A 144,179-nucleotide genomic window follows, 5' to 3' on the forward strand; every position below is an offset into this window, starting at 1 on the left:
ACTGTGCTGTATATCTATATAGTTATACTGTGCTGTATACACTGTGCTGTGTATGTATATAGTTATACTGTGCTGTGTACACTGTGCTGTATATCTATATAGTTACACTGTGCTGTATATCTATATACTTATACTGTGCTATATACACTGTGCTGTATATCTATATAGTTATACTGTGCTGTATACACTGTGCTGTGTATCTATATAGTTATACTGTGCTCTATACACTGTGCTGTATATCTATATAGTTATACTGTGCTGTATACACTGTGCTGTATATCTATATAGTTATACTGTGCTGTATACACTGTGCTGTATATCTATATAGTTATACTGTGCTCTATACACTGTGCTGTATATCTATATAGTTATACTGTGCTGTATACACTGTGCTGTATATCTATATAGTTATACTGTGCTGTATACACTGTGCTGTGTATGTATATAGTTATACTGTGCTGTATACACTGTGCTGTATATCTATATAGTTACACTGTGCTGTATATCTATATACTTATACTGTGCTATATACACTGTGCTGTATATCTATATAGTTATACTGTGCTGTATACACTGTGCTGTGTATCTATATAGTTATACTGTGCTCTATACACTGTGCTGTATATCTATATAGTTATACTGTGCTGTATACACTGTGCTGTATATCTATATAGTTATACTGTGCTGTATACACTGTGCTGTATATCTATATAGTTATACTGTGCTCTATACACTGTGCTGTATATCTACATAGTTATACTGTGCTGTATACACTGTGCTGTACATCTATATAGTTACAATGTGCTGTATGCATTGTGCTGTATATCTATATAGTTATACTGTGCTATATACACTGTGCTGTATATCTATATAGTTATATTGTGCTGTATACACTGTGCTGTATATCTATATAGTTACACTGTGCTGTATATCTATATAGTTATACTGTGCTATATACACTGTGCTGTATATCTATATAGTTATACTGTGCTGTATACACTGTGCTGTGTATCTATATAGTTATACTGTGCTCTATACACTGTGCTGTATATCTATATAGTTATACTGTGCTGTATACACTGTGCTGTATATCTATATAGTTATACTGTGCTGTATACACTGTGCTGTATATCTATATAGTTATACTGTGCTCTATACACTGTGCTGTATATCTATATAGTTATATTGTGCTGTATACACTGTGCTGTATATCTATATAGTTACAATGTGCTGTATGCACTGTGCTGTATATCTATATAGTTATACCGTGCTGTATACACTGTGCTGTATATCTATATAGTTATACTGTGCTGTATACACTGTGCTGTATATCTATATAGGTATACTGTGCTGTATACACTGTGCTGTTTATCTATATAGTTATACTGTGCTCTATACACTGTGCTGTATATGTATATAGTTATACTGTGCTCTATACACTGTGCTGTATATCTATATAGTTATACTGTGCTGTATACACTGTGCTGTATATCTATATAGCTACAATGTGCTGTATGCACTGTGCTGTATATCTATATAGTTATACTGTGCTATATACACTGTGTTGTATATCTATATAGTTATACTGTGCTGTATACACTGTGCTGTATATCTATATAGTTACACTGTGCTGTATATCTATATACTTATACTGTGCTATATACACTGTGCTGTATATCTATATAGTTATACTGTGCTGTATACACTGTGCTGTGTATCTATATAGTTATACTGTGCTCTATACACTGTGCTGTATATCTATATAGTTATACTGTGCTGTATACACTGTGCTGTATATCTATATAGTTATACTGTGCTGTATACACTGTGATGTATATCTATATAGTTATACTGTGCTCTATACACTGTGCTGTATATCTATATAGTTATACTGTGCTTTATACACTGTGCTGTATATCTATATAGTTACAATGTGCTGTATGCACTGTGCTGTATATCTATATAGTTATACTGTGCTATATACACTGTGCTGTATATCTATATAGTTATACTGTGCTGTATACACTGTGCTGTATATCTATATAGTTATACTGTGCTCTATACACTGTGCTGTATATCTATATAGTTACACTGTGCTCTATACACTGTGCTGTATATCTATATAGTTATACTGTGCTGTATACACTGTGCTGTGTATGTATATAGTTATACTGTGCTGTATACACTGTGCTGTATATCTATATAGTTATACTGTGCTGTATACACTGTGCTGTATATCTATATAGGTATACTGTGCTGTATACACTGTGCTGTTTATCTATATAGTTATACTGCGCTCTATACACTGTGCTGTATATCTATATAGTTATACTGTGCTCTATACACTGTGCTGTATATCTATATAGTTATACTGTGCTGTATACACTGTGCTGTGTATGTATATAGTTATACTGTGCTGTATACACTGTGCTGTATGTCTATATAGTTATACTGTGCTGTATACACTGTGCTGTATATATAGTTATACTGTGCTGTATACACTGTGCTGTATATCTATATAGTTATACTGTGCAGTATACACTGTGCTGTATATATAGTTATACTGTGCTGTATACACTGTGCTGTATATCTATATAGTTATACTGTGCTATATACACTGTGCTGTATATCTATATAGTTATACTGTGCTGTATACACTGTGCTGTATATCTATATAGTTATACTGTGCTGTATACACTGTGCTGTATATCTATATAGTTATACTGTGCTGTATACACTGTGCTGTATGTCTATATAGTTACACTGTGCTCTATACACTGTGCTGTATATCTATATAGTTATACTGTGCTCTATACACTGTGCTGTATATCTATATAGTTATACTGTGCTGTATACACTGTGCTGTATATCTATATAGTTACACTGTGCTCTATACACTGTGCTGTATATCTATATAGTTATGCTGTGCTGTATACACTGTGCTGTATATCTATATAGTTATACTGTGCTGTATACACTGTGCTGTATGTGTATATAGTTACACTGTGCTCTATACACTGTGCTGTATGTCTATATAGTTACACTGTGCTGTATACATTGTGCTGTATATCTATATAGTTATACTGTGCTGTATACACTGTGCTGTGTATCTATATAGTTATACTGTGCTGTATACACTGTGCTGTATATCTATATAGTTACACTGTGCTGTATACACTGTGCTGTATATTTATATAGTTATACTGTGCTGTATACACTGTGCTGTGTATCTATATAGTTAAACTGTGCTATATACATTGTGCTGTGTATCTATATAGTTACACTGTGCTATATACACTGTGCTGTGTATCTATATAGTTACACTGTGCTATATACACTGTGCTGTACATCTATATAGTTATACCGTGCTGTATATCTATATAGTTACATTGTGCTATATACACTGTGCTGTGTATCTATATAGTTAAACTGTGCTGTATACACTGTGCTGTGTATCTATATAGTTATACTGTGCCGTATACACTGTGCTGTATATCTATATAGTTATACTGTGCTGTATACACTGTGCTGTATATCTATATAGTTATACTGTGCTCTATACACTGTGCTGTATATCTATATAGTTATACTGTGCTGTATATCTATATAGTTACACATGGGTGTATACACTGTGCTGTGTATCTATATAGTTATACTGTGCTGTATATCTATATAGTTACACTGTGCTGTATACACTCTGCTGTGTATCTATATAGTTATACTGTGCTGTATACACTGTGCTGTATATCTATATAGTTATACTGTGCTATATACACTGTGCTGTATATCTATATAGTTACACTGTGCTCTATACACTGTGCTGTATATCTATATAGTTATACTGTGCTGTATACACTGTGCTGTGTATCTATATAGTTATACTGTGCTATATACACTGTGCTGTATATCTATATAGATACACTCTGCTGTGTACACTGTGCTGTATATCTATATAGTTACACTGTGCTGTATATCTATATAGTTATACTGTGCTCTATACACTGTGCTGTGTATCTATATAGTTATACTGTGCTATATACACTGTGCTGTATATCTATATAGATACACTCTGCTGTGTACACTGTGCTGTATATCTATATAGTTACACTGTGCTGTATATCTATATAGTTATACTGTGCTATATACACTGTGCTGTGTATCTATATAGTTATACTGTGCTGTATACACTGTGCTGTATATCTATATAGTTATACTGTGCTGTATACACTGTGCTGTGTATCTATATAGTTATACTGTGCTGAATACACTGTGCTGTATATCTATATAGTTATACTGTGCTCTATACACTGTGTTGTATATCTATATAGTTATACTGTGCTGTATACACTGTTCTGTATATCTATATAGTTACAATGTGCTGTATGCACTGTGCTGTATATCTATATAGTTATACTGTGCTATATACACTGTGCTGTTTATCTATATAGTTATACTGTGCTCTATACACTGTGCTGTATATCTATATAGTTATACTGTGCTGTATACACTGTGCTGTATATCTATATAGTTATACTGTGCTATATACACTGTGCTGTTTATCTATATAGTTATACTGTGCTCTATACACTGTGCTGTATATCTATATAGTTATACTGTGCTGTATACACTGTGCTGTATAACTATATAGTTATACTGTGCTATATACACTGTGCTGTATATCTATATAGTTATACTGTGCTATATACACTGTGCTGTATATCTATATAGTTACACTGTGCTGTATACACTGTGCTGTATATCTATATAGTTATACTGTGCTGTATACACTGTGCTGTGTATCTATATAGTTATACACTGCTGTATATCTATATAGTTATACTGTGCTGTATACACTATGCTGTGTATCTATATAGTTATACTGTGCTATATACACTGTGCTGTGTATCTATATAGTTATACTGTGCTGTATACACTGTGCTGTATATCTATAAAGTTATACTGTGCTCTATACACTGTGCTGTATATATAGTTATACTGTGCTGTATACACTGTGCTGTATATCTATATAGTTATACTGAGCTGTATACACTGTGCTGTGTATCTATATATTTATACTGTGCTGTATACACTGTGCTGTATATCTATATAGTTATACTGTGCTGTATATCTATATAGTTACACTGTGCTATATACACTGTGCTGGGTATCTATATATTTATACTGTGCTGTATACACTGTGCTGTATATCTATATAGTTACACTGTGCTGTATATCTATATAGTTATACTGTGCTCTATACACTGTGCTGTATATCTATATAGTTATACTGTGCTGTATACACTGTGCTGTGTATCTATATAGTTATACTGTGCTGTATACACTGTGCTGTGAATCTATATAGTTATACTGTGCTGTATACACTGTGCTGTATATCTATATAGTTATACTGTGCTGTATGCACTGTGCTGTATAACTATATAGTTATACTGTGCTATATACACTGTGCTGTATATCTATATAGTTATACTGTGCTGTATACACTGTGCTGTATATCTATATAGTTACACTGTGCTGTATATCTATATAGTTATACTGTGCTGTATACACTGTGCTGTGTATCTATATAGTTATAGTGTGCTGTATACACTGTGCTGTATATCTATATAGTTATACTGTGCTCTATACACTGTGCTGTGTATCTATATAGTTATACTGTCCCGTATACACTGTGCTGTGTATCTATATAGATATACTGTGCTGTATACACTGTGCTGTATATCTATATAGTTATACTGTGCTGTATACACTGTGCTGTATAACTATATAGTTATACTGTGCTATATACACTGTGCTGTATATCTATATAGTTATACTGTGCTGTATACACTGTGCTGTATATCTATATAGTTATACTGTGCTGTATACACTGTGCTGTATATCTATATAGTTATACTGTGCTGTATACACTGTGCTGTATATCTATATAGTTATACTGTGCAATATACACTGTGCTGTATATCTATGTAGTTACACTCTGCTGTATACACTGTGCTGTATATCTATATAGTTACACTGTGCTGTATACACTGTGCTGTATATCTATATAGTTATACTGTGCTGTATACACTGTGCTGTATATCTATGTAGTTACACTGTGCTGTATACACTGTGCTGTATATCTATATAGTTATACTGTGCTGTATACACTGTGCTGTATAACTATATAGTTATACTGTGCTATATACACTGTGCTGTATATCTATATAGTTATACTGTGCTGTATACACTGTGCTGTATAACTATATAGTTATACTGTGCTGTATACACTGTGCTGTATATCTATATAGTTATACTGTGCTGTATACACTGTGCTGTATAACTATATAGTTATACTGTGCTGTATATCTATATAGTTACACTGTGCTATATACACTGTGCTGTGTATCTATATATTTATACTGTGCTGTATACACTGTGCTGTATATCTATATAGTTACACTGTGCTGTATATCTATATAGTTATACTGTGCTCTATACACTGTGCTGTATATCTATATAGTTATACTGTGCTGTATACACTGTGCTGTATATCTATATAGTTATACTGTGCTCTATACACTGTGCTGTGTATCTATATAGTTATACTGTCCTGTGTACACTGTGCTGTGAATCTATATAGTTATACTGTGCTGTATACACTGTGCTGTATATCTATGTAGTTATACTGTGCTGTATACACTGTGCTGTATAACTATATAGTTATACTGTGCTATATACACTGTGCTGTATATCTATATAGTTATACTGTGCTGTATACACTGTGCTGTATATCTATATAGTTATACTGTGCTGTATATCTATATAGTTATACTGTGCTGTATACACTGTGCTGTATATCTATATAGTTATACTGTGCTGTATACACTGTGCTGTATATCTATATAGATACACTCTGCTGTGTACACTGTGCTGTATATCTATATAGTTACACTGTGCTGTATATCTATATAGTTATACTGTGCTGTATACACTGTGCTGTATATCTATATAGTTATACTGTGCTCTATACACTGTGCTGTGAATCTATATAGTTATACTGTGCTGTATACTCTGTGCTGTATATCTATATAGTTATACTGTGCTGTATACACTGTGCTGTATATCTATATAGTTACAATGTGCTGTATGCACTGTGCTGTATATCTATATAGTTATACTGTGCTATATACACTGTGCTGTTTATGTATATAGTTATACTGTGCTCTATACACTGTGCTGTATATCTATATAGTTATACTGTGCTATATACACTGTGCTGTATATCTATATAGTTACACTGTGCTGTATACACTGTGCTGTATAACTATATAGTTATACTGTGCTATATACACTGTGCTGTATATCTATATAGTTATACTGTGCTGTATACACTGTGCTGTATATCTATATAGTTACACTGTGCTGTATACACTGTGCTGTATATCTATATAGTTATACTGTGCTGTATACACTGTGCTGTGTATCTATATAGTTATACACTGCTGTATATCTATATAGTTATACTGTGCTGTATACACTGTGCTGTGTATCTATATAGTTATACTGTGCTATATACACTGTGCTGTGTATCTATATAGTTATACTGTGCTGTATACACTGTGCTGTATATATAGTTATATTGTGCTGTATACACTGTGCTGTATATCTATATAGTTATACTGAGCTGTATACACTGTGCTGTGTATCTATATAGTTATACTGTGCTGTATACACTGTGCTGTATATCTATATAGTTATACTGTGCTGTATATCTATATAGTTACACTGTGCTATATACACTGTGCTGGGTATCTATATATTTATACTGTGCTGTATACACTGTGCTGTATATCTATATAGTTATACTGTGCTCTATACACTGTGCTGTATATCTATATAGTTATACGATGCTGTATACACTGTGCTGTATATTTATATAGTTATACTGTGCTGTATACACTGTGCTGTATATCTATATAGTTATACTGTGCTGTATACACTGTGCTGTGTATCTATATAGTTATACTGTGCTGTATACACTGTGCTGTATATCTATATAGTTATACTGTGCTGTATACACTGTGCTGTATATCTATAAAGTTATACTGTGCTGTATACACTGTGCTGTATATCTATGTATTTACACTGTGCTGTATACACTGTGCTGTATATCTATATAGTTATACTGTGCTGTATACACTGTGCTGTATAACTATATAGTTATACTGTGCTATATACACTGTGCTGTATATCTATATAGTTATACTGTGCTGTATACACTGTGCTGTGTATCTATATATTTATACTGTGCTGTATACACTGTGCTGTATAACTATATAGTTATACTGTGCTTTATACACTGTGCTGTATATCTATATAGTTATACTGTGCTGTATACACTGTGCTGTATAACTATATAGTTATACTGTGCTGTATATCTATATAGTTACACTGTGCTATATACACTGTGCTGTGTATCTATATATTGATACTGTGCTGTATACACTGTGCTGTATATCTATATAGTTACACTGTGCTGTATATCTATATAGTTATACTGTGCTCTATACACTGTGCTGTATATCTATATAGTTATACTGTGCTGTATACACTGTGCTGTATATCTATATAGTTATACTGTGCTCTATACACTGTGCTGTGTATCTATATAGTTATACTGTGCTGTATACACTGTGCTGTGAATCTATATAGTTATACTGTGCTGTATACACTGTGCTGTATATCTATATAGTTATACTGTGCTGTATACACTGTGCTGTATAACTATATAGTTATACTGTGCTATATACACTGTGCTGTATATCTATATAGTTATACTGTGCTGTATACACTGTGCTCTATATCTATATAGTTATACTGTGCTGTATATCTATATAGTTATACTGTGCTGTATACACTGTGCTGTATATCTATATAGTTATACTGTGCTGTATACACTGTGCTGTATATCTATATAGATACACTCTGCTGTGTACACTGTGCTGTATATCTATATAGTTACACTGTGCTGTATATCTATATAGTTATACTGTGCTGTATACACTGTGCTGTATATCTATATAGTTATACTGTGCTCTATACACTGTGCTGTGTATCTATATAGTTATACTGTTCTGTATACACTGTGCTGTGTATCTATATAGTTATACTGTGCTGTATACACTGTGCTGTATATCTATATAGTTATACTGTGCTGTATACACTGTGCTGTATATCTATATAGTTACAATGTGCTGTATGCACTGTGCTGTATATCTATATAGTTATACTGTGCTATATACACTGTGCTGTTTATCTATATAGTTATACTGTGCTCTATACACTGTGCTGTATATCTATATAGTTATACTGTGCTGTATATCTATATAGTTACACTGTGCTGTATACACTGTGCTGTATAACTATATAGTTATACTGTGCTATATACACTGTGCTGTATATCTATATAGTTATACTGTGCTGTATACACTGTGCTGTATATCTATATAGTTACACAGTGCTGTATACACTGTGCTGTATATCTATATAGTTATACTGTGCTGTATACACTGTGCTGTGTATCTATATAGTTATACTGTGCTATATACACTGTGCTGTGTATCTATATAGTTATACTGTGCTATATACACTGTGCTGTGTATCTATATAGTTACACTGTGCTGTATACACTGTGCTGTGTATCTATATAGTTATACTGTGCTGTATACACTGTGCTGTATATCTATAAAGTTATACTGTGCTCTATACACTGTGCTGTATATATAGTTATACTGTGCTGTATACACTGTGCTGTATATCTATATAGTTATACTGAGCTGTATACACTGTGCTGTGTATCTATATAGTTATACTGTGCTGTATACACTGTGCTGTATATCTATATAGTTATACTGTGCTGTATATCTATATAGTTACACTGTGCTATATACACTGTGCTGGGTATCTATATATTTATACTGTGCTGTATACACTGTGCTGTATATCTATATAGTTACACTGTGCTGTATATCTATATAGTTATACTGTGCTCTATACACTGTGCTGTATATCTATATAGTTATACTGTGCTGTATACACTGTGCTGTATATTTATATAGTTTTACTGTGCTGTATACACTGTGCTGTATATCTATATAGTTATACTGTGCTGTATACACTGTACTGTGTATCTATATAGTTATACTGTGCTGTATACACTGTGCTGTATATCTATATAGTTATACTGTGCTGTATACACTGTGCTGTATATCTATAAAGTTATACTGTGCTCTATACACTGTGCTGTATATATAGTTATACTGTGCTGTATACACTGTGCTGTATATCTATATAGTTATACTGTGCTGTATACACTGTGCTGTATATCTATATAGTTATATTGTGCTGTATACACTGTGCTGTGTATCTATATAGTTATACTGTGCTGTATACACTGTGCTGTATATCTATATAGTTATACTGAGCTGTATACACTGTGCTGTGTATCTATATAGTTATACTGTGCTGTATACACTGTGCTGTGTATCTATATAGTTATACTGTGCTGTATACACTGTGCTGTATATCTATATAGTTATACTGTGCTGTATACACTGTGCTGTGTATCTATATAGTTATACTGTGCTGTATACACTGTGCTGTGTATCTATATAGTTATACTGTGCTGTATACACTGTGCTGTATATCTATATAGTTATACTGTGCTGTATACACTGTGCTGTGTATCTATATAGTTATACTGTGCTGTATACACTGTGCTGTATATCTATATAGTTATACTGTGCTCTATACACTGTGCTTTATATCTATATAGTTATACTGTGCTGTATACACTGTGCTGTATATCTATATAGTTACAATGTGCTGTATGCACTGTGCTGTATATCTTTATAGTTATACTGTGCTATATACACTGTGCTGTTTATCTATATAGTTATACTGTGCTCTATACGCTGTGCTGTATATCTATATAGTTATACTGTGCTCTATACACTGTGCTGTATATCTATATAGTTATACTGTGCTCTATACACTGTGCTGTGTATCTATATAGTTATACTGTGCTATATACACTGTGCTGTATATCTATATAGTTATACTGAGCTCTATACACTGTGCTGTATATCTATATAGTTATACTGTGCTCTATACACTGTGCTGTGTATCTATATAGTTATACTGTGCTGTATACACTGTGCTGTATAGTTATACTGTGCTGTAAACACTGTGCTGTGTATGTATATAGTTATACTGTGCTGTATACACTGTGCTGTATATCTATATAGTTACACTGTGCTGTATATCTATATACTTATACTGTGCTATATACACTGTGCTGTATATCTATATAGTTATACTGTGCTGTATACACTGTGCTGTGTATCTATATTGTTATACTGTGCTCTATACACTGTGCTGTATATCTATATAGTTATACTGTGCTGTATACACTGTGCTGTATATCTATATAGTTATACTGTGCTGTATACACTGTGCTGTATATCTATATAGTTATACTGTGCTGTATACACTGTGCTGTATATCTATATAGTTATACTGTGCTATATACACTGTGCTGTATATCTATAAAGTTATACTGTGCTATATACACTGTGCTGTATATCTATATAGTTATACTGTGCTGTATACACTGCTGCATATCTATATAGTTACACTGTGCTGTATACACTGTGCTGTACATCTATATAGTTACAATGTGCTGTATGCACTGTGCTGTATATCTATATACCTATACTGTGCTATATACACTGTGCTGTATATCTATATAGTTATACTGTGCTGTATACACTGTGCTGTATATCTATATAGTTACACTGTGCTGTATATCTATATACTTATACTGTGCTATATACACTGTGCTGTATATCTATATAGTTATACTGTGCTGTATACACTGTGCTGTGTATCTATATAGTTATACTGTGCTCTATACACTGTGCTGTATATCTATATAGTTATACTGTGCTGTATACACTGTGCTGTATATCTATATAGTTATACTGTGCTGTATACACTGTGCTGTATAACTATATAGTTATACTGTGCTATATACACTGTGCTGTATATCTATATAGTTATACTGTGCTGTATACACTGTGCTGTATAACTATATAGTTATACTGTGCTGTATACACTGTGCTGTATATCTATATAGTTATACTGTGCTGTATACACTGTGCTGTATAACTATATAGTTATACTGTGCTGTATATCTATATAGTTACACTGTGCTATATACACTGTGCTGTGTATCTATATATTTATACTGTGCTGTATACACTGTGCTGTATATCTATATAGTTACACTGTGCTGTATATCTATATAGTTATACTGTGCTCTATACACTGTGCTGTATATCTATATAGTTATACTGTGCTGTATACACTGTGCTGTATATCTATATAGTTATACTGTGCTCTATACACTGTGCTGTGTATCTATATAGTTATACTGTCCTGTGTACACTGTGCTGTGAATCTATATAGTTATACTGTGCTGTATACACTGTGCTGTATATCTATGTAGTTATACTGTGCTGTATACACTGTGCTGTATAACTATATAGTTATACTGTGCTATATACACTGTGCTGTATATCTATATAGTTATACTGTGCTGTATACACTGTGCTGTATATCTATATAGTTATACTGTGCTGTATATCTATATAGTTATACTGTGCTGTATACACTATGCTGTATATCTATATAGTTATACTGTGCTGTATACACTGTGCTGTATATCTATATAGATACACTCTGCTGTGTACACTGTGCTGTATATCTATATAGTTACACTGTGCTGTATATCTATATAGTTATACTGTGCTGTATACACTGTGCTGTATATCTATATAGTTATACTGTGCTCTATACACTGTGCTGTGAATCTATATAGTTATACTGTGCTGTATACTCTGTGCTGTATATCTATATAGTTATACTGTGCTGTATACACTGTGCTGTATATCTATATAGTTACAATGTGCTGTATGCACTGTGCTGTATATCTATATAGTTATACTGTGCTATATACACTGTGCTGTTTATGTATATAGTTATACTGTGCTCTATACACTGTGCTGTATATCTATATAGTTATACTGTGCTATATACACTGTGCTGTATATCTATATAGTTACACTGTGCTGTATACACTGTGCTGTATAACTATATAGTTATACTGTGCTATATACACTGTGCTGTATATCTATATAGTTACACTGTGCTGTATACACTGTGCTGTATATCTATATAGTTACACTGTGCTGTATACACTGTGCTGTATATCTATATAGTTATACTGTGCTGTATACACTGTGCTGTGTATCTATATAGTTATACACTGCTGTATATCTATATAGTTATACTGTGCTGTATACACTGTGCTGTGTATCTATATAGTTATACTGTGCTATATACACTGTGCTGTGTATCTATATAGTTATACTGTGCTGTATACACTGTGCTGTATATATAGTTATATTGTGCTGTATACACTGTGCTGTATATCTATATAGTTATACTGAGCTGTATACACTGTGCTGTGTATCTATATAGTTATACTGTGCTGTATACACTGTGCTGTATATCTATATAGTTATACTGTGCTGTATATCTATATAGTTACACTGTGCTATATACACTGTGCTGGGTATCTATATATTTATACTGTGCTGTATACACTGTGCTGTATATCTATATAGTTATACTGTGCTCTATACACTGTGCTGTATATCTATATAGTTATACGATGCTGTATACACTGTGCTGTATATTTATATAGTTATACTGTGCTGTATACACTGTGCTGTATATCTATATAGTTATACTGTGCTGTATACACTGTGCTGTGTATCTATATAGTTATACTGTGCTGTATACACTGTGCTGTATATCTATATAGTTATACTGTGCTGTATACACTGTGCTGTATATCTATAAAGTTATACTGTGCTGTATACACTGTGCTGTATATCTATGTATTTACACTGTGCTGTATACACTGTGCTGTATATCTATATAGTTATACTGTGCTGTATACACTGTGCTGTATAACTATATAGTTATACTGTGCTATATACACTGTGCTGTATATCTATATAGTTATACTGTGCTGTATACACTGTGCTGTGTATCTATATAGTTATACTGTGCTGTATACACTGTGCTGTATAACTATATAGTTATACTGTGCTTTATACACTGTGCTGTATATCTATATAGTTATACTGTGCTGTATACACTGTGCTGTATAACTATATAGTTATACTGTGCTGTATATCTATATAGTTACACTGTGCTATATACACTGTGCTGTGTATCTATATATTGATACTGTGCTGTATACACTGTGCTGTATATCTATATAGTTACACTGTGCTGTATATCTATATAGTTATACTGTGCTCTATACACTGTGCTGTATATCTATATAGTTATACTGTGCTGTATACACTGTGCTGTATATCTATATAGTTATACTGTGCTCTATACACTGTGCTGTGTATCTATATAGTTATACTGTGCTGTATACACTGTGCTGTGAATCTATATAGTTATACTGTGCTGTATACACTGTGCTGTATATCTATATAGTTATACTGTGCTGTATACACTGTGCTGTATAACTATATAGTTATACTGTGCTATATACACTGTGCTGTATATCTATATAGTTATACTGTGCTGTATACACTGTGCTCTATATCTATATAGTTATACTGTGCTGTATATCTATATAGTTATACTGTGCTGTATACACTGTGCTGTATATCTATATAGTTATACTGTGCTGTATACACTGTGCTGTATATCTATATAGATACACTCTGCTGTGTACACTGTGCTGTATATCTATATAGTTACACTGTGCTGTATATCTATATAGTTATACTGTGCTGTATACACTGTGCTGTATATCTATATAGTTATACTGTGCTCTATACACTGTGCTGTGTATCTATATAGTTATACTGTTCTGTATACACTGTGCTGTGTATCTATATAGTTATACTGTGCTGTATACACTGTGCTGTATATCTATATAGTTATACTGTGCTGTATACACTGTGCTGTATATCTATATAGTTACAATGTGCTGTATGCACTGTGCTGTATATCTATATAGTTATACTGTGCTATATACACTGTGCTGTTTATCTATATAGTTATACTGTGCTCTATACACTGTGCTGTATATCTATATAGTTATACTGTGCTGTATATCTATATAGTTACACTGTGCTGTATACACTGTGCTGTATAACTATATAGTTATACTGTGCTATATACACTGTGCTGTATATCTATATAGTTATACTGTGCTGTATACACTGTGCTGTATATCTATATAGTTACACAGTGCTGTATACACTGTGCTGTATATCTATATAGTTATACTGTGCTGTATACACTGTGCTGTGTATCTATATAGTTATACTGTGCTATATACACTGTGCTGTGTATCTATATAGTTATACTGTGCTATATACACTGTGCTGTGTATCTATATAGTTACACTGTGCTGTATACACTGTGCTGTGTATCTATATAGTTATACTGTGCTGTATACACTGTGCTGTATATCTATAAAGTTATACTGTGCTCTATACACTGTGCTGTATATATAGTTATACTGTGCTGTATACACTGTGCTGTATATCTATATAGTTATACTGAGCTGTATACACTGTGCTGTGTATCTATATAGTTATACTGTGCTGTATACACTGTGCTGTATATCTATATAGTTATACTGTGCTGTATATCTATATAGTTACACTGTGCTATATACACTGTGCTGTATATCTATATATTTATACTGTGCTGTATACACTGTGCTGTATATCTATATAGTTATACTGTGCTGTATATCTATATAGTTACACTGTGCTATATACACTGTGCTGTATATCTATATATTTATACTGTGCTGTATACACTGTGCTGTATATCTATATAGTTACACTGTGCTGTATATCTATATAGTTATACTGTGCTCTATACACTGTGCTGTATATCTATATAGTTATACTGTGCTGTATACACTGTGCTGTATATTTATATAGTTTTACTGTGCTGTATACACTGTGCTGTATATCTATATAGTTATACTGTGCTGTATACACTGTACTGTGTATCTATATAGTTATACTGTGCTGTATACACTGTGCTGTATATCTATATAGTTATACTGTGCTGTATACACTGTGCTGTATATCTATAAAGTTATACTGTGCTCTATACACTGTGCTGTATATATAGTTATACTGTGCTGTATACACTGTGCTGTATATCTATATAGTTATACTGTGCTGTATACACTGTGCTGTATATCTATATAGTTATATTGTGCTGTATACACTGTGCTGTGTATCTATATAGTTATACTGTGCTGTATACACTGTGCTGTATATCTATATAGTTATACTGAGCTGTATACACTGTGCTGTGTATCTATATAGTTATACTGTGCTGTATACACTGTGCTGTGTATCTATATAGTTATACTGTGCTGTATACACTGTGCTGTATATCTATATAGTTATACTGTGCTGTATACACTGTGCTGTGTATCTATATAGTTATACTGTGCTGTATACACTGTGCTGTGTATCTATATAGTTATACTGTGCTGTATACACTGTGCTGTATATCTATATAGTTATACTGTGCTGTATACACTGTGCTGTGTATCTATATAGTTATACTGTGCTGTATACACTGTGCTGTATATCTATATAGTTATACTGTGCTCTATACACTGTGCTTTATATCTATATAGTTATACTGTGCTGTATACACTGTGCTGTATATCTATATAGTTACAATGTGCTGTATGCACTGTGCTGTATATCTTTATAGTTATACTGTGCTATATACACTGTGCTGTTTATCTATATAGTTATACTGTGCTCTATACGCTGTGCTGTATATCTATATAGTTATACTGTGCTCTATACACTGTGCTGTATATCTATATAGTTATACTGTGCTCTATACACTGTGCTGTGTATCTATATAGTTATACTGTGCTATATACACTGTGCTGTATATCTATATAGTTATACTGAGCTCTATACACTGTGCTGTATATCTATATAGTTATACTGTGCTCTATACACTGTGCTGTGTATCTATATAGTTATACTGTGCTGTATACACTGTGCTGTATAGTTATACTGTGCTGTAAACACTGTGCTGTGTATGTATATAGTTATACTGTGCTGTATACACTGTGCTGTATATCTATATAGTTACACTGTGCTGTATATCTATATACTTATACTGTGCTATATACACTGTGCTGTATATCTATATAGTTATACTGTGCTGTATACACTGTGCTGTGTATCTATATTGTTATACTGTGCTCTATACACTGTGCTGTATATCTATATAGTTATACTGTGCTGTATACACTGTGCTGTATATCTATATAGTTATACTGTGCTGTATACACTGTGCTGTATATCTATATAGTTATACTGTGCTGTATACACTGTGCTGTATATCTATATAGTTATACTGTGCTATATACACTGTGCTGTATATCTATAAAGTTATACTGTGCTATATACACTGTGCTGTATATCTATATAGTTATACTGTGCTGTATACACTGCTGCATATCTATATAGTTACACTGTGCTGTATACACTGTGCTGTACATCTATATAGTTACAATGTGCTGTATGCACTGTGCTGTATATCTATATACCTATACTGTGCTATATACACTGTGCTGTATATCTATATAGTTATACTGTGCTGTATACACTGTGCTGTATATCTATATAGTTACACTGTGCTGTATATCTATATACTTATACTGTGCTATATACACTGTGCTGTATATCTATATAGTTATACTGTGCTGTATACACTGTGCTGTGTATCTATATAGTTATACTGTGCTCTATACACTGTGCTGTATATCTATATAGTTATACTGTGCTGTATACACTGTGCTGTATATCTATATAGTTATACTGTGCTGTATACACTGTGCTGTATATCTATATAGTTATACTGTGCTCTATACACTGTGCTGTATATCTATATAGTTATACTGTGCTGTATACACTGTGCTGTATATGTATATAGTTATACTGTGCTCTATACACTGTGCTGTATATCTATATAGTTATACTGTGCTCTATACACTGTGCTGTATATCTATATAGTTATAGTGTCCTGTATACACTGTGCTGTATATCTATATAGTTACACTGTGCTGTATACACTGTGCTGTATATCTATATAGTTACAATGTGCTGTATGCACTGTGCTGTATATCTATATAGTTATACTGTGCTATATACACTGTGCTGTATATCTATATAGTTATACTGTGCTGTATACACTGTGCTGTATATCTATATAGTTATACTGTGCTCTATACACTGTGCTGTATATCTATATAGTTATACTGTGCTCTATACACTGTGCTGTATATCTATATAGTTATACTGTGCTGTATACACTGTGCTGTGTATCTATATAGTTATACTGTGCTGTATACACTGTGCTGTATATCTATATAGTTATACTGTGCTATATACACTGTGCTGTATATCTATATAGTTATACTGTGCTCTATACACTGTGCTGTATATCTATATAGTTATACTGTGCTCTATACACTGTGCTGTATATCTATATAGTTATACTGTGCTCTATACACTGTGCTGTGTATCTATATAGTTATACTGTGCTGTATACACTGTGCTGTATATCTATATAGTTATACTGTGCTGTATAGTTATACTGTGCTGTATACACTGTGCTGTGTATGTATATAGTTATACTGTGCTGTATACACTGTGCTGTATATCTATATAGTTACACTGTGCTGTATATCTGTATACTTATACTGTGCTATATAAACTGTGCTGTATATCTATATAGTTATACTGTGCTGTATACACTGTGCTGTGGATCTATATTGTTATACTGTGCTCTATACACTCTGCTGTATATCTATATAGTTATACTGTGCTGTATACACTGTGCTGTATATCTATATAGTTATACTGTGCTGTATACACTGTGCTGTATATCTATATAGTTATACTGTGCTGTATACACTGTGCTGTATATCTATATAGTTATACTGTGCTATATACACTGTGCTGTATATCTATAAAGTTATACTGTGCTATATACACTGTGCTGTATATCTATATAGTTATACTGTGCTGTATACACTGCTGCATATCTATATAGTTACACTGTGCTGTATACATTGTGCTGTATATCTATATAGTTATACTGTGCTCTATACACTGTGCTGTATATCTATATAGTTATACTGTGCTGTATACACTGTGCTGTATATCTATATAGTTACAATGTGCTGTATGCACTGTGCTGTATATCTATATAGTTATACTGTGCTATATACACTGTGCTGTATATCTATATAGTTATACTGTGCTCTATACACTGTGCTGTGTATGTATATAGTTATACTGTGCTCTATACACTGTGCTGTATATCTATATAGTTACAATGTGCTGTATGCACTGTGTTGTATATCTATATAGTTATACTGTGCTATATACACTGTGCTGTTTATCTATATAGTTATACTGTGCTGTATACACTGTGCTGTGTATGTATATAGTTATACTGTGCTGTATACACTGTGCTGTATAACTATATAGTTACACTGTGCTGTATATCTATATACTTATACTGTGCTATATACACTGTGCTGTATATCTATATAGTTATACTGTGCTGTATACACTGTGCTGTGTATCTATATAGTTATACTGTGCTCTATACACTGTGCTGTATATCTATATAGTTATACTGTGCTCTATACAGTGTGCTGTATATCTATATAGTTATACTGTGCTCTATACACTGTGCTGTGTATCTATATAGTTATACTGTGCTGTATACACTGTGCTGTATATCTATATAGTTATACTGTGCTGTATACACTGTGCTGTGTATGTATATAGTTATACTGTGCTGTATACACTGTGCTGTATATCTATATAGTTACACTGTGCTGTATATCTATATACTTATACTGTGCTATATACACTGTGCTGTATATCTATATAGTTATACTGTGCTGTATACACTGTGCTGTGTATCTATATAGTTAAACTGTGCTCTATACACTGTGCTGTATATCTATATAGTTATACTGTGCTGTATACACTGTGCTGTATATCTATATAGTTATACTGTGCTCTATACACTGTGCTGTATATCTATATAGTTATACTGTGCTGTATACACTGTGCTGTACATCTATATAGTTACAATGTGCTGTATGCATTGTGCTGTATATCTATATAGTTATACTGTGCTATATACACTGTGCTGTATATCTATATAGTTATACTGTGCTGTATACACTGTGCTGTAGATCTATATAGTTACACTGTGCTGTATATCTATATACTTATACTGTGCTATATACACTGTGCTGTATATCTATATAGTTATACTGTGCTGTATACACTGTGCTGTGTATCTATATAGTTATACTGTGCTCTATACACTGTGCTGTATATCTATATAGTTATACTGTGCTGTATACACTGTGCTGTATATCTATATAGTTATACTGTGCTGTATACACTGTGCTGTATATCTATATAGTTATACTGTGCTCTATACACTGTGCTGTATATCTATATAGTTATATTGTGCTGTATACACTGTGCTGTATATCTATATAGTTACAATGTGCTGTATGCACTGTGCTGTATATCTATATAGTTATACTGTGCTATATACACTGTGCTGTATATCTATATAGTTATTCTGTGCTGTATACACTGTGCTGTATATCTATATAGTTATACTGTGCTCTATACACTGTGCTGTATATCTATATAGTTATACTGTGCTGTATACACTGTGCTGTATATCTATATAGTTATACTGTGCTGTATACACTGTGCTGTGTATGTATATAGTTATACTGTGCTGTATACACTGTGCTGTATATCTATATAGTTATACTGTGCTGTATACACTGTGCTGTATATCTATATAGGTATACTGTGCTGTATACACTGTGCTGTTTATCTATATAGTTATACTGTGCTCTATACACTGTGCTGTATATCTATATAGTTATACTGTGCTCTATACACTGTGCTGTATATCTATATAGTTATACTGTGCTGTATACACTGTGCTGTGTATGTATATAGTTATACTGTGCTGTATACACTGTGCTGTATGTCTATATAGTTATACTGTGCTGTATACACTGTGCTGTATATATAGTTATACTGTGCTGTATACACTGTGCTGTATATCTATATAGTTATACTGTGCAGTATACACTGTGCTGTATATATAGTTATACTGTGCTGTATACACTGTGCTGTATATCTATATAGTTATACTGTGCTATATACACTGTGCTGTATATCTATATAGTTATACTGTGCTGTATACACTGTGCTGTATATCTATATAGTTATACTGTGCTGTATACACTGTGCTGTATATCTATATAGTTATACTGTGCTGTATACACTGTGCTGTATGTCTATATAGTTACACTGTGCTCTATACACTGTGCTGTATATCTATATAGTTATACTGTGCTCTATACACTGTGCTGTATATCTATATAGTTATACTGTGCTGTATACACTGTGCTGTATATCTATATAGTTACACTGTGCTCTATACACTGTGCTGTATATCTATATAGTTATACTGTGCTGTATACACTGTGCTGTATATCTATATAGTTATACTGTGCTGTATACACTGTGCTGTATGTGTATATAGTTACACTGTGCTCTATACACTGTGCTGTATGTCTATATAGTTACACTGTGCTGTATACATTGTGCTGTATATCTATATAGTTATACTGTGCTGTATACACTGTGCTGTGTATCTATATAGTTATACTGTGCTGTATACACTGTGCTGTATATCTATATAGTTACACTGTGCTGTATACACTGTGCTGTATATTTATATAGTTATACTGTGCTGTATACACTGTGCTGTGTATCTATATAGTTAAACTGTGCTATATACATTGTGCTGTGTATCTATATAGTTACACTGTGCTATATACACTGTGCTGTGTATCTATATAGTTACACTGTGCTATATACACTGTGCTGTACATCTATATAGTTATACCGTGCTGTATATCTATATAGTTACATTGTGCTATATACACTGTGCTGTGTATCTATATAGTTAAACTGTGCTGTATACACTGTGCTGTGTATCTATATAGTTATACTGTGCCGTATACACTGTGCTGTATATCTATATAGTTATACTGTGCTGTATACAGTCATGGCCAAAAGTATTGAGAATGAGACAAATCGTAATTTTTCCAAAGTTTACTGCTTCATTTTTTGTAATGGCAATTTGCATATACTCCTGAATGTCAAAGAGTGATCAGCTTAACAGCAATTACTGTACTTGCAAAGTCAATATTTGCCCAGAAAATGAACTTTAACCCCCAAAACACATTTCAACATCATTGCAGTCCTGCCTTAAAAGGAGTAGCTAACATCGTTTTAGTGATTGATCCATTAACACAGGTGTGGGTGTTGATGAGGACAGGGCTGGCGATCAATCAGTCATAATTAAGTAAGAATGACATCACTGGACACTTTAAAAGGAGGCTGGTTCTTGGTATCATTGTTTCTCTTCAGTTAACCATGGTTATCTCTAAAGAAACACGTGCAGCCATCATTGCACTGCACAAAAATGGCCTAACAGGGAAGAGTATCGCAGCTACAAAGATTGCACCTCAGTCAACAATCTATCGCATCATCAAGAACTTCAAGGAGAGAGCTTCCATTGTTGTCAAAAAGGCTCCAGGGCGCCCAAGAAAGACCAGCAAGCGCCAGGACCGTATGTTAAAACTGTTTCAGCTGCGGGATCGGACTACCAGCAGTGCTGAGCTTGCTCAGGAATGGCAGCAGGCTGGTGTGAGTGCTTCTGCACGCACTGTGAGGCGGAGACTCTTTGAGCAAGGGCTGGTTTCAAGGAGGGCAGCAAAGAAGCCACTTCTCTCCAGAAAAAACATCAGGGACCGACTGATATTCTGCAAAAGGTACAGGGAGTGGACTGCTGAGGACTGGGGCAAAGTCATTTTCTCTGATGAATCCCCTTTTCGATTGTTTGGGACATCTGGAAAACAGCTTATTCGGAGAAGAAGAGGTGAGCGCTACCACCAGTCTTGTCTCATGCCAACTGTAAAGCATACTGAAACCATTCATGTGTGGGGTTGCTTCTCAGCCAAGGGAATCGGCTCACTCACAGTCTTGCCTAAAAACACAGCCATGAATAAAGAATGGTACCAGAATGTCCTCCAAGAGCAACTTCTCCCAACCGTCCAAGAGCAGTTTGGCGCCCAACAATGCCTTTTCCAGCATGATGGAGCACCTTGCCATAAAGCAAAGGTGATAACTAAATGGCTCATGGAACAAAACATAGAGATTTTGGGTCCATGGCCTGGAAACTCCCCAGATCTTAATCCCAATGAGAACTTGTGGTCAATCATCAAGAGACGGGTGGACAAACAAAAACCAAAAAATTCTGGCAAAATGCAAGCATTGATTATGCAAGAATGGACTGCTATCAGTCAGGATTTGGTCCAAAAGTTGATTGAGAGCATTCCAGGGAGAATTACAGAGGTCTTGAAGAATAAGGGGCAACACTGCAAATATTGACTTGCTGCATTAACTCATTCTAACTGTCAATATAACCTATTGGTACTCATAATATGATTGCAATTATATTTCTGTATGTGATATAAACATCAGACAAACACTAATAAAAACCAGAGGCCAGCAGATCATGTGAAAATATCATTTTGGTGTCATTCTCAAAACTTTTGGCCATGACTGTACACTGTGCTGTATATCTATATAGTTATACTGTGCTCTATACACTGTGCTGTATATCTATATAGTTATACTGTGCTGTATATCTATATAGTTACACATGGGTGTATACACTGTGCTGTGTATCTATATAGTTATACTGTGCTGTATATCTATATAGTTACACTGTGCTGTATACACTGTGCTGTGTATCTATATAGTTATACTGTGCTGTATACACTGTGCTGTATATCTATATAGTTATACTGTGCTATATACACTGTGCTGTATATCTATATAGTTACAATGTGCTGTATGCACTGTGCTGTATATCTATATAGTTATACTGTGCTATATACACTGTGCTGTATATCTATATAGTTATTCTGTGCTGTATACACTGTGCTGTATATCTATATAGTTATACTGTGCTCTATACACTGTGCTGTATATCTATATAGTTATACTGTGCTCTATACACTGTGCTGTATATCTATATAGTTATACTGTGCTGTATACACTGTGCTGTGTATGTATATAGTTATACTGTGCTGTATACACTGTGCTGTGTATGTATATAGTTATACTGTGCTGTATACACTGTGCTGTATAACTATATAGTTACACTGTGCTGTATATCTATATACTTATACTGTGCTATATACACTGTGCTGTATATCTATATAGTTATACTGTGCTGTATACACTGTGCTGTGTATCTATATAGTTATACTGTGCTCTATACACTGTGCTGTATATCTATATAGTTATACTGTGCTCTATACAGTGTGCTGTATATCTATATAGTTATACTGTGCTCTATACACTGTGCTGTGTATCTATATAGTTATACTGTGCTGTATACACTGTGCTGTATATCTATATAGTTATACTGTGCTGTATACACTGTGCTGTGTATGTATATAGTTATACTGTGCTGTATACACTGTGCTGTATATCTATATAGTTACACTGTGCTGTATATCTATATACTTATACTGTGCTATATACACTGTGCTGTATATCTATATAGTTATACTGTGCTGTATACACTGTGCTGTGTATCTATATAGTTAAACTGTGCTCTATACACTGTGCTGTATATCTATATAGTTATACTGTGCTGTATACACTGTGCTGTATATCTATATAGTTATACTGTGCTCTATACACTGTGCTGTATATCTATATAGTTATACTGTGCTGTATACACTGTGCTGTACATCTATATAGTTACAATGTGCTGTATGCATTGTGCTGTATATCTATATAGTTATACTGTGCTATATACACTGTGCTGTATATCTATATAGTTATACTGTGCTGTATACACTGTGCTGTAGATCTATATAGTTACACTGTGCTGTATATCTATATACTTATACTGTGCTATATACACTGTGCTGTATATCTATATAGTTATACTGTGCTGTATACACTGTGCTGTGTATCTATATAGTTATACTGTGCTCTATACACTGTGCTGTATATCTATATAGTTATACTGTGCTGTATACACTGTGCTGTATATCTATATAGTTATACTGTGCTGTATACACTGTGCTGTATATCTATATAGTTATACTGTGCTCTATACACTGTGCTGTATATCTATATAGTTATATTGTGCTGTATACACTGTGCTGTATATCTATATAGTTACAATGTGCTGTATGCACTGTGCTGTATATCTATATAGTTATACTGTGCTATATACACTGTGCTGTATATCTATATAGTTATTCTGTGCTGTATACACTGTGCTGTATATCTATATAGTTATACTGTGCTCTATACACTGTGCTGTATATCTATATAGTTATACTGTGCTGTATACACTGTGCTGTATATCTATATAGTTATACTGTGCTGTATACACTGTGCTGTGTATGTATATAGTTATACTGTGCTGTATACACTGTGCTGTATATCTATATAGTTATACTGTGCTGTATACACTGTGCTGTATATCTATATAGGTATACTGTGCTGTATACACTGTGCTGTTTATCTATATAGTTATACTGTGCTCTATACACTGTGCTGTATATCTATATAGTTATACTGTGCTCTATACACTGTGCTGTATATCTATATAGTTATACTGTGCTGTATACACTGTGCTGTGTATGTATATAGTTATACTGTGCTGTATACACTGTGCTGTATGTCTATATAGTTATACTGTGCTGTATACACTGTGCTGTATATATAGTTATACTGTGCTGTATACACTGTGCTGTATATCTATATAGTTATACTGTGCAGTATACACTGTGCTGTATATATAGTTATACTGTGCTGTATACACTGTGCTGTATATCTATATAGTTATACTGTGCTATATACACTGTGCTGTATATCTATATAGTTATACTGTGCTGTATACACTGTGCTGTATATCTATATAGTTATACTGTGCTGTATACACTGTGCTGTATATCTATATAGTTATACTGTGCTGTATACACTGTGCTGTATGTCTATATAGTTACACTGTGCTCTATACACTGTGCTGTATATCTATATAGTTATACTGTGCTCTATACACTGTGCTGTATATCTATATAGTTATACTGTGCTGTATACACTGTGCTGTATATCTATATAGTTACACTGTGCTCTATACACTGTGCTGTATATCTATATAGTTATACTGTGCTGTATACACTGTGCTGTATATCTATATAGTTATACTGTGCTGTATACACTGTGCTGTATGTGTATATAGTTACACTGTGCTCTATACACTGTGCTGTATGTCTATATAGTTACACTGTGCTGTATACATTGTGCTGTATATCTATATAGTTATACTGTGCTGTATACACTGTGCTGTGTATCTATATAGTTATACTGTGCTGTATACACTGTGCTGTATATCTATATAGTTACACTGTGCTGTATACACTGTGCTGTATATTTATATAGTTATACTGTGCTGTATACACTGTGCTGTGTATCTATATAGTTAAACTGTGCTATATACATTGTGCTGTGTATCTATATAGTTACACTGTGCTATATACACTGTGCTGTGTATCTATATAGTTACACTGTGCTATATACACTGTGCTGTACATCTATATAGTTATACCGTGCTGTATATCTATATAGTTACATTGTGCTATATACACTGTGCTGTGTATCTATATAGTTAAACTGTGCTGTATACACTGTGCTGTGTATCTATATAGTTATACTGTGCCGTATACACTGTGCTGTATATCTATATAGTTATACTGTGCTGTATACAGTCATGGCCAAAAGTATTGAGAATGAGACAAATCGTAATTTTTCCAAAGTTTACTGCTTCATTTTTTGTAATGGCAATTTGCATATACTCCTGAATGTCAAAGAGTGATCAGCTTAACAGCAATTACTGTACTTGCAAAGTCAATATTTGCCCAGAAAATGAACTTTAACCCCCAAAACACATTTCAACATCATTGCAGTCCTGCCTTAAAAGGAGTAGCTAACATCGTTTTAGTGATTGATCCATTAACACAGGTGTGGGTGTTGATGAGGACAGGGCTGGCGATCAATCAGTCATAATTAAGTAAGAATGACATCACTGGACACTTTAAAAGGAGGCTGGTTCTTGGTATCATTGTTTCTCTTCAGTTAACCATGGTTATCTCTAAAGAAACACGTGCAGCCATCATTGCACTGCACAAAAATGGCCTAACAGGGAAGAGTATCGCAGCTACAAAGATTGCACCTCAGTCAACAATCTATCGCATCATCAAGAACTTCAAGGAGAGAGCTTCCATTGTTGTCAAAAAGGCTCCAGGGCGCCCAAGAAAGACCAGCAAGCGCCAGGACCGTATGTTAAAACTGTTTCAGCTGCGGGATCGGACTACCAGCAGTGCTGAGCTTGCTCAGGAATGGCAGCAGGCTGGTGTGAGTGCTTCTGCACGCACTGTGAGGCGGAGACTCTTTGAGCAAGGGCTGGTTTGAAGGAGGGCAGCAAAGAAGCCACTTCTCTCCAGAAAAAACATCAGGGACCGACTGATATTCTGCAAAAGGTACAGGGAGTGGACTGCTGAGGACTGGGGCAAAGTCATTTTCTCTGATGAATCCCCTTTTCGATTGTTTGGGACATCTGGAAAACAGCTTATTCGGAGAAGAAGAGGTGAGCGCTACCACCAGTCTTGTCTCATGCCAACTGTAAAGCATACTGAAACCATTCATGTGTGGGGTTGCTTCTCAGCCAAGGGAATCGGCTCACTCACAGTCTTGCCTAAAAACACAGCCATGAATAAAGAATGGTACCAGAATGTCCTCCAAGAGCAACTTCTCCCAACCGTCCAAGAGCAGTTTGGCGCCCAACAATGCCTTTTCCAGCATGATGGAGCACCTTGCCATAAAGCAAAGGTGATAACTAAATGGCTCATGGAACAAAACATAGAGATTTTGGGTCCATGGCCTGGAAACTCCCCAGATCTTAATCCCAATGAGAACTTGTGGTCAATCATCAAGAGACGGGTGGACAAACAAAAACCAAAAAATTCTGGCAAAATGCAAGCATTGATTATGCAAGAATGGACTGCTATCAGTCAGGATTTGGTCCAAAAGTTGATTGAGAGCATTCCAGGGAGAATTACAGAGGTCTTGAAGAATAAGGGGCAACACTGCAAATATTGACTTGCTGCATTAACTCATTCTAACTGTCAATATAACCTATTGGTACTCATAATATGATTGCAATTATATTTCTGTATGTGATATAAACATCAGACAAACACTAATAAAAACCAGAGGCCAGCAGATCATGTGAAAATATCATTTTGGTGTCATTCTCAAAACTTTTGGCCATGACTGTACACTGTGCTGTATATCTATATAGTTATACTGTGCTCTATACACTGTGCTGTATATCTATATAGTTATACTGTGCTGTATATCTATATAGTTACACATGGGTGTATACACTGTGCTGTGTATCTATATAGTTATACTGTGCTGTATATCTATATAGTTACACTGTGCTGTATACACTGTGCTGTGTATCTATATAGTTATACTGTGCTGTATACACTGTGCTGTATATCTATATAGTTATACTGTGCTATATACACTGTGCTGTATATCTATATAGTTACAATGTGCTGTATGCACTGTGCTGTATATCTATATAGTTATACTGTGCTATATACACTGTGCTGTATATCTATATAGTTATTCTGTGCTGTATACACTGTGCTGTATATCTATATAGTTATACTGTGCTCTATACACTGTGCTGTATATCTATATAGTTATACTGTGCTCTATACACTGTGCTGTATATCTATATAGTTATACTGTGCTGTATACACTGTGCTGTGTATGTATATAGTTATACTGTGCTGTATACACTGTGCTGTATATCTATATAGTTATACTGTGCTGTATACACTGTGCTGTATATCTATATAGGTATACTGTGCTGTATACACTGTGCTGTTTATCTATATAGTTATACTGTGCTCTATACACTGTGCTGTATATCTATATAGTTATACTGTGCTCTATACACTGTGCTGTATATTTATATAGTTATACTGTGCTGTATACACTGTGCTGTATATCTATATAGCTACAATGTGCTGTATGCACTGTGCTGTATATCTATATAGTTATACTGTGCTATATACACTGTGTTGTATATCTATATAGTTATACTGTGCTGTATACACTGTGCTGTATATCTATATAGTTACACTGTGCTGTATATCTATATACTTATACTGTGCTATATACACTGTGCTGTATATCTATATAGTTATACTGTGCTGTATACACTGTGCTGTGTATCTATATAGTTATACTGTGCTCTATATACTGTGCTGTATATCTATATAGTTATACTGTGCTGTATACACTGTGCTGTATATCTATATAGTTATACTGTGCTGTATACACTGTGCTGTATATCTATATAGTTATACTGTGCTGTATACACTGTGCTGTATATCTATATAGTTATTCTGTGCTGTATACACTGTGATGTATATCTATATAGTTATACTATGCTCTTTACACTGTGCTGTATATCTATATAGTTATACTGTGCTTTATACACTGTCCTGTATATCTATATAGTTACAATGTGCTGTATGCACTGTGCTGTATATCTATATAGTTATACTGTGCTATATACACTGTGCTGTATATCTATATAGTTATACTGTGCTGTATACACTGTGATGTATATCTATATAGTTATACTATGCTCTTTACACTGTGCTGTATATCTATATAGTTATACTGTGCTTTATACACTGTCCTGTATATCTATATAGTTACAATGTGCTGTATGCACTGTGCTGTATATCTATATAGTTATACTGTGCTATATACACTGTGCTGTATATCTATATAGTTATACTGTGCTGTATACACTGTGCTGTATATCTATATAGTTATACTGTGCTCTATACACTGTGCTGTATATCTATATAGTTATACTGTGCTCTATACACTGTGCTGTATATCTATATAGTTATACTGTGCTGTATACACTGTGCTGTGTATGTATATAGTTATACTGTGCTGTATACACTGTGCTGTATATCTATATAGTTATACTGTGCTGTATACACTGTGCTGTATATCTATATAGGTATACTGTGCTGTATACACTGTGCTGTTTATCTATATAGTTATACTGTGCTCTATACACTGTGCTGTATATCTATATAGTTATACTGTGCTCTATACACTGTGCTGTATATCTATATAGTTATACTGTGCTGTATACACTGTGCTGTGTATGTATATAGTTATACTGTGCTGTATACACTGTGCTGTATGTCTATATAGTTATACTGTGCTGTATACACTGTGCTGTATATATAGTTATACTGTGCTGTATACACTGTGCTGTATATCTATATAGTTATACTGTGCAGTATACACTGTGCTGTATATATAGTTATACTGTGCTGTATACACTGTGCTGTATATCTATATAGTTATACTGTGCTATATACACTGTGCTGTATATCTATATAGTTATACTGTGCTGTATACACTGTGCTGTATATCTATATAGTTATACTGTGCTGTATACACTGTGCTGTATATCTATATAGTTATACTGTGCTGTATACACTGTGCTGTATGTCTATATAGTTACACTGTGCTCTATACACTGTGCTGTATATCTATATAGTTATACTGTGCTCTATACACTGTGCTGTATATCTATATAGTTATACTGTGCTGTATACACTGTGCTGTATATCTATATAGTTATACTGTGCTGTATACACTGTGCTGTATGTGTATATAGTTACACTGTGCTCTATACACTGTGTTGTATGTCTATATAGTTACACTGTGCTGTATACATTGTGCTGTATATCTATATAGTTATACTGTGCTGTATACACTGTGCTGTGTATCTATATAGTTATACTGTGCTGTATACACTGTGCTGTATATCTATATAGTTACACTGTGCTGTATACACTGTGCTGTATATTTATATAGTTATACTGTGCTGTATACACTGTGCTGTGTATCTATATAGTTAAACTGTGCTATATACATTGTGCTGTGTATCTATATAGTTACACTGTGCTATATACACTGTGCTGTGTATCTATATAGTTACACTGTGCTATATACACTGTGCTGTACATCTATATAGTTATACCGTGCTGTATATCTATATAGTTACATTGTGCTATATACACTGTGCTGTGTATCTATATAGTTAAACTGTGCTGTATACACTGTGCTGTGTATCTATATAGTTATACTGTGCCGTATACACTGTGCTGTATATCTATATAGTTATACTGTGCTGTATACACTGTTCTGTATATCTATATAGTTATACTGTGCTCTATACACTGTGCTGTATATCTATATAGTTACACATGGGTGTATACACTGTGCTGTGTATCTATATAGTTATACTGTGCTGTATATCTATATAGTTACACTGTGCTGTATACACTGTGCTGTGTATCTATATAGTTATACTGTGCTGTATACACTGTGCTGTATATCTATATAGTTATACTGTGCTATATACACTGTGCTGTATATCTATATAGTTACACTGTGCTCTATACACTGTGCTGTATATCTATATAGTTATACTGTGCTGTATACACTGTGCTGTATATCTATATAGTTATACTGTGCTGTATACACTGTGCTGTATATCTATATAGTTAGACTGTGCTGTATACACTGTGCTGTGTATCTATATAGTTATACTGTGCTGTATACACTGTGCTGTGTATCTATATAGTTATACTGTGCTGTATACACTGTGCTGTAAATCTACATAGTTATACTGTGCTGTATACACTGTGCTGTATATCTATATAGTTATACTGTGCTGTATACACTGTGCTGTGTATCTATATAGTTATACTGTGCTGTATACACTGTGCTGTATATCTATATAGTTACACTGTGCTGTATACACTGTGTTGTATATCTATATAGTTATACTGTGCTATATACACTGTGCTGTGTATCTATATAGTTATACTGTGCTGTATACACTGTGCTGTATATCTTTATAGATACACTGTGCTGTATACACTGTGCTGTATATCTATATAGTTATGCTGTGCTGTATACACTGTGCTGTATATCTATATAGTTACACTGTGCTGTATACACTGTGCTGTATATCTATATAGTTATGCTGTGCTGCATACACTATGCTGTGTATCTATATAGTTATACTGTGCTATATACACTGTGCTGTGTATATAGTTATACTGTGGTATATACACTATGCTGTGCATCTATATAGTTATACTGCGCTATATACACTATGCTGTGTATCTATATAGTTATACTGTGCTGTATACACTGTGCTGTGTATCTATATAGTTATACTGTGCTGTATACACTGTGCTGTGTATCTATATAGTTATACTGTGCTGTATACACTGTGCTGTATATCTATATAGTTATACTGTGCTATATACACTATGCTGTGTATCTATTTAGTTATACTGTGCTGTATACACTGTGCTGTGTATCTATATAGTTATACTGTGCTGTATACACTGTGCTGTATATCTATATAGTTACACTGTGCTGTATACACTGTGCTGTGTATCTATGTAGTTACACTGTGCTGTATACACTGTGCTGTGTATCTATATAGTTATACTGTGCTATATACACTGTGCTGTATTTCTATATAGTTATACTGTGCTATATACACTGTGCTGTATATCTATATAGTTATACTGTGCTGTATACACTGTGCTGTATATCTATATAGTTATACTGTGCTATATACACTGTGCTGTATATCTATATAGTTACACTGTGCTATATACACTGTGATGTATATCTATATAGTTATACTGTGCTGTATACACTGTGTTGTATATCTATATAGTTATACTGTGCTGTATACACTGTGCTGTATATCTATATAGTTACACTGTGCTATATACACTGTGCTGTATATCTATATAGTTATACTGTGCTGTATACACTGTGCTGTTTATCTATATAGTTATACTGTGCTGTATACACTGCTGTATATCTATATAGTTATACTGTGCTGTATACACTGTGCTGTATATCTATATAGTTATACTGTGCTGTATGCACTGCTGTATATCTATATAGTTATACTGTGCTGTATACACTGTGCTGTATATCTATATAGTTATACTGTGCTGTATACACTGTGCTGTATATATATATAGTTATGCTGTGCTGTATATCTATATAGTTATACTGTGTATACACTGTGCTGTATATCTATATAGTTATACTGTGCTGTATACACTGTGCTGTATATCTATATAGTTATACTGTGCTGTATACACTGCTGTATATCTATATAGTTATACTGTGCTGTATACACTGTGCTGTATATCTATATAGTTATACTGTGCTGTATACACTGTGCTGTATATCTATATAGTTATACTGTGCTATATACACTGTGCTGTATATCTATATAGTTACACTGTGCTATATACACTGTGATGTATATCTATATAGTTATACTGTGCTGTATACACTGTGCTGTATATCTATATAGTTATACTGTGCTGTATACACTGTGCTGTATATCTATATAGTTACACTGTGCTATATACACTGTGCTGTATATCTATATAGTTATACTGTGCTGTATACACTGTGCTGTATATCTATATAGTTATACTGTGCTGTATACACTGCTGTATATCTATATAGTTATACTGTGCTGTATACACTGTGCTGTATATCTATATAGTTATACTGTGCTGTATACACTGCTGTATATCTATATAGTTATACTGTGCTGTATACACTGTGCTGTATATCTATATAGTTATACTGTGCTGTATACACTGTGCTGTATATATATATAGTTATACTGTGCTGTATATCTATATAGTTATACTGTGTATACACTGTGCTGTATATCTATATAGTTATACTGTGCTGTATACACTGTGCTGTATATCTATATAGTTATACTGTGCTGTATACACTGCTGTATATCTATATAGTTATACTGTGCTGTATACACTGTGCTGTATATCTATATAGTTATACTGTGCTGTATACACTGTGCTGTATATATATATAGTTATACTGTGCTGTATACACTGTGCTGTATATCTATATAGTTATACTGTGCTGTATACACTGTGTTGTATATCTATATAGTTATACTGTGCTGTATACACTGTGTTGTATATCTATATAGTTATACTGTGCTGTATACACTGTGCTGTATATCTATATAGTTATACTGTGCTGTATACACTGCGCTGTATATCTATATAGTTATACTGTGCTGTATACACTGTGCTGTATATTTATATAGTTACACTGTGCTGTATACACTGTGCTGTATATCTATATAGTTATACTGTGCTGTATACACTGTGCTGTATATCTATATAGTTATACTGTGCTGTATACACTGTGCTGTTATCTTTATAGTTATACTGTGCTGTATACACTGTGCTGTATACACTGTGCTGTATATCTATATAGTTATACTGTGCTGTATACACTGTGCTGTATATCTATATAGTTATACTGTGCTGTATACACTGTGCTGTATATCTATATAGTTATACTGTGCTGTATACACTGTGCCGTGTATCTATATAGTTACACTGTGCTGTATACACTGCTGTATATCTATATAGTTATACTGTGCTATATACACTGTGCTGTATATCTATATAGTTATACTGTGCTGTATACACTGTGCTGTATATCTATATAGTTATACTGTGCTGTATACACTATGCTGTGTATCTATATAGTTATACTGTGCTGTATATCTATATAGTTATACTGTGCTGTGTACACTGTGCTGTATATCTATATAGTTATACTGTGCTTTATACACTGTGCTGTATATCTATATAGTTATACTGTGCTGTATACACTGTGCTGTATATCTATATAGTTATACTGTGCTGTATACACTGTGCTGTATATCTATATAGTTATACTGTGCTGTATACACTGCGCTGTATATCTATATAGTTATACTGTGCTGTATACACTGTGCTGTATATCTATATGGTTATACTGTGCTGTATACACTGTGCTGTATATCTATATATTTATACTGTGCTGTATACACTGTGCTGTATATCTATATTCTTATACTGTGCTGTATACACTGTGCTGTATACACTGTGCTGTATATCTATATAGTTATACTGTGCTGTATACACTGTGCTGTATATCTATATAGTTATACTGTGCTGTATACACTGTGCTGTATATCTATATAGTTATACTGTGCTGTATACACTGTGCTGTATATCTATATAGTTATACTGTGCTGTATACACTGTGCTGTGTATCTATATAGTTATACTGTGCAGTATACACTGTGCTGTATATCTATATAGTTACACTGTGCTGTATACACTGTGCTGTATATCTATATAGTTATACTGTGCTGTATACACTGTGCTGTATATCTATATAGTTATACTGTGCTGTATACACTGTGCTGTATATCTATATAGTTACACTGTGCTGTATACACTGTGCTGTATATCTATATAGTTATACTGTGCTGTATACACTGTGCTGTATATCTATATAGTTATACTGTGCTGTATACACTGTGCTACATATCTATATAGTTATGCTGTGCAGTATACACTGTGCTGAATATCTATATAGTTACACTGTGCTGTATACACTGTGCTGTATATCTCTATAGTTATACTGTGCAGTATACACTGTGCTGTATATCTATATAGTTATACTGTGCTATATACACTGTGCTGTATATCTATATAGTTATACTGTGCTGTATACACTGTGCTGTGTATCTATATAGTTATACTGTGCTGTATACACTGTGCTGTATATCTATATAGTTATACTGTGCTGTATACACTGTGCTGTATATCTGTATAGTTATACTGTGCTGTATACACTGTGCTGTATATCTATATAGTTATACTATGCTGTGTACACTGTGCTGTATATCTATATAGTTATGCTGTGCTGTATACACTGTGCTATATATCTATATAGTTATGCTGTGCTGTATACACTGTGCTGTATATCTATATAGTTACACTGTGCTGTATACACTGTGCTGTATACATTGTGCTGTATATCTATATAGTTACACTGTGCTGTATACATTGTGCTGCATATCTATATAGTTACACTGTGCTGTATACACTGTGCTGTATATCTATATAGTTACACTGTGCTGTATACACTGTGCTGTATATCTATATAGTTACACTGTGCTGTATACACTGTGCTGTATATCTATATAGTTACACTGTGCTGTATACATTGTGCTGTATATCTATATAGTTACACTGTGCTGTATACATTGTGCTGCATATCTATATAGTTACACTGTGCTGTATACATTGTGCTGTATATCTATATAGTTACACTGTGTTGTATACACTGTGCTGTATATCTATATAGTTACACTGTGCTGTATACACTGTGCTGTATATCTATATAGTTACACTGTGCTGTATACATTGTGCTGCATATCTATATAGTTACACTGTGCTGTATATCTATATAGTTACACTGTGCTGTATACATTGTGCTGCATATCTATATAGTTACACTGTGCTATACACACTGTGCTGTATATCTATATAGTTACACTGTGCTGTATACACTGTGCTGTATATCTATATAGTTATACTGTGCTGTATACACTGTGCTGTATATCTATATAGTTACACTATGCTGTATACACTGTGCTGTATATCTATATAGTTACACTGTGCTGTATACACTGTGCTGTATATCTATATAGTTACACTGTGCTGTATACACTGTGCTGTATATCTATATAGTTATACTGTGCTGTATACACTGTGCTGTATATCTATATAGTTACACTGTGCTGTATACATTGTGCTGTATATCTATATAGTTACACTGTGCTGTATACATTGTGCTGTATATCTATATAGTTACACTGTGCTGTATACACTGTGCTGTATATCTATATAGTTACACTGTGCTGTATACATTGTGCTGTATATCTATATAGTTACACTGTGCTGTATACATTGTGCTGTATATCTATATAGTTACACTGTGCTGTATACACTGTGCTGTATATCTATATAGTTACACTGTGCTGTATACATTGTGCTGTATATCTATATAGTTATACTGTGCTGTATACACTGTGCTGTATGTCTGTATAGTTATACTGTGCTGTATACACTGTGCTGTATATCTATATAGTTATACTGTGATCTATGCACTGTGCTGTATATCTATATAGTTACACTGTGCTGTATACACTGTGCTGTATATCTATATAGTTATACTGTGCTCTATACACTGTGCTGTATATCTATATAGTTATACTGTGCTGTATACACTGTGCTGTATATCTATATAGTTACACTGTGCTGTATACACTTGCTGTGTATCTATATAGTTATACTGTGCTGTATACACTGTGCTGTGTATCTATATAGTTATACTGTGCTGTATAGACTGTGCTGTATATCTATATAGTTATACTGTGCTGTATACACTGTGATATATATCTATATAGTTATACTGTGCTCTATACACTGTGCTGTATATCTATATAGTTATACTGTGCTATATACACTGTGCTGTATATCTATAGTTATACTGTGCTGTATACACTGTGCTGTATATCTATATAGTTATACTGTGCTGTATACACTGTGCTGTATATCTATATAGTTACACTGTACTGTATACACTGTGCTGTATATCTATATAGTTATACTGTGCTGTATACACTGTGCTGTATATCTATATAGTTATACTGTGCTGTATACACTGCTGTATATCTATATAGTTATACTGTGCTGTATACACTGTGCTGTATATTTATATAGTTATACTGTGCTGTATACACTGCTGTATATCTATATAGTTATACTGTGCTGTATACACTGTGCTGTATATCTATATAGTTATACTGTGCTGTATACACTGTGCTGTATATATATATAGTTATACTGTGCTGTATATCTATATAGTTATACTGTGTATACACTGTGCTGTATATCTATATAGTTATACTGTGCTGTATACACTGTGCTGTATATCTATATAGTTATACTGTGCTGTATACACTGCTGTATATCTATATAGTTATACTGTGCTGTATACACTGTGCTGTATATCTATATAGTTATACTGTGCTGTATACACTGTGCTGTATATATATATAGTTATACTGTGCTGTATATCTATATAGTTATACTGTGCTGTATACAGTCATGGCCAAAAGTATTGAGAATGAGACAAATAGTAATTTTTCCAAAGTTTACTGCTTCATTTTTTGTAATGGCAATTTGCATATACTCCTGAATGTCAAAGAGTGATCAGCTTAACAGCAATTACTGTACTTGCAAAGTCAATATTTGCCCAGAAAATGAACTTTAACCCCCAAAACACATTTCAACATCATTGCAGTCCTGACTTAAAAGGAGCTGCTAACATCGTTTTAGTGATTGATCCATTAACACAGGTGTTGGTGTTGATGAGGACAGGGCTGGCGATCAATCAGTCATGATTAAGTAAGAATGACTTCACTGGACACTTTAAAAGGAGGCTGGTTCTTGGTATCATTGTTTCTCTTCAGTTAACCATGGTTATCTCTAAAGAAACACGTGCAGCCATCATTGCACTGCACAAAAATGGCCTAACAGGGAAGAGTATCGCAGCTACAAAGATTGCACCTCAGTCAACAATCTATCGCATCATCAAGAACTTCAAGGAGAGAGCTTCCATTGTTGTCAAAAAGGCTCCAGGGCGCCCAAGAAAGACCAGCAAGCGCCAGGACCGTATCTTAAAACTGTTTCAGCTGCGGAATCGGACTACCAGCAGTGCCGAGCTTGCTCAGGAATGGCAGCAGGCTGGTGTGAGTGCTTCTGCACGCACTGTGAGGCGGAGACTCTTTGAGCAAGGGCTGGTTTGAAGGAGGGCAGCAAAGAAGCCACTTCTCTCCAGAAAAAACATCAGGGACCTACTGATATTCTGCAAAAGGTACAGGGAGTGGACTGCTGAGGACTGGGGCAAAGTCATTTTCTCTGATGAATCCCCTTTTCGATTGTTTGGGACATCTGGAAAACAGCTTATTCGGAGAAGAAGAGGTGAGCGCTACCACCAGTCTTGTCTCATGCCAACTGTAAAGCATCCTGAAACCATTCATGTGTGGGGTTGCTTCTCAGCCAAGGGAATCGGCTCACTCACAGTCTTGCCTAAAAACACAGCCATGAATAAAGAATGGTACCAGAATGTCTTCCAAGAGCAACTTCTCCCAACCGTCCAAGAGCAGTTTGGCGCCCAAAAATGCCTTTTCCAGCATGATGGAGCATCTTGCCATAAAGCAAAGGTGATAACAAAATGGCTCATGGAACAAAACATAGAGATTTTGGGTCCATGGCCTGGAAACTCCCCAGATCTTAATCCCATTGAGAACTTGTTGTCAATCATCAAGAACCGGGTGGACAAACAAAAACCAACAAATTCTGGCAAAATGCAAGCATTGATTATGCAAGAATGGACTGCTATCAGTCTGGATTTGGTCCAAAAGTTGATTGAGAGCATGCCAGGGAGAATTACAGAGGTCTTGAAGAAGAAGGGGCAACACTGCAAACATTGACTTGCTGCATTAACTCATTCTAACTGTCAATATAACCTATTGGTACTCATAATATGATTGCAATTATATTTCTGTATGTGATATAAACATCAGACAAACACTAATAAAAACCAGAGGCCAGCAGATCATGTGAAAATATAATTTTGGTGTCATTCTCAAAACTTTTGGCCATGACTGTACACTGTGCTGTATATCTATATAGTTATACTGTGCTGTATACACTGCGCTGTATATCTATATAGTTATACTGTGCTGTATACACTGTGCTGTATATTTATATAGTTACACTGTGCTGTATACACTATGCTGTATATCTATATAGTTATACTGTGCTGTATACACTGTGCTGTATATCTATATAGTTATACTGTGCTGTATACACTGTGCTGTTATCTTTATAGTTATACTGTGCTGTATACACTGTGCTGTATACACTGTGCTGTATATCTATATAGTTATACTGTGCTGTATACACTGTGCTGTATATCTCTATAGTTATACTGTGCTGTATACACTGTGCTGTATATCTATATAGTTATACTGTGCTGTATACACTGTGCTGTGTATCTATATAGTTACACTGTGCTGTATACACTGCTGTATATCTATATAGTTATACTGTGCTATATACACTGTGCTGTATATCTATATAGTTATACTGTGCTGTATACACTGTGCTGTATATCTATATAGTTATACTGTGCTGTATACACTATGCTGTGTATCTATATAGTTATACTGTGCTGTATACACTGTGCTGTATATCTATATAGTTATACTGTGCTGTATACACTGTGCTGTATATCTATATAGTTATACTGTGCTTTATACACTGTGCTGTATATCTATATAGTTATACTGTGCTGTATACACTGTGCTGTATATCTATATAGTTATACTGTGCTGTATACACTGTGCTGTATATCTATATAGTTATACTGTGCTGTATACACTGCGCTGTATATCTATATAGTTATACTGTGCTGTATACACTGTGCTGTATATCTATATGGTTATACTGTGCTGTATACACTGTGCTGTATATCTATATATTTATACTGTGCTGTATACACTGTGCTGTATATCTATATAGTTATACTGTGCTGTATACACTGTGCTGTATACACTGTGCTGTATATCTATATAGTTATACTGTGCTGTATACACTGTGCTGTATATCTATATAGTTATACTGTGCTGTATACACTGTGCTGTATATCTATATAGTTATACTGTGCTGTATACACTGTGCTGTATATCTGTATAGTTATACTGTGCTGTATACACTGTGCTGTATATCTATATAGTTATACTGTGCTGTATACACTGTGCTGTGTATCTATATAGTTATACTGTGCAGTATACACTGTGCTGTATATCTATATAGTTACACTGTGCTGTATACACTGTGCTGTATATCTATATAGTTATACTGTGCTGTATACACTGTGCTGTATATCTATATAGTTATACTGTGCTGTATACACTGTGCTACATATCTATATAGTTATGCTGTGCAGTATACACTGTGCTGAATATCTATATAGTTACACTGTGCTGTATACACTGTGCTGTATATCTCTATAGTTATACTGTGCTGTATACACTGTGCTGTATATCTATATAGTTATACTGTGCTATATACACTGTGCTGTATATCTATATAGTTATACTGTGCTGTATACACTGTGCTGTGTATCTATATAGTTATACTGTGCTGTATACACTGTGCTGTATATCTATATAGTTATACTGTGCTGTATACACTGTGCTGTATATCTGTATAGTTATACTGTGCTGTATACACTGTGCTGTATATCTATATAGTTATACTATGCTGTGTACACTGTGCTGTATATCTATATAGTTATGCTGTGCTGTATACACTGTGCTATATATCTATATAGTTATGCTGTGCTGTATACACTGTGCTGTATATCTATATAGTTACACTGTGCTGTATACATTGTGCTGCATATCTATATAGTTACACTGTGCTGTATACACTGTGCTGTATATCTATATAGTTACACTGTGCTGTATACATTGTGCTGCATATCTATATAGTTACACTGTGCTGTATACATTGTGCTGCATATCTATATAGTTACACTGTGCTGTATACACTGTGCTGTATATCTATATAGTTACACTGTGCTGTATACACTGTGCTGTATATCTATATAGTTACACTGTGCTGTATACACTGTGCTGTATATCTATATAGTTACACTGTGCTGTATACATTGTGCTGTATATCTATATAGTTACACTGTGCTGTATACATTGTGCTGCATATCTATATAGTTACACTGTGCTGTATACATTGTGCTGTATATCTATATAGTTACACTGTGCTGTATACACTGTGCTGTATATCTATATAGTTACACTGTGCTGTATACACTGTGCTGTATATCTATATAGTTACACTGTGCTGTATACATTGTGCTGCATATCTATATAGTTACACTGTGCTGTATATCTATATAGTTACACTGTGCTGTATACATTGTGCTGCATATCTATATAGTTACACTGTGCTATATACACTGTGCTGTATATCTATATAGTTACACTGTGCTGTATACACTGTGCTGTATATCTATATAGTTATACTGTGCTGTATACACTGTGCTGTATATCTATATAGTTACACTATGCTGTATACACTGTGCTGTATATCTATATAGTTACACTGTGCTGTATACACTGTGCTGTATATCTATATAGTTATACTGTGCTGTATACACTGTGCTGTATATCTATATAGTTACACTGTGCTGTATACATTGTGCTGTATATCTATATAGTTACACTGTGCTGTTTACACTGTGCTGTATATCTATATAGTTACACTGTGCTGTATACATTGTGCTGTATATCTATATAGTTACACTGTGCTGTATACACTGTGCTGTATATCTATATAGTTACACTGTGCTGTATACATTGTGCTGTATATCTATATAGTTACACTGTGCTGTATACATTGTGCTGTATATCTATATAGTTACACTGTGCTGTATACACTGTGCTGTATATCTATATAGTTACACTGTGCTGTATACATTGTGCTGTATATCTATATAGTTATACTGTGCTGTATACACTGTGCTGTGTATCTATATAGTTATACTGTGCTCTATACACTGTGCTGTATATCTATATAGTTATACTGTGCTGTATACACTGTGCTGTATATCTATATAGTTATACTGTGCTGTATACACTGTGCTGTATATCTATATAGTTATACTGTGCTCTATACACTGTGCTGTATATCTATATAGTTATATTGTGCTGTATACACTGTGCTGTATATCTATATAGTTACAATGTGCTGTATGCACTGTGCTGTATATCTATATAGTTATACTGTGCTATATACACTGTGCTGTATATCTATATAGTTATTCTGTGCTGTATACACTGTGCTGTATATCTATATAGTTATACTGTGCTCTATACACTGTGCTGTATATCTATATAGTTATACTGTGCTGTATACACTGTGCTGTATATCTATATAGTTATACTGTGCTGTATACACTGTGCTGTGTATGTATATAGTTATACTGTGCTGTATACACTGTGCTGTATATCTATATAGTTATACTGTGCTGTATACACTGTGCTGTATATCTGTATAGGTATACTGTGCTGTATACACTGTGCTGTTTATCTATATAGTTATACTGTGCTCTATACACTGTGCTGTATATCTATATAGTTATACTGTGCTCTATACACTGTGCTGTATATCTATATAGTAATACTGTGCTGTATACACTGTGCTGTGTATGTATATAGTTATACTGTGCTGTATACACTGTGCTGTATGTCTATATAGTTATACTGTGCTGTATACACTGTGCTGTATATATAGTTATACTGTGCTGTATACACTGTGCTGTATATCTATATAGTTATACTGTGCTGTATACACTGTGCTGTATATCTATATAGTTACACTGTGCTGTATGTCTATATAGTTATACTGTGCTGTATACACTGTGCTGTATATCTATATAGTTATACTGTGCAGTATACACTGTGCTGTATATATAGTTATACTGTGCTGTATACACTGTGCTGTATATCTATATAGTTATACTGTGCTATATACACTGTGCTGTATATCTATATAGTTATACTGTGCTGTATACACTGTGCTGTATATCTATATAGTTATACTGTGCTGTATACACTGTGCTGTATATCTATATAGTTATACTGTGCTGTATACACTGTGCTGTATGTCTATATAGTTACACTGTGCTCTATACACTGTGCTGTATATCTATATAGTTATACTGTGCTCTATACACTGTGCTGTATATCTATATAGTTATACTGTGCTGTATACACTGTGCTGTATATCTATATAGTTACACTGTGCTCTATACACTGTGCTGTATATCTATATAGTTATACTGTGCTGTATACACTGTGCTGTATATCTATATAGTTATACTGTGCTGTATACACTGTGCTGTATGTGTATATAGTTACATTGTGCTCTATACACTGTGCTGTATGTCTATATAGTTACACTGTGCTGTATACATTGTGCTGTATATCTATATAGTTATACTGTGCTGTATACACTGTGCTGTGTATCTATATAGTTATACTGTGCTGTATACACTGTGCTGTATATCTATATAGTTACACTGTGCTGTATACACTGTGCTGTATATTTATATAGTTATACTGTGCTGTATACACTGTGCTGTGTATCTATATAGTTAAACTGTGCTATATACATTGTGCTGTGTATCTATATAGTTACACTGTGCTATATACACTGTGCTGTGTATCTATATAGTTACACTGTGCTATATACACTGTGCTGTACATCTATATAGTTATACCGTGCTGTATATCTATATAGTTACATTGTGCTATATACACTGTGCTGTGTATCTATATAGTTAAACTGTGCTGTATACACTGTGCTGTGTATCTATATAGTTATACTGTGCCGTATACACTGTGCTGTATATCTATATAGTTATACTGTGCTGTATACACTGTGCTGTATATCTATATAGTTATACTGTGCTCTATACACTGTGCTGTATATCTATATAGTTATACTGTGCTGTATATCTATATAGTTACACATGGGTGTATACACTGTGCTGTGTATCTATATAGTTATACTGTGCTGTATATCTATATAGTTACACTGTGCTGTGTATCTATATAGTTATACTGTGCTGTATACACTGTGCTGTATATCTATATAGTTATACTGTGCTATATACACTGTGCTGTATATCTATATAGTTACAATGTGCTGTATGCACTGTGCTGTATATCTATATAGTTATACTGTGCTATATACACTGTGCTGTATATCTATATAGTTATTCTGTGCTGTATACACTGTGCTGTATATCTATATAGTTATACTGTGCTCTATACACTGTGCTGTATATCTATATAGTTATACTGTGCTCTATACACTGTGCTGTATATCTATATAGTTATACTGTGCTGTATACACTGTGCTGTGTATGTATATAGTTATACTGTGCTGTATACACTGTGCTGTATATCTATATAGTTATACTGTGCTGTATACACTGTGCTGTATATCTATATAGGTATACTGTGCTGTATACACTGTGCTGTTTATCTATATAGTTATACTGTGCTCTATACACTGTGCTGTATATCTATATAGTTATACTGTGCTCTATACACTGTGCTGTATATTTATATAGTTATACTGTGCTGTATACACTGTGCTGTATATCTATATAGCTACAATGTGCTGTATGCACTGTGCTGTATATCTATATAGTTATACTGTGCTATATACACTGTGTTGTATATCTATATAGTTATACTGTGCTGTATACACTGTGCTGTATATCTATATAGTTACACTGTGCTGTATATCTATATACTTATACTGTGCTATATACACTGTGCTGTATATCTATATAGTTATACTGTGCTGTATACACTGTGCTGTGTATCTATATAGTTATACTGTGCTCTATATACTGTGCTGTATATCTATATAGTTATACTGTGCTGTATACACTGTGCTGTATATCTATATAGTTATACTGTGCTGTATACACTGTGATGTATATCTATATAGTTATACTGTGCTCTATACACTGTGCTGTATATCTATATAGTTATACTGTGCTTTATACACTGTGCTGTATATCTATATAGTTACAATGTGCTGTATGCACTGTGCTGTATATCTATATAGTTATACTGTGCTATATACACTGTGCTGTATATCTATATAGTTATACTGTGCTGTATACACTGTGCTGTGTATCTATATAGTTATACTGTGCTGTATACACTGTGCTGTATATCTATATAGTTATACTGTGCTATATACACTGTGCTGTATATCTATATAGTTATACTGTGCTGTATACACTGTGCTGTATATCTATATAGTTATACTGTGCTGTATACACTGTGCTGTATATCTATATAGTTATACTGTGCTCTATACACTGTGCTGTATATCTATATAGTTATACTGTGCTCTATACACTGTGCTGTATATCTATATAGTTATACTGTGCTGTATACACTGTGCTGTGTATGTATATAGTTATACTGTGCTGTATACACTGTGCTGTATATCTATATAGTTATACTGTGCTGTATACACTGTGCTGTATATCTATATAGGTATACTGTGCTGTATACACTGTGCTGTTTATCTATATAGTTATACTGTGCTCTATACACTGTGCTGTATATCTATATAGTTATAATGTGCTCTATACACTGTGCTGTATATCTATATAGTTATACTGTGCTGTATACACTGTGCTGTGTATGTATATAGTTATACTGTGCTGTATACACTGTGCTGTATGTCTATATAGTTATACTGTGCTGTATACACTGTGCTGTATATATAGTTATACTGTGCTGTATACACTGTGCTGTATATCTATATAGTTATACTGTGCAGTATACACTGTGCTGTATATATAGTTATACTGTGCTGTATACACTGTGCTGTATATCTATATAGTTATACTGTGCTATATACACTGTGCTGTATATCTATATAGTTATACTGTGCTGTATACACTGTGCTGTATATCTATATAGTTATACTGTGCTGTATACACTGTGCTGTATATCTATATAGTTATACTGTGCTGTATACACTGTGCTGTATATCTATATAGTTATACTGTGTTGTATACACTGTGCTGTATGTCTATATAGTTACACTGTGCTCTATACACTGTGCTGTATATCTATATAGTTATACTGTGCTCTATACACTGTGCTGTATATCTATATAGTTATACTGTGCTGTATACACTGTGCTGTATATCTATATAGTTACACTGTGCTCTATACACTGTGCTGTATATCTATATAGTTATACTGTGCTGTATACACTGTGCTGTATATCTATATAGTTATACTGTGCTGTATACACTGTGCTGTATGTGTATATAGTTACACTGTGCTCTATACACTGTGTTGTATGTCTATATAGTTACACTGTGCTGTATACATTGTGCTGTATATCTATATAGTTATACTGTGCTGTATACACTGTGCTGTGTATCTATATAGTTATACTGTGCTGTATACACTGTGCTGTATATCTATATAGTTACACTGTGCTGTATACACTGTGCTGTATATTTATATAGTTATACTGTGCTGTATACACTGTGCTGTGTATCTATATAGTTAAACTGTGCTATATACATTGTGCTGTGTATCTATATAGTTACACTGTGCTATATACACTGTGCTGTGTATCTATATAGTTACACTGTGCTATATACACTGTGCTGTACATCTATATAGTTATACCGTGCTGTATATCTATATAGTTACATTGTGCTATATACACTGTGCTGTGTATCTATATAGTTAAACTGTGCTGTATACACTGTGCTGTGTATCTATATAGTTATACTGTGCCGTATACACTGTGCTGTATATCTATATAGTTATACTGTGCTGTATACACTGTGCTGTATATCTATATAGTTATACTGTGCTCTATACACTGTGCTGTATATCTATATAGTTATACTGTGCTGTATAACTATATAGTTACACATGGGTGTATACACTGTGCTGTGTATCTATATAGTTATACTGTGCTGTATATCTATATAGTTACACTGTGCTGTATACACTGTGCTGTGTATCTATATAGTTATACTGTGCTGTATACACTGTGCTGTATATCTATATAGTTATACTGTGCTATATACACTGTGCTGTATATCTATATAGTTACACTGTGCTCTATACACTGTGCTGTATATCTATATAGTTATACTGTGCTGTATACACTGTGCTGTATATCTATATAGTTATACTGTGCTGTATACACTGTGCTGTATATCTATATAGTTAGACTGTGCTGTATACACTGTGCTGTATATCTATATAGTTATACTGTGCTGTATACACTGTGCTGTATATCTATATAGTTATACTGTGCTATATACACTGTGCTGTATATCTATATAGTTATACTGTGCTATATACACTTTGCTGTATATCTATATAGTTACACTGTGCTATATACACTGTGATGTATATCTATATAGTTATACTGTGCTGTATACACTGTGTTGTATATCTATATAGTTATACTGTGCTGTATACACTGTGCTGTATATCTATATAGTTACACTGTGCTATATACACTGTGCTGTATATCTATATAGTTATACTGTGCTGTATACACTGTGCTGTATATCTATATAGTTATACTGTGCTGTATACACTGCTGTATATCTATATAGTTATACTGTGCTGTATACACTGTGCTGTATATCTATATAGTTATACTGTGCTGTATGCACTGCTGTATATCTATATAGTTATACTGTGCTGTATACACTGTGCTGTATATCTATATAGTTATACTGTGCTGTATACACTGTGCTGTATATATATATAGTTATGCTGTGCTGTATATCTATATAGTTATACTGTGTATACACTGTGCTGTATATCTATATAGTTATACTGTGCTGTATACACTGTGCTGTATATCTATATAGTTATACTGTGCTGTATACACTGCTGTATATCTATATAGTTATACTGTGCTGTATACACTGTGCTGTATATCTATATAGTTATACTGTGCTATATACACTGTGCTGTATATCTATATAGTTACACTGTGCTATATACACTGTGATGTATATCTATATAGTTATACTGTGCTGTATATCTATATAGTTATGCTGTGCTGTATACACTGTGCTGTATATCTATATAGTTACTCTGTGCTATATACACTGTGCTGTATATCTATATAGTTATACTGTGCTGTATACACTGTGCTGTATATCTATATAGTTATACTGTGCTGTATACACTGTGCTGTATATCTATATAGTTATACTGTGCTGTATACACTGCTGTATATCTATATAGTTATTCTGTGCTGTATACACTGTGCTGTATATCTATATAGTTATACTGTGCTGTATACACTGTGCTGTATATATATATAGTTATACTGTGCTGTATATCTATATAGTTATACTGTGTATACACTGTGCTGTATATCTATATAGTTATACTGTGCTGTATACACTGTGCTGTATATCTATATAGTTATACTGTGCTGTATACACTGCTGTATATCTATATAGTTATACTGTGCTGTATACACTGTGCTGTATATCTATATAGTTATACTGTGCTGTATACACTGTGCTGTATATATATATAGTTATACTGTGCTGTATACACTGTGCTGTATATCTATATAGTTATACTGTGCTGTATACACTGCTGTATATCTATATAGTTATACTGTGCTGTATACACTGTGCTGTATATCTATATAGTTATACTGTGCTGTATACACTGTGCTGTATATATATATAGTTATACTGTGCTGTATACACTGTGCTGTATATCTATATAGTTATACTGTGCTGTATACACTGTGTTGTATATCTATATAGTTATACTGTGCTGTATACACTGTGTTGTATATCTATATAGTTATACTGTGCTGTATACACTGTGCTGTATATCTATATAGTTATACTGTGCTGTATACACTGCGCTGTATATCTATATAGTTATACTGTGCTGTATACACTGTGCTGTATATTTATATAGTTACACTGTGCTGTATACACTGTGCTGTATATCTATATAGTTATACTGTGCTGTATACACTGTGCTGTATATCTATATAGTTATACTGTGCTGTATACACTGTGCGGTTATCTTTATAGTTATACTGTGCTGTATACACTGTGCTGTATATCTATATAGTTATACTGTGCTGTATACACTGTGCTGTATATCTATATAGTTATACTGTGCTGTATACACTGTGCTGTATATCTATATAGTTATACTGTGCTGTATACACTGTGCCGTGTATCTATATAGTTACACTGTGCTGTATACACTGCTGTATATCTATATAGTTATACTGTGCTATATACACTGTGCTGTATATCTATATAGTTATACTGTGCTGTATACACTGTGCTGTATATCTATATAGTTATACTGTGCTGTATATCTATATAGTTATACTGTGCTATATACACTGTGCTGTATATCTATATAGTTATACTGTGCTGTATACACTATGCTGTGTATCTATATAGTTATACTGTGCTGTATATCTATATAGTTATACTGTGCTGTGTACACTGTGCTGTATATCTATATAGTTATACTGTGCTTTATACACTGTGCTGTATATCTATATAGTTATACTGTGCTGTATACACTGTGCTGTATATCTATATAGTTATACTGTGCTATATACACTGTGCTGTATATCTATATAGTTACACTGTGCTATATACACTGTGATGTATATCTATATAGTTATACTGTGCTGTATATCTATATAGTTATGCTGTGCTGTATACACTGTGCTGTATATCTATATAGTTACTCTGTGCTATATACACTGTGCTGTATATCTATATAGTTATACTGTGCTGTATACACTGTGCTGTATATCTATATAGTTATACTGTGCTGTATACACTGCTGTATATCTATATAGTTATACTGTGCTGTATACACTGTGCTGTATATCTATATAGTTATACTGTGCTGTATACACTGCTGTATATCTATATAGTTATTCTGTGCTGTATACACTGTGCTGTATATCTATATAGTTATACTGTGCTGTATACACTGTGCTGTATATATATATAGTTATACTGTGCTGTATATCTATATAGTTATACTGTGTATACACTGTGCTGTATATCTATATAGTTATACTGTGCTGTATACACTGTGCTGTATATCTATATAGTTATACTGTGCTGTATACACTGCTGTATATCTATATAGTTATACTGTGCTGTATACACTGTGCTGTATATCTATATAGTTATACTGTGCTGTATACACTGTGCTGTATATATATATAGTTATACTGTGCTGTATACACTGTGCTGTATATCTATATAGTTATACTGTGCTGTATACACTGCTGTATATCTATATAGTTATACTGTGCTGTATACACTGTGCTGTATATCTATATAGTTATACTGTGCTGTATACACTGTGCTGTATATATATATAGTTATACTGTGCTGTATACACTGTGCTGTATATCTATATAGTTATACTGTGCTGTATACACTGTGTTGTATATCTATATAGTTATACTGTGCTGTATACACTGTGTTGTATATCTATATAGTTATACTGTGCTGTATACACTGTGCTGTATATCTATATAGTTATACTGTGCTGTATACACTGCGCTGTATATCTATATAGTTATACTGTGCTGTATACACTGTGCTGTATATTTATATAGTTACACTGTGCTGTATACACTGTGCTGTATATCTATATAGTTATACTGTGCTGTATACACTGTGCTGTATATCTATATAGTTATACTGTGCTGTATACACTGTGCGGTTATCTTTATAGTTATACTGTGCTGTATGCACTGTGCTGTATACACTGTGCTGTATATCTATATAGTTATACTGTGCTGTATACACTGTGCTGTATATCTATATAGTTATACTGTGCTGTATACACTGTGCTGTATATCTATATAGTTATACTGTGCTGTATACACTGTGCCGTGTATCTATATAGTTACACTGTGCTGTATACACTGCTGTATATCTATATAGTTATACTGTGCTATATACACTGTGCTGTATATCTATATAGTTATACTGTGCTGTATACACTGTGCTGTATATCTATATAGTTATACTGTGCTGTATATCTATATAGTTATACTGTGCTATATACACTGTGCTGTATATCTATATAGTTATACTGTGCTGTATACACTATGCTGTGTATCTATATAGTTATACTGTGCTGTATATCTATATAGTTATACTGTGCTGTGTACACTGTGCTGTATATCTATATAGTTATACTGTGCTTTATACACTGTGCTGTATATCTATATAGTTATACTGTGCTCTATACACTGTGCTGTATATCTATATAGTTATACTGTGCTGTATACACTGTGCTGTATATCTATATAGTTATACTGTGCTGTATACACTGTGCTGTATATCTATATAGTTATACTGTGCTGTATACACTGCGCTGTATATCTATATAGTTATACTGTGCTGTATACACTATGCTGTGTATCTATATAGTTATACTGTGCTGTATATCTATATAGTTATACTGTGCTGTGTACACTGTGCTGTATATCTATATAGTTATACTGTGCTTTATACACTGTGCTGTATATCTATATAGTTATACTGTGCTGTATACACTGTGCTGTATATCTATATAGTTATACTGTGCTGTATACACTGTGCTGTATATCTATATAGTTATACTGTGCTGTATACACTGCGCTGTATATCTATATAGTTATACTGTGCTGTATACACTGTGCTGTATATCTATATGGTTATACTGTGCTGTATACACTGTGCTGTATATCTATATATTTATACTGTGCTGTATACACTGTGCTGTATATCTATATTGTTACACTGTGCTGTATATCTATATAGTTATACTGTGCTGTATACACTGTGCTGTATATCTATATAGTTATACTGTGCTGTATACACTGTGCTGTATATCTATATAGTTATACTGTGCTGTATACACTGTGCTGTATATCTATATAGTTATACTGTGCTGTATACACTGTGCTGTATATCTATATAGTTATACTGTGCTGTATACACTGTGCTGTGTATCTATATAGTTATACTGTGCAGTATACACTGTGCTGTATATCTATATAGTTACACTGTGCTGTATACACTGTGCTGTATATCTATATAGTTATACTGTGCTGTATACACTGTGCTGTATATCTATATAGTTATACTGTGCTGTATACACTGTGCTGTATATCTATATAGTTACACTGTGCTGTATACACTGTGCTGTATATCTATATAGTTATACTGTGCTGTATACACTGTGCTGTATATCTATATAGTTATACTGTGCTGTATACACTGTGCTACATATCTATATAGTTATGCTGTGCAGTATACACTGTGCTGAATATCTATATAGTTACACTGTGCTGTATACACTGTGCTGTATATCTCTATAGTTACACTGTGCTGTATACACTGTGCTGTATATCTATATAGTTATACTGTGCTGTATACACTGTGCTGTATATCTATATAGTTATACTGTGCTGTATACACTGTGCTGTATATCTATATAGTTATACTGTGCTGTATACACTGTGCTACATATCTATATAGTTATGCTGTGCAGTATACACTGTGCTGAATATCTATATAGTTATACTGTGCTGTATACACTGCGCTGTATATCTATATAGTTATACTGTGCTGTATACACTGTGCTGTATATCTATATGGTTATACTGTGCTGTATACACTGTGCTGTATATCTATATATTTATACTGTGCTGTATACACTGTGCTGTATATCTATATTGTTACACTGTGCTGTATATCTATATAGTTATACTGTGCTGTATACACTGTGCTGTATATCTATATAGTTATACTGTGCTGTATACACTGTGCTGTATATCTATATAGTTATACTGTGCTGTATACACTGTGCTGTATATCTATATAGTTATACTGTGCTGTATACACTGTGCTGTGTATCTATATAGTTATACTGTGCAGTATACACTGTGCTGTATATCTATATAGTTACACTGTGCTGTATACACTGTGCTGTATATCTATATAGTTATACTGTGCTGTATACACTGTGCTGTATATCTATATAGTTATACTGTGCTGTATACACTGTGCTGTATATCTATATAGTTACACTGTGCTGTATACACTGTGCTGTATATCTATATAGTTATACTGTGCTGTATACACTGTGCTGTATATCTATATAGTTATACTGTGCTGTATACACTGTGCTACTTATCTATATAGTTATGCTGTGCAGTATACACTGTGCTGAATATCTATATAGTTACACTGTGCTGTATACACTGTGCTGTATATCTCTATAGTTATACTGTGCTGTATACACTGTGCTGTATATCTATATAGTTATACTGTGCTATATACACTGTGCTGTATATCTATATAGTTATACTGTGCTGTATACACTGTGCTGTGTATCTATATAGTTATACTGTGCTGTATACACTGTGCTGTATATCTATATAGTTATACTGTGCTGTATACACTGTGCTGTATATCTGTATAGTTATACTGTGCTGTATACACTGTGCTGTATATCTATATAGTTATACTATGCTGTGTACACTGTGCTGTATATCTATATAGTTATGCTGTGCTGTATACACTGTGCTATATATCTATATAGTTATGCTGTGCTGTATACACTGTGCTGTATATCTATATAGTTACACTGTGCTGTATACACTGTGCTGTATATCTATATAGTTACACTGTGCTGTATAGATTGTGCTGTATATCTATATAGTTACACTGTGCTGTATACATTGTGCTGCATATCTATATAGTTACACTGTGCTGTATACACTGTGCTGTATATCTATATAGTTACACTGTGCTGTATACACTGTGCTGTATATCTATATAGTTACACTGTGCTGTATACACTGTGCTGTATATCTATATAGTTACACTGTGCTGTATACATTGTGCTGTATATCTATATAGTTACACTGTGCTGTATACATTGTGCTGCATATCTATATAGTTACACTGTGCTGTATACATTGTGCTGTATATCTATATAGTTACACTGTGTTGTATACACTGTGCTGTATATCTACATAGTTACACTGTGCTGTATACACTGTGCTGTATATCTATATAGTTATACTGTGCTGTATACACTGTGCTGTATATCTATATAGTTACACTGTGCTGTATACACTTGCTGTGTATCTATATAGTTATACTGTGCTGTATACACTGTGCTGTGTATCTATATAGTTATACTGTGCTGTATAGACTGTGCTGTATATCTATATAGTTATACTGTGCTGTATACACTGTGCTGTGTATCTATATAGTTATACTGTGCTATATACACTGTGCTGTGTATATAGTTATACTGTGGTATATACACTATGCTGTGCATCTATATAGTTATACTGCGCTATATACACTATGCTGTGTATCTATATAGTTATACTGTGCTGTATACACTGTGCTGTGTATCTATATAGTTATACTGTGCTGTATACACTGTGCTGTGTATCTATATAGTTATACTGTGCTGTATACACTGTGCTGTATATCTATATAGTTATACTGTGCTATATACACTATGCTGTGTATCTATTTAGTTATACTGTGCTGTATACACTGTGCTGTGTATCTATATAGTTATACTGTGCTGTATACACTGTGCTGTATATCTATATAGTTACACTGTGCTGTATACACTGTGCTGTGTATCTATGTAGTTACACTGTGCTGTATACACTGTGCTGTGTATCTATATAGTTATACTGTGCTATATACACTGTGCTGTATTTCTATATAGTTATACTGTGCTATATACACTGTGCTGTATATCTATATAGTTATACTGTGCTGTATACACTGTGCTGTATATCTATATAGTTATACTGTGCTATATACACTGTGCTGTATATCTATATAGTTACACTGTGCTATATACACTGTGATGTATATCTATATAGTTATACTGTGCTGTATACACTGTGTTGTATATCTATATAGTTATACTGTGCTGTATACACTGTGCTGTATATCTATATAGTTACACTGTGCTATATACACTGTGCTGTATATCTATATAGTTATACTGTGCTGTATACACTGTGCTGTTTATCTATATAGTTATACTGTGCTGTATACACTGCTGTATATCTATATAGTTATACTGTGCTGTATACACTGTGCTGTATATCTATATAGTTATACTGTGCTGTATGCACTGCTGTATATCTATATAGTTATACTGTGCTGTATACACTGTGCTGTATATCTATATAGTTATACTGTGCTGTATACACTGTGCTGTATATATATATATAGTTATGCTGTGCTGTATATCTATATAGTTATACTGTGTATACACTGTGCTGTATATCTATATAGTTATACTGTGCTGTATACACTGTGCTGTATATCTATATAGTTATACTGTGCTGTATACACTGCTGTATATCTATATAGTTATACTGTGCTGTATACACTGTGCTGTATATCTATATAGTTATACTGTGCTGTATACACTGTGCTGTATATCTATATAGTTATACTGTGCTATATACACTGTGCTGTATATCTATATAGTTACACTGTGCTATATACACTGTGATGTATATCTATATAGTTATACTGTGCTGTATACACTGTGCTGTATATCTATATAGTTATACTGTGCTGTATACACTGTGCTGTATATCTATATAGTTACACTGTGCTATATACACTGTGCTGTATATCTATATAGTTATACTGTGCTGTATACACTGTGCTGTATATCTATATAGTTATACTGTGCTGTATACACTGCTGTATATCTATATAGTTATACTGTGCTGTATACACTGTGCTGTATATCTATATAGTTATACTGTGCTGTATACACTGCTGTATATCTATATAGTTATACTGTGCTGTATACACTGTGCTGTATATCTATATAGTTATACTGTGCTGTATACACTGTGCTGTATATATATATAGTTATACTGTGCTGTATATCTATATAGTTATACTGTGTATACACTGTGCTGTATATCTATATAGTTATACTGTGCTGTATACACTGTGCTGTATATCTATATAGTTATACTGTGCTGTATACACTGCTGTATATCTATATAGTTATACTGTGCTGTATACACTGTGCTGTATATCTATATAGTTATACTGTGCTGTATACACTGTGCTGTATATATATATAGTTATACTGTGCTGTATACACTGTGCTGTATATCTATATAGTTATACTGTGCTGTATACACTGTGTTGTATATCTATATAGTTATACTGTGCTGTATACACTGTGTTGTATATCTATATAGTTATACTGTGCTGTATACACTGTGCTGTATATCTATATAGTTATACTGTGCTGTATACACTGCGCTGTATATCTATATAGTTATACTGTGCTGTATACACTGTGCTGTATATTTATATAGTTACACTGTGCTGTATACACTGTGCTGTATATCTATATAGTTATACTGTGCTGTATACACTGTGCTGTATATCTATATAGTTATACTGTGCTGTATACACTGTGCTGTTATCTTTATAGTTATACTGTGCTGTATACACTGTGCTGTATACACTGTGCTGTATATCTATATAGTTATACTGTGCTGTATACACTGTGCTGTATATCTATATAGTTATACTGTGCTGTATACACTGTGCTGTATATCTATATAGTTATACTGTGCTGTATACACTGTGCCGTGTATCTATATAGTTACACTGTGCTGTATACACTGCTGTATATCTATATAGTTATACTGTGCTATATACACTGTGCTGTATATCTATATAGTTATACTGTGCTGTATACACTGTGCTGTATATCTATATAGTTATACTGTGCTGTATACACTATGCTGTGTATCTATATAGTTATACTGTGCTGTATATCTATATAGTTATACTGTGCTGTGTACACTGTGCTGTATATCTATATAGTTATACTGTGCTTTATACACTGTGCTGTATATCTATATAGTTATACTGTGGTGTATACACTGTGCTGTATATCTATATAGTTATACTGTGCTGTATACACTGTGCTGTATATCTATATAGTTATACTGTGCTGTATACACTGCGCTGTATATCTATATAGTTATACTGTGCTGTATACACTGTGCTGTATATCTATATGGTTATACTGTGCTGTATACACTGTGCTGTATATCTATATATTTATACTGTGCTGTATACACTGTGCTGTATATCTATATTCTTATACTGTGCTGTATACACTGTGCTGTATACACTGTGCTGTATATCTATATAGTTATACTGTGCTGTATACACTGTGCTGTATATCTATATAGTTATACTGTGCTGTATACACTGTGCTGTATATCTATATAGTTATACTGTGCTGTATACACTGTGCTGTATATCTATATAGTTATACTGTGCTGTATACACTGTGCTGTGTATCTATATAGTTATACTGTGCAGTATACACTGTGCTGTATATCTATATAGTTACACTGTGCTGTATACACTGTGCTGTATATCTATATAGTTATACTGTGCTGTATACACTGTGCTGTATATCTATATAGTTATACTGTGCTGTATACACTGTGCTGTATATCTATATAGTTACACTGTGCTGTATACACTGTGCTGTATATCTATATAGTTATACTGTGCTGTATACACTGTGCTGTATATCTATATAGTTATACTGTGCTGTATACACTGTGCTACATATCTATATAGTTATGCTGTGCAGTATACACTGTGCTGAATATCTATATAGTTACACTGTGCTGTATACACTGTGCTGTATATCTCTATAGTTATACTGTGCAGTATACACTGTGCTGTATATCTATATAGTTATACTGTGCTATATACACTGTGCTGTATATCTATATAGTTATACTGTGCTGTATACACTGTGCTGTGTATCTATATAGTTATACTGTGCTGTATACACTGTGCTGTATATCTATATAGTTATACTGTGCTGTATACACTGTGCTGTATATCTGTATAGTTATACTGTGCTGTATACACTGTGCTGTATATCTATATAGTTATACTATGCTGTGTACACTGTGCTGTATATCTATATAGTTATGCTGTGCTGTATACACTGTGCTATATATCTATATAGTTATGCTGTGCTGTATACACTGTGCTGTATATCTATATAGTTACACTGTGCTGTATACACTGTGCTGTATACATTGTGCTGTATATCTATATAGTTACACTGTGCTGTATACATTGTGCTGCATATCTATATAGTTACACTGTGCTGTATACACTGTGCTGTATATCTATATAGTTACACTGTGCTGTATACACTGTGCTGTATATCTATATAGTTACACTGTGCTGTATACACTGTGCTGTATATCTATATAGTTACACTGTGCTGTATACATTGTGCTGTATATCTATATAGTTACACTGTGCTGTATACATTGTGCTGCATATCTATATAGTTACACTGTGCTGTATACATTGTGCTGTATATCTATATAGTTACACTGTGTTGTATACACTGTGCTGTATATCTATATAGTTACACTGTGCTGTATACACTGTGCTGTATATCTATATAGTTACACTGTGCTGTATACATTGTGCTGCATATCTATATAGTTACACTGTGCTGTATATCTATATAGTTACACTGTGCTGTATACATTGTGCTGCATATCTATATAGTTACACTGTGCTATACACACTGTGCTGTATATCTATATAGTTACACTGTGCTGTATACACTGTGCTGTATATCTATATAGTTATACTGTGCTGTATACACTGTGCTGTATATCTATATAGTTACACTATGCTGTATACACTGTGCTGTATATCTATATAGTTACACTGTGCTGTATACACTGTGCTGTATATCTATATAGTTACACTGTGCTGTATACACTGTGCTGTATATCTATATAGTTATACTGTGCTGTATACACTGTGCTGTATATCTATATAGTTACACTGTGCTGTATACATTGTGCTGTATATCTATATAGTTACACTGTGCTGTATACATTGTGCTGTATATCTATATAGTTACACTGTGCTGTATACACTGTGCTGTATATCTATATAGTTACACTGTGCTGTATACATTGTGCTGTATATCTATATAGTTACACTGTGCTGTATACATTGTGCTGTATATCTATATAGTTACACTGTGCTGTATACACTGTGCTGTATATCTATATAGTTACACTGTGCTGTATACATTGTGCTGTATATCTATATAGTTATACTGTGCTGTATACACTGTGCTGTATGTCTGTATAGTTATACTGTGCTGTATACACTGTGCTGTATATCTATATAGTTATACTGTGATCTATGCACTGTGCTGTATATCTATATAGTTACACTGTGCTGTATACACTGTGCTGTATATCTATATAGTTATACTGTGCTCTATACACTGTGCTGTATATCTATATAGTTATACTGTGCTGTATACACTGTGCTGTATATCTATATAGTTACACTGTGCTGTATACACTTGCTGTGTATCTATATAGTTATACTGTGCTGTATACACTGTGCTGTGTATCTATATAGTTATACTGTGCTGTATAGACTGTGCTGTATATCTATATAGTTATACTGTGCTGTATACACTGTGATATATATCTATATAGTTATACTGTGCTCTATACACTGTGCTGTATATCTATATAGTTATACTGTGCTATATACACTGTGCTGTATATCTATAGTTATACTGTGCTGTATACACTGTGCTGTATATCTATATAGTTATACTGTGCTGTATACACTGTGCTGTATATCTATATAGTTACACTGTACTGTATACACTGTGCTGTATATCTATATAGTTATACTGTGCTGTATACACTGTGCTGTATATCTATATAGTTATACTGTGCTGTATACACTGCTGTATATCTATATAGTTATACTGTGCTGTATACACTGTGCTGTATATTTATATAGTTATACTGTGCTGTATACACTGCTGTATATCTATATAGTTATACTGTGCTGTATACACTGTGCTGTATATCTATATAGTTATACTGTGCTGTATACACTGTGCTGTATATATATATAGTTATACTGTGCTGTATATCTATATAGTTATACTGTGTATACACTGTGCTGTATATCTATATAGTTATACTGTGCTGTATACACTGTGCTGTATATCTATATAGTTATACTGTGCTGTATACACTGCTGTATATCTATATAGTTATACTGTGCTGTATACACTGTGCTGTATATCTATATAGTTATACTGTGCTGTATACACTGTGCTGTATATATATATAGTTATACTGTGCTGTATATCTATATAGTTATACTGTGCTGTATACAGTCATGGCCAAAAGTATTGAGAATGAGACAAATAGTAATTTTTCCAAAGTTTACTGCTTCATTTTTTGTAATGGCAATTTGCATATACTCCTGAATGTCAAAGAGTGATCAGCTTAACAGCAATTACTGTACTTGCAAAGTCAATATTTGCCCAGAAAATGAACTTTAACCCCCAAAACACATTTCAACATCATTGCAGTCCTGACTTAAAAGGAGCTGCTAACATCGTTTTAGTGATTGATCCATTAACACAGGTGTTGGTGTTGATGAGGACAGGGCTGGCGATCAATCAGTCATGATTAAGTAAGAATGACTTCACTGGACACTTTAAAAGGAGGCTGGTTCTTGGTATCATTGTTTCTCTTCAGTTAACCATGGTTATCTCTAAAGAAACACGTGCAGCCATCATTGCACTGCACAAAAATGGCCTAACAGGGAAGAGTATCGCAGCTACAAAGATTGCACCTCAGTCAACAATCTATCGCATCATCAAGAACTTCAAGGAGAGAGCTTCCATTGTTGTCAAAAAGGCTCCAGGGCGCCCAAGAAAGACCAGCAAGCGCCAGGACCGTATCTTAAAACTGTTTCAGCTGCGGAATCGGACTACCAGCAGTGCCGAGCTTGCTCAGGAATGGCAGCAGGCTGGTGTGAGTGCTTCTGCACGCACTGTGAGGCGGAGACTCTTTGAGCAAGGGCTGGTTTGAAGGAGGGCAGCAAAGAAGCCACTTCTCTCCAGAAAAAACATCAGGGACCTACTGATATTCTGCAAAAGGTACAGGGAGTGGACTGCTGAGGACTGGGGCAAAGTCATTTTCTCTGATGAATCCCCTTTTCGATTGTTTGGGACATCTGGAAAACAGCTTATTCGGAGAAGAAGAGGTGAGCGCTACCACCAGTCTTGTCTCATGCCAACTGTAAAGCATCCTGAAACCATTCATGTGTGGGGTTGCTTCTCAGCCAAGGGAATCGGCTCACTCACAGTCTTGCCTAAAAACACAGCCATGAATAAAGAATGGTACCAGAATGTCTTCCAAGAGCAACTTCTCCCAACCGTCCAAGAGCAGTTTGGCGCCCAAAAATGCCTTTTCCAGCATGATGGAGCATCTTGCCATAAAGCAAAGGTGATAACAAAATGGCTCATGGAACAAAACATAGAGATTTTGGGTCCATGGCCTGGAAACTCCCCAGATCTTAATCCCATTGAGAACTTGTTGTCAATCATCAAGAACCGGGTGGACAAACAAAAACCAACAAATTCTGGCAAAATGCAAGCATTGATTATGCAAGAATGGACTGCTATCAGTCTGGATTTGGTCCAAAAGTTGATTGAGAGCATGCCAGGGAGAATTACAGAGGTCTTGAAGAAGAAGGGGCAACACTGCAAACATTGACTTGCTGCATTAACTCATTCTAACTGTCAATATAACCTATTGGTACTCATAATATGATTGCAATTATATTTCTGTATGTGATATAAACATCAGACAAACACTAATAAAAACCAGAGGCCAGCAGATCATGTGAAAATATAATTTTGGTGTCATTCTCAAAACTTTTGGCCATGACTGTACACTGTGCTGTATATCTATATAGTTATACTGTGCTGTATACACTGCGCTGTATATCTATATAGTTATACTGTGCTGTATACACTGTGCTGTATATTTATATAGTTACACTGTGCTGTATACACTATGCTGTATATCTATATAGTTATACTGTGCTGTATACACTGTGCTGTATATCTATATAGTTATACTGTGCTGTATACACTGTGCTGTTATCTTTATAGTTATACTGTGCTGTATACACTGTGCTGTATACACTGTGCTGTATATCTATATAGTTATACTGTGCTGTATACACTGTGCTGTATATCTCTATAGTTATACTGTGCTGTATACACTGTGCTGTATATCTATATAGTTATACTGTGCTGTATACACTGTGCTGTGTATCTATATAGTTACACTGTGCTGTATACACTGCTGTATATCTATATAGTTATACTGTGCTATATACACTGTGCTGTATATCTATATAGTTATACTGTGCTGTATACACTGTGCTGTATATCTATATAGTTATACTGTGCTGTATACACTATGCTGTGTATCTATATAGTTATACTGTGCTGTATACACTGTGCTGTATATCTATATAGTTATACTGTGCTGTATACACTGTGCTGTATATCTATATAGTTATACTGTGCTTTATACACTGTGCTGTATATCTATATAGTTATACTGTGCTGTATACACTGTGCTGTATATCTATATAGTTATACTGTGCTGTATACACTGTGCTGTATATCTATATAGTTATACTGTGCTGTATACACTGCGCTGTATATCTATATAGTTATACTGTGCTGTATACACTGTGCTGTATATCTATATGGTTATACTGTGCTGTATACACTGTGCTGTATATCTATATATTTATACTGTGCTGTATACACTGTGCTGTATATCTATATAGTTATACTGTGCTGTATACACTGTGCTGTATACACTGTGCTGTATATCTATATAGTTATACTGTGCTGTATACACTGTGCTGTATATCTATATAGTTATACTGTGCTGTATACACTGTGCTGTATATCTATATAGTTATACTGTGCTGTATACACTGTGCTGTATATCTGTATAGTTATACTGTGCTGTATACACTGTGCTGTATATCTATATAGTTATACTGTGCTGTATACACTGTGCTGTGTATCTATATAGTTATACTGTGCAGTATACACTGTGCTGTATATCTATATAGTTACACTGTGCTGTATACACTGTGCTGTATATCTATATAGTTATACTGTGCTGTATACACTGTGCTGTATATCTATATAGTTATACTGTGCTGTATACACTGTGCTACATATCTATATAGTTATGCTGTGCAGTATACACTGTGCTGAATATCTATATAGTTACACTGTGCTGTATACACTGTGCTGTATATCTCTATAGTTATACTGTGCTGTATACACTGTGCTGTATATCTATATAGTTATACTGTGCTATATACACTGTGCTGTATATCTATATAGTTATACTGTGCTGTATACACTGTGCTGTGTATCTATATAGTTATACTGTGCTGTATACACTGTGCTGTATATCTATATAGTTATACTGTGCTGTATACACTGTGCTGTATATCTGTATAGTTATACTGTGCTGTATACACTGTGCTGTATATCTATATAGTTATACTATGCTGTGTACACTGTGCTGTATATCTATATAGTTATGCTGTGCTGTATACACTGTGCTATATATCTATATAGTTATGCTGTGCTGTATACACTGTGCTGTATATCTATATAGTTACACTGTGCTGTATACATTGTGCTGCATATCTATATAGTTACACTGTGCTGTATACACTGTGCTGTATATCTATATAGTTACACTGTGCTGTATACATTGTGCTGCATATCTATATAGTTACACTGTGCTGTATACATTGTGCTGCATATCTATATAGTTACACTGTGCTGTATACACTGTGCTGTATATCTATATAGTTACACTGTGCTGTATACACTGTGCTGTATATCTATATAGTTACACTGTGCTGTATACACTGTGCTGTATATCTATATAGTTACACTGTGCTGTATACATTGTGCTGTATATCTATATAGTTACACTGTGCTGTATACATTGTGCTGCATATCTATATAGTTACACTGTGCTGTATACATTGTGCTGTATATCTATATAGTTACACTGTGCTGTATACACTGTGCTGTATATCTATATAGTTACACTGTGCTGTATACACTGTGCTGTATATCTATATAGTTACACTGTGCTGTATACATTGTGCTGCATATCTATATAGTTACACTGTGCTGTATATCTATATAGTTACACTGTGCTGTATACATTGTGCTGCATATCTATATAGTTACACTGTGCTATATACACTGTGCTGTATATCTATATAGTTACACTGTGCTGTATACACTGTGCTGTATATCTATATAGTTATACTGTGCTGTATACACTGTGCTGTATATCTATATAGTTACACTATGCTGTATACACTGTGCTGTATATCTATATAGTTACACTGTGCTGTATACACTGTGCTGTATATCTATATAGTTATACTGTGCTGTATACACTGTGCTGTATATCTATATAGTTACACTGTGCTGTATACATTGTGCTGTATATCTATATAGTTACACTGTGCTGTTTACACTGTGCTGTATATCTATATAGTTACACTGTGCTGTATACATTGTGCTGTATATCTATATAGTTACACTGTGCTGTATACACTGTGCTGTATATCTATATAGTTACACTGTGCTGTATACATTGTGCTGTATATCTATATAGTTACACTGTGCTGTATACATTGTGCTGTATATCTATATAGTTACACTGTGCTGTATACACTGTGCTGTATATCTATATAGTTACACTGTGCTGTATACATTGTGCTGTATATCTATATAGTTATACTGTGCTGTATACACTGTGCTGTGTATCTATATAGTTATACTGTGCTCTATACACTGTGCTGTATATCTATATAGTTATACTGTGCTGTATACACTGTGCTGTATATCTATATAGTTATACTGTGCTGTATACACTGTGCTGTATATCTATATAGTTATACTGTGCTCTATACACTGTGCTGTATATCTATATAGTTATATTGTGCTGTATACACTGTGCTGTATATCTATATAGTTACAATGTGCTGTATGCACTGTGCTGTATATCTATATAGTTATACTGTGCTATATACACTGTGCTGTATATCTATATAGTTATTCTGTGCTGTATACACTGTGCTGTATATCTATATAGTTATACTGTGCTCTATACACTGTGCTGTATATCTATATAGTTATACTGTGCTGTATACACTGTGCTGTATATCTATATAGTTATACTGTGCTGTATACACTGTGCTGTGTATGTATATAGTTATACTGTGCTGTATACACTGTGCTGTATATCTATATAGTTATACTGTGCTGTATACACTGTGCTGTATATCTGTATAGGTATACTGTGCTGTATACACTGTGCTGTTTATCTATATAGTTATACTGTGCTCTATACACTGTGCTGTATATCTATATAGTTATACTGTGCTCTATACACTGTGCTGTATATCTATATAGTAATACTGTGCTGTATACACTGTGCTGTGTATGTATATAGTTATACTGTGCTGTATACACTGTGCTGTATGTCTATATAGTTATACTGTGCTGTATACACTGTGCTGTATATATAGTTATACTGTGCTGTATACACTGTGCTGTATATCTATATAGTTATACTGTGCTGTATACACTGTGCTGTATATCTATATAGTTACACTGTGCTGTATGTCTATATAGTTATACTGTGCTGTATACACTGTGCTGTATATCTATATAGTTATACTGTGCAGTATACACTGTGCTGTATATATAGTTATACTGTGCTGTATACACTGTGCTGTATATCTATATAGTTATACTGTGCTATATACACTGTGCTGTATATCTATATAGTTATACTGTGCTGTATACACTGTGCTGTATATCTATATAGTTATACTGTGCTGTATACACTGTGCTGTATATCTATATAGTTATACTGTGCTGTATACACTGTGCTGTATGTCTATATAGTTACACTGTGCTCTATACACTGTGCTGTATATCTATATAGTTATACTGTGCTCTATACACTGTGCTGTATATCTATATAGTTATACTGTGCTGTATACACTGTGCTGTATATCTATATAGTTACACTGTGCTCTATACACTGTGCTGTATATCTATATAGTTATACTGTGCTGTATACACTGTGCTGTATATCTATATAGTTATACTGTGCTGTATACACTGTGCTGTATGTGTATATAGTTACATTGTGCTCTATACACTGTGCTGTATGTCTATATAGTTACACTGTGCTGTATACATTGTGCTGTATATCTATATAGTTATACTGTGCTGTATACACTGTGCTGTGTATCTATATAGTTATACTGTGCTGTATACACTGTGCTGTATATCTATATAGTTACACTGTGCTGTATACACTGTGCTGTATATTTATATAGTTATACTGTGCTGTATACACTGTGCTGTGTATCTATATAGTTAAACTGTGCTATATACATTGTGCTGTGTATCTATATAGTTACACTGTGCTATATACACTGTGCTGTGTATCTATATAGTTACACTGTGCTATATACACTGTGCTGTACATCTATATAGTTATACCGTGCTGTATATCTATATAGTTACATTGTGCTATATACACTGTGCTGTGTATCTATATAGTTAAACTGTGCTGTATACACTGTGCTGTGTATCTATATAGTTATACTGTGCCGTATACACTGTGCTGTATATCTATATAGTTATACTGTGCTGTATACACTGTGCTGTATATCTATATAGTTATACTGTGCTCTATACACTGTGCTGTATATCTATATAGTTATACTGTGCTGTATATCTATATAGTTACACATGGGTGTATACACTGTGCTGTGTATCTATATAGTTATACTGTGCTGTATATCTATATAGTTACACTGTGCTGTATACACTGTGCTGTGTATCTATATAGTTATACTGTGCTGTATACACTGTGCTGTATATCTATATAGTTATACTGTGCTATATACACTGTGCTGTATATCTATATAGTTACAATGTGCTGTATGCACTGTGCTGTATATCTATATAGTTATACTGTGCTATATACACTGTGCTGTATATCTATATAGTTATTCTGTGCTGTATACACTGTGCTGTATATCTATATAGTTATACTGTGCTCTATACACTGTGCTGTATATCTATATAGTTATACTGTGCTCTATACACTGTGCTGTATATCTATATAGTTATACTGTGCTGTATACACTGTGCTGTGTATGTATATAGTTATACTGTGCTGTATACACTGTGCTGTATATCTATATAGTTATACTGTGCTGTATACACTGTGCTGTATATCTATATAGGTATACTGTGCTGTATACACTGTGCTGTTTATCTATATAGTTATACTGTGCTCTATACACTGTGCTGTATATCTATATAGTTATACTGTGCTCTATACACTGTGCTGTATATTTATATAGTTATACTGTGCTGTATACACTGTGCTGTATATCTATATAGCTACAATGTGCTGTATGCACTGTGCTGTATATCTATATAGTTATACTGTGCTATATACACTGTGTTGTATATCTATATAGTTATACTGTGCTGTATACACTGTGCTGTATATCTATATAGTTACACTGTGCTGTATATCTATATACTTATACTGTGCTATATACACTGTGCTGTATATCTATATAGTTATACTGTGCTGTATACACTGTGCTGTGTATCTATATAGTTATACTGTGCTCTATATACTGTGCTGTATATCTATATAGTTATACTGTGCTGTATACACTGTGCTGTATATCTATATAGTTATACTGTGCTGTATACACTGTGATGTATATCTATATAGTTATACTGTGCTCTATACACTGTGCTGTATATCTATATAGTTATACTGTGCTTTATACACTGTGCTGTATATCTATATAGTTACAATGTGCTGTATGCACTGTGCTGTATATCTATATAGTTATACTGTGCTATATACACTGTGCTGTATATCTATATAGTTATACTGTGCTGTATACACTGTGCTGTGTATCTATATAGTTATACTGTGCTGTATACACTGTGCTGTATATCTATATAGTTATACTGTGCTATATACACTGTGCTGTATATCTATATAGTTATACTGTGCTGTATACACTGTGCTGTATATCTATATAGTTATACTGTGCTGTATACACTGTGCTGTATATCTATATAGTTATACTGTGCTCTATACACTGTGCTGTATATCTATATAGTTATACTGTGCTCTATACACTGTGCTGTATATCTATATAGTTATACTGTGCTGTATACACTGTGCTGTGTATGTATATAGTTATACTGTGCTGTATACACTGTGCTGTATATCTATATAGTTATACTGTGCTGTATACACTGTGCTGTATATCTATATAGGTATACTGTGCTGTATACACTGTGCTGTTTATCTATATAGTTATACTGTGCTCTATACACTGTGCTGTATATCTATATAGTTATAATGTGCTCTATACACTGTGCTGTATATCTATATAGTTATACTGTGCTGTATACACTGTGCTGTGTATGTATATAGTTATACTGTGCTGTATACACTGTGCTGTATGTCTATATAGTTATACTGTGCTGTATACACTGTGCTGTATATATAGTTATACTGTGCTGTATACACTGTGCTGTATATCTATATAGTTATACTGTGCAGTATACACTGTGCTGTATATATAGTTATACTGTGCTGTATACACTGTGCTGTATATCTATATAGTTATACTGTGCTATATACACTGTGCTGTATATCTATATAGTTATACTGTGCTGTATACACTGTGCTGTATATCTATATAGTTATACTGTGCTGTATACACTGTGCTGTATATCTATATAGTTATACTGTGCTGTATACACTGTGCTGTATATCTATATAGTTATACTGTGTTGTATACACTGTGCTGTATGTCTATATAGTTACACTGTGCTCTATACACTGTGCTGTATATCTATATAGTTATACTGTGCTCTATACACTGTGCTGTATATCTATATAGTTATACTGTGCTGTATACACTGTGCTGTATATCTATATAGTTACACTGTGCTCTATACACTGTGCTGTATATCTATATAGTTATACTGTGCTGTATACACTGTGCTGTATATCTATATAGTTATACTGTGCTGTATACACTGTGCTGTATGTGTATATAGTTACACTGTGCTCTATACACTGTGTTGTATGTCTATATAGTTACACTGTGCTGTATACATTGTGCTGTATATCTATATAGTTATACTGTGCTGTATACACTGTGCTGTGTATCTATATAGTTATACTGTGCTGTATACACTGTGCTGTATATCTATATAGTTACACTGTGCTGTATACACTGTGCTGTATATTTATATAGTTATACTGTGCTGTATACACTGTGCTGTGTATCTATATAGTTAAACTGTGCTATATACATTGTGCTGTGTATCTATATAGTTACACTGTGCTATATACACTGTGCTGTGTATCTATATAGTTACACTGTGCTATATACACTGTGCTGTACATCTATATAGTTATACCGTGCTGTATATCTATATAGTTACATTGTGCTATATACACTGTGCTGTGTATCTATATAGTTAAACTGTGCTGTATACACTGTGCTGTGTATCTATATAGTTATACTGTGCCGTATACACTGTGCTGTATATCTATATAGTTATACTGTGCTGTATACACTGTGCTGTATATCTATATAGTTATACTGTGCTCTATACACTGTGCTGTATATCTATATAGTTATACTGTGCTGTATAACTATATAGTTACACATGGGTGTATACACTGTGCTGTGTATCTATATAGTTATACTGTGCTGTATATCTATATAGTTACACTGTGCTGTATACACTGTGCTGTGTATCTATATAGTTATACTGTGCTGTATACACTGTGCTGTATATCTATATAGTTATACTGTGCTATATACACTGTGCTGTATATCTATATAGTTACACTGTGCTCTATACACTGTGCTGTATATCTATATAGTTATACTGTGCTGTATACACTGTGCTGTATATCTATATAGTTATACTGTGCTGTATACACTGTGCTGTATATCTATATAGTTAGACTGTGCTGTATACACTGTGCTGTATATCTATATAGTTATACTGTGCTGTATACACTGTGCTGTATATCTATATAGTTATACTGTGCTATATACACTGTGCTGTATATCTATATAGTTATACTGTGCTATATACACTTTGCTGTATATCTATATAGTTACACTGTGCTATATACACTGTGATGTATATCTATATAGTTATACTGTGCTGTATACACTGTGTTGTATATCTATATAGTTATACTGTGCTGTATACACTGTGCTGTATATCTATATAGTTACACTGTGCTATATACACTGTGCTGTATATCTATATAGTTATACTGTGCTGTATACACTGTGCTGTATATCTATATAGTTATACTGTGCTGTATACACTGCTGTATATCTATATAGTTATACTGTGCTGTATACACTGTGCTGTATATCTATATAGTTATACTGTGCTGTATGCACTGCTGTATATCTATATAGTTATACTGTGCTGTATACACTGTGCTGTATATCTATATAGTTATACTGTGCTGTATACACTGTGCTGTATATATATATAGTTATGCTGTGCTGTATATCTATATAGTTATACTGTGTATACACTGTGCTGTATATCTATATAGTTATACTGTGCTGTATACACTGTGCTGTATATCTATATAGTTATACTGTGCTGTATACACTGCTGTATATCTATATAGTTATACTGTGCTGTATACACTGTGCTGTATATCTATATAGTTATACTGTGCTATATACACTGTGCTGTATATCTATATAGTTACACTGTGCTATATACACTGTGATGTATATCTATATAGTTATACTGTGCTGTATATCTATATAGTTATGCTGTGCTGTATACACTGTGCTGTATATCTATATAGTTACTCTGTGCTATATACACTGTGCTGTATATCTATATAGTTATACTGTGCTGTATACACTGTGCTGTATATCTATATAGTTATACTGTGCTGTATACACTGTGCTGTATATCTATATAGTTATACTGTGCTGTATACACTGCTGTATATCTATATAGTTATTCTGTGCTGTATACACTGTGCTGTATATCTATATAGTTATACTGTGCTGTATACACTGTGCTGTATATATATATAGTTATACTGTGCTGTATATCTATATAGTTATACTGTGTATACACTGTGCTGTATATCTATATAGTTATACTGTGCTGTATACACTGTGCTGTATATCTATATAGTTATACTGTGCTGTATACACTGCTGTATATCTATATAGTTATACTGTGCTGTATACACTGTGCTGTATATCTATATAGTTATACTGTGCTGTATACACTGTGCTGTATATATATATAGTTATACTGTGCTGTATACACTGTGCTGTATATCTATATAGTTATACTGTGCTGTATACACTGCTGTATATCTATATAGTTATACTGTGCTGTATACACTGTGCTGTATATCTATATAGTTATACTGTGCTGTATACACTGTGCTGTATATATATATAGTTATACTGTGCTGTATACACTGTGCTGTATATCTATATAGTTATACTGTGCTGTATACACTGTGTTGTATATCTATATAGTTATACTGTGCTGTATACACTGTGTTGTATATCTATATAGTTATACTGTGCTGTATACACTGTGCTGTATATCTATATAGTTATACTGTGCTGTATACACTGCGCTGTATATCTATATAGTTATACTGTGCTGTATACACTGTGCTGTATATTTATATAGTTACACTGTGCTGTATACACTGTGCTGTATATCTATATAGTTATACTGTGCTGTATACACTGTGCTGTATATCTATATAGTTATACTGTGCTGTATACACTGTGCGGTTATCTTTATAGTTATACTGTGCTGTATACACTGTGCTGTATATCTATATAGTTATACTGTGCTGTATACACTGTGCTGTATATCTATATAGTTATACTGTGCTGTATACACTGTGCTGTATATCTATATAGTTATACTGTGCTGTATACACTGTGCCGTGTATCTATATAGTTACACTGTGCTGTATACACTGCTGTATATCTATATAGTTATACTGTGCTATATACACTGTGCTGTATATCTATATAGTTATACTGTGCTGTATACACTGTGCTGTATATCTATATAGTTATACTGTGCTGTATATCTATATAGTTATACTGTGCTATATACACTGTGCTGTATATCTATATAGTTATACTGTGCTGTATACACTATGCTGTGTATCTATATAGTTATACTGTGCTGTATATCTATATAGTTATACTGTGCTGTGTACACTGTGCTGTATATCTATATAGTTATACTGTGCTTTATACACTGTGCTGTATATCTATATAGTTATACTGTGCTGTATACACTGTGCTGTATATCTATATAGTTATACTGTGCTATATACACTGTGCTGTATATCTATATAGTTACACTGTGCTATATACACTTTGATGTATATCTATATAGTTATACTGTGCTGTATATCTATATAGTTATGCTGTGCTGTATACACTGTGCTGTATATCTATATAGTTACTCTGTGCTATATACACTGTGCTGTATATCTATATAGTTATACTGTGCTGTATACACTGTGCTGTATATCTATATAGTTATACTGTGCTGTATACACTGCTGTATATCTATATAGTTATACTGTGCTGTATACACTGTGCTGTATATCTATATAGTTATACTGTGCTGTATACACTGCTGTATATCTATATAGTTATTCTGTGCTGTATACACTGTGCTGTATATCTATATAGTTATACTGTGCTGTATACACTGTGCTGTATATATATATAGTTATACTGTGCTGTATATCTATATAGTTATACTGTGTATACACTGTGCTGTATATCTATATAGTTATACTGTGCTGTATACACTGTGCTGTATATCTATATAGTTATACTGTGCTGTATACACTGCTGTATATCTATATAGTTATACTGTGCTGTATACACTGTGCTGTATATCTATATAGTTATACTGTGCTGTATACACTGTGCTGTATATATATATAGTTATACTGTGCTGTATACACTGTGCTGTATATCTATATAGTTATACTGTGCTGTATACACTGCTGTATATCTATATAGTTATACTGTGCTGTATACACTGTGCTGTATATCTATATAGTTATACTGTGCTGTATACACTGTGCTGTATATATATATAGTTATACTGTGCTGTATACACTGTGCTGTATATCTATATAGTTATACTGTGCTGTATACACTGTGTTGTATATCTATATAGTTATACTGTGCTGTATACACTGTGTTGTATATCTATATAGTTATACTGTGCTGTATACACTGTGCTGTATATCTATATAGTTATACTGTGCTGTATACACTGCGCTGTATATCTATATAGTTATACTGTGCTGTATACACTGTGCTGTATATTTATATAGTTACACTGTGCTGTATACACTGTGCTGTATATCTATATAGTTATACTGTGCTGTATACACTGTGCTGTATATCTATATAGTTATACTGTGCTGTATACACTGTGCGGTTATCTTTATAGTTATACTGTGCTGTATGCACTGTGCTGTATACACTGTGCTGTATATCTATATAGTTATACTGTGCTGTATACACTGTGCTGTATATCTATATAGTTATACTGTGCTGTATACACTGTGCTGTATATCTATATAGTTATACTGTGCTGTATACACTGTGCCGTGTATCTATATAGTTACACTGTGCTGTATACACTGCTGTATATCTATATAGTTATACTGTGCTATATACACTGTGCTGTATATCTATATAGTTATACTGTGCTGTATACACTGTGCTGTATATCTATATAGTTATACTGTGCTGTATATCTATATAGTTATACTGTGCTATATACACTGTGCTGTATATCTATATAGTTATACTGTGCTGTATACACTATGCTGTGTATCTATATAGTTATACTGTGCTGTATATCTATATAGTTATACTGTGCTGTGTACACTGTGCTGTATATCTATATAGTTATACTGTGCTTTATACACTGTGCTGTATATCTATATAGTTATACTGTGCTCTATACACTGTGCTGTATATCTATATAGTTATACTGTGCTGTATACACTGTGCTGTATATCTATATAGTTATACTGTGCTGTATACACTGTGCTGTATATCTATATAGTTATACTGTGCTGTATACACTGCGCTGTATATCTATATAGTTATACTGTGCTGTATACACTATGCTGTGTATCTATATAGTTATACTGTGCTGTATATCTATATAGTTATACTGTGCTGTGTACACTGTGCTGTATATCTATATAGTTATACTGTGCTTTATACACTGTGCTGTATATCTATATAGTTATACTGTGCTGTATACACTGTGCTGTATATCTATATAGTTATACTGTGCTGTATACACTGTGCTGTATATCTATATAGTTATACTGTGCTGTATACACTGCGCTGTATATCTATATAGTTATACTGTGCTGTATACACTGTGCTGTATATCTATATGGTTATACTGTGCTGTATACACTGTGCTGTATATCTATATATTTATACTGTGCTGTATACACTGTGCTGTATATCTATATTGTTACACTGTGCTGTATATCTATATAGTTATACTGTGCTGTATACACTGTGCTGTATATCTATATAGTTATACTGTGCTGTATACACTGTGCTGTATATCTATATAGTTATACTGTGCTGTATACACTGTGCTGTATATCTATATAGTTATACTGTGCTGTATACACTGTGCTGTATATCTATATAGTTATACTGTGCTGTATACACTGTGCTGTGTATCTATATAGTTATACTGTGCAGTATACACTGTGCTGTATATCTATATAGTTACACTGTGCTGTATACACTGTGCTGTATATCTATATAGTTATACTGTGCTGTATACACTGTGCTGTATATCTATATAGTTATACTGTGCTGTATACACTGTGCTGTATATCTATATAGTTACACTGTGCTGTATACACTGTGCTGTATATCTATATAGTTATACTGTGCTGTATACACTGTGCTGTATATCTATATAGTTATACTGTGCTGTATACACTGTGCTACATATCTATATAGTTATGCTGTGCAGTATACACTGTGCTGAATATCTATATAGTTACACTGTGCTGTATACACTGTGCTGTATATCTCTATAGTTACACTGTGCTGTATACACTGTGCTGTATATCTATATAGTTATACTGTGCTGTATACACTGTGCTGTATATCTATATAGTTATACTGTGCTGTATACACTGTGCTGTATATCTATATAGTTATACTGTGCTGTATACACTGTGCTACATATCTATATAGTTATGCTGTGCAGTATACACTGTGCTGAATATCTATATAGTTATACTGTGCTGTATACACTGCGCTGTATATCTATATAGTTATACTGTGCTGTATACACTGTGCTGTATATCTATATGGTTATACTGTGCTGTATACACTGTGCTGTATATCTATATATTTATACTGTGCTGTATACACTGTGCTGTATATCTATATTGTTACACTGTGCTGTATATCTATATAGTTATACTGTGCTGTATACACTGTGCTGTATATCTATATAGTTATACTGTGCTGTATACACTGTGCTGTATATCTATATAGTTATACTGTGCTGTATACACTGTGCTGTATATCTATATAGTTATACTGTGCTGTATACACTGTGCTGTGTATCTATATAGTTATACTGTGCAGTATACACTGTGCTGTATATCTATATAGTTACACTGTGCTGTATACACTGTGCTGTATATCTATATAGTTATACTGTGCTGTATACACTGTGCTGTATATCTATATAGTTATACTGTGCTGTATACACTGTGCTGTATATCTATATAGTTACACTGTGCTGTATACACTGTGCTGTATATCTATATAGTTATACTGTGCTGTATACACTGTGCTGTATATCTATATAGTTATACTGTGCTGTATACACTGTGCTACTTATCTATATAGTTATGCTGTGCAGTATACACTGTGCTGAATATCTATATAGTTACACTGTGCTGTATACACTGTGCTGTATATCTCTATAGTTATACTGTGCTGTATACACTGTGCTGTATATCTATATAGTTATACTGTGCTATATACACTGTGCTGTATATCTATATAGTTATACTGTGCTGTATACACTGTGCTGTGTATCTATATAGTTATACTGTGCTGTATACACTGTGCTGTATATCTATATAGTTATACTGTGCTGTATACACTGTGCTGTATATCTGTATAGTTATACTGTGCTGTATACACTGTGCTGTATATCTATATAGTTATACTATGCTGTGTACACTGTGCTGTATATCTATATAGTTATGCTGTGCTGTATACACTGTGCTATATATCTATATAGTTATGCTGTGCTGTATACACTGTGCTGTATATCTATATAGTTACACTGTGCTGTATACACTGTGCTGTATATCTATATAGTTACACTGTGCTGTATAGATTGTGCTGTATATCTATATAGTTACACTGTGCTGTATACATTGTGCTGCATATCTATATAGTTACATTGTGCTGTATACACTGTGCTGTATATCTATATAGTTACACTGTGCTGTATACACTGTGCTGTATATCTATATAGTTACACTGTGCTGTATACACTGTGCTGTATATCTATATAGTTACACTGTGCTGTATACATTGTGCTGTATATCTATATAGTTACACTGTGCTGTATACATTGTGCTGCATATCTATATAGTTACACTGTGCTGTATACATTGTGCTGTATATCTATATAGTTACACTGTGTTGTATACACTGTGCTGTATATCTACATAGTTACACTGTGCTGTATACACTGTGCTGTATATCTATATAGTTACACTGTGCTGTATATCTATATAGTTACACTGTGCTGTATACATTGTGCTGCATATCTATATAGTTACACTGTGCTATATACACTGTGCTGTATATCTATATAGTTACACTGTGCTGTATACACTGTGCTGTATATCTATATAGTTATACTGTGCTGTATACACTGTGCTGTATATCTATATAGTTACACTATGCTGTATACACTGTGCTGTATATCTATATAGTTACACTGTGCTGTATACACTGTGCTGTATATCTATATAGTTACACTGTGCTGTATACACTGTGCTGTATATCTATATAGTTACACTGTGCTGTATACACTGTGCTGTATATCTATATAGTTACACTGTGCTGTATACATTGTGCTGCATATCTATGTAGTTACACTGTGCTGTATATCTATATAGTTACACTGTGCTGTATACATTGTGCTGCATATCTATATAGTTACACTGTGCTATATACACTGTGCTGTATATCTATATAGTTACACTGTGCTGTATACACTGTGCTGTATATCTATATAGTTATACTGTGCTGTATACACTGTGCTGTATATCTATATAGTTACACTATGCTGTATACACTGTGCTGTATATCTATATAGTTACACTGTGCTGTATACACTGTGCTGTATATCTATATAGTTACACTGTGCTGTATACACTGTGCTGTATATCTATATAGTTATACTGTGCTGTATACACTGTGCTGTATATCTATATAGTTACACTGTGCTGTATACATTGTGCTGTATATCTATATAGTTACACTGTGCTGTATACATTGTGCTGTATATCTATATAGTTACACTGTGCTGTATACACTGTGCTGTATATCTATATAGTTACACTGTGCTGTATACATTGTGCTGTATATCTATATAGTTACACTGTGCTGTATACATTGTGCTGTATATCTATATAGTTACACTGTGCTGTATACACTGTGCTGTATATCTATATAGTTACACTGTGCTGTATACATTGTGCTGTATATCTATATAGTTATACTTTGCTGTATACACTGTGCTGTATGTCTGTATAGTTATACTGTGCTGTATACACTGTGCTGTATATCTATATAGCTATACTGTGCTCTATACACTGTGCTGTATATCTGTATAGTTACACTGTGCTGTATACACTGTGCTGTATATCTATATAGTTATACTGTGATCTATACACTGTGCTGTATATCTATATAGTTATACTGTGCTGTATATACTGTGCTGTATATCTATATAGTTACACTGTGCTGTATACACTTGCTGTGTATCTATATAGTTATACTGTGCTGTATACACTGTGCTGTGTATCTATATAGTTATACTGTGCTGTATAGACTGTGCTGTATATCTATATAGTTATACTGTGCTGTATACACTGTGCTGTATATCTATATAGTTACACTGTGCTGTATACACTTGCTGTGTATCTATATAGTTATACTGTGCTGTATACACTGTGCTGTGTATCTATATAGTTATACTGTGCTGTATAGACTGTGCTGTATATCTATATAGTTATACTGTGCTGTATACACTGTGATATATATCTATATAGTTATACTGTGCTCTATACACTGTGCTGTATATCTATATAGTTATACTGTGCTATATACACTGTGCTGTATATCTATAGTTATACTGTGCTGTATACACTGTGCTGTATATCTATATAGTTATACTGTGCTGTATACACTGTGCTGTATATCTATATAGTTACACTGTACTGTATACACTGTGCTGTATATCTATATAGTTATACTGTGCTGTATACACTGTGCTGTATATCTATATAGTTATACTGTGCTGTATACACTGCTGTATATCTATATAGTTATACTGTGCTGTATACACTGTGCTGTATATCTATATAGTTATACTGTGCTGTATACACTGCTGTATATCTATATAGTTATACTGTGCTGTATACACTGTGCTGTATATCTATATAGTTATACTGTGCTGTATACACTGTGCTGTATATATATATAGTTATACTGTGCTGTATATCTATATAGTTATACTGTGTATACACTGTGCTGTATATCTATATAGTTATACTGTGCTGTATACACTGTGCTGTATATCTATATAGTTATACTGTGCTGTATACACTGCTGTATATCTATATAGTTATACTGTGCTGTATACACTGTGCTGTATATCTATATAGTTATACTGTGCTGTATACACTGTGCTGTATATATATATAGTTATACTGTGCTGTATATCTATATAGTTATACTGTGCTGTATACACTGTGCTGTATATCTATATAGTTATACTGTGCTGTATACACTGCGCTGTATATCTATATAGTTATACTGTGCTGTATACACTGTGCTGTATATTTATATAGTTACACTGTGCTGTATACACTGTGCTGTATATCTATATAGTTATACTGTGCTGTATACACTGTGCTGTATATCTATATAGTTATACTGTGCTGTATACACTGTGCTGTTATCTTTATAGTTATACTGTGCTGTATACACTGTGCTGTATACACTGTGCTGTATATCTATATAGTTATACTGTGCTGTATACACTGTGCTGTATATCTCTATAGTTATACTGTGCTGTATACACTGTGCTGTATATCTATATAGTTATACTGTGCTGTATACACTGTGCTGTGTATCTATATAGTTACACTGTGCTGTATACACTGCTGTATATCTATATAGTTATACTGTGCTATATACACTGTGCTGTATATCTATATAGTTATACTGTGCTGTATACACTGTGCTGTATATCTATATAGTTATACTGTGCTGTATACACTATGCTGTGTATCTATATAGTTATACTGTGCTGTATACACTGTGCTGTATATCTATATAGTTATACTGTGCTGTATACACTGTGCTGTATATCTATATAGTTATACTGTGCTTTATACACTGTGCTGTATATCTATATAGTTATACTGTGCTGTATACACTGTGCTGTATATCTATATAGTTATACTGTGCTGTATACACTGTGCTGTATATCTATATAGTTATACTGTGCTGTATACACTGCGCTGTATATCTATATAGTTATACTGTGCTGTTTACACTGTGCTGTATATCTGTATGGTTATACTGTGCTGTATACACTGTGCTGTATATCTATATATTTATACTGTGCTGTATACACTGTGCTGTATATCTATATAGTTATACTGTGCTGTATACACTGTGCTGTATACACTGTGCTGTATATCTATATAGTTATACTGTGCTGTATACACTGTGCTGTATATCTATATAGTTATACTGTGCTGTATACACTGTGCTGTATATCTATATAGTTATACTGTGCTGTATACACTGTGCTGTATATCTGTATAGTTATACTGTGCTGTATACACTGTGCTGTATATCTATATAGTTATACTGTGCTGTATACACTGTGCTGTGTATCTATATAGTTATACTGTGCAGTATACACTGTGCTGTATATCTATATAGTTACACTGTACTGTATACACTGTGCTGTATATCTATATAGTTATACTGTGCTGTATACACTGTGCTGTATATCTATATAGTTATACTGTGCTGTATACACTGTGCTACATATCTATATAGTTATGCTGTGCAGTATACACTGTGCTGAATATCTATATAGTTACACTGTGCTGTATACACTGTGCTGTATATCTCTATAGTTATACTGTGCTGTATACACTGTGCTGTATATCTATATAGTTATACTGTGCTATATACACTGTGCTGTATATCTATATAGTTATACTGTGCTGTATACACTGTGCTGTGTATCTATATAGTTATACTGTGCTGTATACACTGTGCTGTATATCTATATAGTTATACTGTGCTGTATACACTGTGCTGTATATCTGTATAGTTATACTGTGCTGTGTACACTGTGCTGTATATCTATATAGTTATACTATGCTGTGTACACTGTGCTGTATATCTATATAGTTATGCTGTGCTGTATACACTGTGCTATATATCTATATAGTTATGCTGTGCTGTATACACTGTGCTGTATATCTATATAGTTACACTGTGCTGTGTACATTGTGCTGCATATCTATATAGTTACACTGTGCTGTATACACTGTGCTGTATATCTATATAGTTATGCTGTGCTGTATACACTGTGCTATATATCTATATAGTTATGCTGTGCTGTATACACTGTGCTGTATATCTATATAGTTATACTGTGCTGTATACACTGTGCTGTATATCTATATAGTTATGCTGTGCTGTATACACTGTGCTATATATCTATATAGTTATGCTGTGCTGTATACACTGTGCTGTATATCTATATAGTTATACTGTGCTGTATACACTGTGCTGTATATCTATATAGTTACACTGTGCTGTATACATTGTGCTGTATATCTATATAGTTACACTGTGCTGTATACATTGTGCTGCATATCTATATAGTTACACTGTGCTGTATACATTGTGCTGTATATCTATATAGTTACACTGTGCTGTATACACTGTGCTGTATATCTATATAGTTACACTGTGCTGTATACACTGTGCTGTATATCTATATAGTTACACTGTGCTGTATACATTGTGCTGCATATCTATATAGTTACACTGTGCTGTATATCTATATAGTTACACTGTGCTGTATACATTGTGCTGCATATCTATATAGTTACACTGTGCTATATACACTGTGCTGTATATCTATATAGTTACACTGTGCTGTATACACTGTGCTGTATATCTATATAGTTATACTGTGCTGTATACACTGTGCTGTATATCTATATAGTTACACTATGCTGTATACACTGTGCTGTATATCTATATAGTTACACTGTGCTGTATACACTGTGCTGTATATCTATATAGTTACACTGTGCTGTATACACTGTGCTGTATATCTATATAGTTATACTGTGCTGTATACACTGTGCTGTATATCTATATAGTTACACTGTGCTGTATACATTGTGCTGTATATCTATATAGTTACACTGTGCTGTTTACACTGTGCTGTATATCTATATAGTTACACTGTGCTGTATACATTGTGCTGTATATGTATATAGTTACACTGTGCTGTATACACTGTGCTGTATATCTATATAGTTACACTGTGCTGTATACATTGTGCTGTATATCTATATAGTTACACTGTGCTGTATACATTGTGCTGTATATCTATATAGTTACACTGTGCTGTATACACTGTGCTGTATATCTATATAGTTACACTGTGCTGTATACATTGTGCTGTATATCTATATAGTTATACTGTGCTGTATACACTGTGCTGTATGTCTGTATAGTTATACTGTGCTGTATACACTGTGCTGTATATCTATATAGTTATACTGTGCTGTATACACTGTGCTGTATATCTATATAGTTACACTGTGCTGTATACACTTGCTGTGTATCTATATAGTTATACTGTGCTGTATACACTGTGCTGTGTATCTATATAGTTATACTGTGCTGTATAGACTGTGCTGTATATCTATATAGTTATACTGTGCTGTATACACTGTGATATATATCTATATAGTTATACTGTGCTGTATACACTGAGCTGTATATCTATATAGTTACACTGTGCTGTATACACTGTGCTGTATATCTGTATAGTTATACTGTGCTGTATACACTGTGCTGTATATCTATAGTTATACTGTGCTGTATACACTGTGCTGTATATCTATATAGTTATACTGTGCTGTATACACTCTGCTGTATATCTATATAGTTACACTGTACTGTATACACTGTGCTGTATATCTATTTAGTTATACTGTGCTCTATACACTGTGCTGTGTATCTATATAGTTATACTTTGCTGTATACACTGTGCTGTATATCTATATAGTTACACTGTACTGTATACACTGTGCTGTATATCTATATAGTTATACTGTACTGTATACACTGTGCTGTATATCTATATAGTTACACTGTGATGTATACACTGTGCTGTATATCTATATAGTTATACTGTGCTGTATACACTGTGCTGTATATCTGTATAGTTATACTGTGCTGTATACACTGTGCTGTATATCTGTGGCACCCCAGGGGTCTGGTTTCCACAGTAACGGCAGTGTTATGTCTGAGAGCAGGTGGGAGGTCTCTTGGTCAAGAATCCTATGCATGCCACACCTCCTGCCCAGTCCTGGGAGGGGAAGGACTTCCCCTATATAAACCTGGGGCTGAGGCAGGGTTAGGGAGTTCAGAGGGAGAGTTCAGCCAGGAGGGCTGACAGGGAGCTGCGGCCCCGGCTGGGCCCAGCTCCTGGGCCATGCCAGAAGTAGAAAAGAGAAGCAGCATAGGAAGAAACAACAGGAGCTCTGTGGGAGCAGTGTTACAAAGAGTCAGGGGCTGGCAGCTGCAGAGCTCGCCCTGACTGAGAAGATTTCTTACCGGACCCGGAGTCCGAGGCTGTGGGGACTAACTCCTACCCAGCAGCAGAATCCGTCAGGAAGGGGATTTCAGGTCCTCTGGCCAAGAAACCCGAAGGCACGGTCACACGCATGGGACCAGCACCGCCGTCGTGGAGCGGAAGCTACTAGAAGGCCCCGAGTCACCGGCCATACGGGTGAGCACCACACGGTACACTCAGGGACGTGGGCTACTTATACTCACTTCTAGCAAGGTAGCCAGAAGAATATCGTTAGTTTGGGAGGCCTACAACTCCGCCTGGCCAGGGGAGATCCCATCTGCTCAAGGACTGACCAGGCCCCAACCGCTAGCCAGTACTCCGGGAGGGTCTATCCTTGTCACCAGTAAAGACCCTGAACTACACCGCATCGTCTCTGAGTGGTTCCTGCTACCCCCATCATCCACGTCGGCTGCCCTGAGGCCATACCCCTCCCGTTGGGGGTTATACCATCCACGCTGCACCATCCTTCCACCGGCCTCAGCGGTCTGCCCTGCAGCGGCAGCTCCATAGCTGCATTCAACGGGTGGCGTAGTCGTCCATCATCTACTGCTAATAGACTCGCCACTTAGTTTGACTCCCTGGGCACGGACCGGGTCACCGCCACGAGACTACTACCCCCATCTGATCCGGCTCCGGGTAAGCCCCCGTGCACGCGATGCCGCACGACACAGAAGGCCCAGGGGCGCGTCAACTTTTGGCGTAGTCGGCAGGATCTCGTGCCCGCAACCACCGGGTACTGCGTGCCTGAAAAAGACTGTTCAAACTTACCAGTGGTGAAGATTCCCGCCATCCGCGAAGTTTTCCCGCCATCCGGCGCCATCTTCTGCCTTCTTCCCGCCATTCATGGAGTTTTCCCGCCGTTGGACGCCATCTTGAAGACGCCGCGCGGGAAGAAGAGGGGCGTGGACTCCGAAAGCGCGCGAGAACTGAAGCCCCGCCTCACGTCCGGACGTTGCGTAAGGTCCTGGAAGGAGCCCAGCAGACGCCGACGTCACAGGAGCGCGACGGAATGTCCTCAACCCTGACGATCCACTGCGGAGCCGCGGCCTACGGAAGAGGATCATCGCAAGGTAGGCCACGGTCCACTAGGGGGGAGGAAGATGTCGGATACGGAGGAGAGCTTCACTGCCTCAACCCCCGCCAGCGCCACCGCTGCTGCAGTCATGCCTTTCACCATGCCCTATATCCCGGGAGCGGCCTGGCTACCCCAGTACTCAGGGGAGTCACATACCCTGCATGACTTTAGAGAAAAGCTGGATAGCCTCTTCCAGGTGTATCCCCTCACAGAAGAGCAAAAAGTGAGCATCCTGGTGGCCCAATTAATCGGGGCAGCCCAAAGGGAGGTAAAGTCCTGGCCACCTGGGGGAAGGACTGTTGCAGAGATACTAACCCAGCTAACCGAGGAGGAGCTGCAGTACTACCAATACGAGGAAAGCCAAGAGGACCCGGACGGGTCTGAGGACTACCCTCAAGAGGGAGCACAAAGGGGACATAGCTACTGAAGGGAAGTAGCGTGAATAAAGAGCTGTAAATAGTTACCCGTAAGGGTACAAGGACTGCTGCTAATTAAAATATGGTCCCCGTTGGGATTAGTGAATTGTTCCCCGTGTGTCCCTATCCCTTACCAGGCTGAGGACTGTGAGCAGCCATCCCCTATCCCTTACCAGGCTGAGGACCGTGAGCAGCCAATCCTTATCCCCACTGGCCGAGGACTGAGAGCGGCCATATCCTGTAAATAATTATGTGTTTCTAGTAATTTATAGGAGTCCTTGGTGGATTTACCGGGAATCCTTTGTACAGTTAGTGGAGCGTAACCCAGGATGGACTAAAAGACTGTTAAGGACTCGGGGCAGGACAGACCCCTACCTGGTTACGTCTTCCTGTTTTGGTGAAATGGACACCTTGCTTTCTTCAAAGACTGCACCCGGTTACGGACATGCCGTGACCACCTTTATGTGTTTCTTTATTGTATTGTTATTGTTATATCTTGTTATGTTTTTCTAAAATATGTTTAGTCCCGGAGTACTAAATTTCACTTGGGGGGAATGTGACACCCCAGGGGTCTGGTTTCCACAGTAACGGCAGTGTTATGTCTGAGAGCAGGTGGGAGGTCTCTTGGTCAGGAATCCTATGCATGCCACACCTCCTGCCCAGTCCTGGGAGGGGAAGGACTTCCCCTATATAAACCTGGGGCTGAGGCAGGGTTAGGGAGTTCAGAGGGAGAGTTCAGCCAGGAGGGCTGACAGGGAGCTGCGGCCCCGGCTGGGCCCAGCTCCTGGGCCATGCCAGAAGTAGAAAAGAGAAGCAGCATAGGAAGAAACAACAGGAGCTCTGTGGGAGCAGTGTTACAAAGAGTCAGGGGCTGGCAGCTGCAGAGCTCGCCCTGACTGAGAAGATTTCTTACCGGACCCGGAGTCCGAGGCTGTGGGGACTAACTCCTACCCAGCAGCAGAATCCGTCAGGCAGGGGATTTCAGGTCCTCTGGCCAAGAAACCCGAAGGCACGGTCACACGCATGGGACCAGCACCGCCGTCGTGGAGCGGAAGCTACTAGAAGGCCCCGAGTCACCGGCCATACGGGTGAGCACCACACGGTACACTCAGGGACGTGGGCTACTTATACTCGCTTCTAGCAAGGTAGCCAGAAGAGTATCGTTAGTTTGGGAGGCCTACAACTCCGCCTGGCCACGGGAGATCCCATCTGCTCAAGGACTGACCAGGCCCCAACCGCTAGCCAGTACTCCGGGAGGGTCTATCCTTGTCACCAGTAAAGACCCTAAACTACACCGCATCGTCTCTGAGTGGTTCCTGCTACCCCCATCATCCACGTCGGCTGCCCTGAGGCCATACCCCTCCCGTTGGGGGTTATACCATCCACGCTGCACCATCCTTCCACCGGCCTCAGCGGTCTGCCCTGCAGCGGCAGCTCCATAGCTGCATTCAACGGGTGGCGTAGTCGTCCATCATCTACTGCTAATAGACTCGCCACTTGGTTTGACTCCCTGGGCACGGACCGGGTCACCGCCACGAGACTACTACCCCCATCTGATCCGGCTCCGGGTAAGCCCCCGTGCACGCGATGCCGCACGACACAGAAGGCCCAGGGGCGCGTCATATCTATATAGTTACACTGCGCTGTATACACTGTGCTGTATATCTATATAGTTACACTGTACTGTATACACTGTGCTGTATATCTGTATAGTTATACTGTGCTGTATACACTGTGCTGTATATCTATTTAGTTATACTGTGCTGTATACACTGTGCTGTATATCTATATAGTTATACTGTGCTGTATACACTGTGCTGTATATCTATATAGTTACACTGCGCTGTATACACTGTGCTGTATATCTATATAGTTACACTGTACTGTATACACTGTGCTGTATATCTGTATAGTTATACTGTGCTCTATACACTGTGCTGTATATCTATATAGTTACACTGTGCTGTATACACTGTGCTGTATATCTGTATAGTTATACTGTGCTGTATACACTGTGCTGTATATCTATTTAGTTATACTGTGCTGTATACACTGTGCTGTATATCTATATAGTTATACTGTGCTGTATACACTGTGCTGTATATCTATATAGTTATACTGTGCTGTATACACTGTGCTGTATATCTGTATAGTTACACTGTGATGTATACACTGTGCTGTATATCTATATAGTTATACTGTGCTGTATACACTGTGCTGTGTATCTATATAGTTATACTGTGCTGTATACACTGTGCTGTATATCTATATAGTTATACTGTGCTGTATACACTGTGCTGTGTATCTATATAGTTATACTGTGCTGTATACACTGTGCTGTGTATCTCTATAGTTATACTGTGCTGTATACACTGTGCTGTATATCTATATAGTTATACTGTGCTGTATACACTGTGCTACATATCTATATAGTTATACTGTGCTGTATACACTGTGCTGTATATCTATATAGTTACACTGTGCTGTATATCTATATAGTTATACTGTGCTGTATATCTATATAGTTATACTGTGCTGTATACACTGTGCTGTATATCTATATAGTTATACTGTGCTGTATACACTGTGCTGTATATCTATATAGTTACACTGTGCTGTATATCTATATAGTTATACTGTGCTGTATACACTGTGCTGTATATCTATATAGTTATACTGTGCTGTATACACTGTGCTACATATCTATATAGTTATACTGTGCTGTATACACTGTGCTGTATATCTATATAGTTACACTGTGCTGTATATCTATATAGTTATACTGTGCTGTATACACTGTGCTGTATATCTATATAGTTATACTGTGCTGTATACACTGTGCTGTATATCTATATAGTTATACTGTGCTGTATACACTGTGCTGTATATCTATATAGTTATACTGTGCTGTATACACTGTGCTGTATATCTTTATAGTTATACTGTGCTGTATACACTGTGCTGTATATCTATATAGTTACACTGTGCTGTATACACTGTGCTGTATATCTATTTAGTTATACTGTGCTGTATACACTGTGCTGTATATCTATATAGTTATACTGTACTGTATACACTGCTGTATATCTATATAGTTATACTGTGCTGTATACACTGTGCTGTATATCTATTTAGTTATACTGTGCTGTATACACTGTGCTGTATATCTATATAGTTATACTGTGCTGTATACACTGCTGTATATCTATATAGTTACACTGTGCTGTATACACTGCTGTATATCTATATAGTTATACTGTGCTGTATACACTGTGCTGTATATCTATTTAGTTATACTGTGCTGTATACACTGTGCTGTATATCTATATAGTTATACTGTGCTGTATACACTGTGCTGTATATCTATATAGTTACACTGCGCTGTATACACTGTGCTGTATATCTATATAGTTACACTGTACTGTATACACTGTGCTGTATATCTGTATAGTTATACTGTGCTCTATACACTGTGCTGTATATCTATATAGTTACACTGTGCTGTATACACTGTGCTGTATATCTGTATAGTTATACTGTGCTGTATACACTGTGCTGTATATCTATTTAGTTATACTGTGCTGTATACACTGTGCTGTATATCTATATAGTTATACTGTGCTGTATACACTGTGCTGTATATCTATATAGTTATACTGTGCTGTATACACTGTGCTGTATATCTATATAGTTACACTGTGCTGTATACACTGTGCTGTGTATCTATATAGTTATACTGTGCTGTATACACTGTGCTGTATATCTATATAGTTATACTGTGCTGTATACACTGTGCTGTGTATCTATATAGTTATACTGTGCTGTATACACTGTGCTGTATATCTATATAGTTATACTGTGCTGTATACACTGTGCTGTGTATCTATATAGTTATACTGTGCTGTATACACTGTGCTGTGTATCTCTATAGTTATACTGTGCTGTATACACTGTGCTGTATATCTATATAGTTATACTGTGCTGTATACACTGTGCTACATATCTATATAGTTATACTGTGCTGTATACACTGTGCTGTATATCTATATAGTTACACTGTGCTGTATATCTATATAGTTATACTGTGCTGTATACACTGTGCTGTATATCTATATAGTTATACTGTGCTGTATACACTGTGCTGTATATCTATATAGTTATACTGTGCTGTATACACTGTGCTGTATATCTATATAGTTACACTGTGCTGTATATCTATATAGTTATACTGTGCTGTATACACTGTGCTGTATATCTATATAGTTATAATGTGCTGTATACACTGTGCTACATATCTATATAGTTATACTGTGCTGTATACACTGTGCTGTATATCTATATAGTTACACTGTGCTGTATATCTATATAGTTATACTGTGCTGTATACACTGTGCTGTATATCTATATAGTTATACTGTGCTGTATACACTGTGCTGTATATCTATATAGTTATACTGTGCTGTATACACTGTGCTGTATATCTATATAGTTATACTGTGCTGTATACACTGTGCTGTATATCTTTATAGTTATACTGTGCTGTATACACTGTGCTGTATATCTATATAGTTACACTGTGCTGTATACACTGTGCTGTATATCTATTTAGTTATACTGTGCTGTATACACTGTGCTGTATATCTATATAGTTATACTGTACTGTATACACTGTGCTTTATATCTATATAGTTACACTGTGCTGTATACACTGTGCTGTATATTTATATAGTTATACTGTGCTGTATACACTGTGCTGTGTATCTATATAGTTATACTGTGCTGTATACACTGTGCTGTGTATCTATATAGTTATACTGTGCTGTATACACTGTGCTGTATATCTATATAGTTATACTGTGCTGTATACACTGTGCTGTATATCTATATAGTTACACTATGCTGTATACACTGTGCTGTATATCTATATAGTTACACTGTGCTGTATACACTGTGCTGTATATCTATATAGTTACACTGTGCTGTATACTCTGTGCTGTATATCTATATAGTTATACTGTGCTGTATACACTGTGCTGTATATCTATATAGTTACACTGTGCTGTATACATTGTGCTGTATATCTATATAGTTATACTGTGCTATATACACTGTGCTGTATATCTGTATAGTTATACTGTGCTATATACACTGTGCTGTATATCTATATAGTTACACTGTGCTGTGTACACTGTGCTGTATATCTATATAGTTACACTGTGCTGTATACACTGTGCTGTATATCTATATAGTTACACTGTGCTGTATACATTGTGCTGTATATCTATATAGTTACACTGTGCTGTATACATTGTGCTGTATATCTATATAGTTACACTGTGCTGTATACACTGTGCTGTATATCTATATATTTACACTGTGCTGTATACATTGTGCTGTATATCTATATAGTTATACTGTGCTGTATACACTGTGCTGTATGTCTGTATAGTTATACTGTGCTGTATACACTGTGCTGTATATCTATATAGTTATACTGTGCTCTATACACTGTGCTGTATATCTATATAGTTACACTGTGCTGTATACACTGTGCTGTATATCTATATAGTTATACTGTGCTCTATACACTGTGCTGTATATCTATATAGTTACACTGTGCTGTATACACTGTGCTGTATATCTATATAGTTATACTGTGCTGTATACACTGTGCTGTATATCTATATAGTTATACTGTGCTCTATACACTGTGCTGTATATCTACCGTATATAGTTACACTGTGCTGTATACACTGTGCTGTATATCTATATAGTTATACTGTGCTCTATACACTGTGCTGTATATCTATATAGTTACACTGTGCTGTATACATTGTGCTGTATATCTATATAGTTACACTGTGCTGTATACATTGTGCTGTATATCTATATAGTTACACTGTGCTGTATACACTGTGCTGTATATCTATATAGTTACACTGTGCTGTATACATTGTGCTGTATATCTATATAGTTACACTGTGCTGTATACACTGTGCTGTATATCTATATAGTTACACTGTGCTGTATACATTGTGCTGTATATCTATATAGTTACACTGTGCTGTATACACTGTGCTGTATATCTATATATTTACACTGTGCTGTATACATTGTGCTGTATATCTATATAGTTACACTGTGCTGTATACACTGTGCTGTATGTCTGTATAGTTATACTGTGCTGTATACACTGTGCTGTATATCTATATAGTTATACTGTGCTCTATACACTGTGCTGTATATCTATATAGTTACACTGTGCTGTATACACTGTGCTGTATATCTATATAGTTATACTGTGCTCTATACACTGTGCTGTGTATCTATATAGTTATACTGTGCTATATACACTGTGCTGTATATCTATATAGTTATACTGTGCTGTATACACTGTGCTGTATATCTATATAGTTATACTGTGCTGTATACACTGTGCTGTGTATCTATATAGTTATACTGTGCTGTATACACTGTGCTGTGTATCTATATAGTTATACTGTGCTGTATACACTGTGCTGTATATCTATATAGTTATACTGTGCTGTATACACTGCTGTATATCTATATAGTTATACTGTGCTGTATACACTGTGCTGTATATCTATATAGTTATACTGTGCTGTATACACTGCTGTATATCTATATAGTTATACTGTGCTGTATACACAGTGCTGTGTATCTATATAGTTATACTGTGCTGTATACACTGTGCTGTGTATCTATATAGTTATACTGTGGTGTATACACTGTGCTGTATATCTATATAGTTATACTGTGCTGTATACACTGCTGTATATCTATATAGTTATACTGTGCTGTATACACTGCTGTATATCTATATAGTTACACTGTGCTGTATACACTGTGCTATATATCTATATAGTTATACTGTGCTGTATACACTGAGCTGTATATCTATATAGTTACACTGTGCTATATACACTGTGCTGTATATCTATATAGTTATACTGTGCTGTATACACTGTGCTGTATATCTATATAGTTATACTGTGCTATATACACTGTGCTGTATATCTATAGTTATACTGTGCTGTATACACTGTGCTGTATATCTATATAGTTATACTGTGCTATATACACTGTGCTGTATATCTATAGTTATACTGTGCTGTATACACTGTGCTGTATATCTATATAGTTATACTGTGCTGTATACACTGTGCTGTATATCTATATAGTTACACTGTGCTGTATATCTATAGTTATACTGTGCTGTATACACTGTGCTGTATATCTATTTAGTTATACTGTGCTCTATACACTGTGCTGTGTATCTATATAGTTATACTTTGCTGTATACACTGTGCTGTATATCTATATAGTTACACTGTACTGTATACACTGTGCTGTATGTCTGTATAGTTATACTGTGCTGTATACACTGTGCTGTATATCTATATAGTTACACTGCGCTGTATACACTGTGCTGTATATCTATATAGTTACACTGTACTGTATACACTGTGCTGTATATCTGTATAGTTATACTGTGCTGTATACACTGTGCTGTATATCTATTTAGTTATACTGTGCTGTATACACTGTGCTGTATATCTATATAGTTATACTGTGCTGTATACACTGTGCTGTATATCTATATAGTTACACTGCGCTGTATACACTGTGCTGTATATCTATATAGTTACACTGTACTGTATACACTGTGCTGTATATCTGTATAGTTATACTGTGCTCTATACACTGTGCTGTATATCTATATAGTTATACTGTGCTGTATACACTGTGCTGTATATCTGTATAGTTATACTGTGCTGTATACACTGTGCTGTATATCTATTTAGTTATACTGTGCTGTATACACTGTGCTTTATATCTATATAGTTATACTGTGCTGTATACACTGTGCTGTATATCTGTATAGTTATACTGTGCTGTATACACTGTGTTGTATATCTATATAGTTATACTGTGCTGTATACACTGTGCTGTATATCTGTATAGTTACACTTTGCTGTATACACCGTGCTGTATATCTATATAGTTATACTGTGCTGTATACACTGTGCTGTATATCTATATAGTTATACTGTGCTGTATACACTGTGCTGTATATCTGTATAGTTACACTGTGCTGTATACACTGTGCTGTATATCTATATAGTTATACTGTGCTGTATACACTGTGCTGTATATCTATATAGTTATACTGTGCTGTATACACTGTGCTGTATATCTATATAGTTATACTGTGCTCTATACACTGTGTTGTATATCTATATAGTTACACTGTGCTGTATACACTGTGCTGTATATCTGTATAGTTATACTGTGCTGTATACACTGTGCTGTATATCTATTTAGTTATACTGTGCTGTATACACTGTGCTTTATATCTATATAGTTATACTGTGCTGTATACACTGTGCTGTATATCTGTATAGTTATACTGTGCTGTATACACTGTGCTGTATATCTATATAGTTATACTGTGCTGTATACACTGTGCTGTATATCTATATAGTTATACTGTGCTGTATACACTGTGCTGTATATCTATATAGTTATACTGTGCTGTATACACTGTGCTGTATATCTATATAGTTATACTGTGCTGTATACACTGTGCTGTATATCTATATAGTTATACTGTGCTGTATACACTGTGCTGTATATCTATATAGTTATACTGTGCTGTATACACTGTGCTGTATATCTATATAGTTATACTGTGCTGTATACACTGTGCTGTATATCTATATAGTTATACTGTGCTGTATACACTGTGCTGTATATCTATATAGTTATACTGTGCTGTATACTCTGTGCTGTATATCTATATAGTTACACTGTGCTGTATACACTGTGCTGTATATTTATAGTTATACTGTGCTGTATACACTGTGCTGTATATCTATATAGTTACACTGTGCTCTATACACTGTGCTGTATATCTATATAGTTACACTGTGCTGTATACACTGTGCTGTATATTTATATAGTTATACTGTGCTGTATACACTGTGCTGTATATCTATATAGTTACACTGTGCTGTATACACTGTGCTGTATATTTATATAGTTACACTGTGCTGTATACACTGTGCTGTATATCTATATAGTTATACTGTGCTGTATACACTGTGCTGTATATCTATATAGTTACACTGTGCTGTATACACTGTGCTGTATATTTATATAGTTATACTGTGCTGTATACACTGTGCTGTATATCTATATAGTTACACTGTGCTGTATATCTATATAGTTATACTGTGCTGTATACACTGTGTTGTATATCTATATAGTTATACTGTGCTGTATACACTGTGCTGTATATTTATATTGTTATACTGTGCTGTATACACTGCTTCACCCCCTCTGACACAGACACTCCAGCTGACTTTCTTATGGGGAACTCCATCTTGAATGGTTTTCTCCAGTCAGAGAACTGCTCCTTTAAGGCTATGTGCCCACGATGCAGAAATGAAGCGGGAAATTTCCGCTTCTTTTCTTCATGTCCTTGCCTGGAAAAACGCGTGTGGAATTTGACACGCGTTTTTCGTGCGTTTTTGTAGCGTTTTGCACATGCGGAATTGCCTTGCTTTTTTTAATGCATTGAGAAGGCAATTCCGCATGCGTAAGCACACAAATAATGGACATGCTGCGGATTTTTCCGCACATCAAAAACGCTGCGGAAAATTCCGCAGCATGGGCATTGAAAGTGGGGATTGTCATTCTGGACCATGGGGGACGGATCACCAAGCATTTTACAAGCGTATCCGCTGCGGAAATTCCGCTGCAAAAATTCTTGAAAAAAGCATTGTGGACACGCAGCCTACCCCAATTCCACTACCACCCTCCGTTACCCTCCCCTCTTTTGAGGTTCACTCTGTGTGCATCTACTCCCCCCTCCAACCTCCAACTGGCTGTCAGTTACTGCCCCCCAGGACCAGCCGCCACATTCTTCGACCACTTCACCACCTGGCTACTTCATTTCCTTTCCACTGACATCCACACTATCATCATGGGTGACTTCAACATCCCCATTGACACTTCTCATTCAGCTGTCTCTAAGCTTCTATCTTTTCCTTCCTCCTTCGGCCTCGCCCAATGATCTTCCGCAGCCACTGACAAAGATGGCCACACACTGGACCTCATCTTCACCCGCCTCTGTTCCCTATCTAACCTCTCTAACTCACCTCTCCCTCTTTATGATCACAGCCTACTTACATTCTCTCCCCTCTCCTCTCCAGGGCAACAATCTCAACTCCACAAACTAGCATACCCTCACAGAAATCCCAAACACCTTGATTTATACTCAATTTCTGAGTCCCTCCCTTCTCCCTCTTACAGGCATAGGTTCCTTACACAATGCAGATGCTGCTGCCGCTTTATATAACACATATCACAACAGCTGCAGCTCTTGAATCAGTCGCACCTCTCACACATACCAAAGTTCGCAAAAGCAACAGGCAACCTTGGCACACTAGCCTGACTAAAGAACTGAGGCGGGCTTCCGGGGTTGCCGAGCAGAGATGGAAAAGATCCCACTCCAACAAGCACTTCATCACATTCTAACAGTCCCTCACCACTTTCAAATCCACTCTCACTGCAGCAAAACAAACCTACTTCTCATCTCTCATATCCTCCCCGTCTCACAACCTTATACAGTTATTCAACACTTTCAATTCTCTCCTCCGTCCCCCAGCACGTCCTCCCTCTTCTCTCATCAAAGCTGAAGACTTTGCATCATTCTTCAAGTCTTAACTTTACTCTCTAGTCTCAAGATCACATCTCTCCACCTGTGCACTTGACCCGATCCCGTCCCACCTCATCCCAAACCTCACCACAGTCTTCATCCCAACCCTAACCCATCTCTTCAACCTATCACTAACAACTGGTGTTTTTCCCTCATGCGTCAAACATGCCTCGATCACACCGATCCTCAATAAGCCCTCCCTTGACTCATCCTCTGTGTCTAGCTATTGCCCCATATCACTTCTCCCTTATGCCTCAAAACTACTGGAACAACACTTCCATCTTGAACTGTCCTCCCATCTCTCCTCCTGCTTCCTCTTTGACCACTTACAATCTGGCTTCTTACTGCATCATTACACTGAAACTACCCTGACTAAAATTACCAATGACCTACTAACCGCCAAATCCAAGCGACACTACTCGGTCCTCCACCTCGTGGATCTGTCCTCTGCTTTTGACACAGTGGACCATTCCCTCTTACTACAGATTCTCTCATCACTTGGCATTACAGACTTGGCCCTATCTTGGATCTTCTCATTCCTAACAGACAGGACATTCAGTGCCTCCCACTCACACACCACCTTTCCATCTACACCTTCGGTCTGGGACAGCTTATAGAGTCCCACGACTTTCACTATCGCCTGTATGTTGAAGACACACAGATCTACCTCTCTGGACCTGATATAACCTCCTTACTAACCAGAATCCCACAACATCTGTCCGCTATTTCATCCTTCTTCTCAGCTAGATTTCTAAAACTTAACATGGACAAAACAGAATTTAGCATTTTATCCCATCTCTCTCAACCCCCCCAACAGACCTATCCATTAAAGTAAATGGCTGCCCACTCTCCCCAGTCCCATAAAGTCGTACATCAGTACATTCCTTAATCAAGAATCTACAAAAACCCTAGTGCATGCCCTCATCATCTCCTGCCTCGACTACTGAAACCTCTTGCTCTGTGGCCTCCCCTCTAACACTCTTGCACCCCTCCAATCTATCCTAAACTCTGCTGGCCGACTAATCCACCCGTCCCCCCGCTATTCCCTGGCCTCTCTTCTCTGTCAATCCCTTCACTGGCTCTCCACTGCCCCGAGACTCCAGTTTAAAATGCTCACCATGGCGTACAAAGCCATCCACAACCTGTCTCCTCCATACATCTGTGACCTAGTCTCCTGGTACTTACTTGCACGCAACCTCCAATCCTCACAAGATATCCTTATCTACTCCCCTCTTATCTCCTCTTCCCAAAATGGTATACAAGATTTCTCCTGTGCATCCCCCCTGCTCTGTAACTCTCTACCCCAACACATCAGACTCTCGCCTACCGTGGGAATCTTCAAAAGGAACCTGAAGACCCACCTCTTCCGACAAGCGTGCAACCTGCAGTAACCCTCGCTCCACAATACCGCTGCACGACCAGCTCTACCCTCACCTACTGTATTGAAGGGGGGCACAGGGCAGGTTTCAACATGTTGCGTTTGCCCTCACTGTGACTGTGAGCCCTTACTGAGTTTTCTTGGTCCTGAAACCCCTCTACTGAAAAGGAATGAGAGAAAGTGTACTGTGTAGTGGAGCTTGTTCTTTAATCACTGTTGCTTCGGGATTCCTAGTTACCTTCCCGTCCTTTGGACTGGTACCGGCTGCAAACAAGACAGGAGACCTGGGGTCTGTCTTTTCTGTGCAATTCATTTACATATGGCTGCAGCATACAGATTAAGACAGAGTCTTTTTGTGGTGATGTTGTTCCCTTTGCTTTATGTCCTAACAATCTTTGTCCCCATCTTGTCCTGAGATCCACTATCCTTCTCTCCACCTGCGACCCCGCCTACATCTTCCTCTTCTGGGAAGCCGATTCCTGCTTTTCAGGCCCTCTTCCGGGCTTTAATCCAAGACTGTCCTGGGGTCCTGTTGAAGTGTTATACATGGCCCCATTATATTCAGAAAACGCACACAGAGAGAACACTTTCTTTTCCTGCTGTATCTGCTTCTAATAACCTGCTTTCCTGCTTGTTCAGCCTTCCTTTTCCCACTCCACTCTCTTTTACAGGACTTGCACCTGGCCTATGCTGATTGAGTCATGGACTCAGAACTGTAGTGTGTGTGTCAAGGGCTCCTCACTCTGACTGACTGCAACCCCGAAACCTTTTCCTAAAAAACTTCTCTCAACCCCTCCCAAACTGTGGGCTAATCCCAATGTTAACTGTATGCTGTCCTATGCAGTGTAATGCAAGCTATGTCCCTATCTGCTGTATGATTCCCGTAGTAGACAGACCTCCCGCATTTCTTAGGCAAAGCCTGTAGGAGAAATGGCATATAACAACGGCCATAGGGATTAAACCATAGAACCCTTTAGCACACAAATAATAACATAATACACAGCACACAAACTTATAACTCTGTTAACCCTCTTCTTGCCATGGCGTCTTCTTCAGCCCGCCACCCTTCTTCAGTATCTTCACCCATCCCTTGGAGATTGTGAGCCCTCGCGGGCAGGGTCCTCTCTCCTCTTGTACCAGTCGGTGACTTGTATTGTTCTTGATTATTGTACTTGTTTTTTATTATGTATACCCCTTTTCACATGTAAAGCGCCATGCAATAAATGGCGCTATAATAATAAATAGTAATACACTGGTAGAATACTTTGTGCTATATATACTGTGCTATATACACTGGCCGTATACACTGTGCTATATGCACTGTGCTATATATACTGTGTTACATACACTGGTCATATACTTTGTGCTATATACACTGACCATATACATTGGTCGTATATTCTGTGCTATATACACTAGCCGTATACACTGTGCTATATATACTGTGCTATATACACTGGCTGTATACAGTGCTATATATACTGTGCTGTATACATTGTGCTATATACACTGGCCATATAAACTGTGCTATTTACACTGGCCGTATGTACTGTGCTATATATACATTGGCTATATACACTTGTAGTATACTCTGTGCTATATACACTGGCTGCACACGCTGTGCTGTATACACTGGCTGTATACTCTGTGCTATATAAACTGGTTGTATACTCTGTGCTATATACACTGGTCGTATACATTGGCCATATACTCTGAGCTATAAACACTGGCCAAAACCTAAGATAAAAGCAAAGTGAGCAAACACCCTGCAGTAAATAAATAAATAGCAACCGTGCATGAAAATAATATAAGGTACTTGATTAATATAATTTTGATTAAAAACAATATATAAAAGCCATTCCACCACATCACGGTGACCCTATTCGGGACAGTCCTAACCTCTAGTATTAAAACCATACTGTTACGCAAGTGGTTGTGGAACCACTGTGCCATGGTTTGGGGAGACCCTGGATGGGTGTAACTAAGCAAACACCTGGTTCTTCACTAGAGCCCCTGATGGTGTGGTTAGACTTGAACTCAGGTGGACACCAGGTGCTATTCCAGGACAGACCCCAGAGCCATGGCAGCTGACCCCCAAAGGGGAAGGGATGAATGAATCCGGAACTTGACGTGACATCAGCAGATGTCAGAAGGGCCTACAGCCGGGATCACGTAATGCCTAGTGAGCAGTCAGTGATAGCACCGCTCACAGGCACAATTGACAACGGTATGTATTTGCAAAAACACTTGTTTACCAGGTTTAAATCGATGGGGGCAGTATACTATGTAGTGGATAACCTCTTTAACTAAGTACCCTATATTATTTTCATGCACTATTGTTATTTATTTTTTTTACTGCAGGGTATTTGCTCACTTTGTTTTTATCTTAGGTTTTGTCTGTTTAGTAGCCAGTGTGAATATGCGCCTACACGCTGCATCCATACCAACTAATACTCCAGTTAATTTCCTTAGGTTTTTATATACACTGGCCGTATACACTGTACTATATACACTCGGTGTATATGCTGTACTATATACACTGGCTGTATACACTACGCTTTATACACTGGCCGTATACACTGCACTATATAGATTGGATGTATACACTGTGCTATATACACTGGCCGTTGTAAGGTTGCAGCCGGAGAGGTCGTGGTGGCAGGCCGTGAGAGACTATCACCGGAGCAGTGGGCGGAGGTTCTAGAGCCATATCTGACTGGGAAACCACAGAAGGCGTACTTTGATTTGGCCCTGCAAGACTCTAAAGAGTATAGCAAACTTAAGGCTGAGATCCTGGCGCGGCTGGGCGTATCCCTGGCAGTTATGGCACAACGAGTCCACCTCTGGGACTTCCACAGGGACAAACCTCCCCGGTCGCAAATGTTTGACCTTCTGCACCTAGTCCATAAGTGGCTGCAGCCAGAGACTTGCTCCCCAGCTCAGATGGTTGAGAGAGTGGTCATGGATCGGTTTAGCCACTCTCTGTTGAAGCCAATTCAGTCCTGGGTTGCTCAGGGAGATCCCCAAAATGCAGATGACCAGGTGGGCCTAGTGGAGAGGTACCGGGCGGTAGAGGGTTCCCTGAGTGGTCAAGCAGGGGTTAGGTCACCTTTCTGGGGTTCACAAAGGGGGGATGGCTCCCAAAAGAAGGGGACTAAATCCTCACTGGGTGGGCATCCAAAGTCCCAGGAGGCCGCTGAATCGCAGCTGGGTAATCAGCCCCATTCCATCCTCTGTTGGAGGTGTCATGCCCCTGGCCATATAGCTGCCCAGTATCCCATGAACTCTGAACCGATGGACTGCAACATAGGCCGGCGTTGCTCCTATTTTACCTACCCCGCCTGTAGAGCGGTTCCTCAACATGGCGAAGGCCCTCAGGCGTACTTAGTGTCCGTAGACGGGGTGCAAGTAACATAGTAACATAGTTTTTAAGGTTGAAGGAAGACTAAGTCCATCTAGTTCAACCCATAGAATAACATGTTGATCCAGTGTCTGGACTGTTGGACTCCGGAAGTTTGGTGACCCTGATAAGAGCCACACTCACTCATTGGCTGGTTCCTGGGAAGGTGGTGGGTGTCTAGTGTATCCATGGGGACGCTAAAAATTAACCTGTTGCCCGGGTGGATGTAAACATGGACTGTGGCACCACAGCTCAGGAAGTGGGGGTCGTTAAAGACTTGTTGCACTCGATAATAATCGGACGGGACTATGCATTGTTCTGGGACATGTGGGGGAAAGTGGTGACACCTGGTTGCTCGGACAACACCCAGAACACCCCTGAAGAAACCTCTCCGCAAGCCATAACCGACGAGTTTCCCATGTGTGTGTTTATGGGCGATGAGGATGGGACGGCATCCCCTGAGGCCAACATCCCTGAGCTGGAGGTGTCCGAGGGAAACTTTGGAACTGCCTAACTCAGGGATTTAACTCTTAAAGGGGAATTTGATAATGTGTCTGTACTTAACGGTGTTGCTCAAGAGCCGGGGGGTGACACCAGATACCCGTACTTTTCCGTCAATGGGGACTTGCTATACTGAGTCACCAAGGTGAGAGGGGTGCTCGTCGAGCAGTTGCTGGTGCCGGGGACATACAGGTGTAAGGTATTAGACATGGCCCATGCACATGTGTTAGGTGGTCATCTGGGGGTAGAAAAAACACAGGAACGAATCCTCCAGAGGTTCTATTGGCACGGTTGTCACCGAGAAATTGTGAATTATTGTAGGTCCTGTCCCACCTGCCAGCTGACCTCCCCGGTGATACACTTCCGGAGCCCGTTAGTGCCGTTACCTATCATTGAGGTGCCGGTTGATCATATGGCCATGGATCTGGTGGGGCCCCTGGTCAAGTCCGCCAGAGGGCATCAGTATATCCTGGTGGTTCTCGACTATGCGACACGGTATCCGGAGGCTGTGCCGCTACCTAACTCCTCCTCCAAGTGTATAGCCCGGGAGTTGGTCCATATTTTTTCTAGAACGGGGTTACCTAAGGAGATCCTAACAGATCAAGGGACCCCATTTATGTCAAGGGTAATGAGAGTTGTGCAAAACTCTGCAAATCACACAAATACAGACCTCAGTCTACCATCCACAGATGGACGGCTTGGAGGAAAGGTTTAACAAAACCTTGAAGGCAATGTTAAAGAAGGTCATAGAGAAGGATGGCCGAGACTGGGACTGCCTACTGCCGTACCTTCTTTTCTCCATCAGAGAGGTACCACAGTCCTCTTCTGGATTCTCCCCTTTTAATCTGTTGTATGGCTGACACCCCTGAGGACTCCTGGATGTGGCAAAGGAGACCAGGGAGGCAGAGTCTACACCCTACAGGACTGTAATTGAACACATGGCCAAAATGCAAGAGAGAATTGCCAGGGTGATGCCCATTGTGAAAGAGCACCTCCTCAAAGCACAAGAGGCACAATCTAGGGTGTACAATAGATTGGCAAGAGTGAGACACTTCAACCCTGGGGATCGGGTATTGGTGTTGGTTCCTACAGTGGAGAGCAAATTACTGGCGAAGAGGCTGGGCCCCTACAAAATAGTTGAAAAGGTTGGCAAGGTCAACTATAAAGTCCACCAGCCAGGGAGAAGGAAGCCCTACCAGGTGTACCATGTCAACTTGATTAAGCCATCGTAAGATAGGGAGCCTGTGGAAGCTCCGTGTTTAGTGGCTGGGTCTGACGCCGATGTGAAAGAGGTCAAGGTTGCAGAGTCGCTGTCACATGCCCAAAAGCAACAGTGCAAAGAGTTGCTACAGCGAAATAAAGACCTGTTTTCGGAGTTGCCAGGATTCACTCAGGTCATAGAGCATGAGGTACTCACAGAGCCTCATGTTAGCGGCAACCTGAAACCGTATCAGATCCCAGAGGCCCGCAGAGAGGTGATCTCGAAAGAAGTGAAGTGGATGCTTGCTCTGGTAGTTATTGAAGAGTCCAAGATTGGCTGGTCCAGTCCCATAGTCTTAGTGCCGAAACCAGATGGAGAATGGCGGTTTTGCAATGACTATAGAAAGCTGAACGAGGTCTCGAAGTTCGATGCCTACTCGATGCCTTGGGTAGATGAGCTTATCGAAAGGCTAGGACCCGCTCGGTACATCACTATCCTGGACCTCACCAAAGGATACTGGCAAATTCACCTGTCCAAAGAGGCCAAGGAGAAGACGGCCTTCTCGACGCCAGACGGATGTTATCAATACGTCAGAATGCTGTTTGGGCTACAAGGAGCTCCGGCCACCTTCCAGAGAGCCATGGACCTGATCTTAGCACCCCACAAAACGTATGCCTATGCCTATCTAGATGACATTGTCATATTCAGCCAGGACTGGGAAAGTTATCTTGGCAAAGTTCAAGCCATACTTGACGCTCTAAGGAAGGCAGGCTTTACCATCAGCCCAAAGAAATGTTCTGGGGGATGGAGGAAGCCAAGTATCTGGGCTACGTGGTTGGTAGAGGGGAAATAAAACCACAAATAAATAAGGTTGAGGCGATCCTGAACTGACCACAGCCCCTCTCGAAGAAGCAGGTCATGGCATTTCTAGGCATCATGGGCTACTATGGAAGATTTGTCCTTAACTTTGCCCTGATAACAGCCCCGCTGACGGATCTTCTGAAAGGGTCGAAGTCGGGTATAGCTAAGTGGTCCACAGAATCTGAAGCGGCCTTCTAGGAATTAAAACTGTCCCTCTGTAAACAGCCAGTCTTGGTGGCGCCCAACTTCTCCAAAGAGTTTTTGGTCCAGATGGACGCATTGGATGTCGGGCTGGGAGCAGTCTTGTCCCAGTAGATTAACGGAGAGGAACACCCTATAATGTACCTCAGTCGGAAACTGTCCACGTGCGAGAAGAACTACTCCATAGTGGAGAAAGAATGTTTAGCCATCAAGTGGGCATTGGAAACTCTGAGGAATTACCTGTTAGGTAGAAGATTCAGGTTAGTGTCGGACCATGCCCCACTGAGGTGGATGCGAGAAAAGAAGGGGAACAATGCCGAGTAATTAGGTGGTTCCTAGCCCTACAAGATTTTAGTTTCCAGGTAGAGCATAGGCCTGGGAAACAACATCGGAATTCTGATGCTCTATCAAGGGTCTATAGTATGGTGGCAGAAGGTGCCAAGCCCTCCGGCTTTCGGCAGAGGGGAGGGAAGGTATCTAAGGTTGCAGCCGGACAGGTAGTGGACAGGAGGTATGTGTCCCCAAGGTGCCAAGCCTTGGTGATGTAGGACGCGGAAAAGCAGGCTCCAGCACACAGTGCTGAGAGGAGTTTAATGAGCCCGGATTACAGCGCTGGGTTTTACGAGCAGCTGAAAGAGCTGGGCGGGATCGGCTGCTCACTTACCTCCAGTCCAGGTCTTGGAAGGTCTGATTTAAGACAGCTGCGCCTGTCTCAGTCAGTCTGAGTGTTGTGCAAGGTGAGCAAGCCTTGCATGTGCTGCTCAGACTCTGCTGGAGGCAGAGAAAGGCACTTTATTTAAACGGTTGAGGCCGTGCTGTATGGACTGGTTATTTTGAGTTATTGTTCAGTTATATCTTTTTGTGCCAGAAAGAGGCTGTTATGTTTTGTTTTCCTGACTGGTTTATGGACACTTAATAAACCACCAGTTTGTTTTGAACCTGCGGACTGCATCCCTATGTGAACATGCGTCTACCCAGAGCTGATCCTTTACACCGTATACACTGCGCTATATACACTGCTCAAAAAAATAAAGGGAACACTCAAATAACACATCCTAGATCTGAATGAATGAAATATTCTCATTGAATACTTTGTTCTGTACAAAGTTGAATGTGCTGACAACAAAATCACACAGAAATCATCAATGTAAATCAAATTTATTAACCAATGGAGGCCTGGATTTGGAGTCACCCCCAAAATTAAAGTGGAAAAACACACAACAGGCTGATCCAACTTTGATGTAATGTCCTTAAAACAAGTCAAAATGATGCTCAATATTGTGTGTGGCCTCCACGTGCCTGTATGACCTCCCTACAGCGCCTGGGCATGCTCCTGATGAGGTTGCAGATAGTCTCCTGTGGGATCTCCTCCCAGACCTGGACTAAAGCATCCGCCAACTCCTGGACAGTCTGTGGTGCATGGAGTGAGACATGATGTCCCAGATGTGCTCAATTGGATTCAGGTCTGGGGAACGGCCGGGCCAGTCCATAGCTTCAATGCCTTCATCTTGCAGGAACTGCTGACACACTCCAGCCACATGAGGTCTGGCATTGTCCTGCATTATGAGGAACCCAGGGCCAACCGCACCAGCATATGGTCTCACAAGGGGCCTGAGGATCTCATCATGGTACCTAATGGCAGTCAGGCTACCTCTGGCGAGCACATGGAGGGCTGTGCGGCCCTCCAAAGAAATGCCACCCCACACCATTACTGACCCACTGCCAAACCGGTCATGCTGAAGGATGTTGCAGGCAGCAGATCGCTCTCCACGGCGTCTCCAGACTCTGTCACATGTGCTCAGTGTGAACCTGCTTTCATCTGTGAAGAGCACAGGGCGCCAGTGGCGACTTTGCCAATCCTGGTGTTCTGTGGCAAATGCCAAGCGTCCTGCACGGTGTTGGGCTGTGAGCACAACCCCCATCTGTGGACGTCAGGCCCTCATACCACCCTCATGGAGTCGGTTTCTAACCGTTTGTGCAGACACATGCACATTTGTGGCCTGCTGGAGGTCATTTTGCAGGGCTCTGGCAGTGCTCCTCCTGTTCCTCCTTGCACAAAGGTGGAGGTAGCGGTCCTGCTGCAGGGTTGTTGCCCTCCTACGGCCCCTTCCACGTCTCCTGGTGTACTGGCCTGTCTCCTGGTAGCGCCTGCAGCCTCTGGACACTACGCTAACAGACACTGCAAACCTTCTGTGGGTTGTAGAGTCCGTCTCATGCTACCACGAGTGTGAAAGCACAACCAGCATTCAAAAGTGACCAAAACATCAGCCAGAAAGCATTGGTACTGAGATGTGGTCTGTGGTCCCCACCTGCAGAACCACTCCTTTATTGAGGGTGTCTTGATAATTGCCAATAATTTCCATCTATTGTCTATTCCATTTGCACAACAGCATGTGAAATTGATTGTCAGTCAGTGTTGCTTCCTAAGTGGACAGTTTGATTTCACAGAAGTTTGATTTGCTTGAAGTTATATTCTGTTGTTTAAGTGTTCCCTTTATTTTTTTGAGCAGTGTACACTGGCTGTATACACTGCGCTATATACAGTGGCCGTATAAACTGCGCTATATACACTGGCCGTATACACTTATCTATACAAACTCAGCGTATATGCTGTACTATATACACTGGCGGTATACACTGCACTATATAGATTGGATGTATACACTGTGTTATATACATTGTCCGTATACACTGTGTTATATACACTAGCCATATACACTGCGTTATATACACTGGTCGTACTGTATACACTGCGTTATATATACTGGCCTATACACTGCGCTTTATACACTGGCCTTATACACTGCATTATATACACTGGCCGTATACACTGTGCTATGTACATTGGCCGCATATACTGCGCTATATACACTGGCCGAATACACTGAGCTATATACACTCGCCATTGTGGTAAAGTGACTAGCTCGGCTCTCACAGAGGCAGACACAAGAAACCCGACTCGGCAGCATAAACCACGTCAGGGTTTCACAAAATAAACAAGTCATCTTCTGAGTAACAGGCAAACAATAGAAGATAAAGTATGTCACAGTTCATAGGTGAGCGGGTTTCACCCGCTCTCGGTAACACAAACCGTATAGCAAAATCTTTTTGTGAAGCTCTCTGGCATCCACTCACTATCTGGAGACTTCCTCCTTCAGACCAGAATAGAGACAAAAAAAACCCCACAATGACTGAGTATTTAACTTCTTCGAGCCACACCCTTGAGGTGGAGATATGGTGAGTAGGTGTCCCGCCCATCTCTCACCTACTGACAAAGAACCTGACCCAAGATGGCTGTTTAACCACTTCAGCACCTAACATGCTAAATAAACTTCTAGGTTCAGTTCACTAAGGTTCGTAGCCATACTGAAACATATTTCCCCTTACATACTTCACCAGTGACTCTGTCACGTATTCCCCTCCTCTGCCCAATGCAGAGGGTTTGGGCACCTTCAGACACCAGACAGGAAATTCTACAGAGGGCATCAGCGTTACCGTGTAACTTACCGGGCCTATGCTCCACGTGAAAATAAAAGTCCTGGAGACCTAAGAACCATCTAGTCACCGGGTCATTCTTACCCTTCTTTTCCCTCAACTATCTCAAAGGGGCGTGGTCCAACACTAGTGTAAACTTCCAGCCTAGTAGGTAATATCTCAGTGTATCTACGGCCTATTTTATGGCTAAGCACTCTTTTTCTATTATCGCGTAGTTTTTCTCGCAGGAAGAGAGCTTCCAGCTCAGATAGAGAATGGGATGTTCCTCCCCATTTATCTACTGAGAGAGCACGGCTCCTAGGCCAACTTCTGAAGCGTCTGTCTGGACCAATAATTCTCTATTAAAGTCTGGTGCGAACAGGATCGGCTGCTTACACAGTGCTCGCTTCAGCTGTTGGAATGCCGTCCATTTCACCATTGTTGAACTGGTGCCTTTGAGGAGATCCGTATGTGGAGCGGCCATCATTACAAAATTTGGGATAAACCGCCTGTAATACCCCACAATTCAAGAAACGCTCTCACCTGTTTCCTGCGGCCATTTCTGGATTGCCTCGACTTTATTGACTTGCGCCTTAATTTTGCCTCTCCCGACAACATAGCCTAAGTATTTGGCCTCCTCCTTCCCAATTGCACATTTTTTTGGATTTATAGTAAATCCCGCCTTCCTCAGAGCGTCCAGAATTGCCTGTATCTTCGGCAGATGACTAGCCCAGTCTGGGCTAAAGACTACAATGTCGTTAAGGTAGGCTGCGGCATACTTCTTATGTGGAGCTACTATCTGATCCATGGCCCTCTGGAAGGTGGCTGGGGCCCCCTGCAGTAGGAAAAAATTTGGGGTGTATTGGAACTACCCATCAGGTGTTGAGAACGCTGTCTTCTCCTTGGCCCTCTGGTACATGGGGATTTTCCAGTAGTCCTTCGTCAGACTGAGGGTGGTAATATACCTCGCAGTGCTAAGCCTCTCGATGAGTTCATCAACACGGGGCATCGGGTATGCGTCACACTTGGATACCTCATTCAGCAGGCGGTAGTCATTGCAAAGCCTCCATTCCCCATTGGGCATTGGCACAAGAACGATGGGACTCCCATCCACTCTTTGACTCTTCTATTACGCCGAGGTCTAACATCCTCTTCACCTCGGCTGAGATCACCTCCCGGCGTGCTTCAGGGATCCTATAGAGCTTGAGATTCACTCTTATATGCGGCTCCGTTAACACATCGTGCTCTACGAGCTGCGTATGCCCCGGCAACTCTGAGAACAGGTCACTATTTCGCTGCAGCAGTTCTCGACACAGTTGCTTCTGGGCCGGCAATAGAGTCTCCGCTATCGTGACTTCTTCCACCTTGGCTTCGGAACTGGCTCCCAGGCAATGAGCTTTCACGGGTTCCCGATCTCGCCATGGCTTGAGTAAGTTCACATGATAAATCTGGTGCGGCTTTCTTTGGCCTGGCTGGTGGACTTTATAATTAACTTCACTGAGTTTCTCCACCACCTCGTACGGGCCTTGCCACTTGACCAGGAACTTCCTCTCGACGGTGCGGATTAGCACCAGAACACGGTCCCCAGGCTGGAACTGCCTCAGACTTGCTGATCTGTTATATACCCTTGCCTGGGCCTCCTGTGCCTGAAGTAGGTGCACCTTCACGATCGGCATCACCTTCGCCATTCTCTCCTGCAGCTGGGCAACATGTTCTATGATGCTCCGGTGGGGCATAACCTCGGCTCCCAGGTCTCCTTGGCAATATCCAGAAGCCCTCACGGATATTGTCCATACATTAGCTCGAACGGGGAGAATCCAGTAGAGGCTTGCGGAACCTCCCTTACTGAGAAGAGCAGGAACGGTAGCAGGTAGTCCCAGTCACGACCATCTTTCTCTACAACATTTTTGAGCATCGCTTTTAAGGTTTTATCAAAGCTCTCCTCTAGGAGCTGGCCATATACACCGTGCTATATACACTGGCTGTATACACTGCGCTATATAGATTGGATGTATATACTTTACTATATACACTGGTCGTATGCATAGTGCTATATACACTGCGCTATATACACTGGCCGTATACACTGCGCTATATACACTACCGTTCAAAAGTTTGGGGTCAACCAGACAATTTTGTGTTTTCCATGAAAACTCATACTTTTATTTATCAAATGAGTTGCAAAATGAATAGAAAATATAGTCCAGACATTGACAAGGTTAGAAATAATGATTTTTATTAGAAAGAACAATTTTCTCCTTCAAACTTTGCTTTCGTCACAGAATGCTCCTTTGCAGCAATTCCAGCATTGCAGACCTTTGGCTTCTAGCTGTTAATTTTCTGAGGTAATCTTGAGAAATTTCCCTCCATGCTTCCTGAAGCCCCTCCCACAAGTTGGATTGGCTTGCTGGACACTTTTTGCGTACCATACAGTCAAGCTGCTCCCACAACAGCTCAATGGTGTTGAGATCTGGTGACTGCGCTGGCCACTCTATTACAGATAGAATACCAGCTACCTGCTTCTTCCCTAAATAGTTCATGCATAATTTGGAGGTGTGCTTTGGGTCATTGTCCTGTTGTAGGTTGAAATTGGCTCCAATCAAACGCTGTCCACAGGGTATGGCATGGCATTGCAAAATGGAGTGATAGCCTTCCTTATTCAAAATCCCATTTACCTTGTACAAATCTCCCACTTTAAGCACCAAGGCAACCCCAGACCATCACATTACCTCCACCATGCTTGACAGATGGCATCAGGCACTCTTCCAGCATCTTTTCAGTTGTTCTGTGGCTCAAAAGTGTTCTTCTGTGTGATCAAAACACCTCAAACTTTGATTCGTCTGTCCATAAAACTGTTTTCCAATCTTCCTCTGTCCAATGTCTGTGTTCTTTTGCCCATATTAATCTTTTCCTTTTATTAGCCAGTCTCAGATATGGCTTTTTCTTTGCCACTTTGCCCTGAAGGCCAGCATCCTGGAGTCGCCTCTTCACTGTAGACATTGACACTGGCGTTTTGCGTGTACTATTTAATCAAGCTGCCAGTTGAGGAGCTGTGAGGCGTCGATTTCTCAAACTAGAGACTCTAATGTACTTGTCTTGTTGCTCAGTTGTGCAGCGGGGCCTCCCACTTCTCTTTCTACTCTGGTTAGAGCCAGTTTGTGCTCTCCTCTGAAGGGAGTAGTACACACCGTTGTAGGAAATCTTCAGTGTCTTGGCAATTTCTCACATGGAATAGCCTTCATTTCTAAGAACAAGAATAGGCTGTCGAGTTTCACATGAAAGTTCTCTTTTTCTGGCCATTTTGAGAGTTTCATAGAACAAACAAAATGTAATGCTCCAGATTCTCAACTAGCTCAAAGGAAGGTCAATTTTATAGCTTCTCAAATCAGCCAAACCGTTTTCAGCTGGGCTAACATACTTGTGCAAGGGTTTTCTAAACATCCATTAGCCTTCTTACACAGTTAGCAAACACAATGTACCATTAAAACACTGGAGTCGTGGTTGTTGGAAATGGGCCTCTATACACCTATGTAGATATTGCAATAAAAACAAGACGTTTGCAGCTAGAATAGTCATTTACCACATTAACAATGTATAGAGTGTATTTCTGATTCATTTAATGTTAGCTTCATTGAAAAAAAATGTGCTTTTCTTTCAACAACAATAATGAAATTTCTAAATGACCCCAAACTTTTGAACCGTAGTACACACTGTCTGTATACACTGCACTATATACGCTGGCTTTATACACTGCGCTATATACAATGGCTGTATACATTTTGCTATATACACTGGTCGTATACACTGTGCTATATACACTGCTCTATATATCAGTTTCCATCAGTGGTTGTCCCAACAAGGTGTGGAAGAACACATACGGGTTTCTTTTGAGTTTTAATAAACAATTGCACGTCTGATCCTGACCACAGATATTCTACATTGACTTCACTTCCATTAATTATAAACCAGTGCCGTGAGCTTTTTTAAAATAATTCATGGGCTAAGGAGAGTTTAGAAGTTGCTCAGCCTAGATGATCATCAGAGAGTAGTCTTAGGGAACCCACAGCAACATTTGGGCCTGGGCCTCATCACCACCACCATCATGTTGCTCGGTTGTGTGGGCATAGAAGAGTGTTCAGAGTCCACTTTCCTTAACGAGGAAACTCCTTTAAAGTGTGATCTGCCTTTGGGCAAGGTAGTCAGGAGAATTTAGATACAGATAGCACAGAATTGGGCACAGCTAGAGTGTAGTCCTAGACATGACAAGGGTTTGGAAGTAGGAGGCCAGAAAAGGATTAACTGCTATTTTGGACATCCACACAAAGAGAAGTTAAGGGTTGTGGGTTAGAGATATAGGCGACATGGGATGGGATTAGGTCAGGATTAGGTAATAGGTTATGTGGAGGTGGGGTATCTTAGGGTACCTTATAAGAAGAGGACATGTGGACCAACGTCTTCTGTTCATGATCCAGGACCAGTGAACATCTCTCCCACCTGCCCTCATTTTATGTTTGGTTGGCAATGAACAAATCTCCATGGTGTATAAGTTTTTGTATTATGCTAAAATTGTCATGGCATCTGGAGGTGAGGAGGTCAGGGATGGCCTTGGTTAATGGGGTGGAGGTCACATAGGAAGTATGGTGACCCTTCATTACTAATGGTGGTTAGTTCAATGCTGGAACAGCTCCCGGGGAACAGGATAAATCTTGTGTGGGTAGTACCATGACAGTCAACCTCAAGTTAGAGCGGTGTGACTGGGGAGTGTTGTATTCGGTACTGTCCAGTGTTGATGGACCATCCAGGATCTCCTCAGGAAATGAATGGTGTTTTAGGCCATATACGTCCATCGTCACTCAACGTTATGTTTTTATTCGCTAATGCCTTAGACACTTTTCAATACCCTAGCCGAGTGAAATTATTAAAGGGAGTGTGTCATCAGAAAATTAATGATCAAATGAAGCACATGCGCTCAGTACACCTCCACACCTATGGTATTTGTTTTGCATTTGTCTCCACCTTTCTCTTCCTTGATTGACAGTTCTGGTTTTACAGGTGTCAGAGGAACGTGGAGACTGATGGAAAACAAGTAGGTGAGAAGGTGCAGTAAACCGCTCGGCCACACCAAGTGTGCACCAAGCACCTGTGCTTAGTTTGAATAGTCAATATGTGCTAACAGACACCCTTAAAAAAGAGTGAGACATTGTCCTGTATATAAGTTCATATATTTTCTATTTTGAGAGTGACATATATTCTCATCCCTAGAAATAGGAATGTAGTCATACTTGTGAAAAGCTGCTTATTATAAGAAACAGATTTATTCCATTACTTAGAACATGTGACTCGCCCCCTGGGCCGTGGGGTACCCGGAACCGGGCCTTCTGGTGTACGATGCTGATGGGGGTAGTAGTGGCAACCCGATCCCGTGGCTCATGGTGGTCAGACCAAATTGTGGCAATCTACTTATCAGTGTTTTGAATGTCCGACTACGCCACCCGTGGATTGCGGTCAGGGGTGACCGCCGCTGCAAGGCAGACCGCTGAGGCTGGTGTTGGTATGCAGCACAGGGATAGGATAACTCCCCACGGGAAGAGTGTAGCCTCAGGGCAATGTAGGTGGATGCTGGGGGTGATGGTGCAGGCGCAGCATAAATCACACAGACTCCAATGGTGCAGTTCAGACCTTTTACTCACAGTTGATATCCAAGTCACTTCTGTCAGCAATGACTGCCCAAGCCGTGCTGCGTCCACCAGGTGAGGGGCTCGGTCAACCCCCAGGCAGTTCAGGAGTGTGGCCCAGGACCCCCTTCTATCCTTTCTCTGGCCTCTCGTGCCCCACCAGTGACCAAACTTCTGTCCGGCTGCCTCGGGCCTTCTCTGGAAAACTTGGCGCCAGTTTCCCTGACCCTATGTGGTGCCTTCCTAGCAGGTGTAGCAAGGGGTCACACCAATAAATGATCACGACCTCCGGTTCTTGGCTGAGGGATGATTTACCTCCACCAACTTGGGAATCTGGTACCCTTCCACGGCCTGACCCTTCACCCGATATAACGCGGGCTTGCAACGGTTGCTGTCCGTTCTGCTCTCTTAGGGTCCCTTCTGCCTTCTTGTTTCTGGAGCCTTTCTACTCCTCTTTTCTTCCTTCTCTTCTCCTCTCTGGCCCCGGCCTTCTCTCCAGGCCTGCCTCGTGGAGCTGAGCTCAGGCTGAGCCTCGGCTCCCTGTCAGCTCTCACTCCTTTCTGCTCTGCTTCACTGAACTTCTCACTGACTAAGATGGCTCCCACCTTTTATCTGCTTCTCTGTGCTGAGCTCAGGTGACCTGCACCCAATAAGCTCCTTCCTATGCTCCAGAAACCGTCCCCTACTGCTCCTACATCACTGGGTTCTCTCCCCCCTCCCCACTCCAGCCAGGGACATGGTCAGTTGTGCCTGCATAAATGGGAGCACCGTCGAGCCTAGTCAGTCATGCCTGCATAAATGGGAGCACCGTCGAGCTGTCCCCCGGAAATGGGGTGAGTGTGTGTATGCAGCTAACTGAGCCCTGGTCCACACTCCATCCTTACCTGGGAGTGGAATATCACACCTCTGGTTGAGGTGCAATACCCCTGTGGCAACCGAACCCTCGAGGCACCACACATGTATCAAGCCTTATTCCATGTTTATTCTACTCACTATTAAACACATAAAGGGGATGTCAGGATTAGAATGCATTGCCTATTTGTTTTTCTCAGAAACAGCTTAACTCTGTGTTCTGCCTGGTATTGGATTTGTCACCCAATAAAGGGTTTTTCAAAAAAAATGTTGGGGCATATTAAATTTTCCCCCCTTTTTCCATTCAAATATAAAGATAAAATAAAGACCATATTTTGTTTTGCTGTGTCCATACCATGAAAATGTAAAACATATTATTTAAAATCGTGAACCAGAACCAGAATTGCTGATTTTTTTGGTCACCTCATCTCCCAATAATAAAAAAGTTGGAAGAAGGGGAGAAAAAATATGAAAATGCTAAAATTAAAAATGCTCGGTCCTGAAGGGTCAAAAAATGTACAATGCCAGGAGCCTTTACTTCAGGTTTAGGACCCCTGGCATGAACAGTGCTGGTCCTATAACCCCACTGGGCAGCATACAGTGACAGAGGCTTGTGATCCTGTCGCATTGGCTAAAGTAGTGCAGTATATAATATTTATAAAGCACTTTTCTGTGTATACTGAAATTTTGCCCGGACCAGGGTTTTAATTGTCATTTAAAGAGGTATTCTCAAGTTTGGAAGTTATCCAACCACTGGGACCCCCACGATCCTGAGAACCGAAGAGCCCAATGTGAACGGAGCGAGGATCAATTATGAGCACGCCATTCAATTTTAAGCGAACCGCCATAAATAGCCGAATACTGCACTCAGCTATCTCCGGCGGTCCCATAAGAATGAATGGAGCGGTAGTGCACATGATTGACCTCTGCTCCATTCACACAGGGCTCCAGTTCTTGGGATTGGTGGAGGATCCAATTCCCCCTCCCCTCCAGCGATTGGGAAGATATCCCCTCTCCTTTGCATAGGGGATAACCTCCAATTTTGAGAATATCCCTTTAAAGGGAACCTGTCACCACCAGATTTTCCCAAAGTAAAGTACGGCCAGCATTTTTAATCCCATTTTTACAGCATTCTAGTATTCAGTATGTCCCCAATTCCCTCTGCATAGCACATAAAAGACCTTTTATTATACTCACAGATGGCACGTTCCGGTCCGATGGGCAGGGCCGTATTTACACTTAGGCACTCGTGGTCCGGTGCCTAGGGCGGCAGATCGCAGGGGGCGGCGCCAGGGGAGAGGTTTTTTTTATTTATTATTATTTTTTTTTTACTTCCCTCCCCTCCCCCAGACTCCATATGAAAACCGGAGTCTTTGTGGGGGAGGGGGAGTGTCGCCGGTGCAGAGCGCGGTGCCGGCATTGCATTGCCGCCTGCATGTGCCTCGACGCTGAGAGCGCTCCTGTCTCTGGGTCGGGCAGAAAGCTGCTGGGAGCTGTACGGAACCCGCAGTTCCGGTTTCCATAAAGCTCTGTTCCTTCCTGTCCCACAGTGGCTCCCAAGTGCTGCTGCTGCGGTGGTGGCGGCGGTGAGACGGATCCGGAGGATGGGGAGCTGGCGGAGGTGCAGCGGGTGGAGGTGCAGCCGGCGCCCCCGCACTCTGCTGCAGCTGCCGCCGGAGATCCTGGTGGAGATCTTCTACTGCCTGCCCGGCACGGAGCTGCCGCCGCTCGCCCTGGTGTGCGAGCTGTCATGGTGGTACATGGTGGTACACTGTGCACAACACAGAGCTGAGGACATGGTGGTACACAGTCTCCCGCCGCCTTAAAATCGGTCCGTTTCTCATCCAGGAGAGTCGGATGAGTGTCATCGGTTTTTTGGTCTGTTTGGCATGCAACTGCTATGCAAGTGTCAGACATTTTTCTCAGATCACATCCGAGTGCTGTCCGTGTTCAATCTGTTTTTTTGTCAGCAGCTATTACTGTATAATCATTTACAGGAACATTTTACTGTGTTCTCTGCTGCAGAATGAGAATGTATCAGTGAAAAAAATGGATGACTCTCGGATGGTCCGTGTGCGGTCCGTGATTTTGTCGGACCATAGACTTGCATTGGCGAGTCTCGCGCGTGAATCGCATACTGTCGCAGCATGTTGCGACTTTTTTCTCATCCTGAATCTGGATGAGAAAAAAGCGTCCGACACTCACCAATGTGCTCTCAGACATTGATTAACATTGGTCCAACTGCAATGAGATAAAATCACGCATTGCGCTCATCCAAGTTTCACGCCAGTGTGTCCGTACCCTAATAATAAAATCCATATACTGTAGTAATCCTGCAATGTCTGCTGGACATGGTATGGGGAGGGTTTATGGCTCAGTTAGTACACACTCCATACTTCTTATTAACTACAGTCATGGCCAAAAGTATTGAGAATGAGACAAATAGTAATTTTTCCAAAGTTTACTGCTTCATTTTTTGTAAAGGCAATTTGCATATACTCCTGAATGTCAAAGAGTGATCAGCTTAACAGCAATTACTGTACTTGCAAAGTCAATATTTGCCCAGAAAATGAACTTTAACCCCCAAAACACATTTCAACATCATTACAGTCCTGCCTTAAAAGGAGCAGCTAACATCGTTTTAGCGATTGATCCATTAACACAGGTGTGGGTGTTGATGAGGACAGGGCTGGCGATCAATCAGTCATGATTAAGTAAGAATGACATCACTGGACACTTTAAAAGGAGGCTGGTTCTTGGTATCATTGTTTCTCTTCAGTTAACCATGGTTATCTCTAAAGAAACACGTGCAGCCATCATTGCACTGCACAAAAATGGCCTAACAGGGAAGAGTATCGCAGCTACAAAGATTGCACCTCAGTCAACAATCTATCGCATCATCAAGAACTTCAAGGAGAGAGCTTCCATTGTTGTCAAAAAGGCTCCAGGGCGCCCAAGAGAGACCAGCAAGCGCCAGGACCGTATCTTAAAACTGTTTCAGCTGCAGGATCGGACTACCAGCAGTGCCGAGCTTGCTCAGGAATGGCAGCAGGCTGGTGTGAGTGCTTCTGCACGCACTGTGAGGCGGAGACTCTTTGAGCAAGGGCTGGTTTCAAGGAGGGCAGCAAAGAAGCCACTTCTCTCCAGAAAAAACATCAGGGACCGACTGATATTCTGCAAAAGGTACAGGGAGTGGACTGCTGAGGACTGGGGCAAAGTCATTTTCTCTGATGAATCCCCTTTTCGATTGTTTGGGACATCTAGAAAACAGCTTATTCGGAGAAGAGGTGAGCGCTACCACCAGTCTTGTCTCATGCCAACTGTAAAGCATCCTGAAACCATTCATGTGTGGGGTTGCTTCTCAGCCAAGGGAATCGGCTCACTCACAGTCTTGCCTAAAAACACAGCCATGAATAAAGAATGGTACCAGAATGTCCTCCAAGAGCAACTTCTCCCAACCGTCCAAGAGCAGTTTGGTGCCCAACAATGCCTTTTCCAGCATGATGGAGCACCTTGCCATAAAGCAAAGGTGATAACTAAATGACTCATGGAACAAAACATAGAGATTTTGGGTCCATGGCCTGGAAACTCCCCAGATCTTAATCCCATTGAGAACTTGTGGTCAATCATCAAGAGACGGGTGGACAAACAAAAACCAACAAATTCTGGCAAAATGCAAGCATTGATTATGCAAGAATGGACTGCTATCAGTCAGGATTTGGTCCAAAAGTTGATTGAGAGCATGCCAGGGAGAATTACAGAGGTCTTGAAGAAGAAGGGGCAACACTGCAAATATTGACTTGCTGCATTAACTCATTCTAACTGTCAATATAACCTATTGGTACTCATAATATGATTGCAATTATATTTCTGTATGTGATATAGACATCAGACAAACACTAATAAAAACCAGAGGCCAGCAGATCATGTCAAAATATAATTTTGGTGTCATTCTCAATACTTTTGGCCATGACTGTAGTTAATGCTCTCTTGTCCACCGCAATGCAGTGTCAAGAGGAAGACGGCCAGCAACATCGCATCAGGGAGCCCCTGACCACGAAATAGAAGATCCTCAGATCCTGGTATTGTGACATAATATTAGGAATAATATTTTTTGCATTTATATTACACTATGAACTCCACAGCACTTTACAGACATCATCAACACTGTCCCCATTGGGGCTCACAATGTAAACAGCCTATCAGTATGTCTCTGTAGTGTGGTTGGAAACCCATGCAAACACTTGGAGAATAAACTTGCACATAAACCAATTAAAATCATTAAAAGATTATTATTTTTTCTATTTATCTCAAGGTAGTCTGTCTGCAGGATTTTACCCCTACAAACCTTTCATATGTGCTACCTGGAATGTGGGGGTAGAAGCTGCAAGAATGGGGGGAGAAGCTACATGAAACTTGGGCCGCGACAGGGGGGAAGATTGTCTGCGATTGGGGGGGGTCCGAGGGGGAGGGGATTGTACGCAACGGGGCCGCGACGGGGGGGAGGGGGCGCCACCGCTGACAGTGCCTAGGGCAGCAGGAACTCCAAATACGGCCCTGCCGATGGGAGTCGCTGGTCTTGTTCTGGCGCAGTAAAACCTGGTGCCAGGTTCCCTTTAAGCTCAGCATAGTATTTTCTGCCCACATTTGTGTTCACCAACCACACACTAGATGGCGCACCTGTCCTGTGAATTGGTAAACGGAATAAGTCCTGTGCGGCTAAATGTATCTCATCATTGAATTATAATCCTATTTATATTATATTGTACCATTTAGTAGAATTCCATTTACAAGCTGGTCACACATTTGCTTCATTATGGTCATTCTATCATACTGCATGACAACAGGTGCCGTTCTGTATTAACATAGATAATTTGCTTAATAATTATGTTAATGAGTCTTTTGAACACCCCAAGTGAAAAGAAATAATTGGGTTTGTGTCACCAGTCTGTTCAGCTGAGAACTCAATTTTATGTTCACGAAACTCAGGAGTCGGCGTCTGGAAACTAAATGAGATGTTTGGGTGGCAGTACGTATGCGGTGCCTGCTCCGAAGTCTACGGTGACAATGGCATCATTATTACGTGGGATGTTAGAAGAATATAATGACATTGGCCAAAATAGCAGCAAACATGTGGAGGACTTGTGGAGTGATGAGGATGATCTTCCCAGAAATTGAAATCAGTGGTGGATTTAGGAGAAATGCAAACAGCTGTTCAGACCACAGAGTTTTAAAGGAGTCGAAATGCAGAGAACTAAACTCCATTTCCATAAATGGAAATCAACCAAAGGGCTCAAAGATTGACACTTCCAGAAAATGTGCAGTATTTCTGCAGCTGAATCCACATGCGATGCGGATTAGACCACTCCGGATTTGTGAAAGACAGAGGCCCCAATTCTTCATTACTGTTTCTCCACTTTTCTGGAGTAATTTGCTCCTTTTTTAGTGGCCTTACGATTTGCGCCTTATTCTCTATATGTTTTGCGCCATTTTCTTTCTTTAAGTCTTTTTTTAATTTTCTTCCTTAATAACTTTGCTTATTCAGAAGTCATGAACTGTGACTTTTACCAAATGTCAAATTTTATTTCGGACACATCTCCCTTCAGTTTTTCCCGGAGTAAGGTTTCTGGAGGAGTTTTCAATTTGGCAAATTTTTGAACAACTTTTCAAAAGATTTGCGACATTTGCAGCTAAAAATTTGCAAAAAAACACGGTTAAAGTCAATAATAAAGAGCATTCTTGATTTTTGCGCCAAATTCATGATTTTGTTGCAAAAACATCAGTGAATACCACAAGAAAAGAGACTTCAAAAAATCACAAATGATGAATTGGGCTCATTTACAATTTATTGAAGTCATTTTTCTTTGTATTCACGTTGCATTTGCACATATTGATATGGCAAGTGTAAAATGAGATTATTAACATAACATGCCACTGACGCACCCCCTGGGCCGTGGGGATACCCGGAGCCGGGCCTTGTAGATGCTGGGGGTTGTAGTCACCGTGGCAGTGACCCGGTCTGTGACCCAGGGCGGTCAAACCAGGGTAGTTTATGTATAGTATTTATAATGTCCGATTACGCCACCTGTGGATTGCGGTCATTGGTAACCGCCGCTGCGGAGCAGTCCACTGAAGCGGATGGTATGTGCAGCAAGGTGATGTAACTCCCCACAGGAAGAGCGGAGCTTCAGGGCAGCGTGTATGGATGATGGTGGTGATAGTACCTGGATCAGTAATAACAATACGGAGTCTTTGCAGTGCAATCCTAGGGTCTTTACAGGTGGCAATTATATAGGCCCCAACGGTAGTACTTGCTAGGGATGACGGCCTGATCAGTCTGGGAGCAGTCCTAGAATTCCCCTGGCCAGGTGGAGTTGTAGGCCTGCCGTTCTGACTGTACTCTTTGGCTATCCCGCTTATAGTCGTGTTGTAGCCCACGTCCCTGAGTGTGACGTGCTGTGCTCACCCGTATGGCTGGCGACTCGGATCCCGTGTATTCCTCGCTCCTCTGTGGCGGTACTGGTCCTTTCGTGTGGCTGAGTCTCCGGGCTTCTGTGGGCCAGGAGACCTGCAATCTCCTGCCTTGCGGTATCTGCTGCTGGGCTTGAAGGGTCAAACAGCCTCGGACTCCGGTGTCCGGTCCTCTGTGTACGCTGGCCAGGACGAGCTAACTCCAGCTCCAGTCCCTGGCTCCTTGCTCCTTCATGTCCTATCAGACTCCTGACACTGTCTAGACTAACCCCGCCCCCAGATCCAGTTATATAGGGCAGGATCCTCCCCTTTCTGGTCTGGGGCAGGAGGTGTTGCTTGTTGTGTGTTCCTGACCTGGAAACTCCTGTCTTGCTCCCAGACATGGTATTACTACCACTGTGGCAATCAGACCCCCTGGGGTGCCACACCACTAACTCACTTGAAATTGGAGCGGCTAAATTATCCAAATAACATATGAACATTCGGCTTTGATATTACAGGGCTTTTCTGGTCTTAGGTTACAAGTCTGCAGTTACTTTATGTGACTGCAGACTTGTGAACCCTCACATCGCGAGCACTGTGCGCTCTGAGGATTGTCTGGTGCCAGCAGTGGGAGCATGACCACAACTATGTGACTTTCATTCATGTCGTCACATATCGATTAGACGTGCATAGCCTTGCTGAATGCAAGTATATTGAGTGAGGTTAGACACGTCTAGTGATAAGGTGGCTAGAAGTAGCAAATCACATACTTGCGGTCATATGACCACCATTCCTAATGCTGGAGAATCCTCGCAGCGCACAGTGCTTGCGATGTGAGGATTCACAAGTCTGTAGTCACAGAGTGACTGCAGACTTGTATCTTCCAATGCATATCACAAACTAATACCCCAAATGCTATGTGAATAATGTTTTCAGGCACCTTGAAAGAGGTTGTCCAGGAGTAGAGAAAAAAAATTTCCACTTTATTGTCTGTGTATTCCGTTCTACTCACTTAAATGCTGCAGTACCAGACATGACCTAAGAGTGGCACTGTTTCTTGCAAAAAAATAAATAAATAAATCAGACCTTTCTAACCCTGAACAACCACATTAAAAATTCTTCATCTTCCATCCTCAAACACATGTAGTAGAAGAAGTTCACTTTGGGATTTAGAGGTTTAAAGAGTACCTGTCGCTTGCCATAAATATGTAATTTTTCTATTTGGTGTAAATGCCGCTGTTCTCCTGAATCCGGCGTTGTTTTTCTTTTGTTTCTGCGCCTCTCCGTTCCTGAGATATGACCCCCTACTTTCTGTATGGAAGTCTAGTCTTCTTAGCTGAGTGGGTGTGGTCTTCACCTCTTCTCTGTGGGAGTTTCCTTGAAGACCCCGCCTATTTGGATAACAAGATTAGATTTATGCAAAAAGGAAGAAGTGGCCATATCTGAAGAACAGAGAGGCGTAGGAACAAAAGAAAAACAACACCGGATTCAGGAGAACAGCGGCATTTACACCAGGTAGAAAAATTACGTATTTATGACAAGGAACAGGAACTCGTTAAGTGGAGTTATACTTCTCTAAATTGTTGGCCATGTGGTCAGGATAATATAGTGGACATTGATAGATGTAATAGCGCACAAGTTGGAAGGAAGGTGTCGTGCAAGACATGAAGGAATCAGGGAACGATGAGACAGAATTGTATCGGTGGCTTAATACCATGGTAATACGGTAATTAGATACATTTTATTCAGTGCGCACACCACTTGATCGTCTTAATGAATTCACAAATTACATTATTCTATTTCCTTAGAAGTATTTAATTGTCTGTCCTCAGCTTTCCGGTTTTATTCATAATATTAGATATATTTTGTAAGACTCTGTAAAACAATGCTCAATTTACTATTTGAGGTCTCGCCTATTATCACATTTGGTTAGTAATCCTGTCTTATGATTTATACTTTGGTAGTGTGATGCCTTAGCAATAAGTTCTCACTAATTAGATCTTTCCATAAGCCTCATATAATTTAATATAGATATTTATGTTTCATCATCTACATTATATACTTACAAGAGTAATAATTCACCCACATTATGCCATATTAAGAGAGCGCCTCACAGCATGATGTATGGTAATGCCGGTTTGGAGGACAGGGGTGGTCTTTCCGGTGCTCCGCCATACAACAAACTATTAAATTAGTTAACGCAGGGACATGCTGCAACTTCAAGGGGTTTTCCAGCTTTAAAGAGGCTATGTTACTTGCCATACATATGTCATTTTTTTACCTGGTGTAAATGCCGCTGTTCTTCATTTTTCTTTTGTTCTTGCACCTCTCCGTTCCTGCGGGAAGAAGGGGTCATATCTCAGGAATGGAGAGGTTCAGGAACAAAAGAAAAACAGCGTCGGATTCAGGAGAACAGAGGCATTTCCAAAAGGTAAAAAAATACATATTTATGATAATTGACAGGTCCTCTTTAAACAGTAATATCATGATATAGTGACAATTCCAGGGGCCCCCATCTCCTGATAACTGCGCCAAAACTGACTCCTTCAGTCTGACAGCGCTCTCCTTGTCGGCACATAACCAGAGCTGTATGTGTCCTCTTATTCCAATAGCTAAGCCAGCCCCCTTCTCTGACTACACATAGAAGGGGACTGGCTTAGCTATTGAAATAAGCAGCCAGCTATAGACGCAGTGGCTACAAGCAGATTAGGGTACCTGGCAAATACAACTTCACAACAACCTTTTTAATGGTGAAGCAGATCTACAATATTCCTGTATAGTATCATATGAAAGTGTTTATCAAGATATTGTATTGATACATTATCGTTTACATGTAAAAAATCAATACGTGTCCAGATTCTTCTATTCTTTTCCTTCCAAGCTGCCATAGGAAAGGGACTTCATTAATTTGACAGGAGGAGAGGTGAAGAAGAGAGCATGGTCCCTTTAACATACAGTAGGTGACCTGGTGACACAATTATACAGCTCTATAGCTGCTAACTATGGCTGGTGTAATCTAGCTTCTTCATAGTTTCGACTACAAGAGGTCAGAACTGGAGCAGCACATATTTCTGGTGCCTCACAATGTTGTTTTTTTCTAGGTGGCCTTAAAATCGTCAATTGACTATAGTAATAATGCAACTAAACAGTTATTGCCAGGGAGGTATTATCTTAGGATGGTGGCTATATGAAGATTACTCTGTGTCACTTGTTCATCGCAGAATAATGCATGTGAATGGGGTTGCAACCAAGACAAGCAAGTGACAAAAGGTTAAAACCAGTTCTATTTTTTGTGACTTTCTTGTTGCAGTTGTGGTACCTTGCAGGTCACAATGTAACCTCATTCACATGCATTAGTCTGCAATGTAGTAGTGCCACAGAGCGAGCTTTGGTTGTGCAATCAGTTTTGTGGCCAGAGTTGGCAAGTATCCTCAGCCTTAGGCTAGGGTCACACCACCCTATGTTCTCTAATCAGAGAATCGGATCGACTATGCAAATCACACTCTGTTCAAACTCTGATCAGAGCATGATCAGGTTATGTGATCAGGGTGTGATGAGGGGGTGATCTCAATGTGATCGGGGTGTGATAGGTGTGTGATAGGTGTGTGATCGGGGTGTAATCAGGGTGTAATCAGTGTGTGATCGGGGTGCGATTAGAGCGTAATCGGGTTGTGATCAGTGTGTGATCAGAGCATGATCGGGGCGTGATCAGTGTGTGATCAGTGTGTGATCAGTGTGTGATCAGAGCATGATCGGGGCGTGATCAGTGTGTGATCGGGGCGTGATCAGTGTGTGATCGGGGCGTGATCAGTGTGTGATCAGGGTGTGATCAAGGTGTGATTGGGGTGTGATCAAGGTGTGATCAGAGCGTAATCAGTGTGTGATCGGGGCGTGATCAGAGCGTGACCAAGGAAAGATCAGAGCGTGATCGGGGTGTGATTGTGGTGTGATCGGAGTGTGATTGGGGTGTGATCAGAGTGTGATCGGGGCGTGATCAGTGTGTGATCAGGGTGTGATTGGGCGTGATCGGGGTGTGATCAGAGCATAATCAGTGTGTGATCGGGGCGTGATCAGAACGTGATCAGAGCGTGACCAGAGCGTGATCAAGGAAAGATCAGAGCGTGATCGGGGTGTGATTGTGGTGTGATCGGGAGTGTGATTGGGGTGTGATCAGAGCGTGATCGGGGTGTGATCAGAGCGTGATCGGGGCGTGATCAGGGTGTGATCAGTGTGTGATCAGGGTGTGATCAGTGTGTGATCAGGGTGTGATCAGAGCATGATCAGGTTATGTGATCAGGGTGTGATCAGTGTGTGATGAGGGGGTGATCTCAGTGTGATCGGGGCGTGATAGGTGTGTGATCTGGGTGTGATAAGGGTGTGATCACAGTGTGATCAGGGTGTGATCGGGGTGTGATCAGAGCGTGATCAGGGTGTGATCGGGGTGTGATCAGAGCGTGATCAGGGTGTGATCAGAGTGTGATCATAGCATGATAGGGGCATGATCAGTGTGTGATCAGGGTATGATCAGAGTGTGACCAGAGCGTGATCAGAGCATGATCGGGGCGTGATCAGGGTGTGATAAGGGTGTGATCAGAGTGTGATAAGGGTGTGATTGGGCGTGATGGGGTATGATCAGAGCGTAATCAGTGTGTGATCGGGGTATGATCAGAACGTGATCAGAGCGTGATCAAGGAAAGATTAGTGCGTGATCGGGGTGTGATCAGAGCGTGATCAGTGTGTGATCAGAGTGTGATCAGGGCATGCAGCGATTTTTTTCAAGGAAAAAAAAAAGGGACCTGTGCACGGCCCCACAGAATAACATTGGTCCGAGTGCGATCCAATGTTTTGTCAGATCGAAAATACACGCATCTGCACCTGCCCCTATGGTTGTATTTCCCTTTCAGCTGCTCCAAGGTACATTGCAGCATACTGTCACCTATAGTAAAGGCAGCAGGTACTGTGATACCCTATAGTGCGGTAATTTAATCTTCCTCTTGATTCAGGTTGTATGGGATTGAAGTTTCATTTCAATCATGGGAGCAATGCGATAAAATACGTTGGCGAATAATTACATTTTTAGCCAATCTAAGAAACAATTAAACTTTTCTTGCTATAGTTCTTTGAAAGGGTTTTGATAATGTGTCATTCCTACCAGTCACATTATAATTGGAAGAGCAGACTGTTTTGATTCAATCAGATAAAATGCGTGCGTTTTCCGCAGGGTGATCTGTGATTAACGAAGAGTGATGCTATTGAAATGCAAATGATTAATTTGTAAAAAGATGCAAAACAAGAGCCGCTTATCTCTGAATTTACGTGGCTTGTCATTTCTGCATTGTGATTGTACAATCCTGTTCTAATTGAATGTTATGCTCCTCCGCATTGAAACCAGCTGTCACCCAGGTAATGAAATACACCAGATATACATAATACAAACCTGTGTACCACCGGCCTTCGGGTCCACTCCCAATGGACTTCAATCTGGAATTACACGTATATAGCTTGGATCATTCCAGCAATGCAAAGAGCTAATGGAATAAATAATTTAATGTCATTATTATGTTTAAGTATCAAGCATAAAGAGCCAGTCATTCAGAATCATAAAGGGGTTGTCTAGTTTGGAAAACTCATCTCTTAAATTCCCGATTAAAGGATTCTCTATGGGTCTACAATTAAATTTCCTTCTGTTTTAGCCAGAGTGAAAAGTAGATACAAAAATCATCTCTCATTATGTGGGACCAATCGCGTCTGTACATTGCATGAAAAGACTTAATTTACATCAGAACTGTGCAATACTTTACTCTTCCTGAGGTGGCGCTGCAGGAAAATGTAACACTTGCTACTGATTTTTCCTATAGACTATAGCTGATTGCTGGAGGTTTTAACTGTTCAGCGGTTAATGAGGTGGGCCGATGCTAACACTGATTTAATCCTAAATGTTTATCTATTTAATGTAATAATTTAATTGCTATTCTAATATACTTTAATTAAAAATTTCTCTACCGTCCCCTCTCTACTTTATCTAATTGCTTTATTTTTTTTTTTTGTAAAAATTGCTCATAGGAAAAAATAGCATGATCTGTGAAATGATATATAAATAATGAATAGCCTATTATGACATAGTGTCAAAGATCATCCAAGCATGGGTGACTAGAGTCAAGAAAGTGACAAAGATTTTACATGATGACAGCAATACTGAATCATGGTACAATACCTTGAAATAGATATGGAAGGGCGCTCCAAACTTACAGTGCGCCTGCCCCAAGGGTGGACGCTGATACTCTTTTATATATATAGGTGTTTGTATTAGCTCCATCTCTATGCGCCCCTTTTGCACAACACATGCACTTTTCTCTTTCTCTACCTGTTAATAAAATGTGTTTATATTTTGAAACATATATTGGACTTTTGATCGTTCTCATTCTCTTGTTTCACTTTTTTTTTTAGCAACTTCATGTTTGATGACATTTCATTTGAGAATCCCCAATGCACGCTCTGATATTCAAACAAGACTGAAAGGCATTCCCTGCTCCAATTGACTGTGCCGTCCAGCATACCCTGCTGTCCCTATCCTTGCCCTTCCAAGTCCTGCCCTCCAACACCTTCGGTCCATGTTGACCACCCTGAACTGTGGCTTCAATAGTCCACCTCACCATGTGACTACTTAACATGCATTTGAAACCCACTGTATACCTGGCTACTCCTCCTCTGGTTTCAGAGGCTGCTGAGAACCAGGAGACACGTTATATACCTGTTGGACATGCCCTAAACAAACTCGATTTTGGACCAGAAATGATGGCATGCTACAAACTTTCTTTATTGTTATATTATGCCATAATCTTTGGATTACCCTCCTACATCGTGACGTTTCGGTACCTCACCGATACACAGGTTGCTGAACAGAAAATCTTGTTTGTGGAGATGATATACTCTGATGCAGCAGGTGTAGTGTGAACAAAACCAGATATGAGTTCCTTATGCTTACAGCAGACTAAGGGTTAACTGCAGGTCTGAGCCAGGAAGCAAATGCATATTGTAGAAACAAACTGGAGATTGTTCAGATGATTGCAAAATGAGAGAATTGGCAAGATAAATTCTAAAGCAAGAGGTAAAAGAAAACAGAAGTACTTAATACTCAGATACAAATGAGCATGTGAGCCGGCCTTAAAAAGCCTTGGGTGATGATGTCACTGGAGTTCGATGGACAATTTGTGAGATCCAGCATGGACCACATCAGGGTAAGCGGCCATATGGGAAGGGAGGAGAGTCTGGCCCTGAAGCTGAGACAGGTGTGTAACAATGCATTTTATATGAATCAGTTGAGTATTTAGGTGTTCCAGTGTTAGTTGAAGTGATCCACAAAATTAAAAAAAATTTCCCTCCTTCAGATTTATGGCACACACTGATGATTTTCTGATTCTATCTAAAATAGTTTAGACCAGGGATCTCCAACCTGTGGCTCACCGGATAATGATATATGACTTGCAGCAGTCTAATGCACCAAAGTAGCAAACAGCTGTGAAGCGCAGGACTCCAGTTGGTGACTAGTCTCATACAGAAGAGCAGTTCTGGATGTGCATATACAGCTTTGGGGTTGGAGGATGTGCATATACAGCCTTGGGGTTGGAGAGATGAATCAAGTGCTAAGTTGGACATAGGATGATATGGCCAGATAGAGGGAATACTTAAAGCTGGATACAATAATGTGGTGGGAGTGCTTGATGCGAGAATACCAAATGAGAGTAAGGCAGGAACCCCTGGATCTAGGCATACTCAGGGCTGCCACTAGAAATTTCAGGGCCCCATACTGGCAAAATTTTTGGGCCCCCTTGAGACTCCCTCCAAGCTCCACCCCAGCTTCGTCTCCACCCCTTGAACCTTCCACAGTCCCACAACCCACTCTTGGAAAACTCCACTTCAGCACCACATCCACACCAATCACACATTAACAGTTCCCATTGAACACCATATCACATACATAGCCAGCAGCTTTTGTTTTGCCCAAAAGATTTTTTAAGCAGCGGTGTACAGGTAATACAGTGATCACCAGTGACATTATAAACAGGAGCTCTGTATATAGTGTCAGTGTACAGGTAAATACAGGGATCACCAGTGCCATTATACACAGGAGCTCTGTATATAGTGTCAGTGTACAGGTAATACAGGGATCATCAGTGACATTATACACAGGAGCTCTGTATATAGTGTCAGTGTACAGGTAATACAGTGATCACCAGTGACATTATACACAGGAGCTCTGTACATAGTATATAGTGTCAGTGTACAGATAACACACCGAGTCACCAGTGACGTCTCTAGTTGAAGTCCTTCATCTTCGCTTTTCTCCTGCAGACCGCCATCACTTCTTCCAGCCAGGACTCGTCTCTGCATAAAATAACACAGTTATCTAGAGCACCGCTTCCAGAGTACATTCCCCACTTTTTCCCCTTCTCAGCTGAATACAGACGTGCACCCACCATTAATATATAGTTATTATGCAACCCACCATTCCAAATATAAATTGTAATCCACCACTGTTCCCCACCTAATAATATAGAAATTAATTAGAACCTGTACTCTTTCCCCAAATTCATTACCAGTCACACTCCTGCATCCTCAACGCCCCCCTCTCCCGATTCATTATATTTACATGCCCCCTCCGCCCCAATTAATTTTGTCATGTCCTCTCTCTCTCCCACACCCCTTCATCATCATTTACTCTCCCCACCCCCAATTCATCATCATTTGTTGTCCCCCACCCCCAATTCATTATCATTTGCCCACCCCCCCTCCACCCTCAAGTCATCATTTGCTCTCCCCACCCCCACCTTTAATTCATCATTTTCTGTCCCCCATCCCCCACACTCAAGTCATCATTATTTGCTGTCCCCCGTTCCCCACCCTCAAGTCATTATTATTTGCACTCCCCCGCCCTCAATTCATTATTTGCTCTCCCCACCCCCACTTTGTCATTTGCTCTTTCCACCCCCCATTCCCAATTCATCATTAGTTCTCCCCACTCCCCCACTCCCAATTCATCATTTGCTCTCCCCACTCCCAATTCATCATTTGCTCTCCCCACCCCCAGTTCATCATTTGCTCTCCCCATACTCACTCTCAATTCATCATGTGCTCTCCCCACCCCAAGTTCATCATTTGCTCTCCCCGCCCCCCACTCCCAGTTCATCATGTGCTCTCCCCACCCCCCACTCCCAGTTCATCATGAGCTCTCCCCACCCCCCACTCCCAGTTCATAATTAGCGTTCTCCACTCCCAGTTCATCAATAGTTGTAAAGTTCATCATTAGCTCTCCCCACCTCCACTCCTAGTTCATCATATGCTCTCCCCATCCCCTCCCAGTTCATCACTTGCTCTCCCCACCCACCACTCCCAGTTCATCACTTGCTCTCCCCACCCACCACTGCCAGTTCATCACTTGCTCTCCCCACCCACCACTTCCAGTTCATCACTTGCTCTCCCCACCCACCACTTCCAGTTCATCACTTGCTCTCCCCACCCACCACTCCCAGTTCATCACTTGCTCTCCCCACCCACCACTCGCAGTTCATCACTTGCTCTCCCCACCCACCACTCCCAGTTCATCACTTGCTCTCCCCACCCACCACTCCCAGTTCATCACTTGCTTTCCCCACCCATCACTCCCAGTTCATCACTTGCTCTCCTCACCCACCACTCCCAGTTCATCACTTGCTCTCCCCACCCCCTACTCCCAATTCATCATTTGCTCTCCCCACCCCCAGTTCATCATTAGCTCTCCCCACCCCCCACTTCCAGTTCATCATGTGCTGTCCCCCAAGACCATTTAATTCTATTAAAAAAAAGAAAGTTTTCATACTTACCCTCTTATATAATCCCTGCAGCTCCACTTCTGGATGGGCAGCATCCTTGCACTCAATGCCGGTGTGTACGCAATGATGTCATCGCGTACGCACCGTCTACAGCGCGTCATTGAAGGGGAGGAGGGACTCCCTTGGAGCTGCACAGCCATTCAGTTTTGACGGCCGTGCAGTTCCAAGGCTTCCTGTGCGGAGGAGACGTATGCTGACAGCAGCGACATTGCCCTGCAGGCACATGATACCCTAGGGCAGGGGTCTCAAACTCAGCTGGGCATATGGGCCGCACACAGAAAAACATTTAATTTGGGGGGCCGCATTATTTGCATGACAAAGTGACATTTTTAGTGATACCATTTTATTTTCTATACACCTTTTGAACTGGTCCTCATCTTGCAGACATGGTCCCCCATCCAGGTCCTTCATATTGCAGACATGGTCTCCCATCCAGGTCCCCCACATTGCAGACATGGTCTCCCATCCAGGTCCCCCACATTGCAGACATGGTCTCCCATCCAGGTCCCCCACATTGCAGACATGGTCTCCCATCCAGGTCCCCCATATTGCAGACATGGTCTCCCATCCAGGTCCCCCACATTGCAGACATAGTCTCCCATCCAGGTCCCCCATATTGCAGACATGGTCTCCCATCCAGGTCCCCCATATTGCAGACATGGTCCCCATATTGCAGACATGGTCCCCCATATTGCAGACATGGTCACCCATATTGCAGACATGGTCCCCCATATTGCAGACATGGTCCCCCATATTGCAGACATGGTCCCCATATTGCAGACATGGTCTCCCATCCAGGTCCCCCATATTCCAGACCTGGTCCCCATATTGCAGACATGGTCTCCCATCCAGGTCCCCCATATTGCAGACATGGTCCCCCATCCAGGTCCCCCATATTGCAGACATGGTCCCCCATATTGCAGACATGGTCCCCATATTGCAGACATGGTCTCCCATATTGCAGACATGGTCTCCCATATTACAGACATGGTCTCCCATCCAGGTCCCCCATATTGCAGACATGGTCCCCATATTGCAGACATGGTCCCCCATATTGCAGACATGGTCCCCCATATTGCAGACATGGTCCCCCATATTGCAGACATGGTCCCCCATATTGCAGACATGGTCCCCATATTGCAGACATGGTCTCCCATCCAGGTCCCCCATATTCCAGACCTGGTCCCCATATTGCAGACATGGTCTCCCATCCAGGTCCCCCATATTGCAGACATGGTCCCCCATCCAGGTCCCCCATATTGCAGACATGGTCCCCCATATTGCAGACATGGTCCCCATATTGCAGACATGGTCTCCCATATTGCAGACATGGTCTCCCATATTGCAGACATGGTCTCCCATCCAGGTCCCCCATATTGCAGACATGGTCCCCATATTGCAGACATGGTCCCCCATATTGCAGACATGGTCCCCCATATTGCAGACATGGTCTCCCATCCAGGTCCCCCATATTGCAGACATGGTCTCCCATCCAGGTCCCCCATATTGCAGACATGGTCCCCATATTGCAGACATGGTCTCTCATCCAGGTCCCCCATATTGCAGACATGGTCCCCCATCCAGGTCCCCCCATATTGCAGACATGGTCCCCCATATTGCAGACATGGTCCCCATATTGCAGACATGGTCCCCCATATTGCAGACATGGTCCCCCATCCAGGTCCCCCCATATTGCAGACATGGTCCCCCATATTGCAGACATGGTCCCCATATTGCAGACATGGTCCCCCATATTGCAGACATGGTCCCCATATTGCAGACATGGTCTCCCATATTGCAGACATGGTCCCCCATATTGCAGACATAGTCCCCATATTGCAGACATGGTCTCCCATCCAGGTCCCCCATATTGCAGACATGGTCCCCATATTGCAGACATGGTCTCCCATCCAGGTCCCCCATATTGCAGACATGGTCCCCCATCCAGGTCCCCCATATTGCAGACATGGTCCCCCATATTGCAGACATGGTCCCCATATTGCAGACATGGTCTCCCATATTGCAGACATGGTCTCCCATATTGCAGACATGGTCTCCCATCCAGGTCCCCCATATTGCAGACATGGTCCCCATATTGCAGACATGGTCCCCCATATTGCAGACATGGTCTCCCATCCAGGTCCCCCATATTGCAGACATGGTCTCCCATCCAGGTCCCCCATATTGCACACATGGTCCCCATATTGCAGACATGGTCTCCCATCCAGGTCCCCCATATTGCAGACATGGTCCCCCATATTGCAGACATGGTCTCCCATCCAGGTCCCCCATATTGCAGACATGGTCTCCCATATTGCAGACATGGTCCCCATATTGCAGACATGGTCCCCCATATTGCAGACATGGTCCCCCATATTGCAGACATGGTCTCCCATCCAGGTCCCCCATATTGCAGACACGGTCTCCCATCCAGGTCCCCCATATTGCAGACACGGTCCCCCATATTGCAGACATGGTCCCCCATATTGCAGACATGGTCCCCCCATCCAGGTCTCCCCATATTGCAGACATGGTCCCCCATACTGGTCCCCCATATTGCAGACATGGTCCCCCATATTGCAGACATGGTCCTCCATCCTGGTCCTTATCTTGCAGACATGTCCCCCCCATACTGCGCACAGGGTCCGTCCCCCCCCATACTGCGCACAGGGCCCACCCATACTGCACACAGGGTGCCCCTCCCCATACTGCGCACAGGGTCCCCATCCCCCCATACTGCGCACAGGGTCCCCATCCCCCCATACTGCGCACAGGGTCCCCATCCCCCCATTCTGCGCACAGGGGTCCCCATCCCCCCATTCTGCGCACAGGGGTCCCCGTCCCCCCATTCTGTGCACAGGGGTCCCCGTCCCCCCATACTGCGCACAGGGTCCCCGTCCCCCCATACTGCGCTCAGGGTCCCCGTCCCCCCATACTGCGCTCAGGGTTCCCGTCCCCCCATACTGCGCTCAGGGTCCCCGTCCCCCCATACTGCGCTCAGGGTCCCCGTCCCCCAATACTGCGCACAGTGCCCCCCCATACTGAGCACAGGTCCCCTGTGCTGTATTTCACATGACAGAGAAAAAAAAAAAAGATTCTCACCTGTCGTCCATTCCCTCTGCGTCCTTTCTGCACCTGTGGCCCGCAGGCACAGACCCCGTAACGATCGCGGCTCTCTCCAGCAGCCGCTGACATCAGCGCTGTAATGCAGTGTATTGCAGCGCAGAGACCGGCTCTCTGCACAGCAATACCAGTGCCAGCTGCCGGCCTATCAGAGGCCAGCAGCTGACATGTGCGCATGGCAGTGACGTCATACGAAGCAGCGCTGGGACGCAGATGTCAGCTGCTCGCCTCTGATAGGCCGACGGCTGGCACTGGTATTGCTGTGCAGAGAGCCGGTCTCTGCGCTGCAATACACTGCATTACAGCGCTGATGTCAGCGGCTGCTGGAGAGAGCCGCGATCGTTACGGGGTCTATGTGCCTGCGGGCCGCAAGAAGCAGCCGGAGGGGCCGCGTTTTGAGACCCCTGCCCTAGGGCCTGGTGAGCAGAAGCACAAGAGGATGGGAGCCCTGGCCCGGGCCCCCCGCTCTTTACTGCTGTTCACTGGGCCCCATACAGCAGTAAGGGCAGTAATGGCCTGATGGCGGCCCTGGGTATACTGCCTTGGTGTGATTTCTATGGGGAAGTTTTGGCTTTCATTATACTGATAATGGGGGCTCTGCAGAGGTTTATCTAGGCTTTCTAGCACCCGGGGCAAGAATTCAGTTTGGCGCCCCCCCAGCACATATGCGATGTGCACACTTAGGCCACGGCCCCACTATCAGTATTTGGTCAGTATTTTTTCTCAGGAGTGGGAGCCAAAACCAGGTGAAGAACAATCAGAGAAAAGCTATAATAGAAACAAGTCACCAATTCTGCATTTATCACCCACTCCTGGTTTTGTCTCCCGCTCCTGAGAAAAAATACTGACCAAATACTGATAGTGGGGCCGTGGCCTTAGTCATGTGTCGACGAGCTGCTCTCCCTAATTCTCTCAATGTTCAGTGAAAAACTGAGAGAGGGAGGAAGAGAAGCTCGCTGTCATGTGACCGTAAGTATGAAAATCGCATATGAGTAAAGTGGTCATGTGATGACTGATGGAACCCGCAAGCAGAGCTGAATCCTGACAGTGAGGATATTACTTGCTGTTAGGATTTGTAAAAGGGCTTCATTTTATAATTAAAGAGCTTGTCCAGGTTTCAGATGAAAGTCTGCAGTCACTCTATGTGTCTTCAGGCTTCTGAATTCTCGCAGTGCATGCACTGCACACTTTTAAGATTCTCCCTTGCACAAGTATGTGATTTGTATACTTCTGGCCATATTCAGACTAGACGTGTCCAACCTCGCTCAATTCAATGTCATTGAGTGAGTCCATGTATGTCTAGTCAGCATGTGATCGCAAGTATACAAATCGCCGGCACGAGAGAATCCTGGAAAGTGTGCAGTTCGTACTGTGAGAATTCACATAGAATGACTGCAGACTCATCACAAACTTGGACAACCCCTTTAATGCTCCTAACATAAATAAAAATATGAGCATTAGTCAGTTTCACAAAAAACATTTACATCCAGGTACCTGATAGATGACGTTGTCTCTGGAGTCGTTCTCTTTCTTTTCTTCGTCTTGTCCAGACGCCATGATGACTTTTCTCATCCACAGCTCATCTCTGCAGACTTCCATCTTCTCCGGTCTTCTGCAGCTCATCCCCACACGATGCCCTTAAAGATAGCAGTGTCATTATAATGCTCCTGAATACAAATATCTGCCGTACGCTGAGCACCTGAATAAATAATTGCCCCTCACTATATTCCCTGTACAAAATATGACCCTCACACTGTCCCTCTTATGCTACATGCCCTCCACACTGCTCCCTCCTTACCTTACTGGGCCCCCTCTTCACACTGTCTTCTCACACTGTGTCCCTCTATAGGGCCCATTCTCTATTCTGTGCCCCCTCATCACACTCCCCTTCCTTGGCATACTGTGCCCTCCTGGCTGTGACCTTACACTGTCCCCCCATACTACCCCCCACACTACTCAGTTTCTATGCTGTGCTCACTCACACAGCCCCCTGCTAACCATACCGTCTCCTCGTATATTTACCCTTACACATCCCCCCCAATTCCCCATACTGGGTCTCAGGGCCGGCGTCAGCACCCGGGCAAGTGCCGGGGCCCTGAGCAGGCAGAGGGGCCCACTGGCGGTCGCGCACCCCGCTGGGCTATGGGCAGAGGAGAGCGGTGTCAGCGCTCGCTCCCTCCCGCTTGCTCAGGGCCCCGGCAGCCGGATACTTACCTCTCCCCGTGCCTCTGCAGATCCGCTGTCTTCCTGCTGTGCACTCCCTGTGACGTCTCAGGTCAGAGGGTGCGGTGACGTCTTTACACCGCGCCCTCCCCTGAGCTGTCACAGGGAGCGCTGAGCGGAAAGACGCCGACAACGCTGGAGTCCGGACCCGAGCAGCGGGCAGCAGGTGAGGAGGAGGGAGGTGAGTATTTGATTTTTTTTTTTTAATGTATGGAGGCATGGGGCATTATAAAGAGGGGGGGGGTGGCATCCTGCATGGGGCATTATAAAGAGGGGGGGGTGGCATCCTGCATGGGGCATTATAAAGAGGGGGGGGTGACATCCTGCATGGGGCATTATAAAGAGGGGGGGTGGCATCCTGCATGGGGCATTATAAAGAGGGGGGGTGGCATCCTGCATGGGGCATTATAAAGGGGGGGGTGGCATCCTGCATGGGGCATTATAAAGAGGGGGGGGGTGGCATCCTGCATGGGGCAGTATAAAGAGAGGGGGGGTTGGCATCCTGCATGGGGCATTATAAAGAGAGGGGGGGTGGCATCCTGCATGGGGCAGTATAAAGAGAAGCGGGTATCCAGCATGGGGCATTATAAAGAGAGGGGGGTGGCATCCTGCATGGGGCATTATAAAGAGAGGGAGGGGGGGTGGCATCCTGCATGGGGCATTATAAAAAGGGGGGGGGGTGGCATCCTGCATGGGGCATTATAAATGGGGGGGTGGCATCCTGCATGGGGCATTATAAAGAGGGGGGGGGTGGCATCCTGCATGGGGCAGTATAAAGAGAGGGGGGGTTGGCATCCTGCATGGGGCATTATAAAGAGAGGGGGGGGTGGCATCCTGCATGGGGCAGTATAAAGAGAAGGGGGTATCCAGCATGGGGCATTATAAAGATAGGGGGTGACATCCTGCATGGGGCATTATAAAGAGAGGGGGTGACATCCTGCATGGGGCATTATAAAGTGGGGAACAGCCTGCATGGGGCATTATAAAGGGGGGAGCAGCCTGCATAGTGCATTATGTGGGGGGAACAGCCTGCATGGAGCATTAAAAGGGGGGGACAGCCTGTATGGGGCATTATGTTGGGGGTAACAGCCTGCATGGAGCATTATAAGAGGGGGGGCAGCCTGTATGGGGCATTATGTGGAGGGTAACAGCCTGTATGGAGCATTAAAAGGGGGGGGACAGCCTGTATGGGGCATTATGTGGGGGATAACAGCCTGCATGCAGCATTATATGGGGGCCAGTATCCTGTATGGAGCGTTATAAGGGGACCGGTATCCTGTATGGAGCGTTATATGTGGGCCAGTATCCTGTATGGAGTTTTATAAGGGGACCAGTATCCTGTATGGAGCGTTATATGGAGGCCAGTATCCTGTATGGAGCTTTATAAGGGGACCAGTATCCTGTATGGAGCGTTATATGGGGGCCAGTATTCTGTATGGAGCCTTATATGGGGGCCAGTATTCCGCATGGAGCCTTATATGGAGGCCAGTATTCCGTATGGAGCCTTATATGGAGGCCAGTATTCCGTATGGAGCCTTATATGGAGGCCAGTATTCCGTATGCAGCCTTATATGGGGTCCAGTATTCCGTATGGAGCCTTATATGGGGGCCAGTATTCCGTATGGGGCCTTATATGGGGGCCAGTATTCCGTATGCAGCTTTATATGGGGGCCAGTATTCCGTATGGAGCCTTATATGGGGGCCAGTATTCCGTATGGAGCCTTATATGGGGGCCAGTATTCCGTATGGAGCCTTATATGGGGGCCAGTATTCCGTATGGAGCCTTATATGGGGGCCAGTATTCCGTATGGAGCCTTATATGGGGGTCAGTATTCCGTATGGGGCCTTATATGGGGGCCAGTATTCCATATGGGGCCTTATATGGGGGCCAGTATTCCTTATGGGGCCTTATATGGGGGCCAGTATTCCATATGGGGCCTTATATGGGGGCCAGTATTCCGTATGGAGCCTTATATGGGGGCCAGTATTCTGTGTGGAGCGATTCACCGGTTTCTGAGCTATTGTGGAATTTACAATAGATATCCCTCATGTAATGTAAGAAGTGAATTCTTTGCATTGTACTATATGTGTATATATATATATATATATATATATATATATATATATATATATATTTCTCCGCCGTATCTCTGCATCATGAATCGTGGTATGTGTTAAAGGGGCCCACTGAGACTCTTTCGCCCGGGGCCCAGAAAAACCTGGAGCCGGCCCTGCTGGGTCTGCACACATCACCCTCGCTCCCCATACTGTGTCTGCATACATTCCCCTCCTTAGCTCCCCATATTCTGTAAGCACCCATCCTCCCCATTCTGTGTCCGCACCAATCACCCACACACAAAATCTCTCCCACCTTTCTCCTCATACTAAATCTCCCCCCCCAGCCATACAATAAATCTCCCCCACCCATATAATAAATCTCGCCCATAGTAAATCTTCCCCCAGCCATAGCATAAATCTACCCCATAGTAAATCTCCCCCCATAGTAGATCTCCCTGCAGCCATACCATAAATCACCCCCCATAGTAAATCAACCCCCAGCCATACCATAAATCACCCCCCATAGTAAATCACCCCCCAGCCATACCACAAATCTTCCGCTCCATTACATCATCGGTGTCTTCAGCTCCAGTGTGGAGCACTTGCCACCAATGTGCACCTCTGCTCTGCCGCTGCTGCGCCAGTGAGTGACGTCAGCAGCGTGATCACGTGACCGGATCACACTGTTGGAGTCGCTCTGACCTGGCGGTCGGTCAGAGCTTCAATTGTACACTGGGAGCTGGCAGCTGCACGTTCTGTGAGTTGGGTGTCAGCTTTACACCCAGGCTCAGAGAACTGCTGAATCCAGGTCCGGGGGGCGGCTGAACGCAGCCGCCGGGGGAGACACTTCGGACGCCGTATTAGGCAGCCTGACTGCGCCCCCCTGCCGGCTGCCCCCCCTGGAATACGCCTCTGGGGCTCTGGGTATCATTACTGTGGAGGCAAATGGAGCTGGATGTCACTACTCGGGGGTGCTCTAGATGTAACTCTCATCCCTCTATCAGAGCTGAATGTAGCTCACAAGGTAAGAAAGGTTGGGGACCACTGGTCTAGATCTACAGTACGGTCTCCTTTTAATTCTTAATGTCTGGCCTGAAGAGTGGCAGGAATCTCTCCAGGTGAGAGAAGTGAACTACTGAACATGTGTGACCACTAGCACTGGACACATTAAGTGGATGTACTGAGAAGGAATTAAAAGAACACCAGGGGGCGCCATAACAAATATGTAACAGCAATATCTAGTCACGGGGCAATTTTTTTTAACAATCCCAACTTGAGTAATGTTACGTTTTGCATGATCTACCAGAGAAATTTCTCTATCTCTCAATATTAGTATTAAATGTATCAAAAATACAGAGCGTATGACACTAATAATTACGTCACAAGCAACATACATCCTTCTGTAATTAATTCCCAATGGGATCCTTCAATACTGTACATTTCAGATACCTCTAGTGCGTTTATTAATGCGCCATTATAGTAATAGAATTGGCGATGCAGTCACAGCGGCCGTGGGGACACAAACAAAGATAGATGGCATTACCGTTCATGAAAGTCGCAGTCTAGAAAGTCTCTGCTGAGACAATTACAAACATATTGGATGAATAGAGCAATCGCTCGGGGAGGGGGGATTTCTGACCTTCAATCTCTTGACTGATCTGCTTAAGGTCCAAGCTCCCTGCTGACAAATTTCAAAAAGCTTTGAATTTGTGAATATTTTATCATTTTGGATTTTGTTCCGAGCTAAGAAGCGCAATGTAACCAGGTAAACTGACATTTAACATTTAATTCAATATTTAGATCCCCGGGCTCCACTTCACACTGTTACCGGCTCTTTGATAATATGGAGATCAAGAAAAAGTTTGGTAAAGTCGGGAGTGAAAAAAAACATTTTTCGGCTCATTAACCAACCCAGAAGGGATTGGATACTTTGGATACCAGCTTGGTAATAATACATAGATGTGACCTGCGCTACCACACACAGAGAAAGCCGAAATAAAAGCACCATAAAATTGACTTTCATTGTGAACCATCACTCGAGGATCAGCTTGGGACTTAAAGAATTTTATAAAAGCGATAGTTCACAAAGGTCCAAAATGTCAAAAGCGATGACCCTGATGAGGATCACAGCATAAAGAAGATAGCAGCTTCCATCACTGCATATAGTTAATTCTAATTGTGTTCTTTGGTCATCTCTTAGCAGGACGGCGAGATAGAAGTAAAGGCAGGAGGGTAAAGTGGTTGTATCATCTTCTTAAATAGGTCCGATTGCAAAATGCTTGAAAAAAGAAGAAACTTTGCAATTTATTACTTGTTATAAATCCTCTCTGTTCTCAAGAACAAAGACATTTTTTACATTTTTTAGTTCACTGTCTAGATTACTGGATATTTCTGCAGATTATCAGCAGTGACAGGTTTCCTAGCACAGCACTTGCAAGTTCTTTGCTATAGAGCTTGTAATTGCAGCTCAGGATAATGCTAGCTTCTGTTTCCAGCATCTCAGTTTTGGCCAGCGGTGCGACAATTACGCTTGTCCAAATTGTCAATCATCAGGAGTGTACCGCTATCCCCAGCAAACAGGAAGCCATGCGGTAGAAGAGCAGTGCACTTGTGAAGATAGAAGAGGGCAGGGGAGCAGTGCGCTTGTGAAGATAGAAGAGGGCAGGGGAGCAATGCGCTCATAAAGACAGAAGAGGGCAGGAGAGCAGTGCACTCGTGAAGATAGAAGAGGGCAGGGGAGCAGTGCGCTTGTGAAGATAGAAGAGGGCAGGGGAGCAATGCGCTCATAAAGACAGAAGAGGGCAGGAGAGCAGTGCGCTCGTGAAGATAGAAGAGGACAGGGGAGCAGTTAGCTTGTGAAGATAGAAGAGGGCAGGGGAGCAGTGCGCTTGTGAAGATAGAAGAGGGCAGGGGAGCAGTGCGCTTGTGAAGATAGAAGAGGGCAGGGGAACAATGCGCTCATAAAGATAGAAGAGGGCAGGAGAGCAGTGCGCTCGTGAAGATAGAAGAGGACAGGGGAGCAGTGCGCTTGTGAAGATAGAAGAGGGCAGGGGAGCAGTGCGTGTGTGAAGATAGAAGAGGGCAGGGGAGCAATGCGCTCGTGAAGATAGAAGAGGGCAGGGGAGCAGTGCGCTCGTGAAGATAGAAGAGGGCAGGGGAGCAGTGCGCTCGTGAAGATAGAAGAGGGCCGGGGAGCAGTGCGCTCGTGAAGATAGAAGATGGCAGGGGAGCAGTGCGCTTGTGAAGATAGAAGAGGGCAGGGAGCAGTTTGCTCGTAAAGATAGAAGAGGGCAGGGAGCAGTTTGCTCGTAAAGATAGAAGAGGGCAGGGAGAAGATATCTGAAGATAGAAGATGCGACGGCGACGACCCCTTTAACTTATTTCAGGACTAATGTCTCAATCAATGTAGCCTGATTTTTGTTGTAAACAGATGTATTTCAATTTTGAGTTATATATTATGTATTGAAAATATTTTACTACATTTTTAGGTGAATTAGGGCTAGAAAAGAAACAAGAATTCCACAATTTTTTTTCGTTCGTTTTTCCATAGTGTATAGTATGCATGATTCTTTTACTTTTTCTGGAAGTTGATACCAAATTTATGTAGTTTAATTTTTAACTACTTTTGCACAATAAGAAAAATTACATTTATTTAGCATAACTAGAGCCGTAACCAGGGCTTCAGCACAGGTTTGAGGAAGGGAGAGGGCAAAACAAATTAAGCCTTAAATTAGGTAAAGCATATTTAGCACTATGGAGGTGCACCATAATTATAGTGGCCAATAAAAATTGTTATAAAATGACCAACACCAATGTTACCACCGTACGGTAACCGTATAGTGATAGATACCAGTTCAACAGATCACATAGATAATTACTGTACAGATATATATAGTGACTCACGCGGGACATCATTTCCCTTTTCAGGTTTTGTCCTTTCACTTTTCCATCTGGCCCAGACAATCATTACAACTTCTACCACCCACAACTTGTCTGCAGAGTTTTCAAAGCAGACACGTTTCCCTTTTTACATTTCTAGCACTGTTCCCACCAATTTGAAACAAGACAAAAATTTTCTATCCTGCTGATACTCCCAATTCTGCCCCTTTACATTAACACCCTGATGCCTACAATATTATTAGCAGCTCAAACAAAATGTCCAGAATTTTTATTTTAAATTGATAATTGTGCCTCATTCCACAATGGTGCCCTAGGAGGCAGCGTACTCCGCCTAACCCTCCTCCCAGATCCCTCCGCTATATAAGATCTGATATCATTTCATGCACTAGTGTTGTATATGTTTTGTGAGTTTTCTTAGAATTAAGAATTTGGGACTGAGATGAGATTAGCATTGTGGCCAACAGACTGGAAACTCATTATAAGTTTTCCTTTGCCTTTACTCTGTGCTCCAGTGTTTATTAAAGCTTTACCATAAGGCAAATAAATTGTTATGTCCCCATCTGTCTCCATAAAGGTCTGTTGGCTTCTGCAGTGAAGATCTATTCTGTCCTGATCTCACATTAATAAGGGCATTCATCAAGATTGAAAAGCTCATTTACATGAAAATTGGGACTCTGTGTGATGCCCGACACCTATAATATTTCATAAGAGAGTGGTGAGGCTTATTAAGGGTTAAAGATTAAAGTCAATCTCTTATTGGTTGGCAGAAAATTCAGTAAATTAATTAGATGACCCACAGTGTATATCATAACATTGGCACTGCTTATAGTTGCTTTTAGAAAGATGCTGGAACAGGTCTTCCATATTAGATTAGCTGGGTATTTTGACCCTCCTGTTGTTTTTTTGGAGGTATTGGGGTACTGTATTTAAAGGAGTTGTCCACTATTTGGACAACCCCTTCTCAATCCCTGTTTCCCCCAGGAATATAATAACACTTCTACTCACCTCCAGTGCCGACGCCATTCCAGAGGTGTCGGCACTGGCTCTCCTGGGACTCGCCTGACATTATGTCACACAATCCCTGCGGCAAATCAGTGGCTGCTTCACTCTCCTCTTCTACGAACATAGTTGACATCTGGAGGAAATGAGAGAGCTGACGCAGCTCTGACTTCCTCTGGATGTCTGATTTGTCTGGAGGAGAGGACCGTAAAGCCAGCGCTGATTGGATGCAGTGATTACATGACATAATGTCACACGATCCCTGGGAGAGCCAGACACATCTGGAACGATGCCAGCACCTGAGGTGAGTATAAGTGTTATTATATTTCTGGGGGAAACATAGGGATTGAGAAGGGTTTGTCTAAGTACTAGACAACTCCTTTAAGGCCTTGTTAAGATAACCCTTTTTTTCGGTCACAATGGCAGCATGCCATTAACATGGATTAATTGTAACCTGTGTGCTAGTGGAGAGATTTCTGTTTGGAAACAAAATGGCAGCATGCGCTAGTCTGGTCCCTTTTAAGGACCACAATACTGCTTGTAATGGCAGGCAGCTCCTGCACCCATCTGCGATGTGGACAAGTGTACAGAACTGGTCAAGAAGGGGCTGGTCAACTCTGCAATGAATTACATCTATTGTGTAAGTGTAACAAACTGCGAGAAAAACAATGGCCCGGGAGGGGTATATTGATAAAGTATTTACAAAATGGGGAGAACCCCAAAAGAGACCCTCTCTCTAACAAGCCATAAAACGTAGCTTTTATTTAATATCTGATTAAAAACGCCTAGGGGTATATAAAAAAAACTTTATCCCTAATCTGCCTTTAGTATTTTATAGTGGTATTCGTATACCGTATATTTGTATTGATTGGTGACACATACATCTGGGTTACTCCCTATATTTGCATCGATCTCTCACATTGGTTGAGCATCACCTATAAAGGCTATATATATGAGGCATTTAGTACTGGCAGCCATCTTTGCCAGTGTCCCATCCCCTGATGACGCCGCACATGCGGTGAAACATGTTGGGGAGACTTGTGCTATGAGTACAGTTTGTCCTATTCTGCCATTTGAATGAAGGCACCCGGGTGTCGTAAAGTGTATGTAGAAATACGAATACCACTATAAAATACTAAAGGCAGATTAGGGACAAAGTTTTTT

Source organism: Phyllobates terribilis, unplaced genomic scaffold, assembly GCF_046119375.1.
Source record: "Phyllobates terribilis strain yellow unplaced genomic scaffold, ASM4611937v1 Scaffold_8__6_contigs__length_399053987, whole genome shotgun sequence".
Taxonomy (NCBI): Eukaryota; Metazoa; Chordata; class Amphibia; order Anura; family Dendrobatidae; genus Phyllobates; species Phyllobates terribilis.